The sequence below is a fragment of the Lygodium microphyllum genome, chromosome 27, assembly GCF_053477565.2.
Source record: "Lygodium microphyllum isolate KBCC chromosome 27, Lygodium_microphyllum_v1.1.10, whole genome shotgun sequence".
Lineage (NCBI taxonomy): Eukaryota > Viridiplantae > Streptophyta > Polypodiopsida > Schizaeales > Lygodiaceae > Lygodium > Lygodium microphyllum.
The window spans coordinates 19,341,689-19,485,867 of NC_141161.1; positions in this window are offsets into that span (position 1 = coordinate 19,341,689).

Sequence of the window (144,179 nt, forward strand, 5' to 3'; positions counted from 1 at the left end):
TGTCGAGACTCAAGCTCATTAGTCTTCTGTCAGTTGTTTACCTTAGTGAATAAGGTTAAGCCACACTGACTTAACCATGATTAGATCTAGGTCAGTTGATATTTGTATGTGTGTTGTACATACAGTTGACTTTAGGGTGACTGTGTGTTGAAGGAATGGAATTACAGGGAGCATGTCTACTACCCTTTTGAGCCTGAGCCTATGTCTTGTCCACCTCTCTCTCTCTCTCGGAATCTTAATATTGTATCAGAGCCTCCATCCCCTGTGAGACCTGCTCAAGTGAGGAGGAAGATAGAATGGCTAGATTGTATGCTGCAATGAGGAACTGGGCTTGAGTTTGGCGATTGAAATCGAGTGTACAGAGCCCGAGCAAAGACAAAGCTTTGTAGACAAATGGAGTATGGGAGCAGGAGGTAACTGAGATTGGACACACAAGGCTACAAAACACAACAACCAAGCACGATGAATACAGGTAAGGGTCAAGACAGGCACGAGTGTAGTGGAAGAAATACTGAGTGGAGCGTGCTGCAGGCTATGCAGTGAGGTAGAATAAGGGGGAGACTTGGAAAGGCTTGGGACTATCAGAAGGGCTCGTTGGTTTTGGGCTTGTTGGTCGAGAATCTCTCTTGACTCTCAAGCCAGACAGTTGCTTGGGAAGCATTCAAAGCATGCACCCACTTTTTCTCCCGAATCCCAATCAACGAAATTCATCACCGAGTAAAAGACCAAAACAGTAGAAAGTCGAGTGAGACTCTCTAGTGGTGGCGAATCTTGAGTTATAGCAGACATCGGACTTGGATGATCAAAACTTGGACCTAGTTTTAGGGCACCTGAGCCAGATGGTGACATAGCAATGGGGGAGAATACTAGCACCAGAAGCTCATGAGGCAATGAGCTTGCCCGAAATGAGGTGGAGGTACTCGTCACAAAATCATCTTGTAAAGACTGAGATGCATGCTCAGCAAGTTGAGGAAAATCTACATTATCTTCTTGCCTTGTAAAAGGCATTTCTGTGAGCGATTGAGAATTTGAGGCAAAGTTGGCTCCCAATGAGGTATCATACGGTGTTTTTGCCTCCATATCAATAGGAAAACTTATGGTATGACAGGCCCTCTCATTTTCAAATTGGTCCTCTTACAATGAATCTAAAACTGCGACTTCTGGATTATTTTGTGGTTCATCCTGCATTGCATTTTTCAAATGGGTGTGATCTAGCACGTCTGCATCTACAAAAGACTGGCCATCAACTTCCATATCCATTTCAATAGGCATATCAGCTCCCTTGTATGCATTAGAAATTTCTTCTGCAGTGATCTCGATTTCATTGTTGTTGATAGCTGTGACAGCAAAGTTGAAGGATAATTTTCGCCACCTTGATGATTATTAGTCAAAGCATGTGGTTTGTTAGCCACTCTAGTTTGAAGCTCGTCTTCATTCGAGCTCTTACCAGTTTCTATGACGATGGATGTCTTTTGTTTCATCACACCAGGGCCAGCTCTTGGCCCTATACCACGCCCCTTTCTGAGGAAAGGTTTAGCTTCTTGAATAGGAGCAAGGCGGGATGAGATAGTAAGATAGAGTTGTGCAATTTCATTGCTTTCAAACACATATTTGGTTGGAAATTCCCTAACACTTGCAGACATCTCGAAGATCACTACAATGTGGTTTCTCAAAGAAGCCCCTACCACATGAAAATCCTCTAAACCTTGTAGTAGAGATGTCATTTACTATTGCATTCAAGTTATATTATTTGAAGCAGACTCGATACAATGGATGTGAAGAACTTAAGCAGATTGTGTGGGCCTCATGGTTAAGTCAGTTATGTTGTTGTTAGATGATGTCATTGACAGCATCCTTGATAACACTTTTGCAAAGCATGTACACCATATGAGCTATTTTTAGTGTTGGGATTAATGTATGAGAGATCTGGCATGACAAATACTCTTACCATGCAGAAGGTCAATTGCAGAGCCGATTTCTGAGAGCTATGCAAAGACAGTAATCAACTTTTATGAACCAAGATCCTCAATGACTAGAGGCATTTGATTATGCTACACTTGCATACGGGATCCTTCCCAATGTTCTTGTGTTGAGGTCTTGGCTCCATATCACTAAAGTGTACTGCCTGCTGGCATTTTGAGAAATTGTTGGTTTTGCAAAGCTTAAGAGTTTGAAATGGCAAACATAGGAGAGAAAGATACTATCACTCAGATAGTTGGTGAGAAGCTAGACTACAACAATTTCGTTCTATGGAAATTCAAGATGTCTAATTTTTTAATTGGAAGAAGCTATTGGGACCTAGTTACAGGTCTTGAAGATGAGCCCAAACTACCGGATGATAGACCTCCAACACAGGATCAGTTAAGGGCACACAAGACCTAGTTGGAAAAGGCTAGCAAGGTCTTGCATTGGTTGTCATTATGTGTGTCAGACACAAAGGCTATGCAAATTGCAAATTGTACTTCCCCGAAAGCTACTTGGGACTTATTGATGAAGAATTATGGGCATGTCACTCATGCAAGAAAGACACAACTAAAGCAAAAATTCAGCCACATATCCAAGAATGGAAGGTCTATTGAGGACTATGTCAGTGAGATCAGATCCATTGCAGAACAACTAGGCTCAATTTGAGCTGAAGTTGAGGATGATGATTTGGTGGCTACTACCCTCCATGGACTTGGACAAGAATATAAGTAGTTTGATACTTTCATTTCAGTGCATCAGGAGTAGCCTGACTTTGATGAAATTGTAGCACTTCTATTGCATGAAGAAGTGAAACTTGGACTCAATACAAGTTCTAGTGAGTCTAAAAATAGTAGGGACAATGTCTTCTACTCCAATCAAAGGGGTAGAGGTGGAAGAGGAAGATCAAATTTTCGAGGAAGAGGTGCTGGAAATGCATATGCAGCCCGTGGATAGCAAGCTATTGTATGGAAAAATAGGTAGCCTCAAGCAAATAGAGGTGCCTCAAATGTACGTGGAAGAGGAGGTTATTCACCTAGAGGAAGAGGCACTTGGCAGCAGCCTCAAATGAGGACATCAATCAAATGCAAATAAGGATTGCCATTATTGTGGCGATTATGGGCATGTAGCTAAGGATTGCTACAAAAAGCAGAATGATCAGAGAGCAAGAGGGAAGCAACATGGTAATTATGCTTCTTCTAGTGGTATGCAAGAGGATGACAAGTTGTTTGCAATGCAACATGTGAAGAAAGGGTTGCCTGTACACTACAAAGCAGATGATGTATGGTATATAGACTCAGGGGCATCTAACCACATGACTCCTCATGGAGAGTGGTTTGACACATTGGTAGAAGGTGCTCATGGATATGTTTGCACAGGGGATGATACGCAACATGACATTATGCATATAGGTAATGTTCCCTTGATGATGCATGGTGATAGGAAAAAGAGTCTCTATGATGTATTACATATACCCTCCATAACCAAAAACTTTCTTTCTATGGGACAAATGGCTGAACAAAATCTACAAGTTAGATTCAATAGAGATGGATGCTACATTGAAGAGTATGGTCAAGGATGCAAACTCATTGCTAAAGGCAAAAGAAATGGAAGGATGTTTACATTGGATACGAACATTCCAACATTGAATGCTGCTATGTACTCACATGAAAATGTTGCAATAAGGGACATTGAGATGTGGCATAAAAGGATTGGACATGTAAATGTTCAAAAGTTGAAGAATATGTAGCATAAGAAAGTTGTACTTGGACTTCCTAGGTTCAAGCATGCGGAATTGGGACATGTATGTTAGTCTTGTCAATTTGGAAAGCAATCAAGGCTTCCATTTATGAGGCATGTAAGCACTACTACTAGACCATTACAGCTTGTACATTCTGATGTATGGGGACCCTCACAAAATGCATCTCTTGGGGGATCACGATACTATGTGTCATTCATAGATGACTATAGTAGGTACACATGGTTGTATGTGCTAAAGCACAAGAGTGATGTCATGGATGCTTATCAGGATTTTAAGAGACATGTGGAGAAAGAATTGGCTTGCTACATCTCATGCTTGAGATTTGATAGTGGTGGAGAATATGTTTCTAAAGAATTTGATCACTTCTTGGCAGCTCATGCAATTAAAAGGCAATTGACATGCATGTACACACCACAACAAAATGGTGTGGTAGAGAGGAAAAATAGGGTGATCATGGAATCGGCTAGAGCCATGTTGAATGAGAAAAGCCTACCAAATGCATATTGGGCAAAGGCTATAATGACTGCAATGTATGTCATGAATCATACACCAATAGCAGGTATACATGAGGTGATTCCTTATGAGAGGCTTTATGGGATAAAGCCGGACATCAGCCATCTTAAGGTTTTTGGATGCTTGGCATATGTACATGTTCCAAATGAAAAGAGGAAGAAGCTCGATCCAAAGGCGGAAAAGGCCATCTTTATTGGGTATGCATAAGATAGAAAAGCATACAAATGCTACAATCCTTCTATTCATGAGACATTGGTCTCAAGAGATGTGGTATTTGATGAGCTGAAATCATGGCATGAGAAGAAGATCACTTTGATGAATGATGATTATGGTTGTTAGGAGCTTATGTACATGCATGTACAAATGAAAGTGTAGAAATTTCTGGGCCTTCTAAAGATGCTACTACATCAGTTAGTCCTTGGACAGGTGGATTGAGGACTTCAGCATCTTTTTCCACTGACACAGGTATGTCAGTGAGGGGGAGAGATATGGATAAATGCAAAGGAAAAATTGATGATGTTATAGGGCCACTCACTTGTGGTTATGATTCACCTGGTACTGACAGCTAGGATAGTGAGCTTGGTATTCCATCAGTTGTGACTCCTAGTGTAAGACATAGATATATACCACCTCATGAGAGAGGAGAGTCTCATACTTCACCTCAGTTGAGGAGATAAAAAAGAGTCAGGAAGCCAGTGGATAGGCTTACATACAGTGGCTACATAGTGAGGCACTATGCATATATGGAAAAAGTCACTAGCTTCAAGGAACCCACAAAGTTTTCTGAAGCTATTTTGGATGATCATTGGTGTAAGGCAATGGATGAGGAATATTCAGCATTGGCTGAAAATGAAACTTGGGATTTGGTTGATTTTCCTGAAGGAAAAATAGCTATTGGTTGCAAATGGGTGTCAAGAATCACGTGGTGGGGGGACTTGCTCAAGATGCTGCACTGAACACACACAAAATGCACAAGGAGAAGCTCACTCAAGAGACAAGAAGAGAGATGGAGGCCAAAAAGTTTTCTTGCTGATTTCTTCTTCTTCTTCCACACTCTTTACAATACACACAAATTATAGATAAGAGAAAACATAAAGGAAAGTGGCCTACTAAGTCAAACAATGCATAACCGACTACACTAGTCGACTGGCACTGTAACTATGCCAGTTGTAAATAGGTGTAACAACCTGAATATAATAAGTAATGAGTTAGTGGCCATGTGTGAGTCATAATGGCCATCGACGTGCTAAGTGTAGACGTGTGGACCCATCTAACCAGGCGGTCCATCATCAATGTCCGCATGTGTTGAGCTTGTTATCTCAACAATGGGTATACAAAGTGAAATGCAAATCAGATGGCACATTGGAAAGGTACAATGCAAGACTTGTGGAAAAAGGATATGCACAACAATATGGTATTGATTATGAGGAAACATTCAGCCCAATTGCTAAAATGGCAACCGTGAGGACAGTGATTGCTTTGGCAGTAGCTAAAGGATAGAGTATGTATCAGATGGATGTGAAGAATGCTTTTCTCAATGGTGATTTGGTTGAGAAAGTATACATGGATCAGCCCGAGGGCTATGCACATCCAGATTTTCCTACATATGTGTGTAGATTGAAGAAAGCATTATATGGGTTGAAGCAAGCACCTAGAGCTTGGAATGCTAAGATAAGTGCATGCTTACAAAAACTTGGTTTTACTATGGGCAAGGCTGATCATAGCCTATTCACAAAGAAGACAAGAGCTGGTTATGTGGTATTAGTCATCTATGTGGATGATTTGATCATTACAAGTGATGATGTCACAAGAATTGGAGAGATCAAGGAAATGTTACATGCCAAATTTCACGTCAAAGATTTGGGAGAACTGAAGTATTTCCTTGGGATTGAGGTTGTCTCTACACCTCATGGTACTTGGTTGTTGCAAAAGCAATATGCACATGATATGTTAACCAAGTATGGTATGTCAGATTGCAAAGCATTGAGCACTCCATTGGAACAAAATGTTAAGCTACTTGCAAATGTTGGACATGAGATTGAGAATGTTATTATGTATAGACAAATGGTGGATAGCTTGATTTACCTTACCATTACTAGACCGGATCTTAGCTATTTAGTTGGACTGATTAGTCAGTTCATGCAGAAGCCTATGAAGCCGCACTTGGATATAGTGAAGAGGATCTTGAGATATGTAAAGGCTACATCAGATTATGGTCTATTCTATGAGCATTATAAGCCTTTGGAGCCTACAAGATATACAGATGCTGACTGGGCAAGAATGACCTATGACAGGAGATCTACTAGTGGGTATGCATTTTCCCTTGGTAGTAGTATGGTCAGCTGGAGCAGTAAGAAGCAACCTACAGTTGCACTCTCAAGTACTGAGATAGAGTATAGAGGTGCTGCACTAGCTGCATGTGAGGCAGCATGGCTCATGAAGCTTCTTGATGATTTGGGCATGCAGGAAGTCAAGCCTGTCACACTCTATTGTGACAACATGAGTAGTGTGCTCCTAGCTAGTAATCTTTTCTATCATGCTAGGACTAAGCACATTGAGGTACACTATCACTTTATTAGGGAAAAAGTGATTGCAGGTGACATTGATTTGGTCCATGTGAGGACAGAAGACCAAGTTGCGGATATCTTTACCAAGTCATTGGGTAAATATAAGTTTGTGCATTTTAGAGAGTTACTTGGAGTGAAGTATCCTACTTGAGCTTGAGGGGGAGTGTTGAGACTCAAGCTCATTAGTCTTCTGTCAGTTGTTTACCTTAGTGAATAAGGTTAAGTCACACTGACTTAACCATGATTAGATCTAGGTCAGTTGATCTTTGTATGTGTGTTGTACATACAGTTGACTTTAGGGCGACCGTGTGTTGAAGGAATGGAATTACAGGGAGCATGTCTGCTACCCTTTGAGACTGAGCCTATGTCTTGTCCACCTCTCTCTCTCTCTCAGAATCTTAATAAAAATGAGCATAATTCTTCATAAACCTACGGCAAAAAGATGATAACCCAAGAAAACCTCTTAAAGAAGTGGCATTAGTTGGAGTAGGCCATTCTTTGACGCATTGCACCTTCCTAGGATCCACTTTGATTCCATCTTCTCCCACTGTATGACCCAAGTATTCAACTTCCTATGTCATGAATGAACACTTAGTTGCCTTGGCAAATAGTTTGTATATCGAATACCTCTTTTACATGTTGTAAATGGTCCTCTTTGTTCTTGCTATAGATCAAAATGTCATCAAAGAACACCAAAACTGTCTGAAATAGCAAGGGCTAAAGTATCTTATTCATAAGAGATTGGAATGTGGCTGGAGCATTGGATAAACCAAAAGGCATAATCATGAATTGATAGAGGCCTCTTTCCATCCTAAAGGCTGTTTTAAACTCATACCCTTCATGCATATTTGATGATACCCTGATCTCAAGTCAATCTTGGAGAACACCTTATCATCCTTCAATTCATCTAGGAGATCATCTATTCTAGGTATTGGATACCTATTCTTGATAGTGACCTTGTTAAGATCGCGGTAGTCAATACACATGCAAAAAGAGCCATCTTTCTTATTTACAAGAAGGGTTGGAGAGGCAAAAGGCGATTGGCTTGCCTTGATGAGACCCATTTCTAATAGTTCTTTCACTTGGCACTCTACCTCTTCCCTTTCCACTTTGGAGAGGCGATATGGTGGTTTAATAGGCTTGGTGTTGGGCAGCAAGTCTATAGGATGATCCACTTCTCTTTTGGGAGGAAGAGAAGTAGATGACTGAAAAATATCATCATAATCCTAGACATGGGTCTATGTCATTGGTAGGAGGAGAGGGCAGATCCTCATCAATCTTTGAAAGAAGAATAGTGAGCATGTATGCCTTTGCATTTATCTCCTTTTTTATCTTCTTGGGGCTGATCACCTCCTTTTTCTTCTTCTCAACACCATGTTGAATTACTTGTTGTCCACACCATTGAAATTCCATTTCCAACTTGTTAAGATCCGTAGTAAATTTTCCCAAAGATTTCAGCCAATTGCAGCCAAATATAATGTCAATGGGACCCATTTCTAATGCGATCAAACTCACTGATGTAGTGCACAATGGTGATAGAGTAATAGGTATATTTGGGCAGTATTGATTACTATTTTCAAAGTCTCCATTTGCCACTTGGATTTTTAGGGAAGAAGGCATATCATGTGTACTCAATTTTAACCCATTGAGTGATTTGGAATTAACAAAGCTATGTGTGCTGCCCATATCAATGAGTATGTGAGCAGTCCTTCCATTGATTTGACCTTTGAGGCTAGGCTATTGTGCCCTCTTGAACCACTCCATGTGTCATTTGATATGGAACATAGTGAGGGATGTAAATCAATCCATGTAATGACCACCCCGATCAAAAGGAAAGCCATCCATTGGGTCATAAAACTCATCATGGATACTCTCTTCATTTTCATGCATCTCTTCTTGAGAAGTAGAGCCTTCAAGCTGTGCTAGAATTCCCTCAATAGGTTCAGCATCAGAATCATCTTCAAAAATCATATTAACCTTCAAATTCTTAGCCCTACACTTGGACTTATAGTCGGGTCACCATTTCTCCCTGCACTTGAAGCATAGTCCTTTGGTATACATTTCTTTGAGCTTGTCATTAGACACATGCTTGCCTTGGATAGGGGCTAAAATTTTGGCACTAATATCAGTCCTTTTTCCATCAAACTTATTTTTAGCATTAGATCTGAATTTGTTGCCCTACTTTGGTTCATAAATAGTAGGGAATGTTGGTATCTTGTTGTAGGTATTGCTGTGAACATTATTGGCTTCCCACCATGCTGAAAATCAGTCCTTACATGCCCATAATGGCTTGATGTCTTTGGGAATTGTGTAGATTGAAATAAATGCCCTATTTTTGGCTGGAAACTCTTGTATTTCTACCCATAATACTTAGCCACTTGAATGGAAGCTTGCAAAGATGTAGGCTTCATGTCTCCAGCTTCAGATGATAAGGTAGACTCCAAACCAAATATATACTTGTTCAATTTGGCACTATTGAAGACTCCATCAACATACATTGAGAGGTTTAACAACTGATTTGAATACTCTCTAACCAAGTGACCACATTGCTTAAGGGCATACCATTTCTTTTCCAAGCGCTCTTTTTCAATGGGAGAGACAAAGACTTCAATCATAGCATTCTTTAGTGCTTCCCAAGATAAGAAGCCATGCCCAATTCTTGTCATATATCTCCACCAAGTATGTACATAGCCTTCTAAATGAAGGGCTGCAAACTTCACTTTGGCCTTTTTGGGCCTTGGATAAAGGGAAAAGTACATCTTCAATTTGTCAAACCACGCCTCCAACTCCGTGGGTGAAGGATTCTCTCCTTTGAAATTTGAGATGACAATTTTCTCTTTATACTCTCTCTCATATTGAGGTGGCTACCCATTGTGGTACTACTATCCATTATGATATTGCTGTCCAAAAGAGTTACCAAATGAGCCTTGCCTAGGGAATTCATTATTCCAAGTTCCTTATGCATATGGGATTTGCTGTCCATACTGCATACCATAACCTTGTGGCTGGAAATAATGTCCTTGAGGCTGAAAATGAGTGTTACCCATATTGGAAGGTTATCCATGGTACCCTTGATGTTGTCCATACATAGGAGTATTAAATGTTGGTTGCTACCCACTGTTTTGTTGAGGCCAACCATGATTGGATAAAGGGATTGGCCTATTAGGATGAACTTGAGTATGAGGATTGTGTTGTTTCTATCCATAGGAGTTTGGGGGTGAATTCACATGCCCTGTTCATGCCCACCAATATTAAGTTAAGGATAGAATTGTTTATAAAATGGATTGCAACCATGGATGTCCTCTTTATATCCTAGAGCTTGCTTGAACCCTATTGTGTGGATATTGCCCATGTGGCTAAGAATAGGCCTTTGATTGATGGTGCTGAGGCTAAAATGAAGTGGGCTGTATAAAATCTTTAGCCTTTGACAATTCCCCAATCTCAAATTGTCTTACCACCTTTGGAATAGAGGGTTTGGGTTGCTCTTCAGCCAAAGGAGGGTTTGAAACATTGGGACCAATTGTAGGCAACATATTTTCACTAAAGATAGCCACTAACTTGTCAATACCCATCCTCATACCATCAAAGCGTGATTTCATCTGTTTAATATCATTTGATAGTTGTTGCAGGCTGTTAGAGTTCATGGAAGCATGGGACATCTCAACTCCATTCATTGGTTGATTGATAGGAGAATGAGTGGAGCTTACATCAACCTCTTCCTTCTCATAATGCATGTGGCATATAGCCTCTTGAGGGGCAGTGTCTTTATCACAAGTTATAAATGCACATAATCCATTGTAGACTGCAAGATTAATGGGACCCTGTTTGTATACCCTATCCCAAAACCTCAATGCTGATCCAATGTCAAAAATACCATGCTGAAAACTAAACTCTTATTCCCTTGAGTGGTACCTGCACTTGAACTTTAAATGTGTGGGATTCAAGACTTGAGGGGTGTTCAAATTTCCCTCTCAAGCCAGTTTGTGCTCCCCTTCAGGGTCCTTGTTAGTAGGGGAGAGTCACCTCTCTTTTGTCCTACCAACTAGCCCGACATCAACTTTTCCTCATGGGTATATACATGGCAGTTCAATGCTAGGCTCTAAAAATTAGGATGAAATGCATGGAATGAAAATAATTTGATTGCCTCTTTTATGATATGCAAGAATTTGAATGGAATAGGGTAAAATTGAAATGGGGATAGGTAAGGGATAACCTCAGAAGTGACTCACTACTTAACAATTCTTATTCCACTTACCATTGGGTAAAATTTTACTCATGTCAATGAAACAAAAAGAGCAAACAATTCAATATTCGGGTTAGGTAAATGAAATGAGAATTTGAGACACTTGGAAGTGATTATTTCAGTGAATGAGAGTGATTATGCAATGATCAATCAGTAAAATAGCTCTATGGATTTCCCATGAAGTGCATTTGATAGAATGGATGGGATTCTTTATCATTTAAATCCCTCTTTCATCAATTGGACTTAGCTTAGCAAGAGGACTTAAAGAGATGTTAAAAAATGATTAGAGTACCTCTTAAGCTGGTAGGAGAAGAGTGTTGTTGTTGATGAAGGAATCTCCCACAAATAGAACTTGGCTTTAGCAAATAGAGCTTGACTTTAGCTTCTATTAATCCAAGAAATCCCCACCTTAGCTTTCCAATGCTAATATCTAGCTTCTTGATCAAGAATCTTCATGAAGAGTGCTCCCATGAACCATTGGACCTAAAATTTGATAAAGAAGGCTTCAATAGAGATGCCACTTGAGTTGAAGATGCGGATTACTCTTCATTGTATGAAGTAGGCTTCAAAGAAACTTCAAAATTTGAAAGAGAATCCAATAATCCCCTTCCTTCAAATGACATTTGCTAGCACTTCCATCAATCCTTCAAGGATCCACTCCATTCTTCCACAATGGTGGGAAATCCATACAATGTTGGTACTATCCTTTGTGTAGAGGCTTCGGAAAGTGAAATTGATCAAAAGTCCCATGATCCTGATTTTCATAATCCAATGGGGAAAAATGGACAACAAAGGCCTAGGGAACCAATAATTTGTTATTGATGCCAACAGGAAGGTCATATAGCTACATATTGTCCAAATGCGTGTAAAAATCAAGACTTTACTCCTCTTTGTAGGAGGTATAGTGGTGAAGGGCATCATGAAGAGAAATCCCCTAAGCGAGAAGATAACAAAACTAATAACAAGGGTAATCAAATTTCTAATGAACCCTCAATCTCATTCACAAATTTAGTTGAAGTAGAAATAGCAAGGCAAGTGAATGGAGTTAGGTCTAAATTCATACCCCATAGGGTGACCTTTAAGGCTGACCCTATGATTGGTGTGGTTACTAGAGCGCAAAAGTAGCAATGAGAGGAGAAAGGTCTGGAGGAAGAAAGTCTACAATTAAAGGAAGCAAAGAAGGATAAGTCTAAAGATACATATCCTAATGTAGAGCTACTTGAGTTGGATTCTCCACAACATTCCTCTGACCATCCATTATTACCTATGCCTTTAGCAAATCCTAAGATTCAAGTGGGAGTAGCTCCTTTTCCTGAAAGATTGATTCCTCCCAGGGAAGGAAGTAAAGAGCAGGCGGAAGCAGTAAGCAAGACCTATGATCTTTGGGTTGCATTAGAACAAGTATCTTTGACTCTTAACCTTCAGCAATCGCTTGAAATAGCGCCTACTTGTTGAAAGTAGCTTTATCATAAATTACTCCGGCGTCGAAGGAAGAGGATTGAAATTAACGCTCCTAGAGTAATCGCAAATTCTTTCAAAATAAAAGCAACTAAGGAGGTAAAAATAGTAGATTTGTTTGTGGATCCAGGAGCTCTAGTTATAGATACTACTATTAATGGCCACTTGCTAAATGAAGTGCAGTTAGATGGTGGCTCAGCGGTCAATTCAATGATAGAACAAACGATACAAGAATTAGGGTTGAAGAATCTAGAACCTACCCATATAGTTTTACGTGTGGCTGATCAAAGGAAAGTAATTCCTTTGGGGTTACTTTGAAATGTGAAATATATATTGCTAGCCTAGAATTTCATGTGAATCACTTAGTAGTTCACTCATTGTCATATCTCTTCATAATAGCAGCATCTACCTTTGTTGGTGATATTCAAAATTACTATCAAATTTTCAATCAAAAGTAATAGAAAGCTACCAAAAATTGGATTTAAATGAATTTAAAAGTCATTGCCACTGATAATGATGAGGTAGTTGTTGCATATCAGGAAGGGGAGAATTATGGTAGATTGCCACATGAAGAAGGATCAAAGGTGACATGGTTGTTCAATGCAACTAAATCATAAAAGTTGTACTTGCAAAGTAAGTTCTTGGAGCTCATTTGAGAAGAAAACAATCAAATGTTAGCCCCTTTGGTTGTGCATTGCACTAAAGAGACTTCTGATAAAAATTCCTTTTGTTACCTTCAATTGTAGAGGTTGAAATCACATAATAATATTTGTTGAAGGAAGCTGTATACAATGCTGTTGGAGTTGCAAACTATGATCTCCATGATTCAATGGATTTTGAAACTTGGTATAGAAGTACTCTTGCACAAGACCTTAGTAATAGACAACCAAATGCTTGCATTCTGAGACAAAGGGTGGTGATAAAAAAGGGAAAAAAAGTAAAAATAAGAGAATATTAATAGCTTTTTAATAGAAAGATCAAATGTTTGAAAAACGTTATGCTTCTTAAGAACTCATAACGTGTATGGAAGGAGAAAAAAACTAGAAAAGGGGGGGGGGAGAGAGGCAATAGGGGAGCTTCTTTGACTAGCGAGTCTATAATCTTGTCTAAACAGAGTAGTACTCTGCCCCTATAGCGGCTGCAGAAGCAGCTCTTCTGAAAACTCTTCGGAACCATGCCTTGATGCTGACACAGGCACACCAAAGCATAGGACCAAAAGGAAAAATGCCAACAAATTCATGGTCCTGTTTGACTGCCAGAGCCAGAAAATGGTGGATTTATCCATACCTCTCCTCGGGCGGGGCATATGTCTGTAGATGTAGAAAAGAGACCAAAGATCGTTGCAAAGAGGAAATGCTATGAGTGCCACTGAGGCTCATTTTGGAAGTGATGATAGCAAAGTTCATTCAGTAGCTTGTTCCATTCCTCACGTCCTGGCTACACAAATTAACCATTCCATGTCTCCTGTGCTCTGATTTGAGTAGCACTTCCTGTTAGGCACACCATGACTGGTACAAAAGGACATCAACTACTTATATGGTCCGGGTGAGAGGAGATGAGCTCTGCATGCCTTTCTGATGTCGCAGCGGGCAATCGATTTGGTGTACCGCTGTTGAATGTTGCAGTAATCAACCAGACTCGAGCAGACCTGGAGCACCAAATTGACAAGGCAATGAGTTACGAATAGCTTGGGCTTCAATTTCATATCCTAACAGTTGATGCCTGTGTAACCTCTCACACTTGTTTCATCTATAGTATATGTTTTCAGGCTGCGTGTGGGTTACATGCATGTGTCCATATCTGCATATGTCATCTGAAGAGCCACAAATACACTGATCTTGTTATCAGCAACCAGACAAATGCAAAGAGTACAATCTGAATGGCTTTTGCATGAGCAGACATATGTCTGAATTGAAGGGGGCAACTGCCAGTGAAAATTGAACATCCAAAGTGCAAGACCATTATAAATCCATGTATGTACTTCTTGCTTGGACAACACTGTGCTAGGAAGAGAACTATGGGGTGATCATTGTAGGAAAATCCAATACAATAGCAGTGAAGGTCCTACTGGTTCCAGCCCTTTTGATAAGAGTGGTCTGCTCCTTGTCCTTCATAGTTGGGAGAAAAGCATTTCTTTCAGATAGTGCTGAGCAGCAAGTGTAGATAAAGCAAAGCATGCACCTATCTTGGCAAGCAGTTAAGTGATCAGGAGTGAACTTCTCATTGCAGTAATTAGTAGAGTTACTGAATATTACTGCATAAAATGGGACCAACTCAACCCTTGTTAAGGAGGATCACTCATTCATTCAGTAGAAAACATGGCAAGGGAAATACATGCAGGGTATCTAGACCATTATGGCTATTACAAGCCTCTAGGAGCACCTTGTTACAGTAATGTGGTTATGTGAGGTATGACTGTCAGCCATGTGAGGTATGACTGACAGCCATGCATCAAATATTGGAAGCCATGCAGAAATGATAATTGAGTTATGCCAAGGCCGTGCAGAATTGGTGACAGAGATGCGCCAGTTGAGAGCCACCATGGACAACCTTGCTGTTCAATTTTCGCAATGGCTGCAGTTTCAAATGAATGGGCAAGCAGATCATGGGCAGTATGTTGAAGATCATGAAGATCATGCGCACCTTGTAAATCATGACCAACATGAAGCAAATCATGGACAACATGTTGAGGATCATGGGGATCATGTGCATCTTGGAGATCATGACCAATAGGAAGATGATCCACCTGAAGTTTACGAAGAGGACAATGAGGCATCTGAGGGACCCCTAGCTGGCAAAGAGCCATATGGGCCACTTTTGGCAAAATATGAGCATGCTGAATTTGACATTTTGGATGTCATGGATCTCTCTAATGATGATCTTGCTGAGGCTATGCATCAGTTCATGCTCCATGAAGACTCATACTTGTCAGGTGTAGAGCAGTTTACTCCATTTGATGCAGATGTCTATGATGAGGATGCATGTGGAGCCATTGATGGCTATGAACCCATATATAATGGCTATGACTTGGGGCAGGAGTTTGGGGATGCCTCTTCATACCCCTTTGATCCAAGTGGCTAGGAATGCCTATTTGATGACGATCCTTCCCCCTTGGACGGTCATTATGGTGGATATCCCTTTGATCCAGGAGGGTGACGGATCACTGTAAATGGGTATATATTGTAATTAATTCTTCCCCAACACATACCCATATCTCATACCATACATATGATCCCACTACACACACTTCACCCATATGACTCAATGAATAACCCCTTGTAATCATGCAGCTGAGTAGTACTCAGGCCTACCATCCCTACTCTGTCATAGTTTCCCATTTTGTTTTTGAGGTCAAAAACCTTCGGGTGGGGATGGAATGTAAGAGATGGGGATGCATGGGATACATGGGGGATTAAAATATAGGGGAAAATACTGGCTACACTGGCCAAGTATAAAAGGTGTGGGGACTTGATTTTTCATTATCAGATAAATATACAAGTCTTCTTTCTCCTTCACCTTGCTCTCCAAGCTTCCATGTCTTCCTTCCCTCTCTTCTCGTCTTTCTCTCTCTATTTCTAGTCTTTCTCTGTCCTCGTAACTGTCTTTCTCTCTCTTCTGCTATTCTTCTTCTTCTTCTCTACAGTCTTCTCTCTCCTCTTTCTCTCTCCCAATTCCTCTCCTTGATACTCTTGATGAAGAGACACTTGAGGTTGTTGAAGTCAATTCGCTCAGCAACGTCTAGACTTGTGTACCAAGTCCTACCCTTATATTCTAAGCATAGACCAAAAGCTTGCAAGTGTAGAGTAAGATTGATGAGGCCGTTGGCCTCACAAACTCGCTCGAATTGCTCTACAAAGCTATATGGGTCATCATTTGGTTGGTACTTGTCTAATTTCTTAGCCATAACAAGGATTCTTAATTGGCTCTTAGAGTCCTGGTTAACTCCGAAACTTGCAAGTAACAAGGTTGCTATTGCAGCGGCACTTTGATTTGCTAATGAGTTGTCTAGAAATTGCTTCGTAAGAAGCTTGCTCAACGTGAGGTTGCCTTCTAGTGCTCTTTCCCTCTCTACGTCAGGTCCTATCTTATTTCTGCTTGCTAGAGCTTAATCTCACTCATTTCTATGTTCTATCGCAAGCTTGTGGCTTGTTGTTCCTGATTCTAGGACACTATGCCTTACAAAGATTCCCACGCTAGTCTCCTCTTCTCTTTGAGGTCCACTATGATATCCTCAGACGTCCTACTGTGGTGGTCTATCTGGGTCTATAGATTGTAATTGGCAACTAGCTATTGGATTTCCATCAGGAAACCACTAGGTCAAGCTCTTCACCATGTCCCTAGTTAGTGCTTGGCTCTGCCATGCTTGCAGTCTCGTGCTCCACTAGGTTGTCGATGAGATTGATCAAGTCGAGTAGATCCACTCCTTCAATGGTATCGATGGTCCTACGCTTGGGGTTCTCAATCACTCGACTACGTTTTAGGGTCTTCTCCTACTAGTGGATTCGTTTTGATTGTTAGGTTTGAGTGAGTTCCTTATTATTTACAGACAGTCCTCAACTTACACTCACTCGTTGTGCGTGTGTGCGCTCTCTTTTGTGCACCGTATGAAATCAGATTTTCAGCTTTTCTTAACTGTACTTCAAGTGCTAGAAAACAATGTGGGTGTGAATACAAAGAAATAATTGCAACTCTCACACTCTCATTTATATACTCGGCCTAATGGGGCTCTAGGCTCAATTCCTAGTCACTTCCTCTGGTCTCTAGGGTTTGTGCTAGGTCGTTTAGCTTGTTCAAGGTCCAATGGGGTTTGCTAGTTAGCCTGTTGCTCTGCCTGTGTCGAATATGCTGATATGAGTGTCAACATTATGCCTAGCCATTCAACTACGGTTTTTAGGGTTAGATTTTTCTGTAAGGCTTTCGATGAATTCTCCTATTGCGAGTTGTACTCTTTGTTGTTTTGGACATTCTAAATTTGTCAATTCTGATGTGTCAAAATATGGTCTGATTCTATAGAGTCCAATTCTGTAGTGTCTGATTCTAGGAATCAGACATTCAATTTGACAAGTGTCCCATTCTGAGATGTCTGATTGGTCTGATTATGGGATGTTTGATTTTTTAAGAATCAGACAGAGTGTGTCAAATCCGATAGGATGGGTTGGTCCGATTTGAGTGTGTCCAATTGTCAAAATCGGGCAGGGTGGTGCGAGAGTCTAATTTTCAAAATTGGATGAGGTCACAAGTTTGAGTGTCCGATCCTCATGATCAGATGTTTGGTAATGGTCTAATTGTTAGGATGTCTGAGTCTGGTGTGTCCGATTGTTCGAGTTTGATTTTGTTAGGTCCGATTGGACTAGTCAGGTTGGTCTAAGTGTTGGCCATCTGATTCTCGGAATCAAACGGATATAGGGTGTCCGAGCGTCTAATTTTGGGAATTAGACGAGTAATGGCCGTTCGATTCTCAGAATCAGACGGGTATAGGGTGTTTGAGCATCCAATTCTCAAAATCAAATAGGTGTTGGCTATCCAATTCTCAAAATTAGACATGTGTAGGGTGTCCGAGCATCTGATTTTGGGAATCAGAGGCTTGCAGATTGTGTCTGATTTCACAGGCACATAAATAGAGGCAACATAAATCACTTGGCACCAATGATTTTTGGCCACGCCCACAAGCAAGATTCTCAAGAATCCAAGGGTAGATACACAGAAAGGTTTCTACACACCTAATTCAAGAAAAAAACTCTTGTGGCCTTTGATAGATTCACCAAAAGCACCAAGTCTCTCTCTCTCTCTCTCTCTCTCTCTCTCTCTCTCTCTCTCTCTCTCTCTCTCTCTCTCTATACTACTGCAGAACCTAAAAATGAGGTCTCTCTTTGCCTCCCAGGGTCTTAAACCCTTACTAGTGGACTCAGCCTTAATCTACTGATCACTCCCCGTGCTATTCTAACACCTCTAAGTAGTTTTTTTCCCCATTTTTCTCATTGTTTGTGTCCTTTTTGGGTCTATTTCACAACAGAAACCCTAAATTTTTTTCCTTTAATTTTTTGGTCCTAACCTACTCTAAATGCAACAAAGATCGAAAAAAAAATACTAAAATGACTCCTCCTACTTGCCTAATCATAAAAAAACCAAAATACTTGTTGCTAAGATTTAAAACCCAAAACCTCCTACCTATCTCAAGCTCCAGTTTGTGGGTGAAACCCTTACTTCGTCACTCAATTTGAGGATCACAAGTGCTCAAGCTTGAATTAATTGGTTGTTCTGGCAATGGAACCAAAATGTAGAGGCGTGAGCTCATGCTCAACTGCCAAGATCCACAAACCGCTTATTGTTTAAGTGTTTCAAGTGAACACCTATGGCTATCTCTCACCTAGCTGATGCACCTTCGATCTTACCAGGGTGTAGTGAGCTTACCTTGATGCCCAAACAAGTTGCCTCCTCCCTCAAGCACACCGGTAGCTCCACGATTTGTGATGCAAGCACAAGAAACCTCAAGCCTCCACCTTCAAGCTTCATCCTCCATAGCCACATGTGAGACAAGAGAAGTGAAGAGAAGTGAAGAAGAGAGGAGATGATGAAGAGCTTCTTCTCCTTGATCCCTCACCCTCACACACTCACTCCCTCTCTCAAGCACACACAAGCAAGCAAGGAGAGAAGAAGATGAGTCCACTTTTCCACACACCAAAGAATGAGCTCCTCATTCACTTTTCAACTTTATATACAAAACCCTAAATCCCTTTTGAGCAGTCATCCCCTTACCCATTTTTTTTACATGGCCGGTCGTGGCATAGGCCCTCCTTTGCATTGTCCTCCAATCTTCCTAACTTTTATCCTACCGCCCATCTCCTTTTACAATTTGCACAAGAGGGATCTTGGCGCTCGTTTACAAAAAGTTTCAGGTGCACCTCGCATTTAAAAATGCGATTTTGCCTTTGCCTTAGCTTTTAAGGCTGCCCTTGCGCTTTCTGCCATTTTCCCTCCTGCTTCTTCCGTTGTGTCCGATTTCCTTTTGGGCCTCCTCTTTTAGGTCCCACCTTGCACTTTTTCACTTTTTTTTGTGATGCGGTTAACATACCCCTAATTTGTTTGTGAGTACATTGTATATCTAGCTTGAGAAGAGAGCATGCAACATCTTAGCTTGCAATCTAACAAAGTGGGCTTGGGGATGTCTGCAAGGCTAATTCCATCATTTTTATACATGTATTTCTTATTCATCCCTAGCATAGTATACGCATCTCTCTTTGGTCTCTTTTTTGTCTTGTCCAGTAATCCTAAAGCTTTCTCAACCAACTCTTGGCTAAGCACAACTTCCATACTCTTAGTTACATCCCCTTGTTTGACTATCACTATACCACTAATCTTCTTGATATCAAAGAATCTAAGAAATTCTATGCACTTGTTGTTTCGTGATCTGTTTGCTGGCCAACCTTCTTGAGATACTTGGCTAGATTGCATTGCTAAACAATCTGCCTAGCCATATCCTCAGTTGCCACAATTTCTTCTAGATTGTGTACACTTTGATATCGTAATTGGCTAAAAACCTGCATCTCCATGGTTAAGTGATATTTGCTCTATTCTTCCTCAGAAAACGGGAACCCTACCATTTGGATTCCTATCATAACACAACATCTCACAATGAGTTCTCTTTGAAGGATAATTTTTTATTAAAAGGAAAAGTAATTAGAAGAAAACATTATCAAATAGTGAAATATATAAGCCAAGGAATGAAAAATTTTCATGTCAATCAATCCATCCATTCCACACAACAACTTCTTCGTAAAGAAATTTTCACTAAATGAAAATTCAAGTCATCCTTCTCTTTAGAATTCAATTATATTATGATTCATATTGACTTCACCTTTCACCTTACTCTGTCTCCTCTTGGAATGATGAGAATTCTTTCTTGGATTGGAGAATGAAGAGATAAGGGAGTTTAGTACTCTCTTGGTGTGCTCTATTGTTTCAAGTTCCAATCATAGAAGTTTGGGTTATACTCCACTATAGCATGGTGGTTCATGTTATTGAGATGGAAAGCTCAACACGTGCAAACATTGATGATGGACCGCCTGGATAGATAGGTCTCCACATTTATACTTAGCATGTCAGTGGTCATTATGATCCTCACATGGCCACTAAATTATCACTTATTATATTTAGTTTATTTCACCTACCCAGCTAGCATAATTATAGCACCAGTTGATCAATATAATTAGTTATATATTGTTTGACTTAGCAGGCTACTTTTCTTTACGGTGTACTTTATCTATATTTTGTGTACATTGTATTATGTGTGGAAGAAGAAGAAGAAACCAACAATAAAATGTTTTGGCCTCCACCTCTCTTCTTGTGTTCTTGAGTGAGCTTCCTCTTATGTATATGGTGTGTGTTTGGGGTAACACCTCTAGCAAGTCCCCCCACCATGCGATTCTTGACACATGTCTTGTGGGAGAATGCCCACAGTGTGATATATGTCAATACATTGGTCAAGAGATCGCTTGAGTTCATTCTGATAGCAACATGAATTTCTTCTTCTATTAGGATCCTATGTAAGTATGGATGCAATATGACATTGTCTTCTAATGATCTGTTTCATAGAAGAGTGGGTGGTATACTAAAAGTACTATGGCAAGGCCTATCAGTAGTGGGTCTGAATTTTGGGTGATAGACCCATTGAGTGTTCATGGGTTAAGCATATTTTTGCTCACTCTAGATTTTACCTCATGCTAGCTTATGGGTACATGTATGTTGGTTGGGAGGTCATGGTGGATGGGCAAATGTACCATTCATGGGTCTAGACAACTATACCAAGGTGTTTCCATCATAGAAGTCTTGGGCTTACAATAGGGCTTTTGGCACCCACCATCATAGTTTGGTCATTTTCCTATTATTGCAATGCGTGCTTTTTCTTTTAGGTATGGTGTATGGGATACGCGAGCTATGAGATATTGCGGATGCACCATTTGTAGGCTACTACAATTTATTTTTGGGAATCCACTTGGTTATTTTGATTGCAGCTTTGGTTGGGGCTTCTAAGTGTTGCGAGTATTACACACTAGGTGTCTATGTGCAGGTTCATGACCCCTCTTCTTAGGGTTGACACTAGGTTTAACTACTAGTGGCATTGTAGACCTCAGCGAAGCCATGGTACCCTTGCTGAAAGCTATGACTATCCTAACATTGCCTATGGCAGGTGGATGCACTGAGAGTTGTAGTTAACATTGTAGTGAGTTTGTTCTTGAAAGTGCAACCAAAAAGTGATTCCTTGCCAATATCATTTTTGTTAGGCACTACGTAAAAGATGATCAAGAGGCTCTCAGTCTCAATAGAAACCATTACCTTGCACTTTCCTAGTAATGGATAGGATTTCCCCCCAAAAAGTCCATTGTAGTTGGGGTTGACTAATGAGGGTCCAATGATCATATGTGAGGATGTGGTTGTCAGCTCCCTCATCAATTCATGCATCAAAGATGTGTGCCTTTTGGGCGGTAACTATTATGGGCAAGTAGACTGGTGCTATTGTTTCTTGGTCCTCATCCTCTATGTCTTTGATAGTTTCCACTCTAGCATTCATAGGTGGTGTTATCATTGGAGGCTTGTGTAGTGGGTGTGATGGAGGGTAGTACTTCTTGATGTGACAGCCATTGAAAAAGCCTATACCCTCTCCTTCAAGGATTTCAATTTCCACATTTTCTATTCTACTAATGTTATGGACTTTGAAAGGTCCCAATCCCATGAACTTTATCTTTTGTTTGTGACCCTTTACAAAGTATAACAACACTAAGTCTCCTTGTTCAAAGTAGAATTGTTTGGCATGTTTGTCAAACCAACTCTTGCATCATGCCTTCTCATAGATTAGGGCATGTGTTGTAATGAGCCAAGTTGTTGTAGATAGGCATTCTAGTTCTACTAGGTAAATTTTCTATGCTTTCTTGGCATCCCATCTCTCTTGGATCGCTATTCTAAAGCTTTGAATGAAGAAATCAACTAATAAGATTGCTTCAGTTCCATATTTCAGCTTGAATGGTGTCTTTCCTATGGCCATTTTGTAGGCTTTCTTATAAGCCCATAATGGTGCCATTAGTTTATTATCCCAGTCACTCACTACATGAGGTAGAGACCACCTTGGTTAGTACAATCACTAGGATTTTACTTGTGACTTTAGCTTTGGCCATTGGCTTGAGGATAATATGGTGAGGATTTTTGATGGATTATTAGGAAGGTGGATAATAAGTGGGCAATCACTTAATTTATGAACCGCATGCCTTTATCATTGAGTAATTCTATGGGATATCCAAACTGTGAGATCACTTTCTCCCAAAGAAATTTGATAGTGGTCCTAGCATCATTTTTTCAAGTTTCCCAAGCCTCAACCCACTTGGTGAGAAAGTTTATGGCTATGATTATGTATCTCACTTTGTGAGTATTGTGCTATAGGGTTGATTGGACCAATGAAATCAATCCCCCATTTTTCAAATGATTGGTGTGCTATCATTGGGGTCAACTCCATCTTATCCTCATGAATAGGAGCTTTCATTCTTTGGCACTCATTAGGATACTTTACAAACTTAGCCACATCACATAATAGTGTAGGCCACCACAATTGAGACTGAAGCACCTTACATGCTATAGTGTCTGCATTGAACTGTCCTCTAGCAATTCCTCCATGTTCTACAAGCACATCATGCATCTCATTCTCACAAACACATCTTCTCAAAAATACATCCCATCCTAATTAGTAGAGTTGGCCGACAATCAATTGATAGGGTTGAATCTTTACAATTGGGTGTTCAGGTAATCCATGTTCTAGGTGTAAAATATTACACGGCGCAGCGAACAGAATCTGAGAAAGAGATAGAGAGTACACAACAGATAAGAGGAGAATCAGTAAAATTCTTTAACTCCAAACAACTGATACAAAGATGGCTCTGTCCACCCGTGCGCTTCCACTGTGTGAAGCTTAGATGGCGATCTAGACAGAAGATAGGTGAAGAGCTTAAGGCTAGCTGGAACAACAACTCTGACTGGGTGAAAGATGAGTGTAAGATGGCTGCGAAGGGGTTTAGCTTTTATAGCCCGCGAAGGTCGTTAGGTCGGCCTGCTGACCGACCTACCATATGAGCCTCCACTAGTCGGCCAGGGAATATTCCAGGGAATATTCCCTTTACCATCGGGCCGGGGGCGCTGCCCCCGGACCCCCGCCAGGGGGGCCGCTGGCCCCCCTGGGACCCCCCAGCCAGGGGCCGCTTCCGCGGCCCCCGGACCCCACAATAGGGGCCCCTTTTAACTCCCTTACCACGCAACTCAATGCAATGTGCCTCGAGTTGCTACCAGCTTAACCACTCCGTCTAACCCAAAGATTAGACCCACAATGGTCACCTTTTTGCCATCCGGTCACATAGACCTCATCTGATATACAAGTCAGGACTCCACCAATGTCCGGGCTCACACTTGGCTTCTCCTCATAATGGGGGCCTTACAACTTTGAGCACCATGGATCATTGGTAGTACCTAATGAGGGTGGGGCATTGATCATATCTAACACCCCCCCTCAATGTCCACCCATAGGTGAACTATCTCCTCGGCCCAATGCCGAGTCTCTGAAGATGAACTTGAAGCAGATCCTTCGTAAGTGCTTTGGTGAAGATATCTGCTCCATTCTCCTCTGTTGGACAGTAGACCAATTCCACTATCCCATCCTCCATCAAATCACGCACATAGTGATACTGGATCTCTATATGTTTGGTGCGTGCATGAAACACTGGATTTTTGGCAATGGCGATGCAACTCTGATTGTCACATCTCAGCACAGTTGGTTCTTCATCCTGCACTCCCATATGCCATAGAATCCTTCTCAACCATACGGCCTCACATGCAGCAAAACAAGCTGCCTTGTACTCTGCTTCGGTAGAAGACAATGCCACTGTTGGTTGCTTCTTACTAATCCAAGAGAAAATTCCTGAACCCAAAGAGAAACAATAACCAGAAACTGACTTCCTGGAATCAATGTCTCCTGCCCAATCTGAGTCACAGTTCCCCACAAGAGAAGTTCCGAAACTGTATGTGATACCATAGTCAAGAGTTTTCTTCAAGTATCTGAGCACCCGCATCCCAGCCTTCCAATGACTCTCATGAGGTTTGTTTGAGAACCTGCTCAAAACACCAACAGCAAAACTGATATCTGGTCTGGTGTTACACAAGTAGATTAGACTGCCGACCAACCTCCTATACCTCCCAATGTCTGCTAGTGCTGATGTATCCTCAACGGATAACTTTACATTCACCTCCATAGGTGTAGCTATCTCCTTGCACTCGGTCATGCCAAATGCCTTCAAGATCTCCCATGCATACTTCTTTTGAGAGATGAAGATCTTTCCTGGCTCTTGCCAGACTTCAATCCCCAAACAATAGTGCAGCAAGCCCAAGTCTGTCATTTCAAACTCAAAACTCAAAGCCTTTCGAGTTTGGTTGATCATATCTTCATAGTCACCTGTAATAAGAAGGTCGTCCACATATAGGACAATCACTACAGACTTTTTACCATCCCTGTAAACATACAAGTTAGCATCTGAGGCACATCTTTTGAAGTTTAGGTTTAAAAAGAACCTATCTATCCGCTGGTACCATGCTCTGGGGGCTTGTTTCAGCCCATACAATGCCTTCTTCAGTTTACACACTTTGTTCTCAGAATGGGGGGCCTCAAACCCTGGTGGCTGAGCCACGTACACCTCCTCCTTGAGGTCACCATTTAAGAACGCTGACTTAACATCCATTTGGTACACTGGCCACTTCTTGTGGGCAGCCACTGCAAGTACCGTGCGAATAGTGGTCATTCTGGCAGTTGGGGCAAATGACTCTTGAAAATCAAACCCTTCAACTTGTGAAAATCCTTGGGCAACCAGTCTAGCTTTGTACTTTTCTAAGGTACCATCAGCCTTGTACTTTACCTTCCAGATCCACTTGGTGCCAATAATCTTCCGCTTTGCTGGCCGATCCACTAGCACCCAAGTGTCATTCTTCATTATGCTGTCATACTCCGCCTGCATAGCAGCCTTCCATGATGGATCTGCAAGTGCTTCTTCTAAGTCAGTTGGCTCCTTTACTTCTCTCATAATCTCAACCATCAAGGCCATGTTGACTATGTGAGCAGAAGCCCTCCTTTGCTCCTCTATTCTCTGAGACCTCCTTGGTCCGTCTGCCTTCTCCTCAACAGATGCAGGCATAGGATTATTGTGGTCATAGAGCTGCTTCACCCAGCGCGGCAATGGCTTTTCCGGTGGGGTGATGTCAGTTTGGTGAACTTTTTCCTCATCATCTGAAGATGATGCTTCCTCCTCCTTAAGGATAGGGATAGCTCTCGGGACAGGTTCATAGTGGACTACTTCTTCGCTTGATGATAAAGTGGAAGACCTTGCCTTCTCCTCCTCCACTGTATGCGGCTCCTCCTTGAACACCACATCACGGCTCGCGATGATCTTCTTTGCCTCTTGGTCATATAACTTGTAAGCCTTCTGCTCATCACTATAACCCAAGAAGATACATTTTCTGCTTTTTGGTTGTAACTTGTTTCTCTTCTCATCTGGAACATGTGCATAACATTCACATCCAAAAATTCTGAAATGTGAAACAGATGGTTTCTTACCAGTGTAAGCCTCATGAGGTGTTTTTCCCTTGAGAGCCTTTGTGTAGCTCCGATTTAGAATGTAGACTGCAGTATTAACAGCTTCAGCCCAAAAATGGTTAGGCAATCCCTTGCCCTTTAGCATGCATCTTGCCATCTCCACAATGGTACGATTCCTGCGTTCCACAACACCATTCTGCTGAGGTGTGTGAGGCGTCGTCAATTGACGCTTGATCCCTTTGCTCTTGCAAAAGCCTTCAAACTCCTTTGAGTTGAACTCACCACCACCATCTGTTCTAAATTTCTTCACACTTTTCCCTGTTTCATTCTCAACAAGTATTAGCCATTCTTTAAACTTACCAAAAGCTTGAGCCTTATCACGAAGGAAGTACACCCACATCTTCCTACTGTAGTCGTCGACAATCAACATAAAATAAGAAGATCCCCCCAAGGCCTGTGTAGGCATCTTACCACACAAGTCAGCATGCACCAACTCTAGAGGAGCATGTGCTCTATTCTTGCTTTCTTGTGGAAATGCCTTTCTCTGTTGCTTGCCCATCATACAAGCTTCACATGGTTCCTTCAATTCAGTTATTGTAGGTAGGTGAGCAACCATACCTTGCTTTTGCATCTCCTTCAATACTGCAAATCCGATGTGTCCAAACCTTTCATGCCAAAGCTTACTTGTGCCCACTCCAGCGGTGGCTGTAAGAGCACTTAGCTCATACAGGTTGTTCCTCCTTTCTCCTTTGCCAACAATTGTGCCAGCACTATCAATAATTTCTGCACCTGTCTTCTTGAACCTCACTTCATGACCAAGATCAGTTATGGCAGCAACTGATAAGAGATTTCTTCTGATTTCGGGAACATACAACACATTTGAAAGCTTTTTGACTTCACCATTTGCAGCAACAAAAGAAATAGTACCTGTGCCCGCAGCAGGGCATTTAGCATCATTTCCAACCGTCACCGTGATGGATTCTTGTAGAGGCTGCATAGAACTGTATAGACCTTTCTTGTTGGTCATGTGACGGGAGGCCCCACTATCCAACACCCAAGAGTCAGTGGTAGATTCTTCTTGCGCCGAGGAGCACACTTCCTCAATGGTCGCCATGAATAATTCCAACTCTGCTTCAGCCGTATTGGCTGTCTCTTTCCCTTTAGTTTTAAGGGTACCATTCTTTTCATCTGCCTTCTTGACACGACAATCTGCAATTGCATGTCCTTTCTTCTTACAGTAGAAGCACTCTCCTTGAAACTTCTTCTTGCCGCCCTTTTTCTTTTTGTCACCATCATTTTTGGTGGAGGAAACACCTTTGCCTTTTGCATTGGCAGAGAATGCAGCATCTCCATTGTTGCTTCCTTCTCGGGCTTTCAGCCTCAACTCCTCCTCCATTAATAATGCACAAAACTCCTCAAAAGTCAAAGCTTGAGGTCTCACCTGAGTATTAAGGGCAGTTACTAGTCCATCAAACTTTTGTGGACAAATCCGAAGACACCTCCGAGCTAGCTCTTCGCTAGTCTTTTGTATCCCAGCGCCAGCCATCTGGTCGCGCAGATTCTTAATCCGAGTGATGAATGCTTCAACCGTCTCTCCTTCAGCAAACTTCTCCGCTGCTAGTTGATTCTCCAAGTTTTGAATCCTTGTTTGGTTTCGTGTTTCATACTGACTCCTTAGTACATTCCAAGCCTCTGACGCTTTGGTTGTATGCTGAATCAGAGTCAAAACACTGTCAGAACAGCTTGTAACTAAGGCACACAATGCATCTGCATTCCTTCGTTTCCAAGCTCGTAGAAGATCTGCATTCGGAGGAATCATCACACTAGGATTTGATGGGTCGGGGGTAGGCTGTGGTTCTGCGTCAGTCCCCAGCACAGTCTCCAGAAGCTCATAAGAATCAAGGATAGTAGTAATTTTGAACTTCCACAAGGTGTAGTTTGTACCATCTAACTTGCCTTCGCTGAAGGTTGGTGGACGAATCCTCAGTGTTTGAATAGCCGGTACAGCAGCACCACCTCCTGCACCGCTTCCTGATGCGCCAGAACTGCTTCCCGGAGTCGACATCGTTTCTCTTTGCTGTTGAAGCCTTTGCCTCTTGCACTCTCTCCGATCTCTAGAGCCCCCTGGGCTCTGATACCATGTAAAATATTACACGGCGCAGCGAACAGAATCTGAGAAAGAGATAGAGAGTACACAACAGATAAGAGGAGAATCAGTAAAATTCTTTAACTCCAAACAACTGATACAAAGATGGCTCTGTCCACCCGTGCGCTTCCACTGTGTGAAGCTTAGATGGCGATCTAGACAGAAGATAGGTGAAGAGCTTAAGGCTAGCTGGAACAACAACTCTGACTGGGTGAAAGATGAGTGTAAGATGGCTGCGAAGGGGTTTAGCTTTTATAGCCCGCGAAGGTCGTTAGGTCGGCCTGCTGACCGACCTACCATATGAGCCTCCACTAGTCGGCCAGGGAATATTCCAGGGAATATTCCCTTTACCATCGGGCCGGGGGCGCTGCCCCCGGACCCCCGCCAGGGGGGCCGCTGGCCCCCCTGGGACCCCCCAGCCAGGGGCCGCTTCCGCGGCCCCCGGACCCCACAATAGGGGCCCCTTTTAACTCCCTTACCACGCAACTCAATGCAATGTGGCTCGAGTTGCTACCAGCTTAACCACTCCGTCTAACCCAAAGATTAGACCCACAATGGTCACCTTTTTGCCATCCGGTCACATAGACCTCATCTGATATACAAGTCAGGACTCCACCAATGTCCGGGCTCACACTTGGCTTCTCCTCATAATGGGGGCCTTACAACTTTGAGCACCATGGATCATTGGTAGTACCTAATGAGGGTGGGGCATTGATCATATCTAACACTAGGATGTGGACTATGTTGTCTTTCCAATCCTTGGGGTAGCAACTAGCCAAAATAAAAAAATAAGAAAGGTTGGAGAAAAATTAAGAGTGATCGGAATAGAAGGTTTGCTCTAAACAAATATCTTTCACTGGACATTTTAAACAGATGTGCATTAGGTAGGTCATCTAGAATGCCTTGTCCAGCTACTTCTCCTAGGGTTATGTCAGACATATATTCTACCATGTAATGTTGTTTTCCCTTGCATACTACCACAGGAAAATCAAATTCTAATTGTAGAAATAACCATTGAGTAATGTGTCCTATTGCATAGGGTTTTTCCACAAGAGAAAGCAATGCTTGATGATCAACAAAGAAAGTAAGGGGTGTAGCTACAAGGTAACGTCAAAATTTCTTAACAACAAAAATCATAGCTAGCCCTTCCCTCTCTGTTGTGGAGTAGTTCATTTCCGTGTCAATGAGTTGTCTGCTTGCAAACCTCACTGGGTAATCCAAATTGTACTTTCTAGGTTGGCACAAAATTGCTCCCATAGCAAACTTTCATGTATCAATGTGCACGTGGAAAGTAATGGACCAATCTGAGGCTCGTAGAATAGGTATTCTTCTAAGTGCATTGGCACTCCTCATTTCACTCAAACACAATCAACTGCTTGTAAAGTGGTTGTGCAATGAGTGCATAATTCAACACAAACCATCGATAGTACCCCATGCAGCCAAGGAAGGACTCAACCAGATAGATGCTCAAAAGCTTGAAAGGCTCTACAACCTAAAGCAAGGATATAATTCAGTCTAGGCTTACACAACCAAGTTCACAATCCTAAAAAGTAAAATTGATCCAAACACCCAACCCTAGGATATATTTGGTGATTTGTTTGGAAATAGTATAGATTCCTTTTATAAGAAAGTTCTTAGATTGGAACAATTCCTATCCAAAGAAAATTCTAAAAAAGGAAAAAAATCCATAAAGTTGGTCTAAAAGAACCAAGATGATCACACTAGTGTTTTGTAATCTAATTTGGATCTTGAGGTAGAAACTAGCAATGAGGAAGATGACTTCAAGGATAAGGAGGAGAAAAAGTCAAGTAAGTCTAAGAAGAAGAAAAAGGGAAAGAAACCCTCAAAGGGCACTCAAAAAATTGAAGTCAAGAATCTATGGTGTACACAATGCAATAATCTGGGCCATGTACAAGCTAAATGTAGCCTAAATCATTGGTAGTGTAACATTTGTAATATAGCCACTCACAACATGGACTACTATTGGTACAATGACATATATTACATGGTCCACTTTGGAGGATGGAAACATACTCGAGCATCTAAGTTCAGCCACTAGAATCCTATCTCGACCAATTAGGCTTAGGCATCCATAATTTCTTATACAAATCAAGAGTATTAACCACCAAGTGGTGACCATGGCATATGTGGTAGGGAAGGAAGAGGCGGCTATTTTCTAAACATTATTTCTTCTATATGTAAAAAGGCCACTAGAGAACAAAGTGTCCCAAAGCCCATGCATATGATGCCCAAAGAAGGCAACGGCAACGTGCAACTTCCATGCTTGAAGCCAACACAACGGAAAGTGGAAACCAAGGAGCTATCAAATTTGAATGTCACCATGGTCACCCAGTCAAAAAACTTACAAGGAACTAGCATTGAAACCCATATGGACTTTGTGGGTAGAGCAGAAGAGAGTTCACCACTATGTGGTAGGACTAGTTGTGATAAAATATATGCCACCAAGTTTTGCTTTGGATGTTTAACCTAAATGATAATCTAGAAATTCATGCACATGGAAGAATCCTCTGCACCAAAATGATAGTTGGGATGATAAATCTCCAAAGGAAATGAATGGAAGCTACACCACAATAAACTCTTCATAATCTAGCTTGCAGTGGGAGGCACAAATCCCACTAGTTCAAGGATTACAACTAGGTGTAAACTTAAATCCTCAAATGAGTTCATGATGGAATTATCAAACCCAAAGAATGGCCATGGGCCCGAAGACTACAAAGTCTAAGTTGCAACAAGAGAATGTTTGAGAAGTACCGGCCATGCAGCAAAGTAAAAACAAACAAGTTAAAAAGGAGGATCCGCAACCCAGTAGTGTCACTAAATTTTGATCCACAAAGGCAAGAGCCCCATACACTATAAGGATTAATCCACAATTTGAACATCTGGAAGTCTATCTCAAATAAATAGCCATTGTGTCTAATTAATCTTCTATAGATTAGTGAACAATATGTGTAGTCTTAGTGTTTGCTGTTGCAAAAACCTCAAGAGAAAGAGGATGAAGGATTTACTCTAAATATTTTTGAAATCTAGAACCTAGAATATGAAATTGAATGTGAAGGTTTTGAAGACATTGTAAATGTTGAGATAATAGAAGTATTGCGACATGAGCGAGAGTTTGAAGCTCCAAAAACTCACGAGAGTCAAAGAGGATGAGTTAGATACAATGCTTCTTGGTCCAAAAGTGACTTTCTAGAGCTTCAAACTCTTTGACTCTCGTGAAATGACAATTGTCATTGGTTACTTAGAAATGAAAGGATTGAATCGAAGATTCTACTAGTATCGGACTCCCTTGAAGTCAAATGCTATTCCAATGAGAATGTAGAGATAGCAAATGAATCCACATGTCATAGCCAAGCAAGTCAAGGAGGAATCGGAACAACTACTGCAAGTTGTCTTCATAGGCCCAATGAGCCAACTAGATCTCACCAATTGTCATTGTCCCCAAAAAGAACAAGAAGCTAAGATTTGTATTGACTATCAAAAGCTCAATGCCACCACCATTCTAGATCCATTTCCTATTCCCTACCTAGATAGTATTCTAGATGAAGTGACTAGTCACAAGATGTATTCTTTTATGGATGGATTCAATGGCTATGACTAGGTATGACTTGCTATGGAGGATAAGTCCAAAATGGCTTTCCATCAAATTACCACATGGGATGTTTGTGTGTACCATAATGTGATTTGGTCTAAAGAATGCTGTGGCTTCTTTTCAAAGTGACTTGTAGGAGATATTTGGTCCCTATTTGATTGATCTCATGAGAGTATTTTTAGATTAATTCAATGTTTTTGAGATAGAAATTCTTTACCTAATGCACCTCTGGTTATATTTCACAATATGTTGAGAGGTAAGTTTGAGTTAGAACCCTTTGGAGCGTGCATTCGCTATGTAAGGAGATGTTTTGCTTGGTAACATTATGTCCAAAGATGGCATTGTTGTTGACCCCACAAAGGTTACAACCATCATGTGGATTGAAATGCTAGATTCACCATCCATAGTTCTCCAATTCATGGGACAAATCTAATAGTGCGATCACCTTGTGACTCTTGGCACATGTACATATTCCCTTGAATTAGTTTGACACATATGAAAAAATCTTATTTTCAATGGAATGAGGAGGCAGACCTAGCATTTTGATGCATTAGGCTATTATTATATCAAGCCCCAGTAGTGATTTCCCAATATTTGAAAAATTTGTTTCATGTCTTTGTTGATGCCTCTGATGTGGCTATTGGTAATGTTCTCATGTAGGAAGATTTGAAAGGGTGGTCAACCCAATCTTCTATGCAAGCCGAAGATTATCTAATGTAGAGAAGAGTTACTCCATCACTAAAAGAGAGTGCCTTGGCATGATTATTCCATAAATAAATTTTGACATTATTTGCTCAAGCATGCTTTTATTTTTCACGTGGATCACTCAACCTTGGTTTATATAATTAAGCAACAAAATGTGATAGCAAGATGGATTCTGTTGCTATAAGAGTTTGAGTACAAAGTGGTACATCAACTAGGAGCTCAACATGTGATTTCTAACTTTCTTTCCCAACTAGATTCTAGAGAAGCATGAACAAGTGTCAATGATGATTTCTTGAGTGCTTACTTATTTGCAACCAAAGCGAATGAATCAAAGCTTGAACTACCTAATCCAGCATGGACCTATTATGAGGAAATGCTATCCTTCCAAAGTGCCTCCAATCCATCTCCAAAAGAATCAACAAAAATGACCCACTCATTCGAGTCAACATTTTGAGGCCATCATGAGTCATTTATATCATTGCACCCTATCCAAGGCGCTATAGCGAGTGGTTTTACCAATGGAGAAATTTACCGTTCTAGAGGAAGCTCACTAAGGGATTTTTGACAACCATTTTGTTGTTCATGTGACCATCAAGAAAATATAGCATGCTAGATTGTGGTGGCCGACCATGCAAGGTGATGCACATAAGTGGGTCGAGCAATGCGATTCCTACCAAAACCTGGTGCCAAAGATAGTGTTAGACACTTTCACGTAAATTAAAAACTCCTAGAGAAACATTAGATAGGTAGGATTTTTCAGCTTAGTTGTTTGTGTAACTATTTGTTTTGTAGCTCAATTTGTTTGTATTTTTCTAGATCAAGGATTGTTTTTATCATTCTATTTGGATTTTTTGAGCTTGAAAACTTGTTAGCTTTGGTTGAGATTGGTTTTTTAAGAGAAATTGGAGTATGACTTTGATGGTAGCTATTGGACATCTTGAAACATGTATATTTTCTTGTCTATATCTTTGCACATCATAGGGATTATGTATTCACAAGCACTTCAAGGTGCACTTGTTGGATGCACTGCATTCAAGAGTCATCTCCTAAATTTTTCAATTACTTCCATGTCATGGGTTGAATTGATGCATTTTTTGCACCATCATTGAGCACTTGCATGGCATGATGCCCATTTTAGGTATATGCAATAAACCTTAGATGCACACACATTGAAGAGAGCACCTTCATTGTTCATGTGCAAATTTTGACATGCACAAGAGTTGGGATATTTATCACCAAAATAGGAACCACTGGATGAGTGGGAAGGTGGATGGGTGAGTTTGAGGGTCATGAAGGATGCCTACAATTATGAGATGGGTTGTTTACTTGGTCAACATCATGAGGACCAAATTTCTATTGAGTGATTGTGAGATTTGGGTGGGTAGAGGAGAGTGCAACACTCATTCTTTTTGTGGAGTGATGAGAGGTGAGGTTAACGATCTAAAGTAATCAAGGAATTGTGTTTGCATCTTGCATAATGCATGAGCACTTGTAGATAGGCTAGGCAATATTTTTCAATGCATCCATCTTTTTGTGTGTATACTAGGAAATATTTTTAAATGCATCCATCTTTTCATGTGTAGCAATGCTTGTATGATTGCATGGCATAGATTCGACTTTGCAATACCTCTCAAATCATGTGTGATTGAGTACAGAGTTCATTTTCAAAAGCATGTTTTTTTTATAGCCTATCACTTTTCTTTGAAAACAAAGATGAGAAGCATGGACCAAAGACTAGTAAAATTCTTATTGAGGATCTTACGACTTCCACCATTGAAGAGACGTTCAAAAACTACTTTTCAATGTTCAAAAAGATTGTTGAGCACCAAATCATGTAGAATTACAATAGAGGAAAGTCTCATGGATTTGGATTTGTGACTTTTAAAAGTGAGCAGGTTGTGGAAGAAATACTAGCTCAAAGCAAGGTGCACAATGTGAATGAGAAGCAATGAGACCAAGTAGGAGGTCACTTATGCAGTGCTATTCTTTTCAATAAAGAGCCTACTAGATGCATTGAAAACCATGTGACTTGTGATTATTTCTTGTCAACTATAGTATCACAGAAGAAGTATAATATAATGGGAGCTATTTCAGCTAACACTAGAATGAGTGTATTAGAGCTCGCAAAGCCGGTCAATCATAATAATTGCAATGCAATATACAAGAGATGCTTGGTATTGAATGTGCAATGTTGATGGGTGCTAACATAGCCAATGAGATTGCACGAGAAAAGTTCAATGAAGCAACCGTAGGATACAAGGATGATAAGGAAAAGAGTTGACAAATGGGTCTAGATCTTTTCAAGTCCATATTTCCAAATAACTCTTGAAAAGGATGTTGAAGGTGAGAAGCTATGTGGAACATTAAAAACATAGTTACAATTGGTGATGGACTTGTAGATGGGCTTAAAATGGGAAACGACACAAAGAGAGCCATCATACGGATTGTTTTAAAAGAAATGTGGATATTTTCCAAGCTTATATTCCCATCACTGAGGGATTTTATTGATCAAGAAGATGCTTGACCAAAAAAATCGTATAGTATTTGAGCCTATTGATCATGAGATATTGGTGGGGCTAATGAATGCATTGCACAAGTTGATAAAGTAGAGGAGACAGTGTGTTATAGGAGGTTGTCTTGCAACAGTTGCTACAAACTATGGTTATGTGCTTTGGTGTTGATATTGTCTTATGAAGGATGATATTGATGCTCAAAGGTCAACATGATTCGTTAGCGGAGATAGCATATCTAAGGGCTGCCTATTATCATGATAGAAGGGTGTAGTGTTTGTTTCAAGGGATAGACTATGTTTAAGTTTTCAAAGGTAGAGGTTATATTGGGTCTTCTCTTTTGACGATTGTGGACATTTTATTGGAGATGAAATTTGATTGGTGTAGCTCTTGGATCCCTAATTATTGCAGGTGCATATGCGGGCACTCAAGATGAGACTACTCTAAGTGCATGGTTATTCAAAACATTGAAGTATGTGAATCTGCTATAAGCTAGCTGTGTGGGTAGCAGCTCATGGTTTGGCTCCCATGGAGAAGAGACCTAATCCTTTGAATTTTTTATGAGTAATGTATGAGGAAGACATCATGAAGGGATGGTGTTTAGGTATAATGCTTATGCTGATACCAAAGAAAATAATCAACCTTGCTTATATGTAAATTAGTCGGGATGTTAGAGGACATAATTAGGAGGGGGATTCACATCATGTGACAAAGGAAAAGAATCATTTGAAGGTTGACAAAGTTGGTTAGCTTTTGAACGAAAAACATTAACAATAGAAAAAATTTAAAACTTTTTAAAACGATAACAAATAAGAGAAGCTTTAAGCTTTAAAAGCTCATGTCTTGTGTGAGGAGGAAAAAAACTATATAAGGGGGGGTAAACTAAGCATTTTGGGACCTTCTTTTTTGCAAAGATTGCTAATGTGAAGAGAGAGGAGGGTCACACCAAGTCGAGACGAAAAAGCTTAAAGCCTTGGTCCAATGTAAGGTTTGAAATTTATGGAAGTCTCAAATAAGTGGATTTTTGTCCCAATGTTGACACAATTAAGGTATGATACTTATTGCTCTAGTATCAATTGTCTCTTGTGTGTATTCTATGACTTTATGTAGCTTAAGTTTTGGCATGCTTGTTTGTGTTTTAAAAAAAATCGTATTATAGTACATAAAAAAAGTCGAGTACACATTACTAGCATTGTCATCTCATTTTTGTTGTCTGAGAGGATTATCTTCAAACACTACTCATGAAACATCTTTTGTTGGTGCCCTACTGAGGACTGCTGAAATTTGACTTTGTTTGTGATTTGTGAATTGTTTTGCTTGAGATTGTTTTCCAATAGCCAGTTCTTTTTCAAAATTTCATGGTATAAAAGGAGAGGATCCTCGATGATTTCTTGAATAATTAAAGCTTGGATGCATAATCTAGCAAATTACTAACTCAACCTTGAAACTTCAAATGTTAAAATTTCAGTTGTTTGATGAAGGTGGAAATTGGTTTGAAGATTATGAAAAAAGTTTCAGATTGAGAAATCCTCATATTCCTATAGAATATGAAGTTACCAAATAGGTGTTTCTTGATTGATTTAAATAAATCAAGACTTCCTAGGACCTTTGGCAAAAGATAGCGAATTGCCAAAAAAAGAAGATCAAACTATAGAATTTTTTGTCCTAGAACATACTCGTCTATGGGATCATTGGAACACATCCTTAGGCCCATGAGAGAAAGCACCCAAAATGTTAAAAAATAAAACATTTTATGGAAATTTTATAAAGAGAGATGAGAACAAATTAGAAATTAAGGAACCAAATACTTTTGGGGAGGCAATTATGATAGTAATTGAAAAAAAGAAAATTTTAGAAAATAAAAAAGAGAGAAACATATAGAACACCAAACATTGAAAATAGAGACCAAACATGGCAAGGGAACAGGAAACATTATCAGATATTAGCAAGAAAAAATTCTCAACTACCTCCAAAATTTGAAGATCAATTGTTTGGAAAAATGTAATACATGAGGTTAGGAGCTTTGAGAAGCAAGCCTTCAGGAAGAGGTAATGGGGGATTGATGAGACAAACTAATCAAGAAAATATTAGAGGAGAAAGAGGAGGAAATGGAAGGGGATATTTCAAAAGACGACCAATGTATTATTCATGTGGGGAGATAGGTCACATAAACACAAATTTCCTATATCCACCAAGAACAAGATGGGATATGTATCATTTACCTCAAAATATTCAAAATAGACAAAATGATTATGGTATAGAAAATTATAGACCATACTTCTTCTCAAACACCAAAGCCAACAAAAGAAGAGAAAGGAAAGACTACCATAAATTGTATTCTTATTGAAAAAAAAGCTCAGGAAGTAGATGTGATTCCAACAATCGAAAGGAGGAGAAATGTAGCAAGAGATGAGCCTGAGACTAGTAAGGCTGGTGAAGAAAGAGAAAGAAAGATAAAAAGAGAAGAAAAGAATGAAGAAGAGAAAAAAAGAAAACCTAGGAAACATTATCATGCTTCTGATATCCCTTTAAGGGAAGGGGAAAGTGACTATGACCTAAGAAAGGATATGATGGGTAGAAAAGAAATAATAACATTTGCTCAGTTGATGGATTTGTGACCTAGGATGAGAGGACAATGGAAAAATTTAGTAAACCCAAAAGAGAAAGAAAGAAGAAAAGGAGCATTAAGAATGTTGAGTGCAGAGGAGTTACCTAATACTTGTCCTATGGTTGATGCTTGATATAAAAATCAGAATATAGAAGAGGTGTATATTGATGGTGGAGCACAAGTCAATGTGATTACACAAGCATTCATAGAAAAATTCAAACTCCAAATAATTGTAGGATCTAGATTTCGGACCATGCCTTGCAAATCATGCTAAAGTGAAATGTATAGGAATAATTCAAAATTTGGAGGTGAAGATGTATATAGTAGCAATGAAAATAACTTATCATGTTATGCTAATTGGTTTGGGTGCTTTTCCACTTATCCTAGGTAGACCTTGGCTTAGGAAGGCAAGTGTAATATAGGATTGGGAGAGAGGAAGAAGAAGAGGAAGAAAGGGATAGTTCTGAGGAACATGAAAGTGAGGATGAGAGTTCAAAAAGTGATTCAAACCGAGAGGTTTCATCAATAATAATAGAGAAAGAAAAGGAAAAAAAGAAAAAATCCTTAAGAACCAAACAAAAATCAAGAATACATATTTGTCAATCAATGAAATTTTGACAAATATAGAATATTTTCTTCAGCAAAAGAAAAATGACTTATTTGTACTAAAGGATGAAGAATTATCATCTGAAGAAGAATTTACAAAAATTATTGAGGAAGAAAAAGGAAGATTTCAAGTAATAAATTCTAAGATGGAAGAAGTTCAAGAGAGTATAATGATTAGAGAAGATGAATAAGGGAAACTAGAGGAATTGGAAAAATGATGGAACAACCTCAAGTTTCATCGAAAAAAAGAGAGTTGTTGGGGACAATGTTGCCTTGACTTGACTGAAGGAGAGAAAAAACAATATTAAACATTTATCAATAAATATCCAAATCTCTTTGTAACTTCTTAGACCAAAATCAGAGGTATGCAAGGGGAAGGGCTAAAAATTGAATTCAAGAAAGATGCAAAGCTAGTTTGTAAAAAACTAAAGCCCTTGAATTTAGAGCAAATGAATGTTTTAAAGAAGAGGTCAAAATTTTGTAGAAAGAAATATTTATCTATCCTTGTAACGTTTCCACCTGTTCCCTTTCAAGACACGTCTTAGCAGCCCATCGGAAATATGGTATAGAAGCTTCTCCTGGCACTCCCATGGAGTGTTACGAGGTTTGCAATCTAGGTCTTTTCGTGTGTGCCACGTAGCGGAAGTATTCCGGCCATTCCCACTTAGGACTGACCTGAATCAGGGTTTTCCTAGTGGTCAAATCCCTAGAACGGCAACTAGCGTGAAACCCCAGGCAAACTACTTTACGTAGAAACGTCACAGTCGAAGCAGATTCATGCTGTACTTGGTTCAAGGAGAATGGAAAACGAGAGGGATGCAAAGCTCAACCTCTCTACCCATAAGGCATAGTCCCATTCAGTTCCCCTAAAATAACTTAAATCAGGGTTCTAGTAACCTAGATTCTAGGTCAATGTTCCTTGTTGTTCGTTTCCTTCGAGAGAAGTTCCCTGCTATCCATTTTGCTTGAGAAAAGTTTCCGGCCAATTGCGATCACCCATCCATAGAACGGACCCATGGCCACATCCATCGCACTTTCCTCAGGGTTGTTTTAGTTGTCTAATTACCTACCACATCTAGTTGGATACGCATAAAATAGCTTCCTTAATTAGCCTGTCAGACACTAGTTCCTTCACGTAATATTAGCACTTGACATAGAAAAGCAGTGTTAACCAAGTTCCTTTTCAACAGTTAATCTTATTTATCTTTGGAAAACATCATATAATCCAGCCCATAGAGCTAATCCATAATCCACTCAAAGGCAATCCAGCAATCCACAGGGATTACTAATCCAAGATTCTACCCGTAGACTAGTATGCGGGCCTCGAGATCCAATCCCGAGTCGCATTGGCCTCTTGTGTAGGGCCTGGAAGGCAAGGGATTTACAGCCAGAGCCCTCCTTGGCATCGGTCAGAGCCCTCCTTGGCATCCAAGCGTCCTCCTGTTCCAAGTAATGCCTAATGGAGAGACCTCTTGCAGCGGGTTGGGTCCACATTCCCGATGCGGCTAACAACCCCCTTGGTTAGGGTCAGGCAGACAGTCGGGGGTAACTAATGCTGCCTCTCCCTTTAGGCCTTCAACCTGAAGCATTAATTATATTTCCATCTTTAGTTCCTTGAGCAAACAATGCAAACAATGCTCCCAAACTGTTACAAGTACAATCAATCCAGTGATAATTTATTTGGCCAATTACTAAGGAGTGAATTCTTATCTCCGAATGCATCCAGCACATTCGATCCGGGATCAATTGCGACTTGGCAAGATCTCCCAAAGGTTTGTTTGTTCACCCTTTGTCCTTGGGTTAGGGCCATACCCTGTTAACCCAACTTAACCAACACCTTAGGTTTCATAAATTAACAGTAAATCCTGGCGACCATGTTGCTCTAACTTGATTGATCCTTTGCTTACCAAGCAAATACATAACTTTCCTTAACTTGGCAAATCAGCCCAAGAAAGGAGATGTAGCAAGATGACTACTCATCCTCTTGCAAGTTAGACTTGTGCTAGAACCTGCCAACCTCGTTCCAAGGAATAGCAAATCAATCTTGTGATTAAGACACAAGGCCATGCGACGTTGCAACTTGTTGCGCAAGTGTTGCATCTATCTCATGGGATCATTTCACCCATTGAACGGCGTTTCCTGGTCAAGGAATATTGTTTAGACAAGATGCGGTTTTGGGGTGTCTTCTTACCCAACCCAACCCTAATTGTACTAGGCCGACAACGTTCGGTCCTAGGGTTTCCAAACTCAATTCCAGTTTTAGCATTAGGTCGAATGATCCTTAGGGTAGAACCCTAGATCGTTGTTTGCATGAGCGTCCAATTGACCCAAACATTCCGTGAATGTGGGTAGGACCTTTGGGTTTGAGGGTTTCAACTTGGCATCCAAGTACGATACTTGGCTGTATTTTTAAGGTGCCAAGCCCTAGCTAGTACTTGAGGTATTTATCGTATCGACCAGTTATGCCTATACGAATCCCTTGCGGGTTAGGTGATCTAGATAAATTGATCTACTTGTCTTGCGACAAGGATGATCCCTTCCTAGAGATGGTAAACTTGTTCTAAAGGTGCACATAGTTGCAACATGCAATTCATTACTTTTAGACAGCTAAAAGGTTTTGCAATAACTACTTCTTTCCTTGCTAAAGTCATGACGAATGTCAATTTGGAGATTATCTTGCATAGAACCTACAAGATTCACATCAAGGAACTATGCCAAAAACCTCTCGTTTAATGCAATGGGATTTCATGCTTTGATAAGCCATGCAATCTTTTCTAAATGCAACTCGATGAAATGAAATTTACGAATATGTAACAAGCGACCCTTAGATACAACATTGTAAATGAAGTTCATGCAAGACTAAGGCTAGTGTTGACTTAATCCATTTCCAAGCATCTTTTGTATGCGACTTGCAAGTCCGTGGTTCCATTCCCATACTATGCAATTGTCCAAGGTTTCATTTTCATGCCGTGCAACAGACGTTAACCACTCTTTCCATGCGAGACATAACAAGGAAGTTATTAACTAAACACAAAATACACTTGTTCTTTCGCGGCCAATCAAGGATGCACTTAACAATTTCAACATTTTAATGCTAGGCAATATGCATTTTAGGCTTGTCACTTTGAAATGCACGACAAGGCAACATGCTACTAAACTCGTAAAATGGATAGGTAATTTACATTCATAACATTGGAAATGCAAATAACCCAGTTGCATGACATGCATTAATTTTGGTAAATCGTTCGAGTAGGCAATTTTCCTCAAATGCATTATAACTAGGCTAGGTGAATTAGGAACATGAATAAGTGCTTCCTTTCCATGAAAACTATCTTGCTTAACGCATTTCATTTACGTGGAATTAAAATCGTAAAACCTGGGCTTCTGGGCTCGTGGGGATGTCCACGTACATGTTTGGGGAAGAACCTCTTGCGGGTTCACCTTGCATCTTCTTGGGAGCCATCGTTGATGACTTGAACTCCGCGAATTCCTCCTAGCCTCTATTCACGCTCTCTGAGGCTGCCTGTAGGTCAATACCTTCTCCCTTGCATAGGAATTGGAGCTTTACGAAGCCAGTTTTAAAACCGAGGGAAGCACATAGAAACAAGGCTTATGGGCCTTATCCTTTAGAAGCTTCCAAGAAGCTTCTAAAGAGCTTCTGACTTTCCAGGACCATGTGACAGAAAGAAGGGGTGATGATTGGGAGGATTATGGTGATGGATGAAGGGGGGAATTATGGTGTCGATGGCGAGGATGGTCATGGCGGCGGCTACAACGACAGCCTGGCGATGGGATTGGCGGCGCTCTCACGATAGGCGGCGACCTTCAGCACAGCGGCATTCCATCCCATTTCTCTCCATGATCATGCAACATGGCAGCATCCTCTGGCTCCTCCTCCTTTCCTCCACTTGACTCCACAGGGGGGATTCTTATAGCCGTAGGGGGGGAGATGGTAGCCACCATGTGGCTTATGCATGCCATTCCCTCTTCATGGATTCCCTACACCACTCCACCTTAGGCCATTCCTCCCCACACTCCCTCTCCTCCAGCCATGCATCGGCTAGGGGGAAGGGATAATTAAAAATTTTTTGCCTAAAATTTATCCAATTTCCCCTTCAAAAAGGGTGTTCTCCTGCAGGTTTTGCTGTCTTAAACCCCGGCCTCAATTGCACAATGCGGAGGGCTCATTTTTGTGCTTGCGGGGTACGGATTAAGCTGCCAATAATTACGGTGTGGGAGACAACCTTGCACAGGTTTTATGCAGCATGCGGGGAGTCAAGTTAAATAATATTTTTGAGCGGAAATATTACAATCCTATTGAACATTCTGAATGGGTAATCTGAATTAGTCATATCACCAAAGAAAAATGGAGATTGGAAACTTTGTGTAAATTATAAAGCACTAAATGCAGTCACAAAGAGAGACCATTATCTGCTTCCTTTCATAGATGAGATTTTGGACTTGGTTGCAAGATATGAAAGATATAGTGTGTATGATGGTTGTTGAGATTATTTTAAATTACCCATTACTCCTAAAGATAAAAGGAAAATAAAATTTTCAACACCTTGGGGATGTTTTGTTATAGAGTTTTACCTTTTGGACTTTGAGAGCGGAATTTTGGTGCTGGGAATTACTTTAAAATAGCTAAAAATTATGAATATCAAGGGAAAAATAGTCAACGTCAAAGGAGGCAGCTCGATCTAGGACGATTTTAAGTACCAAAGTGCTTTAAAGGTGCCCGAGTGACACCTGTTGATTTTTCATAATTTTTTAGACAGTCGTGCGGGTTGACACGAGCTACTGGCCAATGCGTGATGCCAAGCTCGATGCCTAGGATTTTTCAGAGTTCAATTCCGAGTCTGGACAAGGAAATGGCCAAGAAGTTGGGCAAGATTTGAAGAGGTGGACATTAGAGTGGCCAAAGTGGGCATGACCTTTGGGAGCCCAATTTGAAAATGCCACATGAAAAGTTAGCAACAAATCCTGGAGAGAGAGAGAGGAGAGAAGGTGCCATCAGAACACGTCCGAAAAATGCGCCATCATGGTGGGAGATCAAGCATGCTGCCTGCACACAACCCCCCCATCAGACATTGGCCCTTGCTTCCCTCCTGAATGCTGAGTCTATCACTGCCCTTCGCTCCTCAATTGATGGCCTGAATGTTGAGATAGAAATCTAGTCTTTCTCTCTCCTCCATCTCTCTCTTCTAAGGGGGAATTCATGTGGGAAGAGAAAGGAAGAAGAAAGAATGATGGAGGCTTGTCTGGCATCGATCGGATTGCTCCACGGGCTGCAAATGGTGACTTGTGATCGTCATGAGCATGAAGTGCTGCTGACTTTCAGATTTGTAGCCATGGATATGAAACCCGAAACATGCAAATAAGCGGTAATTCAAAATTTTCAAAGGAAATTTGAGATTTCATGGCTTTTGATTGATAAAATGTTGTTCATGTGGGCTAAAAATTGCTTATGTTGCTATTTTCCATGAGTACTTGTTGATCATAATCAGAAAATCAGAAAAATATGCATCTTGTGGGTCAAAATAATACAGTAAAACACGTAAAATATGGAAAATCAAGGGAAAATGATATTTTTGGGCATAAAAATGGAAGAATAAATAGGAACACTAACTAAATTTTCATTTTTGTTGCAAGAAGGAACTAAGGGCCATAGCCCATAACCTATTTTGAATTTTTAGTAATTAAATAATGCAAAAAATAGGGAAAATACAAGGAAAATAGAGGAAAATCACTAAAAATAGGGAAAAAATGTATTTTGGGTGCAAAAAATTAATGAAAATTAAGAACAATGTTTGTGAATGTTTGTGGGGACTGAAGCATGAGGATTTGCCTCAGTTCAACCCCACCTTCTTGTTCTAGTGTGTTTTTTCCGCTCTTTACACATAAAATGATGGCAAAATGCCGTATAAGTCTATACAACAATGCAACATTTGATCGATGGGAGGGTAGAGTGGTTAGAATGTGTCTAAATGTGGAGTAATGATGAAAATATTTCTGGCTTTTGGGTGCATGCCATATAGGTCGGTGAATAATTATAAAATAAGGGACTAGTAGCACGAGGGTTTCCTTGGTGCTAGGTTCGTGCAACGCTGCATAAGAACGGTAGTTGAAAATCATTGAAAGGATGTTTTCCACATGTGCACAATATTGATTTCATAATTGTTTGAGCACTTGGCATCCACAATATGCATAAATCATGGAAAGTATTTAAAGGTATCAGAAATCCTGGATGCACAACAATTGCTTTCATTAGGACTTTGACCCACGTTGAGTGAGAGACAGGACACCCTAAGCCATAGGCTAGTCGTGGGGTCTAGGGGAAAGAGAAGTAAGGAAAATGGTACATTCCTGTATACGATTAAATGGTACCTTGAGTGGATTTTGTATGGAATGTTTATATGTTGAGCGACGCATCGAGGGGCCAATCCCCAAGGTGTAGGAGAGTCGCAGAGGGGTAGCGGCACTCAGCCGTTGGAGGGCCCCCTATGTCTGTGCTTTGTGCCATTAGGCAATGTGTAAGGGACTCCCTCTGAGGAGTAGTGGGTGAGAGAAGAGTGGACTACAAACGACGTAATACAAATGCAAGATATTTAGGAAGGCAATGTATGTGTCATCAACGCTCCTGGCCGCGAGGCGTGGGGTTGTTGAGCACGTGAGATAGAGGTCCGACTAGTGCATGAGCCAGTGCCGACCTGTTCTAGGTTCCATCAGTGGTGCGTCTGCCGGGAGCCGCTTATCTTGGGGCCACAAGCAGTAAGTTAGGAGAAGGTGGAAGCTCTAGTGCTCCCCTTTCTTCCATAAGCCAGTCTACATCAAGTGCGGGAGGTGTAACCCCACCGCCCCCTATTCCTAGTGCAAATCCAATCCTCGTCATGGCACAGCCTATTGCAATTCGTGCAGGAACGACGAATTTGCCGGCTCTAGGTTGCCCGCTACCCATTTTTAATGGGTTAGTTGAGGAAGATGCGGAACTCCACATTAGGGAGTTTCAAAAGCTGATGTTTAACTGTCGCATCCAAGAAGAAGGACATTTAAAGATGTTCTTCAATATGACTCTCAAAGGAAGAGCCACTATATGGTATCATGGTTTAGAAGCCTGAACCATATTGAATATTGATTCATTTTATGGAGCTTTTCGAAGGGAGTTTGCCCCTGAAAGGGGTGGGCAATATTGGTTGCGTGTACTTAACGTGACTTGCCAAGAACCACACAAGGATATTCGTGCTTATGCAAAGAAAATAAAAGAGGTTTTCCGTAAGTTGGACACCTCTATTCCTATCCCCGCAGCTGCCCAATTACAATATTTCTTACATGGTTTGGACTTTAATATCCAATTGCAGCTGAGTAGTGTCCCCTTGGGGGATATAGATACTGCCATTACATGAGCACAAGAGGTGGGATCCCAACTACAAGCAGCCTATGCTTCTCGAGGCAATTCGAATATGGGTTTAGTATTGGGAAACAATGTGGCGATGGCCAATGGCAGTAGTGGCCAAGGGATAGCGATGGCTAACCCTAATGGGAGAGGGAACATGATGCAAAATGTCCCTTTATTACCAGCTCCCCCTAGCATGTCGATGCCTACGGGTAGTCAAATGGCTCCAAATGGTGGAGGCCAGGCGGTCAATTCTAATACCATGCCTGTGGCTCAACAACCAGTGCCTAATCGAATTGTTAGGCAAATGAAACGACATGGTAATGACCAAGGCTATGAGTCGAGCGCTTCCAATGTTCTTGGCGAGGTTAAGGACATGATGAAGCATTATACCGACATGATAACGGAGCAATATCGGCAAATAGCCGTTGATGTCAACTTCCTTAAAAAACAACAAGATTTGATAGGAAGTAGATACCCAGATGAGGGTGCACCTTCGAGGTTTAGTTGCAAATGGTGTGGTGGGCAGCACTATCCAAGAAATTGCCCAAATGTTAAGTGCGACATCTGTGGAAAATCCAGCCATTTAGCAGCTACTTGTTGGAGTAAGATCAGTTCCCTCCAGTGAGGTAGTCCGCAACCAGGGCCTGTTAATCATCGTGTGCAAGGAAATGATTCCCAGCGAGAAGACGGGCCTAAACAAATACTTCAACGACCGAAGACTACAGTGGAGGAGCTACCTAGTGGTAGTGGGGTTAGTTTGATTGAGGCTGTACGCGTTAATGGTGCTGAAACCTCTAATCTGTGAGCTGTCCTTACAAGAGATCAAAAGGGTAGAGAAGCCGACAAGGATAAGCCTGTCGAAGGAAACCCTAAACAAGGCGACAAAGGAATGCAAGTTTTGGATCCTGCCATGGAAGGGGGACCTTTGAAACCCATAGAAAGTAAAGCCGATAAGGAACCACCAAAGAAGAAGGTGAAAGTTAAAAAAGATGCAATAAAGCCAGTTCAGCGACCTAAAGAGCGGATGGTTTAGCGTGAAAAGCGAGCTCTATCGAACTATCATGAATTCGATTTGGCGAGCTCTCTTTGCGAAGTCAAGCCAGATGTGAATCTCTTACAGCTTATTAAGCTTTCCCCAGGAGTACGCAAGGAATTTAGAAAGATCCTACGTACCAGGTATATCGTAGAACCTTTGGGTATTGCGCGAGTTGGTGATGACTGGTTCAAGCATGTTGAGAAGCATTGCCCAAGGGTTGCAGCCTATGTCAATGGGATATTAGTAGATTATGCCATTGTCGACACGGGATCATTTGTTAACATTATGAGTTCCAAACTGATGGAAAGGTTGGGTCTTGCGATCTAGGAAGATACCTCCACAATTCTCAAAATGGCAGATGATAGTTTGAGACAGCCGGAAGGCTGCATTACTAAGGTCCATGTCACTGTTGCAAATATAGAATGCCTGTTGGACTTTAGGGTGATTCGTTTGCAGGCCGTCCAAGTTACCAAGTATTACTCAGACGACCTTGGATCTTGCAAGCGGACTACCAAGTAGATATACCCGCCGGTCGACTAATATTCGGCAGAGGTGCCCAGCGTGTAGTGGTTGATGCTTATCCTGAGTCCCCGCAGAGTGAGAGAGCTCCTCTATCTTCTACAGAATTGGAGACATTAGAAGATTTATCTGCCAGTGAGACATCATCGACCAAAGAGGGATCCACCACGGAAGACATCTATCAGATTACTTTGAATGAGCCGATAGAGGGCCAAGATCGTATAAGAGATGCAAATGTTGTCGAGCTAGACCTTGGTACGCCTGATGATTCACGGCCAATCAAATTAGGTTCTATGCTCAGCACAGCAGAAAGGGAGGACTATGTGGCCTTAATTCAGGAATTCCGTGATATCTTTGCCTGGAGTTATGATGAGCTGAGAGGCATTAAGTCTTGCTGTCCATACAATTTCGTTGAAAGAGGGCAGTTGTCCTGTACGACAGAAAGTAAGGCGTATGCCTTTCGAACTGAGGGACGGGTTGTTTGAAGAGTTACAGAAGCTTTGAAAAGCGGGTTTGATTTTTCCTGTGCAACACACGGAATGATGTTCGCCAGTTGTGATCAGAAAAAAGAAAAATAATCAAATTCGATTATGTGTGGACTTTAGGGAGCTGAATAAGCAGACAGTTAAGGATTACTACCCGTTGCCATTTATTGACCAGATTTTGGATCAATTAGTGGGTAGGGAGATATATTCGTTTATGGATTGCTTTGCAGGATATAACCAAATGGCAATTGCAGAAGAGGACAAGTTGAAAACAACTTTTATTACTGTATTTGGTACTTTTGCGTACCATGTGATGGCCTTTGGTTTATGCAATGCGCCTGGTTCGTGGCAACGAACAGCAGATAAGACATTCGGTGACATATCCCCTGAAGAGTTGAAGGTGTTTATTGATGACTTAGGGGCCGCTACCGTGAGAGAAAGGCAGTTGATCATTTTAAGAAAATGCTTTGAGCACTGTAGACAATTTTGCATCGCCCTAGACCCATGGAAGTGTGTTTTTGGAGTACCTTATGGGCTATTGCTGGGTCATGTGGTTAGTTCGGTAGGAATCACGACAGACGCCGAGAAGGTCAAAGTTATAGTTGCCATGGGTCCACCACGCACTCGAAAGAAGTTCATAGCTTTCTGTCTTCGGTTGGTTATTATCGTAGATTCATAAACGCCTTGGCAGAAAGAACGTTGCCGCTTACAAATTTATTGTCCTTTTGTTGTTCGTTTGTATGGGGTGACCCTTGTAAGGTAGCATTCGAGGATGTGAAACAAGAGCTAGCAAGAGCTCCCGTTTTAAAAGCACCTAAAAGAGGTGAGGTATTCTATATATTCTCAGCAGCCACCATGTATAGTATTAGCTGTTGTTTAGCCCAAATTTGGGAAGAGAAGTGGTACCACCCGATTGCTTTTGCTAGCCGGAAGCTGGGGGTATCCGAAATCAATTATACCTACATGGAGAAGTTGTGTCTAGCGATGGTCTTTGGGACCAAGAAATTTAGGCATTATATTCTCTATGAGAAAGTCGTGCTTTATACAAAGGCGGAGGGACTTCGATTATTGATGAATAAGTTGCAGTCACCTGATCGTTTAGCAAAGTGGTTAATCACTTTGCAGGAATTTGATTATGAAATCAGGAGTAAGCCACCAAGGTTGCAAGGCATCGTGGAATGTCTTGTGGACTTTGGGGAGCCGAAAGAATCTGTGGCTGAAGGTAGTGACATGGAGTTGTTATTTAAAATAGATACGGCATCTATTCCCTCCTGGTACGCTGCAATAACGCATTATTTATCAACGGGAGAGGCAGGATCCAAATTATCTAAAGCTGAGAGAAGGAAAATTAGGCAGCAAGCATTGAAGTTTACCTTGATCGCAGGTACATTATATCGGCAAGGGGTTGATGACATCTATCGCCGATGTGTGATGCCTGACAAGGTGCCATTCATTTTGGAAGAGTGCCATGATTTTGCTTGTGGTGGCCATTTTGCTGGACGGCTTACAGCACAAAAGGCTTTAAGAGCAGGTTATTGGTGGCCTACCATCTTCCAGGATGCGTTTGCGTATGTTAAGAGATGCGATATTTGTCAACGACATGATAGTCGAGAGAATAGGAAATGACCACTCACCCCTATTATGGCGATACTTCCATTTGAGAAGTGGGGAATAGACTTTGTGGGTCCTATTACTCCGTCGTTGACTGCGCAAAAGAGGTATATCATTGTAGCAACTGACTACTTCACAAAGTGGTCAGAAGCACGTGCAACAAGGAAAGATGATGCTAAAGAAACTGCTAGTTTCCTTTTAGAGCAGATAATATGCAGTTTTGGTCCGACGAAAGAATTAGTGTCGGAGCACGGAACCCATTTCCTGAATAAGGTGATCAAAAGCTTGATAGAGACTTGGCAAATCAAGCATAACAAGATAACCCCATATAACCCGCAAGCTAATGGGCAAGTTGAAAGCACCAACAAGCAGCTTGTGGGCATCCTGTCCAAAATTGTATCGGAAAAGAAACGGGATTGGGATAAAAAGTTATACGTGGCAGTGTGGGCCTATAATACGACCTTCAAACGAGCCATTGGCCATACCCCATTCAAGTTAGTATATGGGGAGGAGTGTGTCTTGCCTTTAGAGATTGAGCTGCCGACTATTCGGTTTGCCATCAATCATTCTATGAGTGATGAAGACGCACTTTTTGAGTGCTTGACGACACTGGCACATTTAGATGAGCTTACACTACAGAGCTTATTGTACCAAGAAGTGGCGAAGCGCGGAATGAAGCAGCTACACGACCTTAAATCCAATAAATACACCTTCAAGAAAGGACAGCTTGTTCTGTATTATGACGCACGACGTGAATTATTTCCAGGCATGCTAGAGCCCAAATGGGATGGGCCCTATAGGATCGTTAGAATAGGAAAGAATAAATCTACAGTCTTGTTAGCCAACCTTGAGGGGATAGAATTTAAAAATAAGGTTAATCTTAATAAGATTAAACCTTATTACTTTTGATTGCACTAATACTATGACTGCCTTGTAGGTCTAGGAGAGATTGATCAAATATCTGCAAGGAAATCGTGGTAGAGGTTGATGGGTCGTTTGATCCCTTATTTAGAACACCCATATTTAGAACAGCGGTATCATCAGGGAAAGCTCATTTGGTGGAGCAAAGGATATAAGGTGATTGAGCAAGAAGGCGGGACATTTATTTGGGAGATCAAGGTCTTCTGCCATCATTGCCTACAAATATTGACGAGCATCCCTGTTGAATTCAATGATGATGGAGGGATGGATCCTACAGTCCACCCGTTGAATATGCTGAATTTCGATTACTATAATTACGAGTAGAGTTCCGGATGGCAGGATATGTAAACCCTTTATGGACGTACACCTTGTACTTTGATGGGGCGTCCAGGGGTGCATGCAAAAAAGGAATCCGAGACCCCCGACGACGCATTGTCATGAAGTTAGCTGCTTATCTCGGGGGTGAATTTTACCAATAATATGGCAGAATACAAAGCCCTGATTATGGGTTTTAATATTGCAAAGAAGGGTGGTATCCGTCAGTTATTGGTGAAAGGGGACTCTCAGTTGGTTTTAAATTAACTCAATGGGACGTACATGGTACGAAACCCCATCCTTTGCATGTACCATCATACTGCCATATCCCTGCTAGACGAATTCGATAGAGTGTCTTTTCAGCTGATTCCACGAAATTGGAATTAGTTTGCCGATTCATTGGCTAATTTTGTGTATGAAGAAGACCTCTTCTTTAATTGTGGCCCTTGTCCCGATATATCTATTGACGATGAGACATGACCTGGTCGTTTGTGGGGTATGCTTTATGAACATGCCCTCTTTGGCAGACAATGGTTGATCTGGGTGATGCAGAGGGTAGGCGAGACTCATCTGCCTTTATTATCTTGGACCCACAGACTGATTAGACGACATGTGATGCGAACACCTCTTGCGATATACGCAGGAGGGATGTGCCATAATCTAATGCACCTAGTTTAGGGCTACGAGCCTCTGTTCCCCTGGGAATGATATGCTTTGATGTCTATCATAGTTGCTTCCAGGAGGATGTTATGCGTAGTATTGTTTGATTTCATTAGGCCAAGAGGGTCGATTCAGTTTTGTAGTGAAGTGTTTTATTTCATTAGGCCAAGAGGGCCATTTCCCTGTCTAGTGCGGGTGCGTTTAATTGGGTTTTTGTTTTAAGTGTTGTGCTGGACAGGTTTTATGATTCATGGAATTTGGTGGAGGGGGAGCCTTTGCTGCGATGGAAGCTCCTTGTGGCCAATCCAGGTGATATCTCTCCTTTACGAGTACCTTTCTTTCTTGTTATATGTGTCTTTGTACTTGTTGAGGGGATACATTTTTGTTGGGGACCGGCAACCAAGGCATGAAGTCCCAGGTTTAGGCTAAGTATGTTTGAGGGAGGTCGGAGTAGTCATTGCCTCATGTAAAGACATTGTCAGGCATCGAAAGACCTGTTTTAGAAGGAAGTCCAGTGGCCCTGTTCTGCTAGCCTGCTAGGTAGCTGTTCTAGGAGTTCTTGTTAGTAGTGAGGCAGTTAGAGAAGCCTGCTAGAAGATAATAATGATGATGCCAAGAAACCCTGAACATCCCAAAAGAGGAATATAAATACGAAGGCGTGTAAAAAGGGGTTCTAACCCCTATCAAAGAAAAGAAAAGAAATGAAAATATATAAGCAGTTGATCATTGCCTTGCGAAGACCTGGTAGGTTTCTGGGGACGAATCAGACCTATCCCGTGGTCACCAATGAGAGCAGAATTTTGGTGCCGGGAATTGCTTTAAAATAGCTAAAAATTATGAATATCAAGGGAAAAATATTCAACGTCAAAGGCGGCGGCTCGATCTAGGACGATTTTCAGCACCAAAGTGCTTTAAAGGTGCCCGAGCGACACTTGTTGATTTTTCATAATTTTTCAGACAGTTGTGCGGGTTGACACGAGCTACTGGCCAATGCGTGATGCCAAGCGGGACGCCCAGGATTTTTCAGAGTTCAATTCCGAGTCCGGACGGGGAAATGGCCAAGAAGTTGGGCAAGATTTGAAGAGGTGGACATTAGAGTGGCCAAAGTGGGCATGACCTTTGGGAGCCCAATTTGAAAATGCCACATGAAAAGTTAGCAACAAATCGTGGAGAGAGAGAGAGGAGAGAAGGCACCATCAGAACACGTCCGAAAAATGCGCCATCATGGTGGGAGATCAAGCATGCTGCCTGCACACAACCCCCCCATCAGACATTGGCCCTTGCTTCCCTCCTGAATGCTGACTCTATCGCCGCCCTTCACTCCTCAATTGATGGCGTGAATGCTGAGATAGAAATCTAATCTTTCTCTCTCCTCCCTCTCTCTCTTCTAAGGGGGAATTCATGTGGGAAGAGAAAGGAAGAAGAAAGAATGATGGAGACTTGTCCGGCATCGATCGAATTGCTCCACGGGCTGCAAATGGTGACTTGTGATCGTCATGAGCATGAAGTGCTGCTGATTTTCAGATTTGCAGCCATGGACATGAAACCCGAAACACGCAAATAAGCGGTAATTCAAAATTTTCAAAGGAATTTTGAGATTTCATGGCTTTTGATTGATAAAATGTTGTTCATGTGGGCTAAAAATTGTTTATGTTGCTGTTTTCCATGAGTACTTGTTGATCATAATCAAAAAATTAGAAAAATATGCATCTTGTGAGTCAAAATAATACACTAAAACACGTAAAATATGGAAAATCAAGGGAAAATGATATTTTTGGGCATAAAAATGGAAGAATAAATAGGAACACCAACTAAATTTTCATTTTTGTTGCAAGAAAGAACTAAGGGCCACAGCCCATAACCTATTTTGAATTTTTGGTAATTAAATAATGCAAAAAATAGGGAAAATACAAGGAAAATAGAGGAAAATCATTAAAAATAGGGGAAAAATATATTTTGGGTGCGAAAAATTAATGAAAATTAAGAACAATGTTTGTGAATGTTTGTGGGGACTGAAGCATGAGGATTTTCCTCAGTTCAACCCCACCTTCTTGTTCTAGTGTGTTTTTTCCGCTCTTTACACATAAAATGATGGCAAAATGCCGTATAAATCTATACAACAATGCAACATTTGATCGATGGGAGGGTAGAGTGGTTAGAATGTGTCTAAATGCGGAGTAATGATGAAAAGATTGCTGGATTTTGGGTGCATGCCATATAGGTCGGTGAATAATTATAAAATAAGGGCCTAGTAGCACGAGGGTTTCCTTGGTGCTAGGTTCGTGCAACGTTGCATAAGAACGGTAGTTGAAAATCATTGAAAGGATGTTTTCCACATGTGCACAATATTGATTTCATAATTGTTTGAGCACTTGGCATCCACAATATGCATAAATCATGGAAAGTATTTAAAGGTATCAGAAATCCTAGATGCACAGCAATTGCTTTCATTAGGACTTTGACCCACGTTGAGTGAGAGACAAGACACCCTAAGCCATAGGCTAGTCGTGGGGTCTAGGGGAAAGAGAAGTAAGGACAATGGTACATTTCTGTATACAATTAAATGGTACCTTGAGTGGATTTTGTACGGAATGTTTATATGTTGAGCGACGCATCGAGGGGCCAATCCCCAAGGTGTAGGAGAGTTGCAGAGGGGTAGTGGCACTCATCAGTTGGAGGGCCCCTTATGTCTGTGCTTCGTGCCATTAGGCAATGTGTAAGGGAATCCCTCTGAGGAGTAGTGGGTGAGAGAAGAGCGGACTACAAACGACGTAATACAAACGCAAGATATTTAGGAATGCAATGTATGTGTCATCAACGCTCCTGGCCGTGAGGCCGTGGGGTTGTTGAGCGCGTGAGATAGAGGTCCGGCTAGTGCATGAGCTAGTGCCGGCCTGTTCTAGGTACCATCAGACTTAGTGTTGGGCCAACATGGTATTAAGGGGGGAGGGTAAACAAACTACTAATCCTAGGGAATTTTGTGAGATATTTCATTGATGATATTTGTATACATAGTACAAGACTTGAACATGATGAAAACCTGGATAAAGTATTCGAATGAATGGATAGTTGTGCTTGTTAATTAAATCCAAAAAACATGTAAGATAGCTCAATCAAAAGTGAAACTTCTTGGTTGTGTGGTTTTTTGAAAATGGCATAGAGCCAAATCATGAAAACGTTAAAGATTTGGTTACCTTAGTATCACCTACCAGTAGAAAAAGGAGCTTATGACTTTCATTCATAAGGTAAGATATTTGTAAAGATTCATACTTTGGTGTCTCAATTGCTCTATCCATTGTAGATGGTAGCTAAGAAGAAACATTTAGAATGGACAATAGAAGCTAAGGAAGTATTTCAACAAGTAAAGGAAACAATAGGCCATGCATCATAAGGGATTTTCTTGTGGAGAAGATGCTATTGGAGCAATCCTTATGCAATGAGGAAAGAATTCCCGATACACGAGACCTATCTATTTTGCAAGTCTAGTGAAGTTGCAAGTTGAAAGAACATATACTGAAATTGAATTGGTAATTATTAGTGTGATATTTACTTGCAAAAAGTTTAGGAGGCATTTGTTACCAAAACCCTTTATAATTTTGACAAGCTATGAACTATTACCATAGCTATTAAATAACTCAAATCTTTCAAGAATAGTTATAAAATGGATTGGTGAGCTGGAGGAATTTCAATTTAAATTTCAAGTTGAGGACAATAGTAGATCTTTTGACTTACATGGAAAGTTCATTCTTCTTAAAAGGAAAATTTGGGGACAAAGAAGAAGTTAAATAAGAAATGGAAAACTCAATTTTGATGTATTTCAATGGATCATATAGGAAAGTACATCAAGCATCATCAAGAGGGATTGTAGTTTATGATCCACACTAGAAGTTGAAAAGAAAATAAACTATTAAACTTGAGGCAACCAATAACAATGAAGCTAAATATGCAACCTTGCAAGTAGCTATCTTAATTTATCAAAGGATGGAAATTGGAATATTAAGGATTAGAGGTGATGCTCTATTTTTAGTAAAGCAAAGTCTCGGAGTCTAGAAAATTAAGAATCCCAAACTTAAGAGAATGTGTATTAAAATCCGAAGAGTTAAGTTTGAAACACATAGCCAAGGAAGAGAATCAAGAAGCTCATGATGTTGTCCAAGATGCAATGTGTATAGTATTTGCTATTAAAGCAGACTTTCCTTTGTATAGAGGAAGAGAAACTCTTAAATTGAAAGAAGAATTTCTTTTAATTGGGAAAGTACCATCTACTGTTTCTAAAGAAAATAAATATGGGTTTTTGAGAAGGACTGGAAAGTATACATTAGTGAATAATAATGAGGGAGCATGTGGAGGATATTATTCCTACAAAATTTCTCTTCAAAAAATGTTAACTGAAGCATATATGTGGTCAAGTGTGCATAAAGATGTAAATCACCAGTGTAAATCATGTCATGAATGTTAGAGAATGAGTAAGAACAAGAAGCACAATTAAACAAATAAGAGGCATGTGGTAATTATGAAAGAAGCCAAGAAAATAATCTTCAAAATTTTCATCAAAAATAAAAAATAAAGAATATACAAAAGGGAGATTTGATTTTAAGTTATAATAACAAGTTGGATCATAGTTTTCAAAAGAAATTCCAAACAAAATGTGAGGGACCATTCATGATCATTGAAATATATAGAAATTGAACTTATGCATTAGAAGATTTAGATGGAAAGGCACATAGACAAAGAATCAATGGATATAGATTAAAGAAGTATGTCTCAAGGTTGACGATAATTGAACTAGAAGAATGGTTAAGATCAAAACAAGCAGAACTAAAGAAGGAGAAAATTGAATGAATGATAAATGTAGCATCACCTTGTGAAAGCAACTACTACATATGAATGCTTGCAGACTAGGGGGAGGACTAAATATGTCAGCATGCACTTTTTCGTAAACTAAAAACCCCTAAAGAAACATTAGATAGGAAGGATAGTTTTAATTTAGTTGTTTGTGTAATTGTTTGTTTTGTTGTTTTGTATCTAGATCTTTTGTGTTTGTCTAGATCAAGAATTGTTTTTGCCATTTTATTTGGATTTTTTTGAGCTTGAAAACTTGAAAATATTAGTCAAGTTTGGTGTTTTCTAGACAGATCGGAACAGGAATTTCATGGTAGCTACTGGACATCTTCATCCACATATAGCCAATATCTTCACACATCACGAGGATTATGGGTTCACAATGTCATGCCGCTACGTGGTCATAGTGTGAAAAACTCTAGAGTGTGGCTTTCTTATTGATCTAGAGAGCGAATGCCATATTAGTCATTAATGTCAGTATCCAGAGTGTGGATGGTCCAAAAATACTAGATTTTTGGACAAGTTTAGCCAATTTTTGATATTTTAGATATTATCTAGTGCGCAAATCAAATGTTGTATGCATACATAACGAGCGCCGAAAGGTCCCCAAGAATAATGAACTCTACTTTAAGCTCAAAAATCAAGACAATAGACTTGCACAACATGAGGCAAAAAGACCAATTGGGTTCAATCTCCCCCCATGCCTTCTATGAGCGCTTCACAAGGCATATATTTATAAATTTATTCATCTCAAAGCTCAAAAATACCGAAATTTTACAAATCAGCATGCTTTAGCTTTTGCATTTTCTTTTTTCCAAATAAAGAATAGAGCGGCTGGGTGGCCCAAGAGTCAGGTTGTGCCCAAATACAATGTCCAATAATCAAAGATTTAAGCTGTGCACCCATGCGCATACAAAATAATAAATATTTGTCAAGTGCTTCAATAAATAAGCGCGCCTAAATAAATACTAGTGCCACACCTTTAATAATAAGATACGTGCCCATCAAAAATGATAATTTTGTTTAGATAATTTGAATATACGCTATCACCTAGTGCTTCCCAATGCCATCGCCGCCTGGTCTACACATCAATTGAAGCATTCACAATTGTTAGAAAATAATAAAATTAAATCGCAAAAAGTGAATACCTAGTAGTCTTCAACTACAAAATAAATAAATAGGTTGGAACTCAGTCCTAACCTTAATTTAATACGATTGCACTCTAAAATCATAAACGTCCATTAATTTAAATATGTATTTTGTAGAATCACCCACTATCAAGTCACCCACGTGCACATTAAATTAACATGATACCCAAAAATGACAGGCGTCCCTATCAACTTCTCGCACAAGAAATCCACCTTGTGTACGAGCCCTGGTAAATAAATATAGTTTTATGGAATCCACTGCAAAACCTCGCAGAATCCACCGTGGTCTCACGGAATCCACCGTGGAATATACCTCCTGGCATCATACCCCCGGGGTGGGATAGCAATTGTCCTCAATTGCTATTAGCTCAATGTGGAGCAAGCAATGAGGGGTAAGCACTTAGGTCATGCGTGTGCATCCATTGGCCCTCTTTCACAGAATGATTTTTAAACTTGACCAAATATCTAGAGTATCTACGCCCAGTATCTACGCCCAGTTCTAGTGGTCATAAAGTTAGTGTTTAGAATAGTTTGAGGTTCAAGGATTTTAGTTTCTTCTTCTAACAAAGGAGGGTCTAAAAGGTCGTAACAAACTAATATGAAAAGTATTATGGATTTTCCAGTGTTGGGAGTTCTAATTTAAATGCATTGTCATTGATTTTGTGAATGATTTTGAAAGGTCCATAAAATCTAGGGGCTAATTTAACAACATGGTGTTTCTCAACACTTTGTAATCTTTTCTTTTCAATGCCTAACCAAACATAATTATCAATTTTGAAACTCATAGCTTTTCTTTTCTTGTTAGCTTGTTTTGTGTATGATTACTGGGCTTTTGCAATCATGTCTTTGACTTCAACAAAAATAGAAGCATGCATATTGGCAATATCATCAGCAGCTTTAACTTTGTTTGACAATGGCGTAACAGGTGTAGGCAATCTATGTCCATAAATAATTTCAAAAAGTGCTTTATGTGTAGTTGTATGGCGTGTATTATTGTATGCAAGCTAAAGTAAATGCAAGTGTGTATCCCATGTTTGTGGTTTTGAAATTGTGTATGATGCAAAAGATCTAAAATTGTATTGTTAGTAGCTTCTATTTTCCCATTTGTTTCAAGATGAAATGTAGATAAGAAATCAAACTTTGTACCTAAATTAGCAAACAAAGTACTCCAAAAATTATTGCAGAATCTAGAATCATGGTAAAAAATAATAACTTTTGGCAAACCAGGGTTAGTGAAAACAATATTAAAAAACAATTGAGCAGCTTGGGATGCAGTTAATGTTTTCTTGCATGGAATGAAATATGCTTGTTTGTTAAATTGATCTACAATAGTCCAGATCATATCATGATTAGCTTGGGTGTTAGGCAACCCAGTAATAAAATCCATTGAAATATGTTTCCATGGTCCTTTTGGATTTGGTAAAGGAATTAATAAACCATATTGCTTACCATGGTGTCGCTTAACTCTTTGACAAATTAAACCTTAAGATACAAAGTTAGAAACATTAGATTCCATCTCTGGCTAGTAATAATCTTCAACCAATGTACCTAAAGTAGAAATAATACCTTTATGGCCTTGATATGGGGGACAATGAATTTCGTGCAACACAAATGATTGAAACTGAACAGTTACACACAACCTTTTATCATGAAACATAAATCCATCATAGTAAGACAATGAATCAATTGGAATCCAGTTATTTGTAACTAATATATTCCAATTAGCTTTAAAATTGGGGTCTTGATCATAGGTATCTTTTATAAGGATAAGGGAATCAAAAGATATCACAGAGATATTATGGATAGCCAGTCTTCTACTCAAGGCATCGGCAACAACATTCTCTTTTCTAGGTTGATATTGGATAAGTGGATGGAAACTTTGAATAAAAGTAGCCCATTGAATATGACGGTCAAGAATTTGTGGCTGACTAAGGAGATGTTTGATACTTTGTTGGTCAGTTTTGATCATGAATTCAAATCCCATTAAATAGTGTTTCCATTGACGTAAAGCTTGTACTACTACTAGCAATTCCTTATCATAGGTAGAATACTTGAGTTCAGATGGTTTAAGTTTGCAACTAGAGTAGGCAATGGGATGTGAATCTTGCATAAGAACAACTCCTATTCTAGATCCACTAGCATCAGTGACAGGACAGGTACACCAAAAGGAGAACTACTAGGCCTAATGAGTCCTCGGGTTAACAATTCTTTAACTTGGGTTTGAATTTCTTTCTGTTCAATTTGGTCATGTCGATAAGGTGCTTTGCATGGTGGTCGAGAACCTAGAATGAAGTCTATTTTATGATCTTTAGGACATGTAGGTGGTAAGCCAAGTGGTAAGTCAGTAGCAAAACAATCTTTAAATTGTGAAAGAAATTTTGCGTGCCTAGGATGCATCTGATTTTCCTTAGCTTCAATTTCATTCACCCATACTAAGTATGATTTTCTACATTTTCTTAATGCACACTTAGCCTATGTATGACTAAGCAATGAAAATTTATCAAGGGTATGCGTACCATGCAATGTGATTTGTTTCCCATTAAAATGAATCTTCATTGAATGCGTGGAATAATCTATATCAGAATTATATTTATGACACCAAGGCATTCCTAAGACAATGTCACTAGATTGCAAATGCACAACTAACAAATTTTTGCCCTCAATATAATCACCAATTTTAATTTCTAAGTCATAACCTTCTTGTATTCCATTGTATCCACTACCTAAGAATGCAGCCTTATGTAATAATGGGTCAGAACATTATGTAAATTCAATGCTTTGACCAATTTTGCAGAAATAAAATCATGTGTGCTCCCATCATCATGTAAAACAATCTTTTCTCTACCATGCACAAGACATTTCATCGTTAATAAAGAATGAGGATTTGGCATACTTGGTAAAGTATCTGAAGTAGTACCGATATCGTCATCGTCTTCTGTGAAATCGGGCATTTCTTCATGGTCGTCATCTTCAGTCGCTCCCAAGTAGTTCATGTGAACAGTTGAATTTTTGGATTGACAATTCACCGCTAGATGTCTAGGTTGATGGCACTTGTAGCAGACTATGGGTTTGGCTTTGGAAACATTATTGGTAATAGCTAGGAATTTAGGAATGTTGGGATTTGGTTGGAAAGATAAAGCAGAGGGTCATGTCCAAGATTTATGGAGAGAAGATGGAACAAGGAGATTTTGATTGAATCTTCAAAAGTTAGAATTGAATTGCTTTGTACCAAAGTTACCGTTAGTTGAGAATTGTTGTGGTCGCTTTTCTCATCCTCGAATTTTTTCTTCAGCATCATGGGCCAAAGAAATCGCATCCTCGAGAGTCGTTGGCTTGAACATGTTTGCCTCTGCATAGAAGTGACCAAGCAAACCAGACATAAACTTGCACTTGCAGATCACCTCAGGTACATCTTTGAGCATTCAAAGTTGGAATAAGGCATTCCAGAAATGCTTGATATATTGTGAAATAGGCTCGCGATCTCTTTGTTTTGCAGAAGATCCCACAATTTTATTGCTTTTTTGTGGAATTGAGATGGAAGAAAATTCTACAAAATTTTCTTTTGGAAAGCCTCCCAAGTAGTAGGACAATCAATACTTTTGCGGACAACATTCCACCATAGTGATGCTCTGTCCACTAAATGGTTAGTGACACACTTGAGTTTGTCTTTTTTGGCATATTGTTCTTCGTGGAAATAATCATCAAAGTAACTGATAAAAGCAAGAATAGTCTTTCTGTCACGTAGTCCATTAAAAGTACGAAACTTGAAATTTCTTTTACTTATCTTGGCTTCTTTCCGAATAGATTGTGCTTTGAGTGTCGCATTGATCATATGTCGTATAACATCTTCAGGTTGCGGTCCATCTTGTTCGACAGTAGATTATTGAAGAGTGGCCAGTTGAGCTTGCAAATTTTGACGTGCTCTTCGTTCCTCTTGAAGCTACATCATAACTAGATACAATTTTTGCTCCATCGTTGGTTCTGATAAATCACCTTCGATCGTAAAATCTTCCATATTTTGATCCCTCATCCTACAAAATTTCAAACAACCTCACATACTCGAAATCTTGTTAGCAGGATGAGCGTAGCTGAAAGTCGAGTTTACAATGCTTATTTCTTTTTTTTAAAAACAGATTTTTTGCAATCTTTCTCCTTTTTGTGGGTAAAAAAATTGATGAAATCATTCTTCAATGAATACTTTTCCCGTGTAGACTGCGTATAGAAATCTGTTTGCTAGAAATTATATCTATCATAGCAGAGGTGTGAACAGGGGCTTGCAAGGAGTTATAAAATCGGTTCGGGTTTGATTTGTAGAAAAACTCCGTGTGAATACCCACTTGAGGGAAGTTTTAAGATTGACTTTGAAGCTTTAAAAAGCTTAGAGTCTTAAGCTTTATTAAAAATCTTAAGAATTTTAATGAAATGAATCGGGATGACAGGACTTCGTTGATGGATTTAACACTGTCAAAAAGATATTACCGTCGCAAACGCTGGATTTTGAGGGATTAAGCTTTATTATAAAGCATATCAAGCTTTATAATCTTCAATTCACTAATGAAAGTTTCTTCTTTCTGAGAAAAAAACCATTTTGATAAAGGAACTTCCCAAGTGGTCCTTCGCTTCGTGAGAGATATTCTTCGCGATCCAACAACACAATAGGGGCACGGGGGATTCACTAGTAGTAATAAGGAGACATCACCTACGTGCAAGAAATATATGAAAATACCCCTTATCTACCCCCTATTTATGGGTCCTTACCTTATAAAATGTACATTCCTTCCCTTAAACAACTGTAACGTGTCCCCCTGTCCACTTGTAGGACACATCTTAGCAGACCATCGGGAAGAGAGTCTAGAAAGTGCCGCCCGGCACTCACAAGGAATGTCACGGGGTTTGCGATCAAGGTCTTCCTGAGTCTGCCATGAAGCAAAAGCATTTAGCCATTCCCACTTAGGACCGACTTGAATCAGGGTTTTCCTAATAGTCAAGTTCCTAGGAGGTAGCTAGCGTCTAGCCCCAGATGAACCACTTTGCACAGGAACATTAGGGTCGAAGTAGATTTATACTGCACTTGGTTCAAGGAGAATGGGAAACAAGAGGGATGTGAAGCTTAACCTCTCTACCCATAAGGCGTAGTCCCATTCCGTTCCCCTAAAACATCATAAATCAGGACTCTAGCTCTATTGATTCTAGGTCATTGTTACCTCGCTATCAATTCCTTTGAGAAAAGTTCCCGGCCAATCGCGACCACCCTTCCGTAGGATGGCGGACCCAAAGTCACGTCCACCGCACTTTCCTCGGGTTGCTTAGTTATCTAATTACCTACCACATTTAGTTTGACAAGCAAAAACAGCTTCCTTAATTAACCAATTAATCACCGGTTTCTTCACGTAACTTAGGCACTAACACAGAAAAACAATGTTAAGCAAGTTCCTTTTCCAACAGTTGATATTTATTTATCATAGTCTCTAGAATACATCAAATAACCTTCCCGAAGGCTATCCTAGCAATCCTCAGGGATTGCTATTCCAAGTTCCACCCGTTGACTAGTATGCGGGCCTCAAGATCCCATCTCGAGTCATGTCGGCCTCTTGTGCAGGATCCGGAGGCAAGGAATTTACGGCCATAGCCTCCCTTGGAATCCAATTGTCCTCTTTCTCGAAGTAGCACCCATGGAGAGACCTCTCGCGGCGGGTTCGGTCCACATACCCGGTGCGGCTAACGATCCCCTTGGATAGGGTCAGGCAGACAGTCGGAGGTAACTGGAGCTGCCTCTCCCTCCAGGCTATTTAACCTGAAGAATTAGTTGTTTTTTCTGAAATTAGTTCCTTGAGCAAAGAAGTACAAACAATGCTCCTAAGTATACAATCAAGAGCATTCCAGTGGTCGTTCGTATGGCCAACTGCTAAGGTGTAAGTCCTTCTCTCGAATACTTTCATCATTCATTCCTGGATCATTCATGACTTGGCAAGATCCCAAGGGTTTTGTAAGCTGAGTTGCTTATTTACCCTTTTTCCTTGGGTTAGGGTTTATACCCTGTTGACCCAAATTGTCATTACCTTAGGTTTCCTTATATTATAGTCAATAAATCCTGGGAAACCCTATTGCCCTAACTTGGGTCGTCAATTGCTTTCTTGGCAATTCATAACTACCCTAGCTTGACAAATCAGTCTCCAAGGAAGAGTGTTGTAGCAGGATGACTACTCAATTCCTAGGAAATTTGACTTGTAATTAAAACTTGCCAATTTGGTCTAAGGTGTAGTAGTACCATTTTGTGATTTAGACACAAGAGCATATGACGTTGTAGCTTGTAGCACGAGATAGGTGTTAGTATCTAACTTGTGGGATTATATCTTTCATCGTACAGTATTTCTTGATTAAGATATAGGGTTTGGGAGTGCTATTGACCAAATCCAAAACCCTAACCCTACTAGGATTGATAAATGTTTTGAACCTAGGGTCCCTAAATTCCTCGCGGAGGTCTAGCATTTGGTCAACTAATCCTTAGGGTGAGAACCCTAGATCATTCTTGCATGGGTGATTAGATAATCCTAACATTTCGAGAATGTGGGTAGGACCTTTAAGATTAGAAATATTAAATTGGCATCCTAAGTGCGATACTAGGTAGAATTTTAACACATCTTAACCTAACCCAGCACATTGAGGTGTTCGTCATACACTAACTATTCACGCCTTTATGAATCTCATGTAAGTTACACAATTACATGCAATTTACCTAATTGATCTAATTGTCTTACGATTAAAGTTGATCCTTCCCTTAGAGATGCAAATACTTTCTTCTAAACTTGCAAGTACTTTCCCTAAAAGATGTAAGTAACTGCAAGATGTATGAGATGTATCATTCCATGCAAATATGCAATTTCAAGACCATAGACCTTTTGCCTTTATGTAACTATAAGATCTATGGTGATCTTTCTTTTCCTTGCCCTATTATGCGATATTGATTGACATTCAGAGTTGTTCTTATAAACCCTACGTTTTATGCATCAAATTCAAGCTTTAGTATTTTAATGAAGATGCATCCCTTCCCAAATTTGAACTTTGATAAAAGAACTCTATGCATGGATGCACCATTCTTCCATGACCAGATGCCAATGAATACATCATTGATTTAATCCTTCTTTTATCGCTTATCTCAACCTATAAATGTAGCTATCAATGCATGCAAATTGCATAAAATATGTTTCATTGTCAAAGTTCATAAATCTTTATGCAACTATTTAGACATTATCTAGTGACCGTCTACGATTATCTTATACACGAGTCACCACCATGAATTTATTACATAAGTGCATTATGTGTTGTATGCCCTATCTTGTGCGTGATGCGACAAGGACACGATCTTAGCACAACTTCATCTTTTAACTTATGCATCCCACATTCAAAAATGCAACTACCCTTGACCATGGAAGTGCAAGCAAATGCAAGTACTAGTCATGCAATTGAACTTTGTAAATCGAACAAGTATATAGATTTTCCAATGCATTTAAGCTTCCCTACGTGAATTAAAACATGCTTTATGCATCCTTTCCATGCGGGACTATTTTTCAAAACCTGGGCATTCAATATCGGGGTGTTGTCCACTCTCGTACTTTGGGTAGAAGCTCCCGCATGCACTCCTCTCGACTTTTGCTTAGGACCCATTGATGAAGTAAACTTTGACTCATCAACTCTCCCTTGGTCCCCTTACGCGTTTCAAAGTCACTACTACTCGAGATTTCCTTCCCTGCACAGGAAACGGGCCTTGCAAGACACGGTCTAATAAAAAATAGGGAGGCACGAGTGAACTTGGCCTAGAGAAGCTTCAATAGAAGCTTCTCAAGCTTCTGGATAAACAAGGAGATGATGTGGAGACGTGATGGGGAGATGATGGGAGTGATGATGGTGAGGATGATGATGGAGATGATGATGATGATGATGATGATGGCGATGAGGGCGGCAACAGCCAGGTGGCGTGGCGTAGATGGCGGCAGTAGCAGTCGGACGACAGCAATAGCGGGTAGCACACACGATGCCCCTTCCTCCCCCTTTGAAGCTGGGGAGGGGGGGTTCATATATAAGGTTGGGGTGGGGGGGTGGCCACACAGGTGGCTGTTTGCATGTCCTCCTCCCATGCCCCTCCACAATCTCCTACTCACACTCTCTCTCCCTGCCATGCAACGGGTGAAGGAGAGGGAGTTAATGTAAAAAAAAATTGCAATTAAATCATTATCCATTTTCTCCCTTGAAGGGGAGTTCTCGCGGTGGGTTATGGTTTTGAGCCACGGTTTCCTATGCACAACGTGGGGCTGGTATTGTTAATGCACGAGGATGGAGCACTTAGGCCAGTGTTTCTTTGTTGCAGGAGAATTCTTCAAATTGCTTTTGTGCGGGATCTAGGGTCTTTAATATTTCGTTGTAGAAATATTACAATAACCCCCCTCCCTTACACTCATGTGGTACCATACGATAAACTCTAGTGGACCCCCCTGGGAGCAAGGGGTTCTTCACTGCCAAGAACACACTGGTATTGACGGATTGTCGTGAGACTGACTGTACAGCCCGTTCGTTCCAAGAGCTTCACCTTCGCGTAAGATGGTAAGCGATTGGATGCCCTTGATCTCAGCTTTGCTGTGATACCACTGGTGTGCAAATCGGATGTTGTATGCGTACGTAGCGAGTGCCAGAAGGTCCCCAAGAATGAAGAACTCTACTCTAAGATCAAAAATCAAGAGAATAGACTTGCACGACATGAGGCAAAAAGACCAATTGGATTCAATCTTCCCCCATGCCTTCTGTGAGCACTTCACAAGGCATGTATTTATAAATTTATTCATCTCAAAGCTAAAAAATAGCCCAAGTTTACAAATAAGCATGCTTTAGCTTTTGTGTTTGCTTTTGTTCAAATAAAGAATAGAGCAGTTGGGTGGCCCAAGAGTCGCAGCTATGCCTAAATACAATGTCCAATAATGAAATATTTAAATCATGCCTCCATGCGCATACAAAATAATAAATATTTTTCAAGCACTTCAATAAATATTAGCGCCATGCCTTTACTAATAAGACACTCACCCATCAAATATGATAATTTCTTTTAGATAATTTGAGTACACACTATCGTCCATTGCTTCCCAACGTCACCGTCGGCTGCTCTACACATCAATTGCAGCATTCACAATTGTTAGAAAATAATAAAATTAAACCAGCAATAGTGAATGCCTAGCAATCTTCAACTATAAAATAAATAAATAGGTTGGAACTCAGTCCTAACCTTAATTTAATATGAGTGCACTCTAAACTCATAAATGTCCATTAATTTAGATATGTATTTTGCGGAATCACCCACTGTGAAATCACCCACTGTGAAATCACCCACGTGCACATTAAATTAACATGACGTCCGAAAAGGATAGGCGTCCCCATCAACTTCTCGCACAAGGAATCCACCTTGTGTACAACCCCTAGTAAATAAATATAGTTTTAGAGAATCCATTGCAAAACCTCACGGAATCCACTGTGGTCTCACGTAATCCACCGTGGCATCATTATCTCTTGTAAAAATCCAAAAACTATAGACAAATTAGAATAGGATGACATGCAAAAGAAAGCTTATAGATTTCAGCTATTTTGGGAGGATTTTATGTAAAAAGAAGGATTGGTAAAATTGTGCAATGCATGATCATAGTTTTCAAGTAGTGAACAACACTCCAAATTGGGAGATGAAGGAGTGATTTGGCAAAACTCTGGTCAAGTATCTTGGTATTTAACCCCCTTTGAGAGCCAATGGAAGCATCAGATTGGTGGTCTAAGCAGCATAGAGTAAGGTATTTTCTTATGCACGTTTTTGCCTACAAGAGATTTATCTTCTCATAATGCAGAAATAAATTGATATACTTCACCTCTATGAGTATTCTTCTACATGTTCAATTTCTTTGAGCCCCTTCTCTTCTGTACACTCCTCTTCTTGAATCTCCCTTCAACCTGTTGTCTCTTACCCCCATGGTAGGCTTTCGATCCCAAATGCTCCAACATGGGTGGTGAACCCGATGTGAACATTGACAGAGCTCGTGTGTAAAGATGGGGGATTCTGCTAGTTCAAGTGGTGGTGATGCTTTACAATATATGATTGCTTTGTTGCAACAACAACAATAGTAGTAGTTGTTGTAACAACAGCAGATGCAAACTCGGCAAGAAGTGGAAAGAATTGATTCCTTAGTTGTGAATGCATTATGGGCAGTGGGACAAGAATTGAAGCATTTTAAAGGTCAAAATGTTTCAGCCTTCATCTGCTTGTATGAAGAAAAGATGTTGTTTCATGGGGTACTGTCGTCTCAAGGGGCTCACTATATATATATTCTCTATATAACGTGCGTTCATGGCCTATTTATAAATATCCTAATCTGTGAATTTTTCTTGAATAAAACACAACCCTTTTCTATTCAATCTGTAAGTAACCCCTTTATATGACACCCTTCTGTATGTTAAAAATGTGTAAAAATGGTGTTTTAAAAACCCGTTATTTTGAACTCACATTATATATACATATATTCATGAGTGACCCCCCCCAAGATTGTAGTATGCATGGAGTTGGTATTTCTCCTGTTTGGCCATGCATACACTGCATGATCTGATTGATGAGCTACGTAGAAGAGATGTTGATTGGGCAGCTTTTAAGAAAGCTTTGAGAGAAGAGTTCTTCTTGGAAGATGTAGGATTGGTAACTAAAAAGACATTTATAGATTGGATTGAAAAGCTCAGTAAAGGGTTAGATGCTATAGCTTTGCTCTCTGAATTTGAAAGTCAATATGTGCAATTGGATGCCAACGAGCAGCAATCATTGGAGAGTCAGAAATCAATTTGTTTCTAAAGAATGTACATCCTATCTTAGAGGAGAAGATGATTGATCGTTTAGAAGATGCCTCTTCTGAAATGGGTCTGAAATCAGATTGGGCCAATGTAACTGAAGTAGTGCATATGTTGGTAAAGAGAGAGAGGATGAAATTAAGATGGGGTACATGCACCACACTTGCCAGTGGCTCAGAAGGGGAGACTAAAATTGCAGCCAATGTATCTATAGCTATGGTGGAGCAACCAGTTATACCTCTTGGTCCACCAACTCTTAAAGGTGATGATATGGATGAATTAATCAAAGGCATGCGTGAATTGAGATTGAATTTGATAGAAATCTATGAAAGGTCAAAAGGTTGTATGCAAAGGTGAAAGAGAAGGATTGGGTAATAGCCCAAAGACAGTATAGAGAACGATGCAAGAGGAGATGCATTTGGTGTGACAATTTACAACATGAAAAGTGAGATTATAGATCCTACCATGAAGCGGAAGCGAAAAGGTTAATCTTTTGGAAAAATGACAAAATACATGCAACAGAAAGTGGTCTTCCAATAGAGCCAAACTTTGGAAATGGTGGTATGTAGAAGAGGTTGAAAGAGATGGTTGTAAGGACAGCATTTGTTGCTATAGATGCAACCACATATGGGTTGAGAATTGAAAGGGTTGATGAAGCTTGTAAAGGAGGCATGACTCAAGCAAAATCTTGCGTTTGGATGCAAGTATTAGATTGCATGGAAAAGGGAAAAACAATAAAGTTTGAATTATCTGATGCAAGTCAGAGTATATGAGGGAGAACAGGATGGAGTGCACTAGTGGATTCATTTTCAACCTATGCTTATTTGGCTAAGGTTCATAATTAAGAAGCTCTTGTGAAAGAAAAAGAAGAAGATATGATTACACTCCTCATCCTTCCTCTTCAGGTCCACTTACATATAGAACACAAAGTAAAATGGAGTAGTAGAAAGAGGTTGAAAAAGCCATACATGAGCATGTTATGGAGAATGCAACTCAAGAGAAGAAACAAGAAGGGAAGAAAAGGGGCAAGCAGCCTGGTTGCAAGTTACAATCGGATCTTGAGACTGCCACAAACCTTAAAAAGGTCTTGGAAGATTGCATACTTGGCAGTAGAGTGGAACTCACACTTTGCAAAGTTCTTAGAATTGCAAAGCGTGAATTTCATGATGCAATCATTGAAATGTTGAAAAAATAAGGCAATTTGATAGTGAAGTTTTGCAAGCATTGATGCAAGTTAACAAAGACATAGAGAAATATATTCAAAGGGAATATGATGATGCATGTAATGTTGTTTTGGAAGAGACTGATGCTGAAAATGGGTTGAATGGGAGTGTAGACAGCAAGCTTGTGGCTAAAAATGGTATTATGGGCAGCACTAAGCATAGAGAGAAGGCTATGTATAATGGGGATATCCATCATTCACAAATGCATTGGGCTCATGCTATAATAGAGACAATTGTTAGTGGGAGAAAGAGAGATGCCTTGCATAGCTCTCTTGGATCATGGTTCCGAAATCAATGTTATGGTACGCAGCTTGTATAAAAATGGAGGTTGGTCGATTGATCTAGATCCGGGATGGTGCATGCGAGCAGCAAACAATTCATCAAGGGATCTTTATGTAGCTTATTCGAATGTACCCGTGACTATTGGAGATGTTAGGGATGAATATCACTTTTTTGTGCATGATTCATGTAGTTATCCGGTGATTTTGGGACAGCCCTATACTTCGGAATCAAGGATGGAAACAAAATCCTTGGATGATGGTTCTTCATATGCTCGGATTCGGAGAAAAGACAATATAAAGGCAATGTTGTTTCTCACTATTTGTGTGAATCATCCCCACAATCGGGATAGGTTGTGGGATAATCCTATGTCACCTAATGGATGAGAGTTTAAGGGTTTTTAGACAGCACTGCTGTAAGTGGGGGCTATCGCAGTGCCTCTAGGAAGATAATTATGCCTCCAAGAAAAGGGAAATTTGTGTTTTTGTATGGATTGTAGGAATGGGTAGCATGTAGTCTTGGCAGCTTTAAGAATATTTCAGCCATGTGTAGGGCTGAAAAGAAATATGTAGAATGGGCTAAAAAAGAGCTAAAGACTTATGGTTTGATGACTGCAAATGAAGATATTTCAAGGCTGGTTGATATTGATACATTTGTTGAAATTTCTATAGTAATTAATGCTGAGAATAGGGCAGAAAAAGAGATTATTTATGCTGACACTTTAGATATGTATGAAGTCATTCCAGAGTTTGCTGAGCATGAATGTTATGGGCTACAAAATAGGGTTAAAGCAAGGGTGGATACAAAGTACAAAACATCTACAAAGAAGGTTAAGCCTATGGCTTTGCCTTTACCACCTGAAAGTGATGTGTTGACTAAAAAAGTGGCTCAACAACCTAGTTTGTGGGATCCACATGGAGTAGGACATAAATTTACACCTGAAACTTTACAAAAGCTGAAAATTCGTGATACAAGCTTTCTTTTGCCTACAGAAGGAGCTTGTTTCTTGCAAATGTTGGCAAGGCATTGGAAAGCCTTTGTGTTTCATCCAGATGAAATTGGATGTGTTGATCCATCGACAATAGTTGCACCTATGGTGATCTTTATAGTACCTCATGTGCAATGGAATTTAATGCCTATTCCAGTATCTCGGGCATATTTGCCTAAGTAGAAAGAGAAATTGAATGAGAAGATTAGGATGCAAATTTTGAAGGCCTCATCAGATCCATATTCAAATCAATTGTTTACTGTTCCAAAGAAGAATGTTTCTTTGAGGTTTATACAGGATTTACAGCTAGTTAATAAACTCACCATAAGGAATGTTGGATCAGGCTCGATAGAGGATGAATTTGCAGAAGCATTTGCAAGCAAGGCAATTTACTCTATGTGAGATTTATGTTCAAGATATGATTAGTTCCAACTTGTATTAGAAAGAAAGGATATCACTACCATGAAGTCACCACTTGGATTGATCAGGATGTGTATGCTTCCACAGGTAGAAACCAATTTAGTGGCACATATGATGAATGCTATGCATAAAGTTTTGAGGGACTATATTCCTTAGTTGACCTTACCCTTTCTTGATGATGTGCCAATTAAAGGATGTGATATCTATAAGAAGAATGAAGAGTTGAATGAGCATGGATGTAGAAGATTTGTGGATGATCGTATTGTTGATTGTGATAGGATTTTGAGCTGTCTTGAAGGAGTGCATTTGACTCTGTCAGGCGAAAAGTTATTTTTTGGAGTAGAGGAAGTATTAGTTGTTGGGCACATGTGTGGACCATATGGGAGAAAGCCCTCACCAATAAAGATTGATGCTATAAGAAGGATGCGGGAGACATGTTCAAATGTATCTGAGGTGATAAGATATTTGGGTGCATGTATCTTTTACTTGATATGGATTCCACATTTTTCTCATGTGTTTTAAAGTTTATATCAGCTCTTAAGTAATGGGCAAAAGTTTTAGTGGGATAAAAAATATACAAAGGTAGTTCAAAAGTTAAAGAGCTTATTGATTTCAGCCCCAACACTAAAGAGAGCAAATTACGAGAATGGGCATCTTATTATTCTCACCGTGGATACAAGCCCAATTGGCATTGGTTGGGGAGTGGGTTAGAATGATGCTAATGGGAATACATATGTCATTCGGGTTGGAGCAAAGGTGCTTAATGAATGCAAATGGCAGTATTCTTAAGTCAAAATAGAGCTTTAGGATGTAGTGATAGCCGTTAAGTATGATAGGGAGTATTTTATGGGGGCTCATGTAGTATTAGAGACTGATTGTCTACCTCTATTGGGCATGATAGTGAATTACTCAACTCTTGATATTTCCATGTTACAATGTATTGCATATATAAAGTCACTTAACCTTGATTTTCAACATATTACAGGTAGAGAAAACCTCATGGCTAATATGCCTCATGAGCAAGGTTTGAAGATGAATAGGAGCTGATGGAAGATGAAGAGGATGATGTGATAGGTGTGCTGAAAATGACTTTATGACAAGAGGGAATGAGTATGCTATTATTGTAGGTACAACTATTGTAACATGGATTTCAGCAGTAAGAAAAGAGCTTACAACCATGGAGAAGAGATGGGCAGTAGTGAGAAAGCATCATCAGTGTTATGCTTTAGTGAGAACACAAGTTTTGGAAGAGTTGTACGAGGATGAAAATAGGCCAATATCTCAGTCTCATGACAAAGAAGACTAAGCGGTCTGAAGCTGAATTCAAAAGGATTAAAAGAAAAGCTTATGGGTTTTTCTTGAAAGACGGATATTTATGGAAGCATGCAAAGAAAAATAGAGGAGCTCCAATATGTGTATTGGGAGATAGAGCTTCTCAACAACAGGTGATGTAGGAGTTTCATGAAAGCTTATGGGCTGGACATAGAGGAGTTTGGGGCACATTTTTCAAGATCAAAGAGAAGTATTGGTTGCAAAACATGTATAAAGATGTGGAACATTATGTGGAATCATGCAGTGCATGTCAGATATATTCCATGGTAAAGCATAGAGATGGTTTACAATTGACCTGTCCATTGTCTATGCATTAGAAGTGGGTGGTTGATCTGGTTACTATGCCTACAGGTTTATGGAATATGAGATATCTTGTGTTTGAATGAGAAGAATTGACAAATCAAGTGGAAGGACGAGCTCTTAGTACAAAGACTATGTAAGCAATTTGCAGGTTCTTATTGGAAGAAGTCTTTTGCAGCTATGGTTGTGTGGGTAAAATGGTTGCAGATGGCAAAAAAGAAAGAGGTCATCAACTTATCATTAAGGCATTAGCAAAGTCATACAAGGCCAGGATGAAAGAGTGGCCAAGAATGTAACCCTTTACTTTGTGGGCTGATAGGACCACTCATAGTGCAGTTACAGGGTATATGCTTGCTGAATTAATGTATGGACAATAGCCAATCCTACATATTGAGGAGACTATTGCTACTTGGAGTGTTCTACCATGGGAAGAGGGTTTGAATAGAGAAGCGTTGCTAGTCCTATGCATTATACAGTTAGAAAAAAGACCTGAAGACATTGAGACAACTATGAAAAAGTTGAAGACTACAAGGATCAAGAGCAAGAAGAGGTTTGATAAGCAACACAAATGTCGATCACGAGCTATACAAGAAGAGGACTAGGTGTTGGTTTATGAGCAGCTTGGAAAATCAGCATAGAGCTAGCATTCGGAAGATGGAAAAGCAGTGGTTTGGTCCGTATGTGGTAAGGTTTTTTTTTTAATAATGCAACTTATGCATTAAATGAGATGGACGGGACAAATCTAAGGATTCCAGTGGCTAGAAAATGTATCAAGCTCTTTAAACGTAGGGAGTCTTTAGCATGTGAGTTGAAGGAGTTGGATATTGAGCACGAACATGAGAATATGGAATAAGAAGAAGAGGTAGAAGATGAAGACATTGAAATGGCAGAAGATACTTCTTCTAACACTGTAGATCCGTAAGACTTTGGCACATGCAAGAGGATATGCAAGCTAGGAGGGGGTGGATGTCATGCCACTATGCATTCATAGTGTGAAAAAATCTAGAGTGTGGGTTTCTTATTAATCTAGAGAGAAAATACCATATTAGTCATTAATGTTAGTGTTCGTAGTGTGGATGGTCCAAAAACACTAGATTTTTGGACAAGTTTATCCAATTTTTGATATTTTAGATATTATATCTTGTAAAAATCCAAAAACTATAGACAACTTCTAGAATAGGATGACATGTAAAGGAAAGCTTGTAGCTTTCAATAATTTTGGGGGGATTTTATGTAAAAAGAAGGACTGGCAAAATCGTGCGACGCACATCGCAATTTTCAAGCACTGAACAACACTCCGAACTGGGAGATGAAGAAGGAGTGATCTAGCATAATTTTGACCACATGTCCTATTATTTTACCCCCCTTTTGGAGCCAATGGAGGCATCAATAGTTTGAGTAGCATAGAGAAAGGTATTGTTTTATGCATGTTTTTGTCTACAAGAGATTTATATCTCATAATGCAGAAATAAATTGACAGGCTTCACCTCTATGAGTATTCTTCTCATAATGTAGAAATAAACTAACAAGCTTCACCTCTATGAGTATTCTTCTACATCTTCTATTTATTTGAGTCCCTTATCTTGTGTCTACTCCTCTCCGTGAATCTCCCTTCACCCTGCTGTCTCTTACCCGTATGTTAGACTTTCGACCCCAAACGCTCTGACAATGGGCACTTCATAGTGCACTTGTCAGATACATTGCACTCACAGATTGTCTCTTGATTTTTTAAATTAATTCCATGCCATGGGTTGGATTGATGCATTTTTTGCACCATCATTGAGCACTTGCATGGTATCATGCCCTTGCAGCAAAATGTATAAGATGCATGCACACTAGAGAGAACCCCTTCATTGTGCATGCATAATTTTTTGCATGCACGAGAGTTGGGATAGTCATCACCAAAATAGGAACCACTAGATGAGTGGAAAGGTGAATGGGTGAGTTTGAGGATAGTGAGTGAAGGATCTCTACAATTGTAAGATGGGTTGGTCAACATCATGAGGACCATATTTTTGTTGAGAGATTGTGAGATTTTGGGTGGGTGGAGTAGAGTGCAACAATTATTATTTTCATTGAGTGATGAGAGGTGAGGTTAAGGATCTAAAGTAATCAATGAATTGTATTTGCATCTTGCATAATTCATGAGCACTTGTAGATAGGCTAGGTACTATCTTTCAATGCATCCATCATTTTGTGTGTATCAATGCTTCTATGATTTCATGGCATAGATTTGACTTTGCATTACATCTCAAATCATGTGTGATTGAGCATGGAGTTCATTTTCAAAAGCATTTTTTTAAATAGGACACTTTGCATTGAAAACAAAGACATGAAGCAAGGGACCAAAGACAAATAAAATGCTTGTTGAGGATCTTATGACTTCCACCACCACTAAAGAGACATTCAAAAACTAATTTTCAATACTCAAAAAGGTTGTTGAGCACCAGATCATGCACAACTATAATAGTGGGATGTCTCGTGGATTTGGATTTTTGACTTTTAAAAGTGAGCAAGTTGTGGAAGAAATACTGGCTCAAAGCATGGTGCACAATGTGGATGAGAAGCAATGAGACCAAGTAGGAGGCCACTTATATAGTGTTATATTTTCCAATAAAGAGCCTAGATGTGTTGAAAACTATGTGGCTTGTGATTATTTCTTATCAATTATAGTACCAAAGAAAAAGTACAATATAATAGGAGCTATTTTGGTTGACACTAGAATGATTATATTAGAGCTTGCAAAGGTGCTCGGTCTCAACTGCAACCAATAGAAAAGAGATGCTTGGTATTAAATGTGTAGTGTTAATAACATAGCCAATGAGATTGTAGTAGCAAAAAGGTTTAGTGAAGCAACCATAGGATACAAGGACGATAAGAAAAAGAGATGACAAATGGGTCCAGATCTTTTCAAAGCCATATTTCCAAGTAACTCTTGAAAAGGATGTTGAAGGTGAGGAGCTATGTGGAACATTGAAAAACATAATTGCAATTGGTGATGGACCTGTAGATGGGCCTAAAATGGGAAACAACACAAAGAGAGCCATCATACGGATTGTTTTGAAAGAAATGTAGATATTTTCCAAGCTTGTATTCCCATCAGTCATGGATTTTACTAATCGAAAAGATCCTTGACCACAAAAATCATATAGTATTTGAGCCTAATGATAATGAGATATTGGTGAGGATGACAAACACGTTGCACAAGTTAATGAAGTAGAGGAGACAACATGTTATAGGAGGTTAACTTGCAGTAGCTACTACTATAAACTATTGCTATGTGCTTCAGTATTGATACTGTCTTATGAAGGATGATATTGACACTCAAAGGTCAGCACGATTCTGTAAAGGTTGACTGAGATAGCATTTCTAAGGGCTGAATGTTATCATGATAGAAGGGTGTAGTGTTTGTTTTAAGGGATAGATAATGTTTCAGTTTTCAGAAGCAGAGGTTGTGTTGGGTATTTTCTTTTGATTGTTGTGGACATTTTATTGGAGATGAAATCTGACTAGTACAACTCGTGGATCCCTAATTACTTTAGGTGCATATGCACATGCTCAAGATGAGACTATTATTAGTGCATGGTTGTTTGAAACATTGAAGTATGTGAATCTATTATAAGATAGCTATGTGGGCAATAACTCATGGTTTGGCTCCCATGGAGAAGAGACTTGATCCTCTATATTTTTTACAAGGAATGTATGGGGAAAACACCTTGATGGGATGGTGTTTAGGTGTAATGCTTATGTTGAAACCAAAGAAACTAATCAACCTTGCTTATATGTAAATTAGTCTAGATGTTAGAGGGTATAATCGGAAGGAAGGATGCACATCATGTAATAAAGGAAAAAAATCATCTAGAGGCTGACAAAGTCGGTTAGCTTTTGAAAAAAAATATCAATAGAAAAGCTTTAAAAATTTTTAAAATGATAACAAAGAAGAGAAGATTTAAGCTTTAAAAGCTCATGCCATGTGTGAGGAGGAAAAAAACTATATAAGGAGGGGTAAACTAAGAGTTTGGGTCCCTTATTTTTATGCAAAGAATGCTAATGTGAAGAGAGAGGAGGGTTACACTAAGTCAAGAAAAAAAAGCTAAAAGTATTCGATTAGAGCTTTGGTCCTTAGTCTAGTGCATGGTTTGAATTTTATGGAAGTCTCAAATAAGTGGAATTTTCTCGCCAATGTTGACACAATGAAGGTTATTGCTCTAGTATCAAATGTTGCTTGTGTGTGTTCTATGACTTTATGCGGCTTAAGTTTGGGCAAATTTGTTTGTGCTTAAAAAAATTTGGTATTAAATATAGTACGTAAAAAAAGTCAAGTACACATTATCAGCACTCCTTTTGTCATCTCACTTTTGGGCTACATGAGAGGATTATCTTCAAACACCACTTGTGAAACAATAGCTTGGCACTTTAGCCAATCCTACCCTTGGATCCATATCAAAAATAAAATCTTGACTTTGTTATTAGATCTCATGACGGTAGCATACACCAAAAACAAATATATATTAATGGCAACTAACTACTATACCAAATGGATAGAAGCATGGGTTGTCCTAGAAAACACTACCAAATTTTTTGTCAAATGCTTATTCAAAGATATCTTCACCCGGTATGGCACTCTCATTGAATTTGCTAGTGATCGAGATATGCATTTTGTTAATAAGGACATTAAGGAACTTACTATATTTTTCCTCATTATGTACAAGAAATCATTACCCTATTATCTACAAGCCAATGGCTTAGTTTAATCCATCAACAAAGTGCTTTGTAAAATTTTAACCAATTGTTAGATCAAAATTGAAAAGATTGGGATACCAATCTTTTGGCAACACTATGGGCCTATCACACTTCCTTTAGGGGAAAGACAAAGTACCAGAAAAGTCCTCAGATCACAGCATTATGCTTGCAAAATCCAGTGTGAAAATGGAGAGGATAAATGTCATGCAGAGTGATGACTCCGATGGGGAGTACATACTTGTAGCTAGTTCTTGTGATGCTACGTCATTGACTAATGTTCACTCTATGTATGCGTAGTGCTGGCTTTTGGATTTTGGTGCTTCATTTCATGTTACACCATGCCGTGAGTGGTTCCACTCCTACCGCACTATCTCTGGTTCAATTCGCTTGGGTGATGATAGGTCACTTGCTATTGTTGGAATTGGGGATCTACGATTGCATTTCTCTACTAGCAGTACTTTTCTGTTATAGGATGCACGTCATGTATGTTAATGCCTGCTAGGAAGTACACAGTAGGGGTCTTGCTATTAGTAGAGTTAATGTTTTTAAGCCTTTGTAAGGAATCAGATATTAAAGGGTGTGTGTCTTTTGCGAAAGAACACTTGTAAGGGTTTTTTTTTTGTCGATGTATGAACGTATCTAATGATAACTGTAAGCAGGAGAAGTCTATGTTGTTGTAAGGAAAAAATTTTGGCCATGAATATCAGAACAGATTTCAGCGATTACACAATTTCCTGGTCTTTCCCTGTTTTTTGTTCTTGAGAAATGAGTATCTGTTTTGTTTTAAGTGGTGCAATAGTGTCGCAATGGATGTATTGAGGGAGGAAGATTGTTATTTTCTGTATTAAGTATGGGGGAGAGGTTCAAAAGAGATTTATGTTAAAAGTAAGATGGGAGTAAATTAGGGGTTGATGATTGAGCCCTTAACACTGGCGATCTTGCAAATTATTTTGTTGGCAATGAGCAATTAGGATTGGGAATGGAACATGTGTTCTTCCTTTCTGAATTGAAGAATACAAGCAATCATGGATCCTTGGCTGAAGGAGTTTGAGCAGTGGCGCACTGACGAGGAGGAGCGTGAAATATTCGTGCAAACATTGTGCCAAGAGTTTCAGAATCGGACTACAACAGAAGAGGAGTTTGAAGTTTATAGTCATGAATTTTTGACCACACATTTCCCTAATTTACCTCTGGACATAATTCGAAAGATCAGAGAAGCGATTTGTACAGAGCAAACAAAACAAGTGGCACCCTTTGGATTGGAGTACACAGGAGGTGTCTTCAGGAAAATCTAGTGTGCACAGTATCTCTGGTAGTTTTGTGCACCTTATGGGTGGAGTTATACCCCTATACTAGTCCAGGCGAAGAGAAGAAATCGGTGTGGAAATCATAGTCATTATTATGACCATTGTGCTACAGGATAGTGCTAACTTGTTCTAATGACAGACCTAATCCCTGTTTTATGTCAGCAGAGAAGTATAGAGGGGAAGGGTTTGGGAAATACTATACTAGATTACAGGCTAAATTAGAATAGGAAGAGAAATTGTAACAGAATGAGCATCAAAGATCAAATAGTGGTAGTCAAGTGGATATTCTGGATATACGGTATTTGAGTGACCAGGAAGTGTAAACAGATGAAGCTGGTCCCAGTCAAGAAGTTAGAACAGATGGTTTTGCTGGTTTGCAAGTACTAGTAATAATAGGAGAGGATGAAAGAAACATGAATAGATGTTTGGGGGAATTAGAATGGTCCCAAATACAGCAATAGACTAGAAGAAAGTTGAGGTTCCAACCATTACCTAAACCACCAATAAGAAAACATGTTGCCACAACTGTATAGCTAGCACAAATGGCACAACCCCCAAATCCATCAAACCTTAGAGTCTAATTTGCTAGTTTCAAGGGTGAGTCCAAAAAGGAAGACCCTAATGCCCATGTAGCTCAGTTTAGCACAAAATGGGAGGCAAGTGGACTTGGAGCTTTATATGGTGATGATGTGAAGAAGCAACAATTTGTTGCCACACTGGAGGGTAAAGCCATGAATTGGTTCACACAGTATGGGGCAGCCCATTTCCTTGATACACAGGCATTGCAAACAACTTTCCTATCCAGGTTTAGAAGATGGAAAAAACCAACATATATTCTCAAAAAGTTGAAAACAATGAAACAGAAAAGGCTTCTGGTGGAGGACTATGCACAACAATTCCTAGACCTAAATGGTAGGTTGGCACCACCTAAAATACCAACAAATGAAATGTTGGGAGAGTACTTTTGCAATGGACTGGGGGAAACTCTCAGAACAATAGTAGCTAGTACAGAGATCCTTGGTGGAGCAGGAGGCTTCAATAAATTAGTAGCAGCTGCTAGAAGGGCAGAGAAGAGACTGGGAACCACAAAACAGAGAAGGAAGAAGAAACACAGCAAAGAGTCAGATTCAGATGAAGATACAGATTCAGACTCAGACTCAGATATAGGGTCTGAATCAAATTCAGAATCAGAGGATGCTAGCTCAGATTCAGACTCTGAGGACTCAGATGATGAGGACAAGAGATCTAGAAGAAAGAGAAAGAGCAGCAGACAGAAATAGAAAAATAACAGTAAGGGAAACAAATATAGGAAAGGAAAGGGCAAGACCAAAAATAAAGTCCAGGATCTGAACAAATATATTGTTGCAACTTTAAAGAGCATGGGCATTTCCACTTCTACCAAAAAGGAGAAACCCTATTGTAATACTTGTCAGAAACAGGGGCACACTGATGCTAATTGTTGGTATAACCCTAACAATAGGGCAAACCCAAATCAGCAAGCACACAAGGAAAATGCACCCGCTGCTAATGTAGTGCAACGTGACATGAATAGGGCAATGGATGGCCTGCAAAATAGATTTCAGGGAAGAAAAATTTGGGTACCACCCAATCAATAGCGACCTAATGATCCATGCAATTACTGTGCAGAGTTAGGTCACATGCAAGGACCCAATCGCCCATTGTGGTGTAAGCATAGAGAGGAGAGGGGTATTCCCATTATCAGATATAATATTCAGAGATCACCTGCATAGGCATAGCAGAACAGGCCACCACAAGCTAATGTAGTGATTGTGGAGGAAGGCAAAGAGGTTCACGCAGCTGTTGTGCAGAGGCAACATGAATATGATTTGAATGTCTTGCATGTGCAGCGTGACTATTTTAATTGTTTGTAGCAACATGAGATTTATAACAAGTCAGAACTTGTGTTGGTCATCGCCAGATCTGGAGCACAGTATGTAGCTGATCCTGTTATTTCTCATAAAGAAATGAAAAATCCTCAATTTTGGGATAAGCAAAGACAAGTCAGACAAGGATGTGTGAAGGAGATTCAGAGAATTCGGAAAATACACTGTTGGAAAACAGATACAACAACCCTTACCTAAAATACCACTGACAATACATGAGGAAATATATCAACAAGAGAAAAAGGAAGCAGCATTGATAGAGGAAATGCTGAGGAATACTACTGTGACAATGGACCAAATTCAGAGTCTAGTTCCTAAATTTAAAAGACAAGTGTTGAAGATTTTTAGTTATGAAGAAGAACAGCAGTATGATCCTGAAGCTTGCCAAGTTGAAACTGAGGATGTGGACTATAAGGTGCCAAAAATTACTGTGTTTTTTCAAGAACAGGAAATCCTTGGAGCATTGCTGGATGAAGGTTCAGGTGTTAACATTTTACCTGACTTTTTATATTCAAAATTGAAGCTACCTGATTTAGAAGAAGCACCCTTTCAGTTGAAAATAGCAGATCTGAGAAGGATCCAACCTTTGGGAATACTCAAGAACCAGCATATCATGGTTTCAGGCTTAACTTTTCCTCAAAATTTTGTGGTACTGAAAATGGATGAAGGGGACAGTCCATACCCCATTCTGCTGCTGGGAAGGCAATGGCTAAAGCTGGCTAAAGTCATGCAATATTGGGGGGTAGCATAGATAACAATAAGGAAGGGAAAGAAGAAGGTACATATGAGTATGATACCAACTACAACCTTGCCCAAAGAAGCTAGAGCATTGTATGCACAGGGTCTGAATATGGTCCAAGAAGTGGATGATGATGAGGAGGATGCTTTCCTCAAAGTGAATGAATTAGTAGTACCTATTTTTGACATTGATGTTGTCAGAATCTTAGAACAATTCAAGGAGAAGAAAGTTGCTGATGTTGTACCACAACAAAGTGGGGCTGTCCAGGAAACTCTTGAGGAAGACGATATTCATAGGAAATTAATAGAACAGGAGGAGAAAATGCATATCCAGTAGATTATTCAAGCAGAGAAAGCCTTTGAAGAACTGATAGCTAGGACATCAAGAGTACAGGAAGATGACCTGCAAGATCTAAATTTGGGTACTGATTAGAATCCTCAGATGGTAAAGGTTAGTGTTCATGCAACATGACAATTTAAAAAAGATTTGGGAGAACTTTTACAGGAATTCAGGGATATTTTTGCTTGGAGCTATACTGATATGAAGGGGATAGATCCTCAATTCTGTATGCATAGGATCAATCTTAAGAAGGATGCAATTCTTGTTATCTCACAAAAGTATAGGATGAACCCAAATTATGCTAAAGATGTAAAGGAGGAATTGGACAAATTACTTAAAGTTGGCTTCATCGATCCTTTGGAGAAGGTGACATGGCTATCACCTATTGTGGTAGTACCTAAGAAGAATGGTAAACTGAGAATTTGTGTGGACTACAGGAAGTTGAATGCAGCCACTATTACAGATCCTTTTCCTTTACCTTTTTAAGACACTTTGTTAGATGCAATTGCAAGACATCTAATGTATAGTTTTCTTGATGAGTTCAGTGGATATAATTAGATCCTCATGGCAGAGGTTACAATGGGGGGTGTATGCCAGTACTGTTATGGTTTTTGGCTTGAAGAATGCTTCCCCTACTTTTCAGAAATGGGTATAAGAGGTCTTTGCACCATACCTTACCACATTCATGAGGGTTTTTCTTGATGATTTCAATGTTTTTGGTAAAACAGATGATCACCTGTCTCAGCTAAGATTATGTTTTGAGAGATGCAGAATGGCTAGACTGAGTCTAAATCCAGCCAAATATGCCTTTGCAGTTAGAAGAGGGATTTTACTGGGTCACATCATATTAGAAGAAGGAATGCGAGTGGATCCCAGAAAAGTAATGGCTATCCAAAAGGCTAAGGCACCTACTAACTTGAAGGACTTGAGTAGATTTATGGGTCAAATTAAATGGCATAGCAAATTTTTGAAATATTTGTCTGATGTCTATGTCCCATTAACAAAGCTAACCAAAAAAGATGTGAAGTACACTTGGATAGAAGAACAAGAGAATGCATTCAGATTGCTAAAGAAGATGTTGCAAGTGGCACCCATTATGCAGCCTCCTGACTGGAATTTACCTTTTCATGCCTTTGGTGATGCTTCTGATATCTCTGTGGGGGCTGTATTAATGCAAGAGAAATAGAAGGGATGGTTTAGGCCAGTGTATTATGCCAGCAAAGTCATGTCAGGAGCTGAGAGAAACTATTCTATTACAGAAAGGGAATGTCTAGGAGTAATCTTTGGTTTAAATAAATTCAGGCATTATTTGTTGGGAAATTCTATTATTATTCATGTTGATCATCAGGCTCTATTGTATTTGGTCAATAAACCTCAACCATCAAGGAGATTAGCGAGATGGATAATATTGCTGTAGGAGTTTGATTATTCAATTATTCACAGGCCTGGCAGAGAACACATTATTGCTGATTATTTGAGTAGATTGGATTCAGGAGAAATTCCTGATGGAATTTCAGATGAATTACCTAATGCAGATTTATTTCAGATTCAGATAATAGAAACAGATAATTGGTATGATCTGATGCTGAATTATCTGACTGAAGGAGTTTTCCCTAAGGGAATGACTAAGGATCACAGGAGGAAATTAGCATTGAAGAGTGCAACTTTTTCTGTTATTGGGGGCTGTTTATACAAAAGAGGAGTGGATTAGGTTATAAGAAGATGTGTTCCTGACAGTCAACAAGCAGCTATTTTGATGGAAGCTCACACAGGAAATGCTGGAGGACATTTTTCAGGGGACATCACTAGTAGAAAGATTTTTCAGAGTGGATTGTGGTGGCCTACTATAATCAGGGATTCTCATGAGTTTGCTAAATCTTGTGACATAAGTCAGAGAGATGGCTATCTAAGAAATCAGGATAGAATGAAACAAAACCTTATTTTACCTTTAGGACCTTTTGAGAAGTGGGGATTGGATTTTATGGGTCCATTTAAGCCAGCAGCTGAATTTTCAAGAAACAGGTATATTTTGGTTGCTATAGATTATTGTACCAAGTGGGTGGAGGCAGTTGCACCGAAGCACAACAAAGCCAGGAGTGTAGCCTTTTTCCTGTATAATAACATCATGACCAAATTCCGTTGTCCTATGGAACTTGTGCCAGATCAGGGAGTTCATTTTTTAAACAAAGTGATAAAGGTTCTTGCTAAAACACATATGATTAGCCACAAGATGTCTTCTGTTTATCATCCACAGGCTAATGGGTTGGTTGAAAGTAGTAATAAAATTCTAGTGAAGATTTTGAAAAGGGCTGTTTCAGAAAACAGGAAAGATTGGGATCTGAAGTTGAATTCAGCATTATGGGCATTTAGGACAGCATTTAAAGTGAGTACAGGCCTTACACAATTCAAATTGGTTTATGGTTTAGAGGTTGTGGTACCTATGGAGTTTATAGTACCTTCTTTGAGGGTAGTTGTTGAAAACAGATTGACACTGGATGATTCACTTGACAGGAGACTGGAGCAGTTGATGGCTCTAGATGAGGATAGATTTCACAATGCCTATGTAGCCACTGTTATTCAGAATAGGAGGTCTGCATGGCTTAATCAACATCTAAAAAAGAATTTCTTCAAAAAAGGGGGATTTGGTTTTGATGTACAACTCCAAGTTAGGGAAGCACCCAGACAAGCTTAAATTGAGGTTTCTTGGACCCTATAAAGTATTTAAAGATTTAGGCCAAGGGACTTTTTGATTGGTTGATCTCAAGGGCAAAGTGCTAAATAAACTGGTAAACGTCTTCATGCTTAAAACTTTTTGGGAAAACCACTTTGAAGACATGGACACTAAGTGGGTCAGAGTGAATGAGGATTTAAAAATCAAGGGTGAGCTTAATAATATTCTAGTAACCGACTTGTCCAAAGAGATACTTATTAAAGGGAGATGTGCTTGTGTAAGATGTCACATCCATACATGTGTTGATTTGAGATTTTGAATTTTCAAACGGTTCAAACGGGAAGGTTCTGCGGATTGTTCTTTTGACGTCCAAGCTGCCCTCACTTTTGCGTTTATCTCTCTTTGCACAAGTGCGTTTTCTACTTGCTGCATTTTCCTGCAAACTAGCTACTTGAATTCTGTTGTTCTGCTCTCTATTATCTCTGTGGTCTGTTCCTGTCCTTTTCATAACATGACAAAGAAGAATACTTCCATAGAGAAGATTGTTGAACAACCGGTTTGGCATTCACACAGGTTGGGGAAAGAGGCTATTCAGCAGATGCCACATGATGACTTAGAATACAGTGAGGAGGATCTGTCCACTTATGAGATGAAGCCCCAAGTGGCTAAAGATTTTGCTGCAAATTTGATATATCCTTTGCAGGATTTTCAGGTGCAATTGAAGTTAGATGATGAGGACAATATAGCTTGGCTTAAGCTAATGAGGTTAACAGAGTTTGCCCAGTTGCCTTGGGAGAAATTTTCTCAGAATATTTATGCCCCTACACAACTTACATGCTTGCAGTCTGAAGATGTTGCTAAGAGTGACTTGGAAATTACATCTGAGTTTTTGGCTCAATTATTTCGTTTGCCCAATGATGGTGTATCTGATTGGGAAAAAGCATCAAATGAATAGATGGTGGTAGAGTTTGGCCCTACAGAGGGAACTCGGGGCTATTTTTTTATCAAGAAGGAAAAAAATAAAGAAGAGAAGGTTACAGTTAACTTGGTTTATGGAGAGAATCTTGCTTTTGATCAAGTTGGATTACATGAGTAAGGACACTTTTGGGCTGATAGTTGCAGCAGAACAGGGTGTTTTATTCAATTGGGCTCAAATATTGTATAACAGATTTGTGCTGGAGGTCCATGGAATGGACAAGAGGAAGCAACCAGGAACTTCAAAAATCCCTGCATATTTGGGGTTTATATTTGATTATGCTAGGCCAGATTCACTGAGTTTGGCACTTTCACAAAGCAGATTAGGAAGAATAGGGAAACCAAGGAGTGGTAAATCCAAAAAATCTATCTCTTTTCCTGTGCCAGATGATTGTGAGCCTCCTACCAAGAAGAGTAAAATTGCATCATAGATTGGGGGTCAATCTAGTCATCCTATAATTGAAGAGGAGCAGAAGGAAGGCCAAGATCAGAAATAGGAGGATACTTTATGGGATGCAGATTTGACAGGAAATCTATTGCAGAGACCAGTTAGTAGGCATGGGAAGTCCTCCTTTGTGCCTATTAAGAAGATTTCTATTAAGTTGAACAGGCCCAGGAGTTCAGAAAAAATGGATATTTTTTAGCCTGTTTTACCTAAGCAGACAGATGATTATGAACAAAAACAATTAGTGCCTGTCATTGGGAGTTCTAATCATGGATCTCAATCTCCTATAAGATTTTCAGCTATTATCAGAGGTCTGAATGATACTATTGTCTTTGTGGAAAGACAATAACAATTTGCCTTACATTTCCAAAGTACTAGCAAGGCATTAAAGGACTCCAATACTGCATTGATGAGAGAATGAAGACAGCTACCTATGATAGACTATTTGAAGATGTTAATCATTTGAGGGATCTGTTTATGAAGGAAGTTAGAGCTAAAAAGGAATAGATAGTTGTGTTGAATAAGGAATTAGCTGATGCTACAATGAAAACAAAGACCATTACAAGATGGATTGAAGAATTGAAACAAACATTTACAACTAAATTGAACATTTTGAGCAAACAAAATGCAGATTTGGTAGCTCTGTGTGGTGTTTTGACTCACACGATCAAAGTACTTGAAAATGTAGAGAATCAACTCAGAGATTCTGTGGATACAGATGAGCTTGATGTGGAGGCAATTTTTCTGTCAAAATCTTATTTGAATGAGTTAATGAATGAGATTGTGGAAACAGGGGAACTAATTTGGCAATCTATTCAGAAAAGAATGTTGGTCATAATGCAAAAACCCTATCAAATGTTTCTTTTGAAACATGAGTCAGAGGAGGAGAGAAATTCAAAATTACTTACTAATGAGTTGAAAAGTTGAAAAGCTCAATTTCAATTTTGAAACAGAGATTAGCTGTTGAAAAATTGAATGCAAAAGTTTTGCAGGAGCAAGTTAAAGTGTTGCAGGAAAAGTCTGAGTAGAAATCTATTTTTACTGATCATTCAGAGAAATCTGTAAATGAAGATGCAGATGTGCACAATAAGTTTAAAACTATTTTGTAGTTTGTGGGCAGGCACCAGGGGGTCTTTCATCAGATTCCTAGTTTATTGGAATATGAAGAATGGCAGGAGATTCAACAAATGTTGTTAGATAATTCCCAAGAGTTAAATTTGCATGATCAGATAATAGAATTAGCAAACATAGCATGCTTTGTTGACATAGCATTAGACACTTATGTCAGAAAAGGAGGAGGTTCAGTGTGCACCGAATGTGATTCAAGAGAAGGATATACAACGCACTAATGTTGAGGAAACCAAACTGGATAAGGGAGTACAACAAGCTGAAGAGCAGGCCCAACCAGTGGTTACTGATGAAAAGAAACAGGAAAGCTGATTTCAGCAATGTGTTTGGATGAATAGGGTATGTGAGTATATTTGTGAATGTTGGATATTTCCAACCACTTCACTTTGTACTTGACATAAATTTTGCAATCCAATCATCATTGTTGGACAAACAAGGGATTTTGTGGGTTCAAGTCAACTATTTTTGGAAAATAGTAGCCACCGAGTGTGCCAGTGTTAATGCATGGTAGGAAGTACATAGTAGGGGTCTTGCTATTAGTAGAGTTAATGTTTTTAAGCCTTTGTAAGGAATCAGATATCAAAGGTGTGTTTCTTTTGCAAAAGAACACTTGTAAGGGTTTTTTTTTTGTCGATGTATGAATGTATCTGATGATAACTGTAAGCGAGAGAAGTTTGTGTTGCTGTAAGGAAAACTTTCTAGCCATGAATATCAGAACAAATTTCAGTGATTACATAGTTTCATGTTCTTTCCATGTTTTTTGTTCTTGAGAAATGAGTATCTGTTTTGTTTTAAGTGGTGCAATAGTGTTGCAATGGATGTATTGAGGGAGGAAGGTCGTTATTTTCTGTATTCAGTATGGAGGAGAGGTTCAGAACAAATTTATGTTAAAAGTAAGATGGGAGTACATTAGGGGTTGATGATTGAGTCCTTAACAATGTACCTGTGCTTACACACAGTCTTATGTTTGCAGGGAAGCTTGATGATACTGGGTTTCATGTTTCATTTGGGGATTCTACCTAGAAGATCACCCGTGGCAGACTTGTGCTTGCTAGAGGTGCGAAAGTTGGCAGCCTCTATTCTCTTGTAGTTGATGGGTCCTCTATTGACCATGTTTTGTTAGAGGGTTCCATCCCACATGTATCTTTTTGGCATGCCCGTTTGGGCCATATGTCCTTGAAGGGAATGAAAATGCTGCTTAGTTTATAGTACTTACTGCCCCTTGAGCATGCATGTTTTGATTCATGTGAGCATTGTCTTTATGGCAGACAGACTAGGAATACACATAAGAAGTCTGGTAGGACACGCATGAGTGAGCCCTTGGCATTGCTACATTCAGATGTCTGCGGACCCATGCCCTATCAGTCTATGGGTGGTGCAAAGTATTTTGTGATGTTCATTGACAAATTTTTGCGTAAAGTTTGGGCTTACCCCATTAAGCTTAAGTTCAATGTCTTGGCTGTATTTCACAGATGGCTTGCATTTTTTTGAAAACTAGACATAGGTTGAAATGCCTTAGGATTGACAATGGGGGAGAATATGTGTCACGTTCTTTTGAGAAACTATGTGATGAGAGGGGTATTAAGTGTCAATTGACTGCCCCTATACCCCACCCCAGAATGGTTTGGCTGAGCGAATGAATAGAATCATCCAAGAGCATGTACGCAATATGCTTAGACATGCGGGCTTACCACAGAGCTTTTGGGCTGAGGCAGTCGGTACAACTGTGCATGTCATAAATAGATCACCTTCTAGTGGTTTGGATTTCCAGGTTGCAGAGGGGGTATGGACTGGGAAACCTCCATCTTATTCGCATCTACGTGTCTTTGGATGTGTGGCATTCTGCCATGTGCCCAAAGACAAGTGTACAAAGTTGAATCCTACGAGTGTCAAATGCATTTTCCTTGGCTATGGGGATGCATACAAGATGGGTTACCGCCTCTCAGATTCGCAAGCGTGGAAAGTCATCTGCATAGCCATGATGTAGTCTTTCATGAAGACAAGATGCATAGGTAGTCGCCTAAGAAGGTGGTAGAGATACGCAGGGTTATATTCCAGGAGGAGTCATGTACTCCTGCACAGCCAGTTGGAGAGCCTGCAACAGCAGTTGGTACACATGGCCAGGGTGTTGGACCAGTCGTAGAGCCTGCCATGAGAGACGGTCTACTAGAGATAGATGTCCACCTAATAGATTTTGAGCCCTCGATGCATTATGTCTTGTTTACAGATGCATGAAAGCCTCTCACCTATGATGAGGCTATGCACAGGGGTGACAGTCACTCCTAGGAGAGGGCTATGCAGTCAGAGATAGACTCCATGTATAAGAATATGACTTAGGATTTGGTTGCATTGCCTCAAGGCAAGAAGGCTTTGCCATGAAAATGGGTGTACAAGCTGAAAAGTACCCTTGGAAACCCCAAGCTGGCTTATAAGGAAATACTTGTAGCTAAGGGTTTTAAACAAGAGCATGGAGTTGACTTTGATGAAGTCTTTTCTCCTATGGTCAAGATGACCACCCTATGCTTGGTTTTTGCCTTAGTTGCGTAGCTTGACTTGGACTTGTACCAGATGGACATCAAACTACATTCTTGCATGGGGATTTGCATGATGAGATATGCATGGAGCAGCCTAAGGGCTTTGCAGAACCTGGCAGGAAGCACCTAGTGTGCAAGTTGAAGAAAATTCTTTATGGCTTGAAGCAGGCACCTAGGGAGTGGTATCAGAAGTTTGATGCCTTTATGCAGTCATACAGCTACATCAGAAGTGCTATGGATTCGTGTCTTTACACAAAGAAAGCCCGTGATGGCTCATTGCTTATTTTGGTACTTTATGTGGATGATATGTTGATAGCAAGGAAAGCTCATGATGAGCTAGATGCTCTTAAATCTTAGTTGAAAAAGAGCTTTGAGATGAAGGATTTGGGGCACGCCCCTCACATTCTTGGTATGCGCATTAAGCGCGACAAGCATCAGGGACTACTCTACCTCTCACAAAGGGAGTACATTCATAAAGTCCTTGAGTGTTTCTGCATGCAAAATGTAAAGCCTATTGGTTGTCCATTACCTTCTTATGTGAAGATTTCAAAGGCTGATTGTCCACAGATGTCCACAGACAGATGAATAGAGGGCCGAGATGGTCAAGATTCCTTAAGCATCAGTCGTGGCCAGTGTGATGTATGCCATGATAGCCACTCGTCCAGATATTTCCTTTGCAGTTGGTGTTGTGGCATGCTATATGGCTACACCTGGCAAAAAGCATTGGGATTCCGTAAAGGGTATCATGAGATACCTGAAGGGCACAACAGATATGTGTATTTGCTATGGAAACCAAGATACATGAGTTGTGGGCTACACAGATTCCGATTATGCAGGACATGCAGATAGTAGGAAGTCCACTTCCGGCTATGTCTTTACTTATGCTGGAGGTGTTGTTTCTTGGATGTCCAAGGTTCAGAAGTGTACGGCTCTCTCTACCACTAAGGCCGAGTATGTTGCGGCCATTGAGGCTTGCAAGGAGGCCATATGGTTGATCCGTTTGGTTCATGACCTTGGGATTGATACTATACCTATGCTGCATTCAAATTCTATGAGTGCTATTCAACTAGCTAAGAATTCGGTCTTCCATGCGAAGACGAAACACATTAAGGTGAGGTATCACTTCATACGTGGGATTGTGGAGGGCAAGTCTATTGACCTTGTCAAGATCTCCACTAATGAAAATCCTGGAGATCTACTCATGAAAAGCCTCATTATTGAGCGCTTTGCCTTCCTCAAGAGATTGATGGGTGTTGGATGAGGTGACTTTTTTCCTCATCCTGTTGTACATGTGTACCTTGTACTGGCTTTTTTTTCTTTTCCCTCCTCACTGGGGCAGATTCGCCTTTAAGTGGGAGGTTGTTGGGGGTAAAGGCGCCTATGCCTAGCTGCGCGTGTATTACTACACTGATAGAACCCACCATTGCACACTACAAGAGGTGGATGCTCATCACTGTAACTTTATTCTTTATTCTTTTAGTGATAGTTTGAATAAAGGAAGGCCCGGTCACATATTGTGACTGTTGGAGTTCCCATTTGTGTCTCTCTCTCTTCTTGCTCTTGCTCTCCGTGCCATAGCTCACTTCCAAGCAAGCTTCGATCCTTCTCACCTTCACAACTCCACAATTTTTTTGCTCTACATCATGTATCTCCACACAGGAAATGGTGGACTAAAGAGGAGAATAGAAATCAATCTTTCTCTCTCCTCCCTCTCTTGTGAAGATGGTTCATGCACAAGTAAATGGGAAGAGATTGGAATGAAGACCGATTGTTCGACTTGCAATGGATCATGTTGATGTTGAAATGATGGCCAATATGGTTTGAGGGTCAATGATGGGTTTGATATGGCTGCCTCAAAATGCCAAAATCAATTCTTGAAACCCGAGAAAAGGTGGTAAGTCATTTTTAATGAAAATTCAATTTTTTTTTGATAATTTATGATGCAATTCTCATTCAGGTGCAACAAAAATTTGTGTGATGCTTGATTGCAATATGTTTGAGGACTTTGTGTTGTGAAATTAAGATTTCATACTTGTAATCATGTGTTATTAATTTTTGAAAATCCAAAGAGTGTATTTTTCAAGGAAAAATGGTGTTTTCGTTATTTCGAGCAATCAAATTGTGTTTATGTGGGGTAAAATTAAATGTTAAAATGGACTAGAGTGTGACTTAATTGGTTGACTCAAAAAATGGGAAAAATATAGTAATTTGATTAAAATAAATAAAAATAGATTTTATGTACCAAAAATTTACAAAAATTTATAAATGTATTTGTGGATGTATGGTGGGCCTAAGGCATGATTTTTAGTCTTAGCTTATCCCCATTTACATGTTATAGTGCTTGATTTATTTCTTTTTAGATAAGAAAATAACATAAAAACATTCTCTACATCTACCACCACAAGCATAACATTAAACATTAGTTAGGGAGGGGAGGGGGTCATGAGTGCTAAATATAGGCTAAAATATGATTTTTATAATATAATTTATATCTAGGACATGGTTTTTTTAAGAGTTAAAGGGTTCAGTAGCACAAGTATGCTCAGTGTTGTCCCTTATACAACAAAGCAAACATACTAGTAGTATGAAAATCATGCAAAGAATTGGTTGTCCACATCCATGTTGCTGATTTGATTAAATAAATTGTTTGTGCACCCATGGGCATTCACCTTTCCATTGAATCTCATATAGATGGTATTAAACGAGTATCACCTCCTGGATTATATAGCACTTGGTTTCATAAATGCTAACCCACGTTGAGAGTGTGAGAAGTCCCAAGCTGTAGGTTTAGTACGTTTGTTTGTTTGGGGATTGATTTATATTATTAGGAGGTATTCCCCTCAACGGAGCAGTTCCTTGCTTCACATCCTAGAAGGATACTTGACATAGGTCACTCCAAACAAAGAGATAGTTAAAGGATAATGGATTCATCAATGGCAATGTCCTCTCAGCTGGTGCATTGATAAAGCATCGATAATAACCAACTGACGATTAAAAACTATGCACTTCTTTAGGAGTATGCGGTAGACTCATAACAACAATAATCATTATCTCTTTAGGGTGGATCGCAATACCAATCACGCTAACCTTATGACGCAATAGCAATGCATAGGGCACTCCAAAGGCACATTTCCTTGGGTTAAGAGAAATGCATAATGCCTTTGAGGATTCCAATTTGTGAGCCATTACAAGAGAAAAAAAGGTTAAAGAATGTGACAAGGATAATGCAAGACCTGTTGAGATAAACCCCAAATAGGATGATAAGGAGACCTGAGTCCTTAATCTTGATGTGGAAGCCGGTCCTCTAAAAGTTGTTGATGGCAAAGCTAACCCCAATAAGGTGCTACCAAAGAAGAAGGTAAAAGCTAAGAAAGAGGCACTAAAGCTTGTTTAGTGGACCAAGAGAAAGAATGGTCTAGGTGAAAAAGAGAACCATTGCTAATTATCATGAATTTGATTTAGCAAGTTCTCTTTGCAAGGTAAAGCCTGATGTGAATCTCATGCGATTGATCAAGTTATCTCCAAGAGTATGTAAAGAGCTCAAGAAGATTCTTTGCACCACTGGGTATATTGTTGAGCCCTTGGGAGTAGCTTGGGTGGGAGATGATTGGTTTGAACATGCTAAAAAGCATTCCACAAGTGTAGCATCATACGTTAATGGCGTATTAGTGGAACATGCCATTGTGGACATGAGATCCTCCATCAACATTATGAGTTCAAAAATCATGGAAAGATTAGGATTGGAAATCCAAAAGGATGCCTCCACAATCCTCCAAATGACTAATGATAGTTTAAGGCAACCTAAAGGTTGCATTACCAAAGTCCACGTGACTATTGCTAATGTGGAATGCACTATGTAATTTAGGATTATCAGGTTTCCAGGATGACCAATCTATCAAGTTGTTAGAAACTCCATGGATCTTGCAATCCAACTTTCAAGTTGATATACCCATTGATCATCTGATTTTTGGTCGAGGTGTTTGACATGTGATAATGGATGCATATCATCTTGAATCTCCTCAAAGGGAGAGAGTATCTTTATCTTCTTTAGAATTAGATGCATTAGAGGATCCATCTTGTAGTGGGACTTTGTTAAGTAATGAATCAAAAGAGGGGTCTATTATAGAGGATATCTATCATGTGGCTCTAAATGAGCTGATAGAATCTTAAGATAGAATAAGAGATGTGGATGTGATTGAGCTAGACGTCGGTACATTGGATGATCCACAACCCATTAAATTAGGGTGTATGCTCAGTCTAGAAGAAAGGAAGGACTACATGTCCTTAATCCAAGAATTTCATGAAATTTTTGCTTCGAGCTATGATGAGCTTGTGGAAAACTAGAGTTTGCAGCAAATAAGAATGTGCACAAGACGGAAATGAGAGCTCAAAGTACAATAACAAAATATTTCTTACTAAGTTTCTTAGAGTAAAACTTGGGTACACTCTCTCACACCTTGATAGTGACCCATAAACTGTTTATATAGCCTTTTCCAAGCTAGGGTTAGGGTTTCCTCTGCCCCTTAAGGCCATTCACATACATCTACCCTCATAGACCCTTGCTTAGGGAGGATTTCCATGCCTATATTCTAACACCCCCCTCAATGCTAGGGTGGCATTTCATCACAAGACATGTTAAAGTTCCCTCCCTCAATCAAATGGGATGCCTTTATAAATTAGGCTAAAAGGATTTTCATAGGTAGAGGATGTTACAAGACTCAAAAGAGTCGATCAACTGTGGATTGGGAGGTGTCTCCAATTCCTTAGGTACTTCTAGAACACTGGGACACTTACTAGTGATATGCCTGGTCTTTTTGCATTTATTGCACTTCATTCTGTCAATATATTTCTTCCAGCAATTGCTTATAATATGCTCTTTTTTGTGACAGAAGGAGCACATAGTAGCAGTGGTATGGACTAGCACTTGCTCACCGGAAGTAAATGTTAAAGTTCCTTCAGTATGATTTCTCTTCTCTTCATCCAGGCAAGACCAGATGGTACTTGCCAAGGTTGGGTTTGGGATATTAGTTAGGGTAATCACAAGGGTTGGAAAAACCTTCTTCACAGACTTTAGAAGGATGGCAATGGCATCTTCATCATGAATGGGTGCTTGAACGGAGGCAAGCTATGCCATAAGTCTCTTCATATGTGAAATAAACTTGCTTAGATCTTCTCCTTGTTTGTATTCCAAGCTGAAAAACTCAATCTTTAGAAAGATCTTGGAGTTCTTTCTTGTAGTGCCATAGAGCCTTTCAAGTTCATCCCACTTCTCCTTGGCAGTGGAGATTTGGTAAATATGACGAAATAATGATTCATCTAAATGAAGCATGATGATGGCCTGAGCCCTTTCATCATCTTCTATGTCAAGGGGATTGGATGCGTCAATAAATTTGGTCCCTTTCATGAAGGGCCAATAACCTCTTTCCATCATTTTGTATTTTACCAGGACTTGCCAAGGATGGAATTTTTTTCCATTGAACTTGTGAATTTGAGGCCTTACATCTGCATAGGCTATGGTCATTATAGGAAGGTCTTACCTATTGCCTTAAGCAATGGCAATGTCTAGTCCTTTATGGTGGCCGAGTACAACCAAAATAGTAGAATTGATAGCCAACTTCTAAAGTTGTAGAGTTGAAAACGGTTGGAAATCATACATATGCAATATCTCAAGATATGATTTAGGAGGTCATGTTCTTTGAACAACTCCTGATTTAAGCTTTACTGTTTTCCTAGGTTTCAATGAGGGACTTCAGGCTCTTCCTAATAATGTGGCCTATTAGAGGAGTTCTTGGTGGAGCACGGCTTATCAATCAACTCGATGCTCTGGGATAAATTAGAGGAGAGTACAATAATGCTCATATCTCTAATGTACCAATAGCAAACTAATATTGGGATATGGTCTTTGTGTTTATAGTTGTACATATAGCCTTACAACCAAGCAAGAAGAGTTTAATGACATAAAGCACTTGATGGATTTAATTTTTTGATTAAAACACCACGTTGAGTCAATATCCAGCTAGCAACATGATTGTAAAATGCAACATTAGTGCTTATAAGCACTCATCTCAAAGTTTATGCCACTTGAGATGTGAAATGTGGGTTGTTTAATGAACTCAGGAGGTTCACTGAGGGTAAAAGACTTTGAAATAGAGCTTTCAAATCTTCAACTAACTTTGGAGAAGATCAATCAGTGATTAGAATCACTGTTACTGATTAGAAATTGAAAAATCCTTAAAGAATGGAAAAGCTTGAAGCTTTCTGGCTATGGCTGCCAAAAGACCCACAGCTAGGGTTTTAAACACATTAGACTACTGCAAGAGATGAATTAGGACAAACCCTCTTAGGTGAGGATGGTCTACTATAGGGACTACAATAGCCCTATGACACCCGCCATGATTACACCCACTACATGCCATGCCAAGGAGCTGAACATGAGGCTACAAAATAGATTCACGATTTATGCAATGATGCCCTCCATGATGTCTTATGTTGCCCTTTGATGTGCCACACCAGGTCACCTTGAGTTGAGGAAGAGTTCCTTAGAAGAACTCTTGAGTTGAAACCTCCTCCTTTGTTCTCCCCAAGCCCTCCAAGGTCAGGGGGTCAAGTTTTGGATATGGAGGTAAGAAGGAAAAGATGAAGATGATGGAAAATCATGCGTACTTAGTGAAGTTGAGGATAGAGGAAGCTAAAAGGATAATAGGAAGCTCTGATACCATGTGGTAAACCAGAGTTTGCAGCAAGAAGAATGTGTACAAGAGGGAGATAAGAGCTAAAAGTACAAGAATAATATCTTGCTTACTAAGTTTCTTAGAGTACAACTTGGGTACACTCTCTCACACCTTGATAGTGACCCATAGGCTGTTTATATAGCCTCTACCAACCTAGGGTTAGGATTTCCCTTGCCCCTTAAGGCCATTCACATACATCTACCCTCATAGACCCTTGCTTAGGGTGGATTCCCATGATTATATTCTAATAGAGCCTTAGGGATATTTCTCCCAATCTGGATATGCATACCATTCCCTTGAAGGAAGGTAACTACCTATGCTACAAAAAGTGAGGCATATGCCTTTTGAGCTAAGGGATGGACTATTTGAGGAGTTGCAAAAATTGCATAAGGCTAGTTTGATATTTCATGTACATGTTGCTGATTGTTATCAAGAAAAAGAAGAATAATCAAATCCACCTTTGTGTAGATTTTTGGGAGCTCAATAAGGAGATGGTCAAAGATTACTATACGTTGCCATTTATTGACTTGATTCTAGATCGACTATATCGGGTAGAGATATATATTCATTTATGGATCACTTTCTTGGATATAATCAAATGGCTATTATAGAGGAAGACAAGTTGAAAACAACATTTATCACTGCATTTGGTAACTTTGCATATCATGTTATGGCATTTAGGTTAGGCAATGTATAGATGATAAGACTTTTGGTGATATTTTCCCAAAGGAGTTGAAAATCTTTATTGGTGATTTGGGAGCAGCCACCATAAGGGAGAGATAGCTGATTATTTTAAGAAAATATTTTGAGTGTTGCAGGTAGTTTTGCATTGCTCTTGATGTAAGAAAGTGCGTCTTTGGACTTCCCTATGGATTGATATTAGGCCATGTGGTTAGCTTGGCTAGTATTGCAATTGATCCTAAAAAGATAAAGGTTATTGTCGCCATGAGTCCGCCACATACTCCTAAGGACGTACGTAGCTTTTTGTCATCAATGGGATTCTATCAAAGATTTAAAAATGCACTAGTAGAGAGGACATTGCCATTGACGAATCTAAAGTTCTTTAACTCTTGATTTGTTTGGAGTGACTCATGTTAAGTATCCTTTGAGGATGTAAAGCAGCAGTTAGTGAAACCGCTAGTCTAGAAAGCACTCAAAAGGGTTTAGGTCTTCTATATATTTTCAATAGCCACAATGCATAGCATGAGCTACTGTTCATCCCAATTTTTGGAGGAGAAGTGGTACCATCCAATTGCATTTTCTAGCCATAAATTGGGGATATCCGAGATTAATCATACCTAGATGGAGAATTTTTGCATTGGGATGGTATTTGCGACAAAGAAATTTAGACATTACATTCTCTATGAGAAGGTGGTATTCTATACAAAGGTGGAGGGGTTGAAGCTATTTTGAATAATCTATAGCCCCCTAATTGTCTAGCAAAATGGCTTCTCATCTTGTAGGAATTTGACTATGAAATTAGTAGTGAGCTATCAAAGTTGCAGGGCATTGTTGAATGTCTTATGGATTTCAAGGAGTTGAAGGAAGTCTTGGCTGAAGGTAGTGACCTTGACGATCTATTCAAAATTGATATGGCCTCCATTCCATCTTGGTATACTACCACAATTCATTATCTATCTACAAGAGAGGATGGAGCTTATTTGTCAAAGCTTGAAAAGAGGAAAGTTAGGCAATAAACCTTGAAATTTTCCTTGATTGTAGGAACACTATACATGCAAGGTGTAGATGATGTTTATCACCCAATGTGTCCTACTTGATGAGGTCTTGTTTATCTTGAAGGAGTGTTGTGACTCTACTTGTGGAGGATACTTTGCTAGATGGTTGATTGCACATAAAGCTTTGAGAGATGGATATTGGTGGCCATCCATTTTCCATGATTCTTTTGTGTATGTCAAGAGATGTGATACATGTCAGAGACATGATAGTAGGGAGAACAGGAAGCACCCACTAACTCCTATCATGGCTATACTACTATTTGAGAAGTGAGGCATCGATTTTGTTGGACTTGTACATTCTTCATTGACTAAATAGAAGCATTATATACTTGTGGCAATAGACTACTTTAAAAAGTGGTCTAAAGATTGAGCCACGATAAAGGATAATGACAAGGAGACATCTAGTTTTATTATGGAACAAACTATCTATCATTTTGTTTCACTGAAAGAGCAAGTGTCTGGTTTTGGGATACACTCTCTAAACAAGGTCATAGAAGCCTTGACAGAAGCCCTAAAAATTACACACAATAAAACTACTGAGGATGAAGACAATTCATCTTCATGTATTCTAGGACTATGATCAATAAAGATGAGATGTTTGAAAAAGGAACTTGCTTGACATTGTTTTTGTGTCAGTGCCTAAGTTAAGTGAAGGAACATGTGTTTAAATTGATTAATTAAGGAAGCTACTTTTGCATGTCAAACATAATGTGGTAGGTAATTAGATAACTAAGCAACCTGAGGAAAGTGTGGTGGACATGACTTGGGTCCATCCTATGGAAGGGTGGTCCCGCTTAGCTGGGAAATTTTCTCAAAAGATGTGATAACAAGACTGTGAAGACCTAGAGTCAGTAGAGTTAGAATCCCAATTTATGCCATTTTAGGGGAGCCGAATGGGACTATGCCTTATGGGTAGAGAGGTTGAGCTTCGCATCCTCTTGTTTCCCATTCTCCATGAAACAAGTGTAGCAAAAATCTTCTTTGACTCTGTTGTTCCTAAGCAAAGTGGTTCATATGGGGCTCGACGCTAGCTACTGCCTAGAGACTTGGCTAATAGGAAAGAAACCTTGACTTCAAGTCGGTCCTAAGTGGGAACGGCCGGATACTTTTGCTTCAGGCAGACTGGGGAAGACCTAGATCACAAACCCTGTGACATTTCTTGCGAGTGCCAGGTGGTGCTTTCTAGACTTCCCTCCTGATAAGCTGCTAAGACGTGTCCCACAAGTGGTCAAGCGGACACGTTACAGTTGGTATCAAAGTGAACCAACGAGATCTAAAGATTACAAGGGAACTTAAGGGAGGAAAATAAAGGGAATAAGGGGATAATCAAGGGAAGGTGAGTAGAATAGAGCAGTGTTTTCTGTTGAAAACATTTCTTTACTCACTTATGGATGCTGGGTTGTAGAGTCACGAAGCATGGAGCAAGTTCTTGGTGTTTTAGGTCATGTTCATGACTTCAATGCATGCTTTGAATTATCGTCAAAGGCTTGGCATGATGGATATTCTGGACCACATCTATAATCCTTCGCCCATGTATGCAGAGTGGAGATGGACGGGAGACTCACGAATATACTGCATAGCAGCCCACTGACTCGCGCACCTTCAGACCAACTTGAAGAGAATCAAGTGGATGGAGGATTTAAAGATCGTGAAGTTGTTCATCTTTGTTGAAGCTCGCGTAAATGCAACTTTTCATGTTAGTGGTCGGCAAGTCAAGCAGAACAAGTATGTCTATGAAGAAGTGACCTGGGAGATCTCTGCTGACACAATTAAAGTGTTAGGGCGCTATGAGAGGAACGGGTATCAAAGGAAGGGATACCCCAAGCTTCCTATGACTTACCGTTTCCTGAAAATCCATGACCCCACTCCATATTATTATTCCGTCCATGTAGCTGATTGTAACACAGTCCTATTTTTCCCAAACTAATGTATCAATCAGTCTGTCCTACTTATCCAAAATAAATGTACTCAAAGGGATATGCCTTCATGAATAAATAATACTTTTTACAATTGTCTATCTTGATCATAAATGTTAACTGAGGTGTTAAGTGATTAAATCACTTAGCTAAAAAGATGTGCTAGTCATATTAACATAATATGGGAACATATGATAAGATGTCAACGTAAAGAATCTTATTGTTCAGACACAACCCCAAGCACAGGTTCCAAATCCAACTCCTGCACTAAGTCTAGTTGTGGCTCAAAAGAAGAAATTCCTTCTCAAACAAATTAAGCCACCCGATTTTTATGGCAAGGAAAGGATTGTTCAAGCTGACGTTGAGATCTGGATTGAGTCCATGGAGGACTATTTTGAGGCAGCAGGAACTGCCCTACTAACCAAGCCATGCTCACCAAACTTAAGCTTACTGGCGAAGCGAGACTTTGGTGGAAACAATGATGCAGAGACCAAGCAATCTTGGAGGGGACAATCACTTGGGATAAGCTTAAGGAAGTTGTGCGAGGGAGGTATCTGTACCTACCTACTACCGCACACAAAAGATGAATGAATTCTATGACTTGAAGCAACTAGGATTATCCCTTGAAGCATATTATTCGAAGTTCGTTTTACTCCTAAAGTATGCACCCCAATGGATATGACACATAGGTGTCAAAATTTTGTGTTGGGTTGAATCCACCCATAAACACTCAATTGGAATCAATGCACCCAACGGGCCTACAAGATGCACTCATTCGAGCTGCTCCAATAATACAAGAGGTGCATACCAAACCAAGGAACAACAGGATTTGGCCTTACAAAGATCAAAATAAGGGCATGCCTAAGGCTCAGACTAAGAGAGCGTAGGGTCAGAATCAGGGCCAAAGAAAGAAAGCTAGGGTCAATGCTATCAACAAATTTGATCCAACACAAAGCAATGATCGCAACCCACATTGCTTCCATTGCAACGAGCCTGGACACTTCAAGAGGGAGTGTCCCAAGCTTGGCAGAGGGCATCGCCGAGGGCAATTCCAAGGTCAAAAGAAAGCCACTCTTGGCCAAGGAACCACCGTTATGGCCAGAGGGAGAATCTTCAGTGTTTTCAAGCTAGACAATGAAGAAGATCCATCCATGGATGCTAACATTGAGAGGGCAACGATTCACACCACTCTTCATAAGAAGGGTCTGAATCGCTAATTCGCGATGATTCAAACTCCATCAGAATATCAAGGTAAAAGCTTCAAAATCTTGATTGAATGTGGCAGTACATATTCCTTCATCTCACCAATCTGTGCAAAGAGATTAGTGATAGCCACAATAGATGCAGCTACTTTACTTGTGGAATTAGCAAATGGTCATGGGCAAATTGCTAAGGTGAAATTCCTACTGGGTGGGAAGACAACTTCTGTGAGATTTAGGGTAATGAACCTAGGTGTCCACGAATGTTTACTCGGAATGGATTGGCTCATACCCAATGATGCCCACATCCACTGTGGGAAGGGCCAAGTCTCCTTCCGAAATTCTGAAGGGGAACTAGTCACGACTCAAGGTGAGCCCGGTAAGCCAAAAATACAGTTGGCAAAAGCAACACTGATAATGAAAGGTGTTCAAAAGGGTCTACATGTCTATCTGATTAAACTGAATAAGCTAGATCAGAATCAAGAATCTGGAGAAGAACCTTCATGGTTAAAGGAATACGCAGACATATTTCCTGAAGATCTAACGGAACTTCCTCCCTAAAGGAAGTCAACCACAAAATCAAACTTGTGCTAGGAGCTGCACCGGTCGTCGCAAAGAGGCCGAATAAGATGTCCATTCCGGAAGCTATTGAACTGAAAGAGCAACTCAAGCAACTGTTAGATCAAGGCTACATTTGACCTAACAGTTCTCCATGGGGATCTCTAGTGCTGTTCCAAAAGAAGAAAGATGGAACGCTTCACCAATGCATTGACTACAGAGGGTTGAATCAAGCAACCATAAAAAATAAATACCCCATTCCAAGAATAGACGAATTACTTGACCCTCTTCAAGGGGCAAAGATCTTCTCAAAGATAGATCTCAGATTTGGATATTATCAGATAAGGATCAAAGAAGAAGATATCCCAAAGACTGCATTGAGTACAAGGTCTGGATACTTTGAATTCCTAGTGATGTCATTCGGGTTGACAAATGCTCCTGCTACCTTCAACAGGTTAATGCAGGATATCTTTAGGCCCTATCTTGATGACTTTGTACTCGTTTTTTTTTGACGATACCCTAGTCTACTCAAAACAGGGAAAGGACCATGAACCCCAACTTCACATTGTTCTATAAAATAATGAGAGCACACAAGCTTTATGCCAAGAAGAAGAAGTGAGCATTTTTCAAATGACAGATTGAATATCTAGGATTCATTGTATCAACAGAAGAAATTTCAGTAGATCCAGCTAAGATCAGAGATGTTCTGGAATGGCCAACACCAACTTCTGTCAAAGAAATACATAGTTTTCTTGGGTTGACAGGGTGGTACAGGATTTTCATCAAAGATTATGCTTTTATTGCAGCACCTGTGAACTGATCTACTAAAGAAGCAAGTAGCAATTGTATGGTCACCTGCTTGAAAAATATTACACGGCGCAGCGAACAAAATCTGAGCAAGAGATAGAGAGTACACAATAGATAAGAGGAGAATCAATAAATTCTTTAACTCCAAACAACTGATACAAAGATGGCTCTGTCCACCCGTGCGCTTCCACTGTGTGAAGCTTAGATGGCGATCTAGACAGAAGATAGGTGAAGAGCTTAAGGCTAGCTGGAACAACAACTCTGACTGGGTGAAAGGTGAGTGAGAGATGGCTGCAAAGGGGTTTAGCTTTTATATCCCACGAAGGTCGTTAGGTCGGCCTACCATATGAGCCTCCACTATTTGGCCAGGGAATATTAGAATATTCCCTTCACCATCGGGCTGGGGGTGCTGCCCTCGGACCCCCGCTAGGGGGGCCGCTGGCCCCCTGGGACCCCCCAGCCAAGGGCCGCTTCCGCGGCCCCCAGACCCCACAATAGGGGCCCCTTTTAACTCCCTTACACTGCAACTTGATGCAAATGTGCCTCGAGTTGCTACCAGCTTAACCACTCCGTCTAACCCAAAGAATAGACCCACAACAGTCACCTTTTTGCCATCCGGTCACATAGACCCCATCTGATATACAAGTCAGGACTCAACCAATGTCCGGGCTCACATTTGGCTTCTCCTCATAATGGGGGCCTTACAACTTTGAGCACCATGGATCATTGGTAGCACCTAATGAGGGTGGGGCATTTATCATATCTAACACTGCTGAACAGACCTGCTTTGACAAACTAAAGGAAAGCTTAGTATCAGCACACTCATCCTGAAACTTCTTGATCTTAGTAAGGAGTTTGAAGTGGTAACTGATGCTAGCGCACTTGCTTTAGGATGTGTACTTATGTAAGAAGGTTATCGCGTAGCATATTCTTCAAGAAAATTGAAGAGCCATGAAAGAAATTATGCTACCCACGACCTGGAGCTATTGGCTATCGTCCATGCTCTTAAACTTTGGAGACATTACTTGCTAGGTAGCAAATTTTCCTTAATAATGGACCGCAAGAGTCTTAAATGGATTTTCATCCAGAATGAGCTCAATATGAGGCAACGTCGATGGGTCAAAGTGCTGGAAGAATATGATTTTGAAATCAAATATAGGCCTGGAAAAGAGAATGTAGTTGCCTCACCTCATCCCTGTCAAGACGAACTATAAAGCTTTAGACATCACAAGATTATTCATCAAGGAAATATTCAAACTTCATGGGTTACCCAAAAGAATCATTAGTGATCGTGACTCTCTTTTCACATCACATTTCTAGAGGGCTATCTTTGAGGCTATTGGAACTCAACTCTGCTTCAGTACAACTTACCATCCCCAAACTGATGGTCAAACAGAACGAGTCAATCAAGTCATTGAAGATATGCTTAAGATATACTGCTGTCGTGAACCCAAACAGTGGATTGAGTACTTACCAACCACTGGTTGAGTTTGCTTACAATGCTTCTTACCAATAGAGTATTCAAATGACCCCTTTTCAAGCATGGTATGGGCATGATTTTCATAACCCTTTGAACTTCTCAGATCCAACTTTGAGGGTAGAAGCTTTAAGATAGATGTTGGAAGACATGGATGATCAAATCAAATCAATAACACAAGACATTCAAGCTGCCAAGGATAGACAGAAGGCCTACGCTGACTCAAAATGACAAGATAGATCCTTCATCGAAGGTGATATGGTCTTCATCCATGTATGCCCTAAAAACAGTTCACTATCCTTGGGAGAGTACAAGAAGCTAAGTCTGAGGTATTGTTGACCTTATAAGATCATCAAGTGCCTAAAGCCTAATGCTTATAGACTACAGCTGCCCGCAACTCTAAAGATTCATAATGTATTCCACATTAGCCTATTGAAAAAGTATCTACCTAATCTGAATCATGTACTTGATGATCAGCAAATTGTAATGGCTAGCCAAGGAATCCTTGACCTATGGCCTGATAGAATCCTAGATGTTAGGGAGAGGCATTTGAGATCAAGGATCTTGAGAGAATACCTCATCCAGTGGAAAGATTATCCAGAAGAGGATGCCACCTAGATGGATGAAAATACTCTCAACCAACAATATCCCCAGGTCTTCTCGAGATGAGGACATCTCAATTCCTCTAAGGGGGAGAGGATGTAATATCTCCCCCCCCCGGTGCCTCCCCCATGAGAACCCCCCCCCCTTTTCTTTAATTTTTTTAAAACTCTCCGTCTCTCTCCCCGCCGACAGCATGTCGGGGAGAGAGAGAGAGAGGGAGTAAAGAGAGAGAAGGGAGGGCATGCATCCCCCCAGGTGGAGGGGTGGTAGCCGTTAAATGCCCGTCTCCCCCCCCATATACCACCCCCCCATTATAAAGGGGAGCCCCCCCTCATGGTCTTAGGCAGTGCTCCCCCTTGTGATTAGCATCGCCCCCCCTTGTGATCAGCAATGCCGCCCCCCCGCCTGACAGCAACCCCCCTACTCTGCCATCGCTCTGCCAAGACCAAACGCCACCATACCCCCCTCCCCCCTCCATCATTTCACCATCATATATGTGGGTAAGGAGGAGGAGATCATTTTGACTGTCAGAAACCAAAAAAAAAAGCTTCCAAGAAGCTTCTAGAAGCTCCCATAAAGAGCCTTCTTAAGGGTTCTTTACCCACAGAATTGTGTAAGGGATGCAATTCATCTACGAAGGGAGTTCCCTTGCTAGAGGGAAGGACTACCAGTTGCAGGGAATTTCAACACACCCTCCACCTGCCCTAGCCTCGATTACGATGGCCCCAAAGCATCACATGAGAGGAGCACACTCGGGTGTAAGAGGGGCACATGTAGGAGTCCCCACCCAGAACACGAAAGTCGATAATACCCCTCCTGCGGAAGTTCAGGTTCCATCAAATTCACCCTTTTCGTTTCTACATGATATGGGTGCAATAAGTATAAAATTCACATAGGGTAGTCTTAATCGTATTGAAAATTTACTATAATTGAATGCTATGTTTTATAAAGATCATATGAATGTTTGGGAAAGTTTAAGATCGCATCACAAGGTACTTACATTTCCTGCACCATCATGATGAAAGGCTGTTGCATTCATGAATATATGGTTAATGTGTTAAAAGATGCACTCATGCAATAATGTCCTAGTTGCATCGTGCACATAGGTTAAATATATATTGCAATGCTCATGTGCATTGGAAGGTTTGCATTGGGTAGCTTACGTTGGCAAGAATGAGTTATGTTGTACACAATGCATTTGTGCAATTAAAAAAAAAATCCATCGTGATGACCATCAATAGGTTGATTCGTGGAAGGTTGTAGGGGAGCTATGGAGCTCTACCCTGAGACCTACGAACCGTTTATTGATCAAGCGTTTCAAGCCAAGTAGCGATGGCTACCTCTCACATAGCCGACGCGCAATGCCTACCTTGCGGGTGTAGTGAGATTACCTTGATGCTTGATCGAGTTCCCTCCTCTCTCTTGCACTCCGGTAGCTCCACGATCCTTGTGGCAAGCTCAAGCAACCTCAAGCCCCCTCCATCAAGCTCCATTCTCCATAGCTGCGCGAGACAAAAGAAGAGAAGAAGGGAAGGGAAGATGAAGAGAGAAGATGGGGAGCTTCTTCTCCATAATCCCTCACTCTCACACACACATTCTCTCACTCCCTCACACTCCCTCAATCACTCACTCAAGCACAAGCATGATGGTAAGAGACAAGAGAAGAAGAAGAAGAAGAAGCTTTAGCCACACCCAAGAATGAGCTTCTCATTGACTTTTGAACTTTATATACATACCCTACCTTTTGGGGGGTCATCCACACTTTTTACATGGTCGGCCATTAGCTTAGGCCCTTTTCTCCTATTCCCCACCATTCTCACTTATCCCATTCCCACTAATGCATACAATTTGAGCAGGAGCAAGCCCGATGCTCTTTTTACAAGGGTTCAGGAGCGCCTTCATATTTAATGGTGCGCTTTTACTCTTTTCTTTCCTCGAGGCGACACCGACCTCCATCCAAGACACCTTTTCCTTCCTTTGTCCTATGCCTTCTTGGTTGTCTCCATCCTCCAGATTTTCCACACATTTTCTCCATTTTCCATTCCTCTGTGATGCACTAAACATTACCCCCTCCTAGCGGAGTGCCAGTCCCATGGCATTGGGGTGGGGACTAGTAGGGAAGTTGGGATTGGCGCTAAGTGGAATTGGCGGGCAGATGACCACAATAAAAAAGGTGGTGCATTGAAAGAGATATGATGGGGTGTGGATTCCTAATGATTTGGAGAGATTCCGGCTTGCTTTGATCTTCATGAAGATTCTCGGCCTTTGTTACACAGTTGGAATTTGTCGTCAACGATGGTTGTCAAAAGTGGGGCTCCGTAAGCCATTGAAGAGCATGTGATTCCAAGATCTATGCCAATGGCAGGCCCTGACTGAGTTACAAACAGCCTACAAGAGAAGGTTGTGCACTCCCTAAGGGGTGTGTTTGTCTCCCGGTGAGGTGTAAGTGCACGTGCGGTGGAACTTGAGATGGGTCGGTAATGTTCCACACTTGAGAACCCAGTTCATGTGTCATTGTAGGTGCAGTGCAGAGCTTAGGGTGACAGGTCTGGAAGTCCTACCCTTGATGTGCCCTATGCGTGAAGTGGGGAGAGGGGCTAGGGGTGAACCCTAGGTGCGGTGAGCAAAGTGAGGCTTTGTGCCTTTGTCTTGCTTTGTTTTCTTTCCTTTTTTTTCCTTTCCTTTTCTTATCTTTTCTGTTCTTCTTCTTCTTCTTCTCTCTCTTTTTTTTTTGAAGAATGTATTCATAGAAGGCGTTTTGGCTAGTGTTGATCACCTTCAGCCGTAGTGCGGGGTGGTTGCAAGCATTGGGATAGAAAGGCACGGCTTTGGAGGTATTCTTTAATAGTAGCCCATGCCTTCAGAGGTGTGGATGACAAAAATGGATGGTTACACCTTGTGAAGCGGGTGTCATTCATATTTTCTAACAGTTCTAAGTAAAAAGAGGGAATTAGGGTTGCCCTCATCATTAATCTAGTCATAGCTCTACTATCTATTCCTAGATTGATGTCAAAAAAAAGGGGGGGAAGGTGGGATTCCTCAGTGGTGGCAGGCTTCTGCATTAATAGGAATTTGATCAGCCTAAGATAATTGTAGGTGGTTAGGAAGGCGGGATCCATGGAAGAGGAGAAGTCCGCGAGGAAGCGGTTGATGGAGGGGAGGATATCCTCTACTCTAAAAACTAGGCATTCCTCGGGAGTTCGGGCATTTACATTATATATTCTAGGAAAATAAAAATCCCCATGAATAGTGCAATCATAATCCACTCCATGTCGGTGGGGTTAGGGCATGTAGGTGGGGTCATTTCGTTCCTTCGGGAGTGAGCTGCAGAAGGCGGTCCAGGCGTCAAAATTGGCATCCCAAATCCTCCTCCACCACTTTGGCTGCGCCTCGTAGCCTTGGATGAATTTGGGAATCCAATTCACCTTGTCTTGCCAGTAATCTGCAGGCTCTTGCCTCCACTTGGTTATAATAAGGCTCCTCTCTTCCATCCATATGTTTGCCAGGTCATTGGCCAGGTCCTTGATCTTGGATAGAATGCTGAGAGGCAACGCATAGTCCAGTGAGCATGGATAGGAAAATTACACCTCAAATGGTCTCGTTTGAAACTCCATGTCACTCTAGATGATCAATTCGTGAGGCAAATCGATAGGGTTGGGGTCCCCTCATAGTGGGTCTAGGTAGTGACTGTGCTCTGCATTGTGCATCCTCTGCTAGCTCCTGCCTCCTTATGGTTGCCATGATGCGCTCAGGCATGTGGGCATCTTCAAGCTTGTTTGGCGGAAGGTTTGGTAGAGGCGGAGTGGGCGTTTTTTGTTGTTCTTCTTCAGCTTGCTGCTCCAAGTCCGAGCCATCCTCAGTATTCTGTTCGGCCACTGCTGGGGTAGTTTGTGGTGGCGGTGCGGGCTTCTCCTATTCTTCGAACCCCAGTTCCTTGAGCTCAGTGGAAGTAGTGGAATTGTTTCTCCTTGGTGATTCCCGTGCCAGTGGGGAGCTCCCGTTCTTGAAGGCCATATCTTAGCGCCCGGGTAGTCAACTCCAGATTCCTTCTCATCCTCTCCATTGAATCATCGCCCTGTGCTTGGGTGACATGTAGCACGATGCTAAGAAAGGCTTGCCTTTGTGCATTGGTGCATACATCGGCTGCTTCAGCCCTGGATTCGGCAAGCACTCTCTCGCACTCGGCCACTGCCAAGTGCTCCATTAACTGCCTAATTCTTTCAAAGTTTTTCGCTTCCCATGCATTGGCCCTTTCATCCATCTTTCTTCTTTGCTCTTCCAGCTCACTTGCTAGTGTGGTCACTTGCTGTTGTTCGTTCGTTAAGGCCCAAAGTTGGTACCACTCCCTGGACTTCCAAGCCAACTATTCTTTGGTGATTTCTTTCGCTTGATTTACAATACTAAATTTTTGTTCTGCCTCAACGATTAGTTTTGACCTTTCCTGTGCTAGTTGTTCATGGCTCTGGATCTCCGCAAGGTGCAGTCTTCATTGCATGAAGGCCATGGTCATGAGGGCCTCTGTGTCTTCCTTGGCAACTTCCAATGCACCTTGCAGCCATTGTGCCTCCTGTTGTTGTTCTTGTGCTTCTACTGTGAGGGTTGCCAGCCATTCGTGTGCTAGGAACTCTGTCTCTCTCTCCAGCCTATCTTGTTCCTTGAGTTCATACTGTAACTTTGCCATGGTATTCACCTGCCACTCGCTCGGCTCACCCTCTTGAGTTGCCAATTGTCCATACCCTTCCAGTCTGGCTATTCTTTGTTCTAGGTCATCATATTGCTACATGAGCAACTTTAAGCTCCGCTGCTTGGCCACTAGGTTTTGTTCTTCGTCCTCTAGCTTCTGTCTCAAGCCGTTTTTGTTATCTTGGGCCTCTTTCTTTTTTACCTCCAGTTGATCTTGCAGTGCCTTGACCTCCCTTTGCCGATTAGCTCCTTGCCTCGAAACTTCGAGCCTCAGGGCTACCGAAGTTTCCATTTCCTTTTCAAGATCCAACAGGGCCACCTTCTTCTCTTCCTTTGCTTTATCCAACTGCGCCAGGAGCTCAGCCACATAGGCATTGTAGTCTACACAAGTGGCATGGAAATAGGAGATGTGGTGGTTGATGCTTCTAGCTTTTGCCATTTCAGGTCTTTCCTGGTCTTAGCATCAGCAGTGGCAGGTCATTTTGCTCTAGTTTCTGGGAAAATCTTAGCCACTTTACTAACAAGCATCTGCATCATGCTCATCAGCTGGGCCATGTCCAGAGAGGGCGTGGGTTGTGGGGAAGTTGGGGTGTCTGTTGGCACCGGCACGAAGGAGGAAGGCAGGGGGTGTAACAGCGACTTCCCCTTGCCTACGATCATTGGGGCTGCCCTCGTGCTGCCACTTGCTTCGGCCTCATGGTGAGGACTATAGGGGTTGATTTCTCCTCTTTCATGAGTTTCTTCAATGGACCTGCGAGTGGCATCTGCCAATTCAGCCAGTTCCTTCATCGTCATCTCTTGGGCATCCTCCTCCGTCCTTCTCTGCCTTTCCTCTTCTGCGTTTTTTGACTCCTCTTTAACTCTTTCGAGTTCTTCCTCCTCCTTCTTTTGTTGTTGTTCTTTCAACCTACTTGACTCTTTTCGAGCCCTCTTCACCTCGGCCTGCTCCTCTTTGCTCAGTCTCTCCTCCTTTTGTTGGCTCTTTTTGTTCTTCATTTGCTTTTGAGGCTTGGCTGTTTGAGTGGGTGGTACTTTAGGCTCTCCTTCTCACTTGCCGTCCTTTCACTCGAGCCTTCCTCCTCACGATGTGGTGAGCCTTGGTGCTTAACTTGCTCTCCCTCCATGTCGAAATTCTTGATAGCCTCGTCAATGATTGCTATGAGGATACCTCTGTACTTGATTATAGAGGCTTTCATGGCAGGTTTCTTTCTGGTGGATCATGCGATGGAGGCCAGAGATTCCCCACCAGATGGTGCTACGGCTGGAGCTAGAAAGGCGACTGAACTCTTGATAGTCTTCTGGACGAAGCTGTTCCAGTCCACCTCCTCCGGGACTCCTGCCGCAATGCTTTCCAACAGTGGCACGCTGATTCTATTCATGAGTGCGTTGTATCCGTGGCTAGAGAAGAGAGAGTGGATCATCTTAGCCTGCATCCTCATCACAGGGTTTGGAATGTCAGCTAGACTAATTCCATCGACTATGTGCACATCCTATTTTTTGACTCCCAACATGGCGTAAACATCTCTTTTTGGGTGTCTTTCTTTTTTGGGCACAAGTCCCAGGGCTCTCTCAACAATGACTGCATTAAGGGGCACCTGCACCCTTCTTTCTTGATCACCTACCCTCACCGTGATTGTGCCATAACTTCTTCCTTCATCGAAATTCCTTAAGAAATCTGCACACATGCTGTAGTCCACTGCCTACCCGACCTTCTCTATGTACTTCTAGAGGTTACATTTGTCCACCAGCTCTCTCACAGCCAGCTCTTCCGAGATGGCTTCATCCAGATTCATGGTATGCTTGAATGTGAATCAGCTGAATCCCCACGTCTCAATGCTGATTCCATATTTCATCAACTCCACTTCTGTAAATGGAAGTCTACCCTGTCCTGCCATGGTAGGTGCTTGTCATCACCCAAGTCGACCTTAGAGTTACCACCTGATTTATTCCTACCAAATCCTAAGAAATAATGTGTGTGACAGTTTGCCGTGCAGATTCAGAGGGATGAAACTTAGAAATAATTCACAAAAATCATCTACTTTCTCATTGCTTTCTTTCCTATTTGAATTGAGTTGAGCACTTTCAACCTTTACACCTCTTGCTACATTACTTGGTTCATCACTTGGTTGTCACTTGCTCTTCCCCCCCTTTTTCCTAAGTGTTACAGGGATCCTTTTCAGGATTTGCAAGGGAAGGGGGAGGTCTCACATGGGCTATGTGGGGTGAGCTACTTGGCCAACAGCCATGTATAAAGGTTAAGGTTGTACTCAAACTGGGCATGACGATCAAGTTTGCATGACTGTAGGGAAGCTTGAGTGATGTAGGTCAAGATATCATGAAAGATGTCCCCTGAGTTGAGGCAACTAGCAACTTGCAACTCCTCTTCCGTGAGGAACTGGTCAATGTACGGATGGGCCAATACCTGATCATCTAAGTATAAGTTGCATGTAATGGCCAAAACTCTGAATGAAAGAGGTGCCATGTAAGTAGGGTCGCGTTCAATTGTTTGGATTGCCCTCCTTTGCTCAGCATTGGTCATGATCCTGTCAAGATTGTGGGAGAGAAGGAAGGAGTCTCACTTGTAGCTATCTTGCTTGCACAATGGGGGAATACACACAAGGGTGGAGGCTGAAAACAGTTTTCCTCTTCTTAGTTGTGTAAGCCAAATGAACTCTCATACAAAGAAATAGAAGAACCCTGTATATATGGGTCTCAAACCAAACTCAACTAACTAAGGTGGCATACTAACTGAGCCACAAACTAGAGTAGATAAGGATAGCTATCGTGTAGCTATTATTCAGGGGCGGTGTACCAACCGCGTCCGCAACTAACACGTCGGTGACATAAATGCACAACGGTCACCCTGGCGTATCACGAGTGGAGCTCGATATGTCAACACTCCCCCTCGAGCTCAATCCCAATTCCTGCACACCAAGCAGGTCTCTGAACTTGCGCAGCTTCTCTGCGCCCAATGCCTTCGTGAATATGTCAGCTACCTGATCCTCTGTGCTGACATAAACTAGATCAATAAGACCTAGTAAAACCCTCTCTCGCACATAGTGATAATGCACCTCAATGTGCTTTGTTCTAGCATGATAGATTGGGTTATTTGCCAAGTGTATACTACTCATGTTGTCACAATAAATGACAACTGGCCCATCTGTAGACTGATGCATATCATAAAGTAGCTTATGCAACCAAGCTACCTCACATGCAGCCATTGCTGCACCCCTGTACTCAGCCTTTGTGCTCGACAAGGCAACTGTAGGCTGTTTCTTGCTGCTCCAAGTGACTGCAGCACTCCCAAAAGAGAACACATATCCACTGGTAGATCGTCTATCAGAAATACTACCAGCCCAATCAGCATCAGTGTATCCATGCAACTGTATCTGAACCCCAGTCTCATAAAATAGTCCATACTGCAATGTGGACTTCACATACCTGAGTATGCGTCTAGCCGCATCCAAATGTGGTTTCCTTGGAGCCTGCATAAACTGACTTACCAATCCAACAACATAGCTCAAATCTGGCCTGGTAATAGTCATATAAATCAAGCTTCCTACTATGCATCTGTACATAGTAGGGTCTTCCAGAAGCTCACCTGCATCTGCGCTCAGCTTCACATTCTGCTCCAAAGGAACTAAAATAGGCTTACAGCCTGTCATCCCATATTTGGACAGCATGTCCAATCCATACTGCCTCTGCAAGAGCTGTATCCCACTTGGTGATCTAATCACCTCAATGCCCAAGAAATAACGCAGCTCTCCCAAATCCTTCATCTCAAACTTCTGCTTCAATAGCATTTTCACATGAAGGATATCTTCATCACTGTCACCTGTCATAATCAAATCATCAACATAAATGACAAGTAGCATAATACCTTTCTCTGTTTTTCTCACATAAAGTGAGAAATCTGCCTTGGAAATCTGAAAGCCAATAGTGACAAGATACTGTCCTATCTTGTCAGACCATGCTCTAGGTGCTTGCTTCAAGCCATACAAAGCTTTCTTCAACCTGCAAACAAACTCAGGATGAACAGCATGCACATAACCTGGTGGCTGCTCCATATAGACCTCTTCTTGCAAATCACCATGCAAGAAGGCATTCTTTACATCCATCTGATGTAAAGACCATCCCTTTGATGCAGCCATAGCAATGACTGCTCTTACGGTTGCCATCCTTGCAACTGGACTGAATGTTTCTTCATAGTCAATGCCATATGTTTGTGCATACCCCTTGACTACTAATCTTGCCTTGTATCTGTTCACAGAACCATCAGCATTGTGCTTCACCTTATAAACCCACTTACAGCCAATTGCATTCTTACCTTTAGGCAAAGGCACCAATTCCCATGTAGTGTTTGCTTCCAAGGCATCCATTTCTTCATCCATGGCTTTCTCCCATTTTTCTTTTCCCATGGCTTGCTCAAAAGAAGTGGGTTCTGGTTCCTGTATCACCTTGACCATATATGCATAGTGAATGGCTGTAAATCCATCATATTTCAGCCTATCCACAGGATACCTAACTCTGGTAGACCTGCGCAAAGTGGGTTCACTCCCAGGTGCTCTCAAAACATCCCTAGTCTTCCTTACTCCAGGTGTAACAATAGAAGGAATACCCAACTCATCATCAATGCTCTGTTCTGAGCCACTGGATTCTCCATCCACATAAGAGTGACCTGCATTCACATCAAACATGGGCTGATCAACCTTCTCTTTTCCTTTTCGTGATACCTGCATACCACTATCTGCATTACTTTGAGAAGATTCTCCTGATCTCAATCTGCCTGTCCATGGCGAAGAATGTGAACCACTGCTAGAGGACGCTCCAGGTCCACTAATATTTTGTGACTGCTGCTGTGAATTCTGTGCAGCATTACCATTTTGTGCATCTACATCATCAATCACATTTACTGGTTTATACCAGCTACTCATCTCATAAAAAACAACATCTCTGCTCACTGTAAACTTACGAGTAGAAGGGTTATAGCATCTATACCCTTTTTGCTGCAGAGAGTAACCAATAAAGATGCACTTCTCAGCTTTTGGATCCAACTTGGATCTCAACTCATCTGGCACATGTACATAGGCAATGCAACCAAAAATTTTCAAATGAGAAATATCTGGTTTCCTACCAGTATACCTCTCCTCTGGAGTCATTCCATGTATTGCTGCAGTGGGAGTCCTATTCATTATGTAGACTGCTGTAGCAACTGCTTCAGCCCAATAAAAATCTGGCAGGTCTTTTTCATTGAGCATGGCACGAGACACCTCTCCAATATGTCTGTTTTTTCTTTCTGCAATTCCATTTTGCTGTGGGGTATGACTGCATGAATATTGCTGCTTTATGCCATGCTCCTGCAAGAACCTTGCAAACTCATTTGAGAGGTACTCTCCCCCTCCATCTGACCTTAGGCATTTTATCTGCAAACCTGTTTCTTTTTCAACCATAGCTTTAAGAGTTTTGAAATGCCCAAAAACTTCACTTTTCTTTTTCATAAAATACACCCAAACTTTTCTGCTATAGTCATCAATAAAACTGACAAAATAATGACAGCCTCCAAGAGATGCAGCTTTAGTAGTCCACACATCAGAATGGATTAATTCCAATGGCTTCTCACTCTCTTGAACATGTCTAGGAAATGGTTTCCTTGCCTGTTTTCCAAACTGACAGGCTTCACATACCTTATGCATTTCTGCAACCTTGAACTTAGGCAATCCTGCAACAATATTTTGGGCCTGCATTGATTTAAGTCGCTGTACATTAACATGACCAATGCGTTTATGCCAGATATCAATATCTGCAACTACACTGGTCCCATGTGCAAACATTGCTGCACTCAATTCAGGCATGTCTGCATCCAATGTAAACATTCTGCCCTTCTTCTTTCCTTTTGCTATCAAGCGACCTTTATTTTTCATATCCTCAACAAAGCATCCATGAGGATTAAATCTGACCTGTAAGCCCTGCTCAACCATTTGACCAACAGAAACCAGATTCTTGGTGATATTTGGGACATGAAATACATCGGACAGGTATTTCTTTTTCCCATCGTGCATAGACAAGGGAATTTTTCCAATCTGCACAATAGGATGTGCAGTATCATCACCAGTCTCCACAAATCCTGGTTTTTCCATTTTCCTTGCATCCTCCATCCATTCTGCATGACCTGTCATATGGTTTGATGCACCTGAGTCAACATACCATACATCGTTGCTTTCTTCTCCACTTGTCACAGAATTGTTCATGTGCTGCACCATGAACAAATGCTCATTTCTGTCATCACCCTGTCTGCTAGAAGATGCGTAATTCCCTTGTTGCAGTTTTCCATTCATGATGTCATTCTGCTTTTTATAGCAGTCTTTAGCCATATGACCCATTTTACCACAGTAGTAGCATTCAACATTACTGTTTGCATTTTGACCTCTTTGCCATCCACCACGACCTCTTTGGCTCCCCCTGCCTCTAGAGTTACCACGTCCTCCTCCATAGGACTGGTTTTCTTGAGTTTGCTGCATATTTTGATTTCTACCACGGCCTCCAAATCGGCCTCCTCTACCTCTGCCTCTACCTCTTCCAGCATTTGAGTAGAAGACAGCTTCTTTTGAAGTTCCTCCTGAAGAAGATGCACCACCATTTCTCTGCTCCTCAGAAATTAGAAGAGCAATCAACTCTTCAAAATCAGGAAATCTTTCACGGATGGAAATGGATGTCCGAAACTGCGCATAATCCTTTCCTAGACCATTCAAGGTCACAGAAACTAAATCATCATCTTCCACTGGCGACCCAATGGAAGCAAGTGCATCTGCAATCTTCTTCACCTTCATGTGGTAGTCATTGATGCTCATATTTTCTCTTTGCACATTATGAAACTCTTGCTTGAGCTGCATTTTCCTCGCTTGCGTATTTGTGCTATACATTTTTGACAGAGTATCCCATGCCTCCTTTGGCGTACTTGCATCCTGAATATGCACAATCATAGAGTCTGAAATGCTGATAGATAGCCAGTACATAACTTTCCTGGCTCTCTCATGCCATGCTTTAAATGCCTGCATTTGCTGTTGATTGGGGACATCAGGAAGAACTGGTTCTTCTTCATTTCCTGCAACAAATTCCCAATATCCTTTTCCCATAAGGAAATTCGTCATTCTAAACTTCCATGCTTGGAAGTTGTTCTTGTCAAGCTTTTCAGTGACAATCTGTGAAAGAGAATCAGATGCCATTACAGAAGACTGCAAAAAATTCTGTCACTGCAAAAACCACAGCTTCACCCTCACAAGGGAAAATCTGCAAAACTGGCGAAAGTGGTATTTGACCACACAGTCACTTCCTAGTGACGATCTTGCATCAACAGGCAACAGGGATGATTCTGTAACTCCCAATGTCTCTACGCACAAGCATACAATGCAATGTTTACAGTAACTATTCACCGACCTGTAGAACAGTGGCTGCACAGCATAAAACTGGGACGTTTCCTGAGTGCGTGCAGAAAACTTCCGCCTCCAAAACAGGCCCCGAAATGGCCTCAAATCAAAAAAACAAGGTCGCCAAGAGCTAAAGCTCTTTCCCGCAGCATATACTGCCCTCTTGCTTCACCGCGAAGGGCGTCTCAACCTGAGACAATGCACTCCTGCAATTTTCGGCTGTGCTACCTGCAGAGATCTGCTCCCAAAACAGAAAATGAAAGCAACACTGCTCCTCTTACCAGAACACCGCGAGCTTGGCTTGCTTTCTTGAGCTCCTTACCACGAACAAGGCTCTGATACCATGTCAAGATTGTGGGAGAGAAGGAAGGAGTCTCACTTGTAGCTATCTTGCTTGCACAATGGGGGAATACACACAAGGGTGGAGGCTGAAAACAGTTTTCCTCTTCTTAGTTGTGTAAGCCAAATGAACTCTCATACAAAGAAATAGAAGAACCCTATATATATGGGTCTCAAACCAAACTCAACTAACTAAGGTGGCATACTAACTGAGCCACAAACTAGAGTAGATAAGGATAGCTATCGTGTAGCTATTATTCAGGGGCGGTGTACCAACCGCGTCCGCAACTAACACGTCGGTGACATAAATGCACAACGGTCACCCTGGCGTATCACGAGTGGAGCTCGATATGTCAACAGATCCGACGGCCTTTTTTCTCCCATTGGAGTCGTAAGGCATACCAAAGTTGTAACAATAGAAAAGCAGAGCTGGCAAGCTACGTGAGCTCTTCCAGTTCTCGTTCAAGAGTAGAGTGAGTAGGTTTGTGGTATGAGGTGACTAGTCGTCTGAAAACAACTTATTTCTTTGAGATTTCTCCATTAGAGATTAGCTCGGCCACAACTTTGGAAAATTTGATGGTCATAAACTCATAATCTTCCCAAGTGCATGGCAATGCGTGAACATCAGAAGCAAGGGGTTCCTCAAGAAGTCCTAGGTCAAGCCTCTCATAGCTTCTAGCGAATGCAGTGAAGGTTTCATCCAACTCCTTGATGCATGTCACTACGTCATTCCCTGAGGTTTCAACGAGATCCTTGGCTGCTGAAAGGAAAGATAGTCTTTCGTATGAAGGCTTAAGCCCTACTGGTGGCGATGGTGTAGTTGGGCTGCACAGTGGTGATTCCCTTGCTGGTGTCACCAATGGGACTTTGCACTCTAGAGCATTTGGAAACGCTGCAGCGGGCTTCCGTGCCATAAGAGGCATGCTGCATTCTATTTGAGCTGGGATGGGGGTGTGCACCTCCTCTGACCTAGATGGTGCTGGGACATTTGGTTTGGGACAAGGAATGTGTTGGGGGCCCTTAATCATCACTATTGCTAGTTTGACGATCTTTGCGACTTGTGCTTTGCCTATGCCAACCACTCCAGCTAGAGTGGGGTTGCCGAGAGTTGAGCTTTTGGGGTGTCTACCCTTAGTTAGGCACCCATATCCAGGGGTTTCTTGCATAGTATCCTTGTGCTCGCAAGAGATCTTTTGATATCCATCGTGGTGTGGCGCTGCGCCCATGTCGATGGCGTCTGGGCTGCCTCTTAGGTTGCGACTAGTAGTTTTTGCATTTAGGAGCGTGTTTCTGCAGTCTATTAGAAGGTGGCCCTTGCCGTTTTGGCACCCATATGCGCATGGGCTCTTTGGCCATGTGAATGGCTTGGGTGGGTTTGCTTCTGGTTGTTGGAGAACGGGGTAAGACATCCATGCCCTTCTCCTTAGGCTCGGTCGTGGGGGTCTCTATCGATGGCTTTGTAGTTGTAGAAGGCACAAGATGGCCCTTGTTGAAAGTAGTTACTATGTGCACATTACCTACAACCAGATGGATGCGATCTAGGTTGTAGTCCACATTGTAGTTTGTCTGCTTTTTGAAAGTGCGGCCTAGTAGTGATTTATCACTAGCCCCCTTAGTGTGTGGTAACACATAAAAGATGACTGGCACACTTTCAGACCCCCAAATGGGCTAAGTTTCACGTTTGTGGGCTCTAATTTAGACTAACCAATGTGTGTCCAATGATCATGTGTCAAGATATTACGGTCGGCACCTTCGTTGATCAGGGCATCAAAAGAATACGTCCGTTCCGTAGTGACTGTGATTCGTAGGTAGGCAGGTGCTACTGCTTCTTCATCTTGATCTATTCGATAATTGTGGCCACGCAGATGTTGATAGGAGCTTCGCGCATCGGTGGCTCGTGCAATGGATGGGAAGGAGGATAGTACTTCTTCATGTGACTGCCATTGAAGAAGCCTATTCCTTCCCCTTCAAGCATCTTCAACTCGACATTGCCCATTCTACTAATTGCATGCACTCGAAAAGGTCCTAGTCCTCAAAATTTCATTTTCTGTTTGTGCCCTTTCACTGAGTAGAGTAGGACAAGGTCCCCTTGATCAAAGTTGCACTGGTTGACATGCTTGTCAAACCACAGCTTTCATCGTGCCTTCTCACAAATTAGAGCGTGGGTGGCTAAAATTCGAGTCTCTGTGAGACTCTCTAGCTCCACTAAGCGCTTAGTCCAAGCCGCTCTTCCCTCCCAACGCTCCTGTGCTGCTATTCTTAAGCTAGGGACAAAGAACTCTAAAGGTAGAATGGCCTCCATTCTGTAGGTCAGCCTAAAGTGCGTTTGTCTGACAGCCGTCTTATAAGCTGTCCGATAGGCCCACAAGGCTGCCATCAGTTTATTATCCCAGTCTCTTTGTGATGTGGATACTGGGATTTTATTTGTGGACTCCACTTGGCCATCTGCTTGTTGAGGGTAGTAGGGAGAGGACCTTCTATGAATAATTAGGAAGGTTGAGAGTAGGTGTGATATTATTTCATTAACAAAGTGTGTGCCTTGATCACTCACTAGTTCGATTGGACAACCAAACCATGAAAAGACCTGTTCCCACAGGAACTTCGTCATGGTCCTAGTGTCGTTCTTTCTAGTGGCTCTTGCCTTCGCCCACTTCATCAGGTAATCCATTGCTACAATGATGTAGCGTGCTTGGGAGTATTGCATCGCAGGAGTGATAGGTCCGATGAAGTCGATGCCCCATTTTTCAAAGGGTTGTCGCGCTATTACAGGGGTCAACTCCATCTTATCTTTGCGCATGGGTACCTTAGTCCTCTGGAACTCATCGCAGTGTTTGACGAACTTAGAGGCATCATGGAATAGGGTGGGCCACCATAGTTTTTATTGCAGTACCTTATGGGTAGTCGTATCCCCACTAAAGTTCCCACCATCTATCCCGCTATGCGCCTCTCTCACTACATCGTGCATCTCATGCTTGCACACACATTTATGCAACAACCTATCCTGTCCCAACCTATAGAGTTGGCCAACGATCAGTTGGTATGGTTGGATTTTTAAGATAAGTCTCCTTAACCTAGCTTTCTCAATAGGCCTCTCAGGCAGACCGTTTTCTAGCACTTGGACAACATCATCGGCCCAATATGGTGTCAAATCAGCCCTAAACAAGTCCCCTTCGCTAGACAGGCAAAAGAGATGTGCGTCCGGTAAGTCGTCAAGTATGCCTTGTCCAACAGCTTCCCCTATGGGTATGCAGGACATGTGATCCGCCATGTAGTGTTGCTTTCCCTTATGCACAACCACCGAGAAATCAAACTCCAACAGGAGAAGTAACCATCTCGTTATGCGACCTATAGCGCACGACTTGTTCACAAGATACAGTAAGGCTTAATGGTCAACGAAAAAGACGAAGGGTGTGGCCAATAGGTAATGCCTAAATTTCTTTATGCCAAACACCATGGCTAGCCCTTCCCTTTCTGTAGTGGAATAGTTCATCTCTGTTTTGGCGAGCTGCCTGCTGGCAAAGCTCACAGGGTAATCAAGACTATGTTCACCAGGCTAGCATAGAACGGCTCCGATAGCAAACTTGGAGGCATCTATGTGTACATGGAATGTTACACTCCAGTCTGGGGCTTGCAAGATTGGCGCAGTGGTGAGATCCTTCTTTAACTGTTCATACGCGTGTTGGCACTCCTCAGTCCACTCGAATAAAATTAGCAGCTTGTACAATGGTCTAGCGATCAGCGTGTAGTTCAGTACAAAGTGTCGATACTATCCCGTGTGGCCTAAGAAACACTGGACACCCTAATAGTTGATGGGTGGTGGGAGGTCGACAATGGCCCTAACTTTTGAGAAGTCAGTGGCAATGCCATTCCTTGACACTACATGGCCTAGGATGCATCCATGCTTCACCCAGAACTGGCACTTCAAGGGGTTCAATGAGAGTTTGTATAATTGACATCGTTCAAAGATAGCTCTCAACCTCTCTAAGTGTTCGGTCCAACTAGAGTGTATGCACAAGTCGTCTACGAACACCTCTAGCTTGGATCCTAGTATATCCTTGAAGAACATGCACATTAATTGTTGGAAGTTTGCAGGTGCATTCATTAGCCCAAAGGGCATAACGATGTAGGCGAACACACCCCACTCTGTGGCAAAGGTAGTCTTGTGCCTGTCGTCAGGGTGCACTTACACTTTATTATAGCCAGAGAAACCATCCAGCAAGGTGTAAGCTTCTTTGCCTGCCACCCTCTCTAGCATGTGCTTGGTATATGGCAAGGGGTAGTTATCCCTCTTCGTAGCGGCATTCACCTTCTTGTAATTCATGCACACCCGAATCTTACCGTTCTTTTTCATAACGATCACTATGGGCGATACCCAATCCGTGTGCTCGATCTCATATATAAATCCCACCTTCATGAGCTTATCAATTTCTTCCTTCACTACATGGATGTGTTTGGGATTCATAGAGTAAGGTGGCTGCTTTGTTGGCACCACTTCTGGAACCATTGGAATATTATGGCTCACAACCCTAGGATCGACTCCTTTCAGTTCCTCCAAGGACCAGGCAAACACATCGACATACTCTCGCAGGAGAGAAACCACTCTAGCCTCCTCCTCCTTGGTCAGGTCATCAGTAATGAACACAGGCCAAGGCTTCTTGCCTTCCCCTGCCAGGTCAACTTCCTTGACCCTGACAGGTCCCTCAATTGGCTCACTAGCTTGCCCTTGTCTCTTCGCTCCTAGCAAAACCACAACTCTATCACCTTTTTTAAACTTCGTGAAGTGTTTGGGGAGGTCTTGCGACTTCTTTTGCCTCTCTACTTCTGAGTCTTTAGTTTGCTTCCTGGCCTCCTCCTTTATCTGTCTGTGCCTTAAGTGGACTGGCAAGTCCCCTTTGGTGCGTCTGTCCTTAGAGGGTTGGGGTATTTCGGGATCACTCTCTGTACTGACTTCAGAGTCCGAGTTGAACTCACATCCCTTGCTTGAGGAAGGAGTTTCGCCAGGGGGTCGTAGTTCAGTATAGGTGAATCCATCTTCAGTATTGGGGCTACCAGCGATTGCGCCACCCCTGCCTGCTCATAATCCATGGCTCCCATGTGCTCTAGCCAGGTCCTATCGCACTCCATCCACATGACCCCTTTTTCATTCCTGCCTACGCTTTCCCTTTTAGGCCTAGAGTCTACCTCGATTTCTTCGATTGCTCTCCCTTTAGTGTCATATTCTATTTTGTTTAACTCCTCTTCGCTCTCGTCTGTCTCAAAGCAATAGTGCTTGTACCCCTCATCATCGGAATCTTGCCCCTCCGATTGCTCATCATCCCCCAGGTTTTTCTCTCCAATCTCCTCTTCAATGGTGATTAAATCCCAATTGTATAATAGGTTAAGATCATGAATTTTGGTCCATTTCCATTCAGGCCGAGCTAAGAGATCACTTAGGGGTTTTAGATTAGCCGCCTTTTTCCCTTTCAATTTATTGGTTAGGTACTCTACGATTTCCTGAAGCTCGAGCTTGTTTGTGGGGATGTGGAATGAGAACGGTCTCCCTGGGTCCCGTGAGCTTCCTGCCATCATGTAGAATGGCACCATGGGCTCCTTTGCTCACATGCTTGGTGATTTAGCAGCTTGCTTATACAACTCTTCCTCATCTGGGAATGGTAGGTCAATGGTTGCCAATACATACAACCAATCCCTCTCGTCCTCAGGGCAAGGGATGTACTTGGTCAGTGTCCCATAGGGCTTGCTTCCCTGGGTATCACCTTTTAGCATGGTCAAGATAGCATCGAGGTCGGCTGGTGTGGTCTTCCAGGTGTCCAATCTCAACCCTTACCGCTTCTGTCCTATTCCCCAAGAATATGAGGTTGTTTCCCCAATCTTCAACCACTCATGCATTCCTCATTCAGGGCCGGCCTAGTAGCAGGTCGACTTCCACACCCTTCATGACAATGAAGTTCACGGAAAATTGCACTCCAGCGACCTTCACTGGCCAGTTTTTTAAGACCCTGACCTTCATTCCATTGGCCAATGTAACATTAAACCTAGCTGCTTCCACATGTGGGTTTCCCTAGGCCCATAGAACTGCGTGGCTCAAGACATTGACCCCAGCACCGGTGTCTACAATTCCTTTCCATGTTGCATCCCCCAAGGCTAAGATAGGTAGGACTGCATGCATCTTCATGCCTTCCCAAAAAGTGTTGATGTGTAGTGACCTTGGAGCTGAGTGCAATGTTAGGCTTGGAATTTGCGTGACTGCGTCCTGCTCTTGCAAGTCAGCAACATCATGCTCCCCCTTTCCCTCCACCCAGTGCCTTAATTCTTGCCATAATGGAGGGTGCTACCTAAGCAAATCTCCTAGGCTCACGGTCACTAGGGTGGTTACTAAGGTGGTGAGGAGGTTGCTGGGTAGTTGGCTTCCTCCTTGGTCGCCATTCTTTGGCCATATGTCCTGGTTAGCTTGTTGAAAAGCTTCTCCTTGGTCTTGCCTCTGTGGCACCTCTCGTGGTGTGGGCGCGTTCCCCAATTGAGGTGGCGATGGTGAAGCCAGTATGCTCACACTAGAAAGGTCTTCCATCAGATCCTCTAGTATGAATTCTACATCTTTAAGGTGTTCTTGGGTGTCCTTGACCCACTCCTTAACTTTGGCTATAGCCTCGAGTTGCCATCTGGGATGAGGGTATTCCCCTACCTTGGCACTCCCTAGTTCTGCCGTATTGGGAGCTGAGGTCCCTGCCTTGGCATCAATGACCCCCTTTCCTGCCACTAAGGTTGTATCTTCCTTAGTCTTAAGGGTGATTCTTGCGTCTGTTTCCTTTCTCCTTCTCCTCTGGCTTTTCTTTCCCAACGAGGCTGCATCTAGGTTACTTGGTTCAGGCAATGAGATGCATGTTTGTTTTGTTTGGGCTCGCGTCATGACATGCAGTGGGATGGGCATGTCCTCCCCACCAAATGTCTCCACACCAAATAGTCCCAAGAGCACGGAGGGCATGTTGGCAAAACTGGCTGATGGTTTCCATCTAGGGCAGCCAAGAAACAGGTGTGTGATCCCACACTCGGCGCATCGAAGGTCAGCCTTGTCCTGGTTTTCATGTTTCCTTTTTGGGCAGCGTGATGAGATATGGCCTGGATGACCGCAAGTCCAACATGAGATTGGATCCTAGCTTGGTTCTCCAAAGCCTCTACCTCTTCCTCTGCCCAGTGCCATCACCGATACCGGTCGATAGTCCATCAGGACTGGATTGCCTTTCTCGTCATAGGAGATGTATGGGTTCACGTAGCTTTCTTCTTCACTAGGTTCTTCCACATAGTGAATAGGAGCGTCACTCGGTGGTTGGGTTATGTAGGGTCCTGGTGGTCTGGGTATGCCTGTTGGATTCATCTCTAGCGTAGGGATGGCTGGTCTCGAGTCATTTGGTGCTGGAAGCACCAGCTGGGCTCCCCTGCCAAGGAAGTTAGATGGCATGTTGCCTAGGTATGGAGGGTTGTATTGTTGCGCATATGGGATCCTCCTGGGCAATCTGCAGTGCAATGCATCATGACCAAACCTACCACAGTTCGAACATGGCCTAGATCTAGGATCTTGACACTCGGTTGGGAGTTGGTTTCCACCATAGTGTATACACTGCACGTGAGCTCGTGTAGGCTTCCTTATTTGTTCTTGCAATCGTGCAAGCTCCATTCTCACCTCAGCCAGGTCCTGGCCTTGGTCAACACCCTTTCCTTTATCCCGTATACTAGAGTTCTCTCTCTGCTGACGTCGTTGCATGCTCTGAAGCTCTCTAGCTTGTACCGTCCCGACTGGAGTTCCTCATGCTTCATTCCCTAAGCTGATCGTCCACCCTTATTTCTTCTTCAAAAACCCTTATTGCTTCTTCAAAAACCCTAGCTAGCACATTTCTGTGTAGGGTGGAGTTACCAACCAAGGCCTTGTAGAGTTCCTCACTTCTGAATTTGTTTATAAACACTGTAGACACATCCTTCTCACTAGGTCGCTCATTGGCCGAGATCCTCTTGAAGAGGCTACGTACATGAGTGACGTAGTCTCTTACATCCTCCTTTTCCCTCTGACTGACATTCATCTGACATTCATCAACCAGACGATGAGGTTGTCAGAGTATCCTGCCTTAGAGAACCTCTTGATAAAATGATCTTTAAGATGGGCAAAGTTCATGTGCTCGGTTGCGTCTAGACTAGTGTACCAAACCCTCCTCTTATCACCTAAGCATAGCCCAAAAGCTTGGGAGCGTTGTGTAGGGTCTGTGAGGCTGTTTGCTTCACAAACTTGTTCAAACTTCTCCACAAAGCTATATGGGTCATTGCTAGGTTCATACTTGTCTAGTTGTTTTGCCACTATAGGGATCCTAGATTGCCCCTTTGCCCCTTGCATGACCCCTAATCTTGAGAGTAATGCTGTGGCTAAGGCTATGCGCTCTGCTCAGCGGCGGACGTGTTGCCCATGAGCCACATGGCTACGAGTTCACTTAATGATAAGTCAGCCTCCATTGCCTGCTATCTCTCTGCATTTGGTCCTGCTTTGGCTACTCCAACCAGCGCTAGCACGCACCGGGCCTCGTACATATCCACTTCTTGTTAGAGTTTCCTAGCCTTTTGCTCGTGGTTATAGGAGATCATGCTCTCTAGCGCCCTTCTGATTGCCGTTCTTTCCTCTTCTAGGGTTGCTACCACTTCCTCTATTGGCCTACCCTGAACTATCGTCCTAGCCAACAAGTCATACTCGTTGACTAACTCCTGCACCATGACTGGGAATTCTCCCAAGTCCAGTTTGTCCTCTCCTTGTCTGCCTTTTGATCCTGACATTGCTCCCACTTCCAGCTCCACAAGGTTGTCGATTAACTTGAGTAACTCCAACAGCGTCCAATCCTCTATGTTGTTACCTTCCGAACCTTCGTGTCCTCTTAGGGCTTGCTGATGGGGTTCTCTAGTAGCTAGCTATGTTTTGGGATCTTCTCCTAGTAGTGGATTCCTTGATGTTATTATGTTTCCTAATGAGCTCCTTGTTATTGGAAACTCTTGTCAATCTTATCCACAACTTGTGCTTCATGCTTTCTAGTGCTCCATGCAAAAACAGGCTTTTTCTTTCCTTGTAGTGCACCCTAGGTGATGAAATCAAAAGGTGAGGTGAGGATCCACAAAATTCCCAATGTAGACTCCACCCTACCTCTTACGTTCATAGCTTGATGTGGCTCTAAGCGCAAGTTCTGGCCGATCTAAAGTTTTACTGAAAGACCCTGCTGCATTCTTTATTCTGCTTCAGGGTTGGTTAGTTGGTTGGCTGGTCGCTAAACGTCACGTCCAATTCCAATTTTGATCTACCTAGTGTCCAACTGTTTGGGGTGAATCTTGGGTCACCCTATCTGGCCTCTAGCTTCCAAGGTTAAACTGGGTTCCCTGGGGGATCAAAGATGTGACCAAGGTGCCCAGGATTGTGGGGCAGGTTTAAAAACCTTCTTTTCAAACTCTGGTGAGTTGGTCCGATTCTGGGAATCGGACGAGTTGGTCCGATTCTGGGAATCGGACGGGATGGTCTGATTATGGCGATCGGACAGGATGGTCCGATTATGGTGATCGGATGGGTGGGTCCAGTTTTACCCAAGTCTGACTATTACAATGGGTTGAGTGATCCAAGACTGGGACTAGGACACGTGGCCTAACTTTGATGGGTTGGTTCGATTATAAGAATCAGATCGAATCAACGGTTTGATTTTCAGCTGGTCTGATTATAAGAATCGGATTGGACCAACGGTCTATTTTTTGGCTGGTCTGATGTTGGGAATTGGATTGCTGTCTGACTCTTGAAATTGGATAGCCCTATTCTGGGACTCGGATGCACTTGTCCAACGGTGGGGACGACGGCCCTCAAGTTGCAGAGGATGCCTCTAGGTCAATGTCTACTCTATCGAATCATGCCGTGCCTTCCAAATAGATGCGAGCAACAGAGGGAACCATCTAGCATACCTTGAAGCGATGGGGCGCTCGAATCGATCAGCACTTTGCAATTTCTTGTAGCTCTCTCCCTCTCGCTCTCTCGCTAGCTCTTAGGCTCATAGTCAGAAGGTAGAATGTCAAATGTGGCATCCCCTGGTTCCCTAGGTCCCTTATTACCTAATCTCAGCCTGCTATAGACTCAGAGATTAATCTTGCACACTCTTCCAGCCAGATATCTGAATCTGTGCCCCAACTTCCCTATCTCTAGTAGTAGCAAAACCCTTCTGTTCCCTTCTTTTTCCTATCCTACACTTAACCTAATGCAACAGAAATAAAAAATAGAGATAGAGATAGATGGTCCTACTCTAACATTCAACAGAAAATCAAAATACTTACTTGCTCCAGGGATTAACACCTCCTAAATCTCCCAACTATCTCGAGCACCGATTTAGGTTGCAAACCCTATTACTATGCTCGATCTGATGCGCGTGGCACTCAAGGCTCGATTCCGTTGATCCCAACAATGAAACCAAAATATAAGGGAGCTACGGAGCTCTACCCCGAGACCTACGGACCGCTTATTGATTAAGTGTTTCAAGCCGAGCGGCCATGGCTACCTCTCACATAGCCGACGCGCAATATCTACCTTGCGGGTGTAGTGAGCTTACCTTGATGCTCCATCGAGTTCCCTCCTCTCTCTTGCACTCTGGTAGCTCCATGATCCTTGTGGCAAGCTCAAGCAACCTCAAGCCCCCTCGATCAAGCTCCATTCTCCATAGCCACACGAGACAAGAGAAGAGAAGAAGGAAAGGGAAGATGAAGAGAGAAGATGGGGAGCTTCTTCTCCATGATCCCTCACTCTCACACACTCACTCCCTTACTCCCTCACACTCTCTCAATCCCTCACTCAAGCACAAGCATGAAGGTAAGAGACAAGAGAAGAAGAAGAAGAAGCTTTAGCCACACCCAAGAATGAGCTTCTCATTCACTTTTGAACTTTATATACATGCCCTACCTTTTGGGTGGTCATCCCCACTTTTTACATGGCCGGCCATTAGCCTAGGCCCTTTTCTCCTATTCCCCACCATTCTAACTTATCCATTCCCACTAATGCATATAATTTGCAGAGGAGTGAGCGTGACGCTCTTTTTACAAGGGTTTGGGAGCGCCTTCATATCTAATGGCGCGCTTTTACTCTTTTCTTTCCTCGAGGTGACACTGTCATTCGAATCATTCAAATTTTCAGGGTCCGACCTCCATCCAAGACACCTTTTCCTTCCTTTGTCCTGTGCCTTCTTGGTTGTCTCCTTCTTCAAGATTTCCCGCACTTCTCCTCCATTTTCCGTTCCTCTATGCTGTGGTAAACAAAGGTTGAATAGGTAATTGCTATGGAGAAGAATAAAAGGGTTAAATTTTGCATAAGCAACTTTGTTCTATTTCATGTGACTTGCATGGGAAAGGAAAAGATTATGTTTTTATTTCAATATCATTGTAACATACATAGCATAACCTGCATGCATAAGCTGTTGAGATATCGAGCTCCACTCGTGATACGCCAGGGTGACCGTTGTATATTTATGTCACCGACTTGTCAGTTGCAGACGCGGTTGGTACACCGCCCATGAATAATAGCTACATGATAGCTATCCTTATCTACTCTAGTTCGTGGCTCAGTTAGTATGCCATCTTAGTTAGTTGAGTTTGGTTTGAGACCCATATATAGGGTTCTTCTATTTCTTTGTACTTGAGTTCTTTTGGCTTACACAACTAAGAAGAGGAAAACTGTTTTCAGCCTCCACCCTTTTGTGTCTTCCCCCATTGTGCAAGCAAGAAAGCTTCAAGCGAGACTCCTTCCTTCTCTCCCACAATCTTGACATGGTATCAGAGCCTTGTTCGTGGTAAGGAGCTCAAGAAAGCAAGCCAAGCTCGCGGTGGTCTGGTAAGAGGAGCAGTGTTGCTTTCATTTCCTGTTTTGGGAGCAGATCTCTGCAGGTAGCACAGCCGGAAATTGCAGGAGTGCATTGTCTCAGGTTGAGACGCCCTTCGCGGTGAAGCAAGAGGGCAGTATATGCTGCGGGGAAGGGCTTTAGCCCTTGGCGACCTTGTTTTTTTGATTTGAGGCCATTTCGGGGCCTGTTTTGCAGACGGAAGTTTTCTGCACGCACTCAAGAAAAGGCTCAGTTTTATGCTGTGCGACCACTGTTCTACAGGTCGGTGAAAAGTTACTGTAGAAATTGCATCGTATGCTTGTGCGCAGAGACATTGGGAGTTTCAGAATCATCCTTGGTTTCTGTTTATGCAAAATCGTCACTAGGAAGTGACTGTGTGGTCAAATACCACTTTCGCCAGTTTTGCAGATTTGCCCTTGTGAGGGTGAAGCTGTGTTTTTTGCAGTGACAGAATTTCTTGCAGTATTCTGTAATGGCGTCTGATTCTCTTTCACAGATTGTCACTGAAAAGCTTGACAAGAACAACTTCCAGGCATGGAAGTTTAGAATGACGAATTTCCTTATGGGAAAAGGATATTGGGAATTTGTTGCAGGAAATGAAGAAGAACCAGTTCTTCCTGATGTTCCCAATCAACAACAAATGCAGGCATTTAAAACATGGCATGAGAGAGCCAGGAAAGTTATGTATTGGCTGTCTATCAGTATTTCAGACTCTATGATTGTGCATATTCAGGATGCAAGTACGCCAAAGGAGGCATGGGATACTTTGTCAAAAATGTATAGCACAAATACGCAAGCCAGGAAAATGCAGCTCAAGCAAGAGTTGCATAATGTGCAAAGAGAAAGTATGAGCATCAACGACTACCACATGAAGGTGAAGAAGATTGCAGATGCACTTGCTTCCATTGGGTCGCCAGTGGAAGATGATGATTTAGTTTCCGTGACCTTGAATGGTCTAGGAAAGGATTATGCACAGTTTCGGACATCCATTTCAGTTCGTGAAAGATTTCCTGATTTTGAGGAGTTGATTGCTCTTCTAATTTCTGAGGAACAGAGAAATGGTGGTGCATCTTCTTCAGGAGGAACTTCAAAAGAAGCTGTCTTCTACTCAAATGCTGGAAGAGGTAGAGGCAGAGGTAGAGGAGGCCGATTTGGAGGCCGTGGCAGAAATCAGAATATGCAGCAAACTCAAGAAAACCAGTCCTATGGAGGAGGACGTGGTAACTCTAGAGGCAGGGGGAGCCAAAGAGGTCGTGGTGGATGGCAAAGAGGCCAAAATGCAAACAGTAATGTTGAATGCTACTACTGTGGTAAAATGGGTCATATGGCTAAAGACTGCTATAAAAAGCAGAATGACATCATGAATGGAAAACTGCAACAAGGGAATTATGCATCTTCTAGTAGACAGGGTGATGACAGAAATGAGCATTTGTTCATGGTGCAGCACATGAACAATTCTATGACAAGTACAGAAGAAAGCAATGATGTATGGTATGTTGACTCAGGTGCATCAAACCACATGACAGGTCATGCAGAATGGATGGAGGATGCAAGGAAAATGGAAAAACCAGGATTTGTGGAGACTGGTGATGATACTGCACATCCTATTGTGCAGATTGGAAAAATTCCCTTGTCTATGCAGGATGGGAAAAAGAAATACCTGTCCGATGTATTTCATGTCCCGAATATCACCAAGAATCTGGTTTCTGTTGGTCAAATGGTTGAACAGGGCTTGCAGGTCAGATTTAATCCTCATGGATGCTTTGTTGAGGATATGAAAAATAAAGGTCGCTTGATAGCAAAAGGAAAGAAGAAGGGCAGAATGTTTACGTTGGATGCAGACATGTCTGAATTGAGTGCAGCAATGTTTGCACATGGGACCGGTGTAGTTGCAGATATTGATATCTGGCATAAACGCATTGGTCATGTTAATGTACAGCGACTTAAATCAATGCAGGCCCAAAATATTGTTGCAGGATTGCCCAAATTCAAGGTTGCTGAAATGCATAAGGTATGTGAAGCCTGTCAGTTTGGAAAACAGGCAAGGAAACCATTTCCTAGACATGTTCAAGAGAGTGAGAAGCCATTGGAATTAATCCACTCTGATGTGTGGACTACTAAAGCTGCATCTCTTGGAGGCTGTCATTATTTTGTCACTTTTATTGATGACTATAGCAGAAAAGTTTGGGTGTATTTTATGAAAAAGAAAAGTGAAGTTTTTGGGCATTTCAAAACTCTTAAAGCTATGGTTGAAAAAGAAACAGGCCTGCAGATAAAATGCCTAAGGTCAGATGGAGGGGGAGAGTACCTCTCAAATGAGTTTGCAAGGTTCCTGCAGGAGCATGGCATAAAGCAGCAATATTCATGCAGTTATACCCCACAACAAAATGGAATTGCAGAAAGAAAAAACAGACATATTGGAGAGGTGTCTCGTGCCATGCTCAATGAAAAAGACCTGCCAGATTTTTATTGGGCTGAAGCAGTTGCTACAGCAGTCTACATAATGAACAGGACTCCCACTGCAGCAATACATGGAATGACTCCAGAGGAGAGGTATACTGGTAGGAAACCAGATATTTCTCATTTGAAAATTTTTGGTTGCATTGCCTATGTACATGTGCCAGATGAGTTGAGATCCAAGTTGGATCCAAAAGCTGAGAAGTGCATCTTTATTGGTTACTCTCTGCAGCAAAAAGGGTATAGATGCTATAACCCTTCTACTCGTAAGTTTACAGTGAGCAGAGATGTTGTTTTTGATGAGATGAGTAGCTGGTATAAACCAGTAAATGTGATTGATGATATAGATGCACAAAATGGTAATGCTGCACAGAATTCACAGCAGCAGTCACAAAATATTAGTGGACCTGGAGCGTCCTCTAGCAGTGGTTCACATTCTTCGCCATGGACAGGAAGATTGAGATCAGGAGAATCTTCTCAAAGTAATGCAGATAGTGGTATGCAGGTATCACGAAAAGGAAAAGAGAAGGTTGATCAGCCCATGTTTGATGTGAATGCAGGTCACTCTTATGTGGATGGTGAATCCAGTGGCTCAGAACAGAGCATTGATGATGAGTTGGGTATTCCTTCTATTGTTACACCTGGAGTAAGGAAGACCAGGGATGTTTTGAGAGCACCTGGGAGTGAACCCACTTTGCGCAGGTCTACCAGAGTTAGATATCCTGTGGATAGGCTGAAATATGATGGATTTACAGCCATTCACTATGCATATATGGTCAAGGTGATACAGGAACCAGAACCCACTTCTTTTGAGCAAGCCATGGGAAAAGAAAAATGGGAGAAAGCCATGGATGAAGAAATGGATGCCTTGGAAGCAAACGCTACATGGGAATTGGTACCTTTGCCTAAAGGTAAGAATGCAATTGGCTGTAAGTGGGTTTATAAGGTGAAGCACAATGCTGATGGTTCTGTGAACAGATACAAGGCAAGATTAGTAGTCAAGGGGTATGCACAAACATATGGCATTGACTATGAAGAAACATTTAGTCCGGTTGCAAGGATGGCAACCGTAAGAGCAGTCATTGCTATGGCTGCATCAAAGGGATGGTCTTTACATCAGATGGATGTAAAGAATGCCTTCTTGCATGGTGATTTGCAAGAAGAGGTCTATATGGAGCAGCCACCAGGTTATGTGCATGCTGTTCATCCTGAGTTTGTTTGCAGGTTGAAGAAAGCCTTGTATGGCTTGAAGCAAGCACCTAGAGCATGGTCTGACAAGATAGGACAGTATCTTGTCACTATTGGCTTTCAGATTTCCAAGGCAGATTTCTCACTTTATGTGAGAAAAACAGAGAAAGGTATTATGCTGCTTGTCATTTATGTTGATGATTTGATTATGACAGGTGACAGTGATGAAGATATCCTTCATGTGAAAATGCTATTGAAGCAGAAGTTTGAGATGAAGGATTTGGGAGAGCTGCGTTATTTCTTGGGCATTGAGGTGATTAGATCACCAAGTGGGATACAGCTCTTGCAGAGGCAGTATGGATTGGACATGCTGTCCAAATATGGGATGACAGGCTGTAAGCCTATTTCAGTTCCTTTGGAGCAAAATGTGAAGCTGAGCACAGATGCAGGTGAGCTTCTAGAAGACCCTACTATGTACAGACGCATAGTAGGAAGTTTGATTTATATGACTATTACCAGGCCAGATTTGAGCTATGCTGTTGGATTGGTAAGTCAGTTTATGCAGGCTCCAAGGAAACCACATTTGGATGCGGCTAGACGCATACTTAAGTATGTGAAGTCCACATTGCAGTATGGACTATTTTATGAGACTGGGGTTCAGATACAGTTGCATGGATACACTGATGCTGATTGGGCTGGTAGTATTTCTGATAGACGATCTACCAGTGGATATGTATTCTCTTTTGGGAGTGCTGCAGTCACTTGGAGCAGCAAGAAACAGCCTACAGTTGCCTTGTCGAGCACAGAGGCTGAGTACAGGGGTGCAGCAATGGCTGCATGTGAGGTAGCTTGGTTGCATAAGCTACTTTATGATATGCATCAGTCTACAGATGGGCCAGTTGTCATTTATTGTGACAACATGAGTAGTATACACTTGGCAAATAACCCAGTCTATCATGCTAGAACAAAGCACATTGAGGTGCATTATCACTATGTGCGAGAGAGGGTTTTACTAGGTCTTATTGATCTAGTTTATGTCAGCACAGAGGATCAGGTAGCTGACATATTCACGAAGGCATTGGGCGCAGAGAAGCTGCGCAAGTTCAGAGACCTGCTTGGTGTGCAGGAATTGGGATTGAGCTCGAGGGGGAGTGTTGAGATATCGAGCTCCACTCGTGATACGCCAGGGTGACCGTTGTATATTTATGTCACCGACTTGTCAGTTGCAGACGCGGTTGGTACACCGCCCATGAATAATAGCTACATGATAGCTATCCTTATCTACTCTAGTTCGTGGCTCAGTTAGTATGCCATCTTAGTTAGTTGAGTTTGGTTTGAGACCCATATATAGGGTTCTTCTATTTCTTTGTACTTGAGTTCTTTTGGCTTACACAACTAAGAAGAGGAAAACTGTTTTCAGCCTCCACCCTTGTGTGTCTTCCCCCATTGTGCAAGCAAGAAAGCTTCAAGCGAGACTCCTTCCTTCTCTCCCACAATCTTGACATAAGCAACTTGCACACATAAGTAAATGTATGAAAAGGAAAAGGGTTACATTTCATTTGATGAAAAGCACATAATACGCATGAAGTGATAGTTACAATCAATATGAAAAGATAGGTGCTTGCAAAGTTAATCCAACGATCTTGCACTTAGATCATTCTATATTGCGAGTAATGAGATGGTACCAGGCCTTAGGACACGGATACTAGTAATATCGACAAAGGGATGTAATTCCTCAAGATAGGCACTGCTACCTATCTCGTGCAACTAGTCCGCAAGTCAAATGCTATTGCAACTAAATCATAAGATGCTGCTACTATATCTTAGGCCAAGGGAGGTGAGATCTAATTACGAGTTAGATTCGTTAAGAGGTCGAGTAATCGCCCTACTACAACTCTCTCTCTTGGGGACCAATTTGTCAAACTTATAGAAATTGTGAATTGCCAAGAAGCAAGTTGACCAACCGAGGACGTCGGGGTTGTCCAAGATCTATTTTACAAGGAGACCTAAGGCAAGTATAATTGGGGTCGGTAGGATACAAACCCTAACCCAAAGAAAAAGCAAAAACAAGCAACCTAGCTTTCCAAGCCCTTGGAATCTTGCCAAGTCGCGAACAATCTAGGATCAAATGCTGGGAGTATTCAGAAAAAAGGAATCACGCCTTAGTAGTTGGTCGTACAAACGACCATTGAAATGATCTTCATTGTACAATCAGGTACATTGTTTGAACCTCTTTACTCAAGGAACTAATTCAAGGACAAACATTTAATGCTTAATGTTAATAGCCTGGAGGGAGAGGCGGGTTCACTTACCTCCGACTGTCTGCCTGGCCCTATCCAAGGGGGTTATTAGCCGCACCGGGTACATGGACCGAACCCGCTGTGAGAGGTCTCTCCCTGGGTGCTACTTGGAGCGGGATGATGCTTGGGTGCCAAGGGAGGCTCTGACTGTAAATTCCTTGCCTCCAGATCCTGCACAAGAGGCCAATGTGACTTGAGATGGGATCTCGAGGCCCGTGTACTAGTCTACGGGCGAAACTTGGAGCAACAATCCTGTTGATTGCTGGGATAGCCTTCGGACATGATACTTGATGTATTCCGGGACTATGATAAATAAAGATCATATGTTTGAAAAAGAAACTTGCTTGACATTGTTTTTGTATCAGTGCCTAAGTTACGTGAAGGAACTTGTGTTTAAATTGATTAATTAAGAAAGCTACTTTTGCATGTCAAACATAATGTGGTAGGTAATTAGATAACTAAGCAACCCGAGGAAAGTGCGGTGGACATGACTTGGGTCCATCCTATGGAAGGGTGGTCCCGGTTAGATGGGAACTTTTCTCTAAAGACGTGATAATGAGATTGTGAAGACCTAAAGTCAGTAGAGTTAGAATCCCGATTTATGCCATTTTAGGGGAGCGGAATGCGACTATGCCTTATGGGCAAAGAGGTTGAGCTTTGCATCCCTCTCGTTTCCCATTCTCCATGAACCAAGTGTAGCATAAATCCTCTTTGACTCTGTTGTTCCTATGAAAAGTGGTTCATCTAGGGCACCACACTAGCTACTGCTGATGGACCTAAAAACGGGCCGGCACTAGCTCATACACTAGCCGGGCCTCGTCACTGCGCACAAGACAACCCCTCGGCCTCGCGGCCAGGAGCGTCTATCAAAATCTCTGCCTTCCTAAACATTGCGTTTGTAATACGTTGTAGTCCAACTGATCCTAGCCTACTACTCCTCAGAGGGAGTCCCTTTCACATAGCCAAAAGGCTCGAATCACATATACATGGGGTTCCTCCTACGGCTGAATGCCGTCAACCCTCTGCGACTCTCCTACACCTTGGGGATTGGCCCCTCGATGCACCGCTCAACATTTAGACATTTCGCACAAACGTCACTCAAGGTACCAAATAAACGTATCCAGGAATGTACCATTGTCCTTACTTGACTTCCCCTTTAACCCTCGACTAGCCTACAGCATAGGAACCTCACGCTCTCAACGGTGGGTCAAAGGCCTACTGAAAACAATTGCTATGCATGTCCAGGAGCTAACTCTGATACTTTTAATTTCCTCTAAATGATCATGCAAAGAGGTGGATGCCTAGTGCTCAAACATTTTAAAAACTAGCAGCGTGCAAGTGCAAAACATCTCTTTCATGCTTTTCTTTCTAACCGCTTTGTGCTTCGCTGCAACACCTAGCACCGAAGTGATCTTCGTGCTACTAGGTTTTAATTCTTATCATTATTATTCCGTCCTAGATGCGATGCATATAAAATCAGCAAATTATTCCTCATGCTCAGCGGCATTTAACCATTCTTTCCACAACTCTACCCTTCCCCGTTGATAGTGCATCATTGCATTCATTTCTTTCAGGGTTTCCTTGTCATTTTATGTGGAGAAAGGAAGGAAACACGCACTAAAACATATAAACAAGGCTGAACTGAAGCATAACTTCATGCCCCAGCCTTGTTATACATCAACAAACATAAATCCTATTTTTCTATATTTTTCGTAGCCCCAAATGTATTTTTTCCCTATTTTTCATGGTTTTTTTATCATTTTCCCGCCATTTTCTTCATTTTCTTGTATTTTTTAAATTGCTGAAAATGAAAACCAGTTTGTGGGCTGTGGCCCTTAGTTCATTTCAGCAGAAACAGAAATTTTAGTAGGTGTCGATTAATTTATTGCATCATTTTTAGCCCAAAAACCCTATTTTCCTTCATTTTTATGGTTTTTCGTGTCTCGGTTCCCTATTTTCTGCTAACCCACACATGTTTTCCTGATTTTTAAATGATGAACAACTAGAAACCAACTCAAAGCACGACATACTCAAAACTCAATCCATATGAACACATTTTTATCAACCAAATTTGCATCAAAAGACCATTTTCTTTGTAAAAACAATTATTACCGTGTCTTGCGGGTTTTTTCATTAAATTTGGCACGTCCCATGATTGATTTCCAGCCATGAATTCTGCTTGGAATCAGCAATCTACAATGGTTTTGCATTGCTCTTTCATCCCGTCAAGAATCGGCATCCATCCGGCCGTCCATCTCCACCCTATTCCTTCAAGCACGAACGGGGGCTAAGAGGAGAGAGAGAGAGGAGAGAGAAAGACTGATTTTCTCTCTCTCCAACCAGTCCACCATTGCGGGAGCGGAGACCGGCGATTCACTCGGCATGATGCTTTGACCAGGCCTGGAGGTTCATCACTATGGCTTCTTTGCAAGCCCTGCAATCGATTGGGGGGGGGGGGGCGCGTTTTTTTCGGCGGCTGTTTTCAGCCGCCGCCCCCCCTCCATATCCACGATTTTTTGAAGGGGGGGGGTGCCAAAGGTCACCTCCCCTCTCTTGCACCTTTTGAAATTTCAATTTTGGGCCCCCTCTTGGGCACCCCGGCCGATTTCGGGCCAACTCTCGCGTGCGAACTCCGAACTGCGTTCTGAAAATTTCTGTGAGCTCGTCTCAACATCCCGGACAGGCCTGCAGCTTCACTGACTGGCATGGGCGCACGGAAAAATTATGAAAATTCTCGGAGTGTCGTACGGGCGCCCATCAAGTACTTGACGCTTAAAATCGTGCTCACTCGAGCTGCCGCCTTCGTGGTTGAGCATTTTCCCCCGCATTTCCATATTTTTCTCCTATTTTTAGGCATGTTCCGGGGCCTAAAATCCATCCTTCATTGGCGACCACGGGATAGGACGACTCAGTCCGTCGAACCCACGAACATATCTGCACATAAACAACCAAAGAAGCATCAAATTGATACAAAACAAATATATATTAAAACTCAGCACAATGCTCCCCCTACCCCTGGACAGAACCAAGGCATGACATCCACAAGGAATAGGCCTAGCATCATTTAATAGAAGATCCGAAGTGAGTCACTAACTAGCTGCTCCAACACAGGCAAACTAAAAAGAACTGTCAAAGAGGTTGCCCTAAGTAGTAGTCTGAACTACTGACCAACTAAAGACAACACAACCAGGAGCTCCTACAAGGCGAGGACTCCTATAGCCTGAGCAAAGGATATTTTCTTTCAGTACATGTCTTCTTTTAGGATTTTTATTGGATGCACATACTTGGGCATGTAAAAAGGAGGGAGCTGAGCGTAGTGACCCAAGGAGAACAGGGCATCGGTCTCAGGACCTGTCTCGGCACCCAAGAACCTACCATGGCCTCGCAAGGCGACACTTAATCCTTTTCTAACGCTCACTTTTATTTTCGCTCCAACCTTCCTTGTTTTGATATTATTTTTCCAGCAAGAAGCCACCCCTAGGAAGACAAGGTATCGGCCCCGGGTCTGACTCGTCCCCAGGAACCTACCAAGCCTTCACAAGGCAATGATCAACTGCTTATATATTTTCATTTCTTTTCTCCTCTTCTTTGATAGGGGTTAGAACCCCTTTTTACACACCTTCGTATTGATAGTCATCCTTTAGGACAGTCAGGATTTCTTGGCATCATCATTATGATCTTCTAGCAGGCTTCTCTAACTGCCTCACTACTAACAGGAACTCCTAGAACGGCTGCCTAGCAGGCTAGCAGAACAGAGCCACTAGGGCTTCCTTCTAAAACAGGTCTTTCAATGCCTGACAATGTCTTTACAGGAGGCAATGACTACTCCAACCTCCCTCAAACATACTTAGCCTAACCTTGGGACTTCATGCCTTGGTTGCCGGTCCCCAAAAAAAAAAGATCCCCTCGACAAGTACAAATACACATATAACAGGAAAGAAAGGTACTCGTAAAGGAGAAATATCACCTGGATTGGCCACAAGAAGCTTCCATCGCAGCAAAGGCTCCTCCAGGCTCCACCAAATTCCACGAACCACGAAATCTGTCCAGCACAACACTAAACAAAAAACCCAATTAAACGCACCCGCACTAGACAGGGAAATGGCCCTCTTGGCCTAATGAAATCAGACATGACTTTGCTACAAAACTAAATCGGCCCTCGTGGCCTAATGAAATAAAACAATACTATGCAGAACATCCACCTGGAAACAACCATGATAGACATCAAAGCATACTATTCCCAGGGGAACAGGGCTTGTAGCCCTAAACTAGGTGCATTAAATTATGACCTATCCCTCCTGCGTATATCGCAAGAGGTGTTCGCATCACATGGCGTCGAATCAGTCTATGGGTCCCCGATAATAAAGGTAGATGAGTCTTGCTTACCCTCTGCATCACCCAAATCAACCATCGTCTGCCAAAAAGGGCATGTTCAGAAAGCATACCCCACAAACGACCAGGTCCTGTCTCACCATCAATAGATATATCGGGACAAGGGCCACAATTAAAGAAGAGGTCCTCTTCATACACAAGATTAGCCAATGAATCGGCAAACTGATTCCAATTCCGTGGAATCAGCTGAAAAGATACTCTATCGAATTCGTCTAGCAGGGCTATGGCAGTGTGATGGTACATACAAAGGATCGGGTTCCGCACCATGTACGTCCCATTGAGTTGATTTAAAACCAACTAAGAGTCCCCTTTCACCAACAACTGGCGGATACCACCCTTTTTTGCAATATTCAAACCCATGATCAGGGCTTTGTATTCGGCCATATTATTAGTAAAATTCGCCCCGAGATAAGCAGCTAACTTCATGACAATTCGTCGTCGGGGGTCTCGGATGACAACTCCTACACTTCCTTTTTTGCATGCACCCCTGGACGCCCCATCAAAGTACAAGGTGTACGTCCATAAAGGGTTTACATATTCTGCCATCCTGAACTCTACTCGTAATTATGGTAATCGAAATTCAGCATATTCAACGGGTGGACTGTAGGCTCCATCCCTCCATCATCATTGAATTCAACAGGGATGCTCGTCAAAAGTTGTAGGCAGTGATGGCAGAAGACCTTGATTTCCCAAATGAATGTCCCGCCTTCTTGCTCAATCACCTTGTATCCTTTGCTCCACCAAATGAGCTTTCCCTGATGATATCTCTGTTCCAAATATGGGTGTTCTAAATAAGGGATCAGACGACCCATCAACCTCTATCACGATTTCCTTGCAGATGTTTGATCAATCTTGCCTAGACCTGCAAGGCAGTCATAGCATTAGTACAATCAGAAGTAATAAGGTTTAATCTTATTAAGATTAACCTTATTTTTAAATTCTATCCCCTCAAGGTCAGCTAACAAAACTGTGGATTTATTCTTTCCTATTCTAACGATCTTATAGGGCCCATCCCATTTGGGTTCTAGCTTGCCTGGGAATAATTCTCGTCGTGCGTCATAATACAGAACAAGCTGTCCTTTCTTGAAGGTGTATTTCTTGGCTTTGAGGTCGTGTAGCTTCTTCATTCGGCGCTTCGCCACTTCTTGGTGCAATAAGCTCTGCAACTTAAGCTCATCTAAATGTGCCAGTGTCGTCAAGCGCTCAAAAAGAGCGTCTTCATCGCTCAAAGAATGATTGATGGCGAACCGAATAGTCGGCAGCTCAATCTCTAAAGGCAAGACACACTCCTCCCCATATACTAACTTAAATGGGGTATGGCCAGTGGCTCGTTTGAAAGTCGTATTATAGGCCCACACTGCCACGTATAACTTTTTATCCCAATCCCGTTTCTTTTCCGACACAGTTTTGGACAGGATGCCCACAAGCTGCTTGTTGGTACTTTCGACTTGCCATTGGCTTGCGGATTATATGGGGTTGTCTTGTTATGCTTGATGTTCCACAACTCTGTCAAACCTTTGATCACCTTATTCAGGAAATGGGTTCCGCGGTCCGACACTAATTCTTTCGGCGGACCAAACCGGCATATTATCTGCTCTAAAAGGAAATTAGCGGTTTCTTTAGCATCATCTTTCCTTGTTGCACGTGCTTCTGACCACTTTGTGAAGTAGTCAGTTGCTACAATGATGTACCGCTTTTGCGTAGTCGATGACGGAGTAATAGGACCCACAAAGTCTATTCCCCACTTCTCAAATGGAAGTATCGCCATAATAGAGGTGAGTGGTCGTTTCCTATTCTCTCGACTATCATGTCGTTGGCAAATATCGCATCGCTTAACATACGCAAACGCATCCTGGAAGATGGCAGGCCACCAATAACCTGCTCTTAAAGCCTTTTGTGTTGTAAGCCGTCCAGCAAAATGGCCACCGCAAGCAGAATCATGGCACTCTTCCAAAATGAATGGCACCTCGTCAGGCGTCACACATCGGCGATAGATATCATCAACCCCTTGCCGATATAATGTACCTGCGATCAAGGCAAACTTTAACGCTTGCTGCTTAATTTTTCTTTTCTCAGCCTTAGATAATTCGGATCCCGCCTCTCCTGTTGATAAATAATGCGTTATTGCAGCATACCAGGAGGGAATAGATGCCGTATCTATTTTAAATATCATCTCCATGTCACTACCTTCAGCCACAGATTCTTTCGGCTCCCCAAAGTCCACTAGACATTCCACAATGCCTTGCAACCTTGGTGGCTTACTCTTGATTTCATAATCAAATTCCTGCAAAGTGATCAACCACTTCGCTAAACGATCAGGCGGCTGTAACTTGTTCATCAATAGTCGAAGTCCCTCCGCCTTCGTATAAAGCACGACTTTCTCATAGAGAATGTAATGCCTGAACTTCTTGGTCCCAAAGACCATCGCTAGACACAGCTTCTCCATGTAGGTGTAATTGATTTCGGATACCCCCAGCTTCCGACTAGCAAAAGCAATTGGGTGGTACCACTTCTCTTCCCAAAATTGGGCTAAACAGCAGCTGACACTATACATGGTGGCTGCTGAAAATATATAGAACACCTCACCTCTTTTAGGTGCTTTTAAAACGGGCGCTCTTGCTAGCTCTTGTTTCACATCCTCGAATGCTACCTTACAAGGGTCACCCCATTCAAACGAACAGTTAAAGGACAATAAATTTGTAAGTGGCAACGTTCTTTCTGCTAAGGCGTTAATGAATCTACGGTAGTAACCAACCGAAGATAGAAAGCTATGAACTTCTTTCGGAGTGCGTGGTGGACCCATGGCAACTATAACTTTGACCTTCTCGGGGTCTGTCGCAATTCCTACCGAACTGACCACATGGCCCAGCAATAGCCCATAAGGTACTCCAAAAGCACACTTCCGTGGGTTTAGGGCGATGCAAAATTGTCTACAGCGCTCAAAGCATTTTCTCAAAATGATCAACTGCCTTTCTCTCACGGTGGCGGCCCCTAAGTCATCAATAAACACCCTCAACTCTTCAGGGGATATGTCACCGAATGTCTTATCGGCTGTTCGTTGCCACGAACCAGGCGCATTGCATAAACCAAAAGCCATCACGTGGTAAGCAAAAGTGCCAAATACAGTGATAAAAGTTGTTTTCAACTTGTCCTCTTATGCAATTGCCATTTGGTTGTATCCTGCAAAGCAATCCATAAACGAATATATCTCCCTACCCGCTAATTGATCCAAAATCTGGTCAATAAATGGTAATGGGTAGTAGTCCTTAACTGTCTGCTTATTCAGCTCCCTAAAGTCTACACATAAACGGATCTGATTATTCTTCTTCTTTCTAATCACAACTGGCGAACACCATTCCGTGTGTTGCACAGGAAAAATCAAACCCGCTTTTCGAAGCTTCTCTAACTCCTCAAACAGCCCGTCCCTCAATTCGAAAGGCATACGCCTTACTTTCTGCCGTACAGGACGACTGCCCTCTTTCAACGGAATTGTATGAACAGCAAGACTAGGAGGAATGCCTCTCAACTCATCATAACTCCAGGCAAAGATATCACGGAATTCCTGGATCAAGGCCACATAATCCTCCCTTTCTGCTGTGCTGAGCATAGAGCCTAATTTGATTGGCCGCGAATCATCAAGCGTACCAAGGTCTAGCTCGATAACATCTGCATCTCTTATACGCTCTTGGCCCTCTATCGGCTCGTTCAAAGTGATCTGATAGATGTCCTCCATGGTGGATCCCTCTTTGGACTCATCACTCGATGATGTCTCACTAGCAGATAAATCTTCTAATGTCTCCAATTCTGTAGAAGATAGAGGAGCTCTCTCACTCTGCGGGGACTCAGGATAAGCATCAACCACCACACGCTGGGCACCTCTGCCGAATATCAATCGACCGGCGGGTATATCTACTTGGCAGTCCGCTTGCAAGATCCAAGGTCGTCCAAGTAATACTTGATAACTTGGCCGCCCTGCAAAACGAATCACCCTAAAGTCCAACATGCATTCTACATTTGCAATAGTGACATGGACCTTAGTAATGCAGCCTTCCGGCTGTCTCAAACTGTCATCTGCCATTCTGAGAATTGTGGAGGTATCTTTCTGAATCGCAAGACCTAACCTTTCCATCAGTTCAGAACTCATAATGTTAACAGATGATCCCGTGTCGACAATGGCATAATCTACTAATATCCCATCGACATAGGCTGCAACCCTTGGGCAATGCTTCTCAGCATGCTCAAACCAGTCATCACCAACTCGCGCAATACCCAAAGGTTCTACGATATAACCGGTACGTAAGATCTTTCTAAATTCCTTACGTACTCCTGGGGAAAGCTTAATAAGCTGCAAAAGGTTCACATCCGGGTTGACTTCGCAAAGAGAGCCCGCCAAATCGAATTTATGATAGTTCGATAGAGCTCGCTTTTCACGCCAAATCATCCGCTCTTTAGGTCGCTGAACTGGCTTTATTGCCTCTTTCTTAACTTTCACCTTCTTCTTTGGTGCTTCCTTATCGGCTTTACTCTCTACGGGCTTCAAAGGTCCCCCTTCTAGGGCAGGATCCAAAACTTGCGTTCCTTTGTCGCCTTGTTTAGGGTTTCCGTCGACAGGCTTATCCATGTCGGCTTCTCTACCCTTTTTACTTCTTGTAAGGACAGCTCGTAGATTAGAGGTTTCAGCATCATTAACGCGTACAGCCTCAATCAAACTAACCCCACTACCACTTGGTAGCTCCTCCACTGTAGTCTTTGGTCGTTGAAGTATTTGTTTAGGCCCATTTTCTGGCTGGGAATCATTTCCTTGGGCACGATGATTAACAGGCCCTGGTTGCCGACTACCACACTGGAGAGAACTGATCTTACTCCAGCAAGTAGCTGCTAGATGGCCAGATTTTCCACAAATGTCGCACTTAACATTTGGGCAATTTCGTGGATAGTGCTGCCCACCACACCATTTGCAACTAAACCTCGAAGGTGCACCCTCCTCTGGGTATCTACTTCCTATCAAATTTTGTTGTTTTTTAAGGAAGTTGACATCAACGGCTATTTGTCGATA